Below are 144,179 nucleotides of genomic sequence, written 5' to 3'. Positions count from 1 at the left end.
CTTGTTCACTAAGTGTGGCAGCTGAAAGTGTGAGCTGGAGATACGTTTTGTCGTTAATACTCAGCTTGTCGCTGGCTATTCCTTTTCCACAGAGTCTGTGCTGAAGTGCACTGACTGTGCTGTCGCTGGTGTAGGCATGGAGAAAGGAGAATATTGAACCAAGGATCGTGGGCTAAGTGAGCCTGGAAAAGTTCAGGTTTTGCGGGCAGCCACACAGATTGGTTTCAGATTCTGCAAATTTGTCAATCTCATTCCTTTGCCTTGTGCTCCAGGGACTCAGTCTTGGAGTGCCAGACTCTTCTGGGACTCAGTCCGCTCTCTCCTCCTCTCCACACTTCAGGGAGAAGGACTACTGCAGTGCAGGCTGCTTCTTAACTGACCACATCTCTATGTCACAAGAGTTCCTTCCCACCAAGACTTCAAGGACCTAGTGTCCGAGACTGAGGCTGTCCTGGGCCAGTGTCTGAGAATCTCCTCCCTTTACTCTGCCACCCGGTGGCAAGTCTTTGCTTGGCCAATTGATGCAAGTTGCAGTGGAATATCACAACATTCTCTGCTGAGCTGACCTCTGCGTTCAGGTTTATTTGGGCTAGGTTTGAAAGGTTTGGGTGCGGCTGGCTCGAATTTCCACTCACACGTTCACCTGGCCTGGCTAATAATGAGCTGAATTTCATATTGCCCGTACTGCACAGCAAGCTTGCTGCACAGAATCTTAACAGCCTTAATAATTCCCCTAACCATCCAATTAGACTAATAATAAAGGCTTAATTACATATCCAGTTAATCATCAGATTTGTTCACGGAACAGCTTTAATTGGTAGATATAGCTGTTACAATTTTCCAGTTCGAAAGCTATCACCCATTTTTGCTCACAGCTATATTCACCCAACTGGTTTTATGATTGGGACTTGACCGGCTTTATTAAGACAATAAAAAGGCTCAGGAACTAAGAAACCTAACCACCCACTGCTATTGCAGCACCCTTCTACCAAACGCTGCCTGTGTTCAAGCCTGACCCTCTGATTTATAGCGCTTTGTTCTGCACGTGTTCAAGGAACTCCAAATAGCAAATGGCTTCTTTACAGGTTTCCAAAAATGAAGCTGTTCTGTATTCTGCCCAGTTCCCACAAAATGATTGTTAAAGACTCTGGGACCTGGAAGCCCCTTGGCTTTGTATGATTCAATAATGCACCACCTAAGCCATTTTGTAATAGATCCTTCAGTAGCCCTGAGTCTTTTCTTATTATGGAAACATATAAATTGGCTCATCCTGTAAAACCCTTCAGTTTTAAAAATGTAAAACCTAATTGCCTTATGGACATTCAAAGAACGGAGGCGCTTCTCTGGGGAGGTTTTGCACTGAACCAAAAGATGACAGAATTAGTTACTGATTAAAAAGAATGGAAGAGTTAACCTCTTGATGCCAGTTGTCAGGCTTCCCCCCACATGCATATTTTCTGTGCGGCTTTAATTGCTACTGTGTGTTTTTACACCACAAAGATGTGATTCTGTTTTCTTTGGGATTCGATGGGGTAACTGCTTACAGCAACCTCGTTGTCTTAATCAGTTTTTCCTTTGTGCTTTTTAATCAAGTGATCTGTCCAACTGAGACTTGCGTTCCCTCATTTAATAAACCTCCTGATATCCCTTCTGTGCTCAGAAGACCCATGTGTAAGGTTCAGCCTCTGCTGACAATATTGGTCTTTGCTGGATGTTCCAAATGTGTCTCTTTGAAATCACCTTAATTTAAAAAATAAAATAAAATCTTCTACTTCCAGTGTGTCCAGAATAATGAATCTGCTTTAACATAAATAATTTTCTATCAAAGTCTAAGAAATGGCCATATTTTTAGGAAGCATTACACCCCAGGGAAGTAAATGACATATAAAAATGAACTTTCAAAGTGTTGGTCTATAGAAAAAGGAGCAGTGTGTGATGGCAAAAAATGAATTTCTGTGAATTAGCACAACTCATTATTCGTGCTATACACACCTTACTGTCTTACATTCCCTGTACTTAGCTGGAATATAAAATAAAAAAACTGCAGCCCTTCTCCCTGGCCCTCAGTGGCGGTCTCTCTGATTGGATGCCACCTACAGCATGGCAGAGAGCATCAAGGAGCTAGAAGCTGGGAAACATGCAGAGTAACCGTTTCTTAAAGTGCATGTCACAAGTCAGCTTTATATATATTTTGTTAACGTAGTCTAGATTTAACAGACACTTCAGTTTCCACTAACAACTCATTTAAGAGGGGGAAGAAACATGCAGATCAAGAGCACTTTGACAACATGTGATTCCATAGCTGAATCCTTTAAAAAAAAAAATGGAATAAAAGATTTCAGAAAATCCACAGATGGATAACTTTTCAAGTGAGAGGAATTGAGAATTATGTCCTATATAATGCTTAAATTCAAAGCTTTTTGTGGCAGGGTCTCTGTGGATTTTGTCTAGTACAGCGCCAAGCATATTGCATTTAACAAATAATAAACGTAGTGTATGGATTTCCTATTAATTTTCCTTCCAATAATTTGCAGAGCTATTCACAATGTGCTTATATTCCTGCCACAGCAACATTAACTTCTGTAATCTGGGGTCAGGGAGACAGACACTAACTGAATAATCAATTCACCTCTCTGTTCATCGGCACTGTATTTTTGAATGTCCGTATGGAAACCAGATGTAGGTAATTGGGTCCACGGCTTGCTCCTGTGAAGTGTTGAGCACTCTTGCAAGGTACAGAGTCCCCATAACTAACTCTGGCCTTAATAAGAGAATCTAGTCCTGGCATGCGATCTTCATTTCCCCCCAGTGTTCTTTACATAGCACTCCTGGGCATTCTTGTTGGCCACATCGGAAGATTTTCGACAATGTCCTTCTTTAGCTATGTTTTAACGAGCTGATGGTATCTGAGCAGCTGCAAGTGGAAGAGTTAACTACTGAAAATCTTGGATTCACATTTATGCAGTTTCTCTATCATGGGGCAACAATGTTAGGAACATCTACCAGTCATTAAAAATCTTCCTAACACGTCACGTTAGGTTGTTGACAAACCAGTTCAAAGGCTGAAAAAAGGACAATGTGAAATGGGTGCAAACAAAGAAGAGGCATTTAACCTCACATTCCACAAGGGATATTTGATAGAGATGAATTTGAACTAAAACATCAGATCCAAACCGCCTCAAACTCTGGGGAAGTGCAGCCCTAGATCAGAACTTCACAGGTCAGGCTCAGCTCTTTGGCTTAAGGACATTTTAGAGAAGCCATGGAAACTTTGGGAAGAACCTATCAAGTCTTGGGGGATTTTTTGTAACCAAAATAAATCTCTCCCCTTTCCATTTTTAGTGCAAATGGAAAGAACCATGTATGCAGTATGTTATGGAATAGTTTTGAATGCTGAGCCTTCTGTACCTTTAACAACCCCAAATCTCACTTCCTTTTTATGTTTTGCCTTGTGATTGAGGAAGTAGATGAGACCAGAACTTCCTCACCATTAGAAAATTAAAAATCCTCACTAAGGCTCTATGGTTTTATGACCCTCTGTGTTATTTCAGTATTATTGGATTCTGTAGGAACTTAACAAGAAGCCCAATTTTGAACTCCACAATCCTCCATGAAGGCTGCTCAACTTTTGTCTTCACCCATCATTCACAGGGATAATTTATCTATTTAATTTTTAAATAGAATCTATTTTTTTTAAATCAAGCACTTAGAGTTCATTGGTTTGGAATTTAGCACATTGTTTTTATATCTGCTATACACTGTTCATTGTGACTACCAAATCATCAGGCTGAGATTCCTTGATTTATCCCTGCCATTATACAGTATAGTACTTGGCTTACAACCATATCAGGAATCTTTTTTTGGTTTATGATGGTTCATTAAGTGCCTACAATTAAGCATCTGTTCAAACTAAAATGTTAAATTTTTATGACATTTGGGTTCAGTACAAATGTCATATTTCAGTACTTGGCTCTTAAATACTTTATTTATTATGACTTCTTAAATTGACCTTTTTATCCCTTTTTTCGGCAGTTATCCTGTTGCTTGCTCTCACTTTTCCAAAGCTCTCCGCCACTCTGCCCTGCCTCTCTGACCCATCGCATTTTCTTGCCCCCCGCCCCTTCTGTTTCCTTCTCCCAGCTGCACCTCTTTCCTATGCACGAAACATGCTCTCTGAATCCCCATTTACTGAGCCACCATTTAATTCCCTCTTCCTCCATTTAATTGAACTCACTTCTGCCTTATCACCCACAGGTGTGGTAATTTAAAAAAAAACAACCATATCGCATGGAATATGACACACTGTGCATGTGCCAAAATGAAGTTGCTGTATGATCCTATAACTATGGTTCTTCCCTGCCTCTCCTCTTCCACCCGAACACCTCCCCCCTCCCCGCCCCATTGTTCGTCCTGTCAGTAATTAACACGTTCGTTCTTTGGGGTAGGGGACAGGTGTTTTAATATATTTCTGTACAGCACCTGACAGGCTTTTGTGCACTGTAAGTACAGGGGAACACCCAGGGTCAGTCTAGTAAAGTGAGTCAAATACACAGAGTAAGGATAGAGGCAGCATGTGTACAAGGAGCTGGCTAGAGACGGTAGCTGACCTCCTCTCTGGCCCAGAAAAGCACCCGCAGCACGGAGTGGAAGTGAAGCTCTAAAATACCAAAGAGCTGTAGCAATGCTAGGCAAAAGACAGAAATCGGGGGACACTGTCAGAAAAGGGCCTTGAAAGCTCATTGTTGTCTCCAAGAGACTGTGTCATCTTAACTTTGTGGTTGCAGTGTGCTTAGGTTCTTTTTTTATACTAATAATATGTTGGAATGACACCATGATCAAAATGCCATGGAAACAGTCCTATATTCCCTACTTGGAAGTTTTGCAGATACAGACTGAGATTTTCAAAAATGGGTGTCTAAGGTTAGGCTCCTAAATAAATGAAATAAAAGGTTCAGGCTGTTTTGTTTACAACCGTAAAGAAGGATTTAGAACCCCATCTTTAGGCAGCCCCTCCCCTTTTTGAAAAAAATCTTGGCATAAAATACATGTGATCAGTGTTTGGCTGACTGACACCACGATGTGTTGCTATTGTCATATAAAGAGACACTTCTTTCTGTGTTCAGGTTTTATTTAAAAGCCAGCGTATCTGGAGGGCTAATCAATTGCTAGGTCACTACTTGTTTGAGAAAATGCCCTTGTGACCACATCTGTGGGGAAATACTGATGTGGAGCTGCAGTGAAAGGCCCCATGTGAATCAAGTGGGTGCTGCCAAACCCCTGAGTCAGAGATGCTCTGTGAGGGAGGAGTGTTGCTTTTTGCTGCAGAATCAGGATTAGCCTCTGCAGGAGCTGGGCCTGATAAGCCCCCTGGAGTCTTCAAAGCTGAAGTAATAGAAATTCATTTTTAAAATATTGAATATGGCTCTAAACTATTAATAAGGGAACGGATTTACAGGCACGCATCTTAGTTTTAACTTGCCCCTCCCACCACTCTAGCGAAGCACCTGGAGGATTTGCAGTGTTTTCTACCATTTTGTGATTTTATCACTTGCGTTTGGCTGCCATGGTGCCACCTCTTTATCAAACAGACATTTGAGGTCCCTGCTGCTACTGATCCTACTCACAGAGTGCTGCTGATTGACATGGACCAGAGTGCCCAGCATGGCTTGCTTAGGCTGAGAAAATGGGCGAATGCCCTCGCTCTTGCTCTCTCCCCCTCCAAGTCAGTCCTGAAACATTTGAGAATCTAAAATGGAAGCTCAGTTATTTTCTATGGGAATTATTGCTCATGTCAACTGCAAAGGGGAAAGTTAAAACAACAGCAACAACAACCACATAGTAAGGAAAGCCTCCAGAAAGCGAGAAAGTAGGTGATAAAAATAGGACATTTCCCCTACTGAATTTCGAAACTGTATGACACGAGGGTTTTTCTTTTTTTTTTTTTAAGGTAAAACTACTTTTTATAAAGCAAAAGCAATTCTGGATTGATTGTAATTGATTTCCACCTACAATTAATATAATTGCATCTCATCCTGCTGCCACCATTTAACCCGGATCTAGATAAGGCACTGGCATGAGAGCAAGCTTTAAGTACTTGTAGTGATTTCACAACAGGCAGTGAGACTCTCCATATGTTCTAGATCCGAGCAAGGCAGAAGCCTGCTACAAAACTAGCACTGTAATTCTTGAACATACTTGCTCTTCTTATTAACGCAAACTTAATCTGAACAGGGCATGCAATGTAGGAAATAGTTTTGAGAGTATTGTAGGTATAATACTGGTTATGTTGGTAATTAAAATATGTATTTTTGTTAAAGGAGAGAGTATGTGACTATAATATATTTTAAAATGAATAATGTGGATAATATAAATTGTGTGCGTATATAATATAATATAAAATTATATAATGATAAACGAATTCAGCTATAATTGAGCCCCATCTGGTGGTGATATGAGGGAACAACTGATAAATTATTGCAATGGCAGAGAGAGATTGTTCAAACAAGAGTTAAAACCTTTTTTCAAAAGACGTAAATCTTAACTAATAAATGTGAGGCTAATTTTATATCATCACTTTTAATCATACTATTCCTGTCTAATAGTCGTATCTTAAAATAATTGTCTTTATAACTGTTTATGTTTGTCTTGAGGGTTTGTGAATACGATCTCTTCTGTAATAAATACAGATTTAAGTGTCATGAGTAGAATTGCTCGCCTGTGCTGCACCGAGTAGGAAGCCTTTTTGCTCTCTCTGATCCAAACAAATGCTCAAGAAATTGTTACAGTTTACAGAAAACAGATTAAATTATTTGTGTTGACTCATTAGTGTAATCGACAAAGCTTGGCTATCACACTTTTTGCTCCTAGCTAATCTTTCACTTTCATGGGACTTTTCCCCCCATCAATGTCCAAAAACAAACACACAAAGAAAGAATGTGGATCTCACTGTCTCTCGAGTTGGCTGCTAGAGGATAGTAGGTAGCAGTCCTCTATTAAGACCTCAGGGTGCAACACAAAGTGCTTCAGTTATTATTACACAACATGGTAACAGTGTGTAGCCACTGTGAATAAAAACAACAAAACAGGGCCATAAAATGGAGTATATGCTCAGGGCATTTATGTACACAAGCAAATGGCTGGGTGTCTCCCATCTTATTTCTCCTCAAGAACTAATCTAGGCTGACCTGACATCAAGGCCAGAACGCCAGGGCCGGCTCCAGGGTTTTGGCCCCCCCAAGTAGCCAAAAAAAATAGCCGCGATCTGCGGTGGCAATTCGGCGGGAGGTCCTTCGCTCCGAGGCAGAGTGAGGGACCGTCTGCCGAATTGCCGCCGAATACCTGGACATGCCGCCCCTCTCCGGAGCAGCCACCCCAAGCACCTGCTTGACAAGCTGGTGCCTGGAGCCGGCCCTGCAGAGCGCTGTGTATGTGTGTTCATGTGCATGCACACACATTATATATTTGTGAGCATATATCCAATAGTCACCGATTAGAGTCAACAGTTTCCACAGTGGTCAGGGATTCCACAGCTCCTTTCTGTCCTAAATATACAGAAAAATTGTTACATGTAAGTTATCTCAGAATGGTAAATATTGCCTTGTTGTGCTGAGCTGTGGCAGGTGAAATAGGCACAACAAAAGGGTAACAAATGAATGAATGAAGTTTGTGAAGAGCAAAGAATGGCAGATGTGGGAACGGAAGTTAGGCTTTCCTATCTCCGACCCTTGTGCACGTTCCCTTGATGAAGTGGGCTTTGGGGGGAAATGGGGCAGGATGTAGATTCCTTTTACCGAAACCATTGGGAAATGGCTCCTGTTAATTCAAGGGACTAAGAAATTGAGTGTATGACTAAATTTGCTATGCGCATACAGTACATTTCCTTTGTCTAATATCCAGCCCTCAGTACAGGATAAGAGCTAGGTGGTATCACCTTATTGTCCAGTACATAAGGGAGGCAAAAGGGAACAATACCCATATGTTATTCAGCAGCTGCTAAGCCATTTCACAGCGGCTGCTTTACGAAGAGGAATGGCTGAAGTAGTTTATACGGGGAACTTATGCGATCCCCTGTGGAAGTGGTGGGGAAAGGAGGAACCACACAGCACCATAGTCCTGCGATGAACAGTTCTTACACGCTTAGCACCCCTCTCACTTTGCCAAAAAGGGAGGGGGGGGAGGTGCACTGGTTTCAGTGCAGTGGGACCTAATGCAGCACTAGCTGCTGGATTTTTAGGAGCTTAGCACAAACTCTATGTAAAATGGACTACATGTGCTGTGAGAGTTTTGGTGAATCGTAAGTAAGTCAGATTGAAATTATTTTCCACTGCAGCACTCAGCACTTCTCAGTGAGACCTATTTCCATGCCAGAGTTCAACTTTTTTTCCCTCCTAGCTGTTTTGACTGTAGACCGTTCGTTTTATTTATTTATTTATTGTAAAGCACACTTTTTACTATGTGGAGTGTAAGTTAATAAGTGGTGTTTAGCATGGACTCATCTATAGTTGCTGTGGCTGCTGTTATGTCTGTGTGGTTATGTCTGCTTTTCATTAATGTCTTAGGCCCCCCAAAATGAGAATAGCATAGGGCTGGCTGTCTCTGTAAGCCTGAGGGTTGTCCGCCTCTGGTTTAGACTTATTCAGGAAAAAACAGCTCATGGTTTATGTCATAAGCCTTGTTTAGTCATTGAAGCTATTGTATAAGGGTAGCTATTGACGTCTGAACTGTTCTCTTGCCTATAACTATATCTCTGTATTACTGAACGACATAATCTTAGCTTTCTCATGCACAATTTGCTTTTAAAATTGAGTGTGTTTGCATAAAGTCTTACAAACTGCTTACTAATCAAATGGTTTTTTCCCCGTACAGAATATATACATGAGACATATGCTTGGGAGTGCTTTATGTTTGCACTAGCTATTTTTGTCACAATGACTAATCAGATTCATAAGTGGTCCCATTCCTACTTTGGGCTGCCTCTATGGGTCACAGTTTTGCAAGATCTGCACATCATTTTACCGAGGAACCACCACAGAATCCATCACGTAGCACCTCATGAAACCTATTTTTGCATCACTACAGGTAAAATAAAAACTCTTAAGAACCATGACATGTCTGATGTTGTGACATGGGGGGAGGGAGGAAGAATTTGGAGAGTTGAAAAAATGTATTGCTCTTGGAATGATTATTGCAAACTGGATATTTTCATTTGGTGCTGCTTCCTAATAGATGTGTTCACTTTAAAGCTGGAGTTTTAAATAAATAAATCTGGTGCTTTCTAGAGTGCAGCGCTGAGAATTCTTCATCTTTCATGCGAAGTTAGACTGTTAGAAACTCTACTCATAGAGGAGAGAGCTGTTTCAGTGCAATACAGTACTGTCATATTACGGAACAGTTTTATGTAGTAGCATTCAACGCTTCATATATTGTATGATGTGTGTACCACAGATGGTAACATATTTGCATAACTGAATGTAACACACATCATTGCCAATCCAATATTACAGTAATGTGAAAAAAAATTATTTAACATACCTGTGCTTATATTAAAACTCGTTCTCTGTAAATTGTTGCTGTAATTTTAAATTGACTAGAAATTCTATAAAAGGAAATCATAAGTTTTTAGATTGCTCAGGACTTCAAGGACAGACGCTGCTTATGATTTAGTGAAGCTAGTTTGTACCAGCTCTGTGTTGATGATTCTTTGATAATGTTTCAGATGAATCCATAATCCTCTACGAAGTTTTTTTTATTTACTTCATTATTGATGATGCCTTTGAAAATTTGTTTTGATAGTCCATAATTTAAAAATAGATCTTAAATAGGGTAATTTAAGTGGAAAGCGTCTGTAATGCCCACAGAAAGAGCATTGAGATGGTGGCACTGAACAGAATACAGATCTCAAAATACAGTGATCTGGTGGTGCATAAAAGATAGTGAATGAAGCTCAGGAGAATGATTCCCAGGCTAGTAAAAGCTTGTCTTCTCAAGGATGTGGTACACTAGAAATGTAAGAATGCATGGCGAGGGTGGAAGAAAGAGAATGGGGGCAGATGGCGTTAACATTACTTTGCAACAGCCCTTTGACATGTACTTTAAACATTATCATTAATGTATGGGTTGGAAATGGCTTTAGGTTATGCTTAAGAACAGTAACTAGCAAGTTATAATATTTTAGCAAGGGGAAAGACAAAAAAAGAGACATGATAGTTAAAAATATTTTCTCAATCAACACTTTTTCCCTTCCAGGCTGGCTAAATTACCCCTTGGACAGAATAGGATTTTGGAGGAAAATGGAAAATATTATAGAAGCATTAACAGGTCAGAAACCTCGAACTGATGATTTACAGTGGGCATGGAAGATGCAATAAAGCACTCTTTAAAAAAAAAGAACTAATATGTCATCTACAGGAAACAAGCATCTCTTTAGCACAATGGATTTTAACCTCTGGCACAATGAGTTTATGAAAACTTTGAAATTCTGCAGAGCATTGTTTGCAATGCCACAGAAGAATTTTATGATTTGCCAGCTTGGATATCTTTAAGAGTTGAAACACAATGATATTTGGAACATACAACCATTGAATATAATTGCTAATCTTACTTGGTTTTAAGAGACTATTATGCCTGATGTTGTATTTATTAGAACGTCTGTATCCTGTTACTGTGCTTAGGTGGATACTCACAATGCATCTGACTTCATAAATGTACCCAGAAAAAAAAAGATACGTTAATTAACATAAAGTACATTTTGGCTTCAGTGTAAGTAAGATACATAAATTGGCTTTGTGCCATTGTATATTGAAGAGTTTGTATTGTTTAATTTGCATGATGCAATGTTTCAGTATAGGCCTAAGGAGTAATTTGACTAGATCTTTATTTTTAAACAGCCGAATTTTAAACTTCTGTGTTTTGGTCATGATTTTTAAACTGAGATTCCATTTTTGTTGCCACCATTTTGCAACCCACAATGATTTGGTCACTTAGTTTTTCCCTTTAATTCATTCATCTATTTTCCTACAGGTATAAAATGTGGAGGCAATCTACCGTAGGTACAAAATTGCACCAATAGCAATGAAGCTCAGGTTTGAAAATGATGCCTTTTACACTGTTTAATGCTAGGAAGTCTTAACCACTGTTGTTGGTTGTTGTTAAATATTTATATTTCAGTGGCTCCAATCCAAATTAGTGGTTTCCATTTTGTACGCTCTGCACAAGGACCTAGTGCCTACCTCAATGATCTTATGATTTGAGTAGACAAGCAACATACAAATAATGGGGTCTGTAACTGTGGTTTTAAATTCTTTACAATGAGTGAAATATGCCTTTCAAAATCAAGACATTCATTTTAGTTAAATTAAGATTTCAATGAGAGAAATATGAGCATCTTAAAGCCATTTGTAATATACTTATCAAATGAAAACCCCTTACCAAATGGCTAGAGTGGGGCATATTGTAGGGTGGTTGGTTTTTTTAATGCTAGGAAGCAGATTTACCATGTGTCTTTGACCTGATTCTGGTGTCACACTTATCTGCTGCTGTAATGCCATTGAGTTCTATGGAATTGTATCTGACTGATCCTTGATGAAGAAATGAGATAAAAACCAGTCTGTGGTTCTTAAATTTGGAATCTATCTTTCACCTGCTGTCCCAACCCCCCAAAAATGTGTGTGTGTTTTTTTTTTTAATATCTTGGGAATGGGACAGAATTTATATTCAGAAAGAGCCGAAATGTTAGTGTGTCAATCTAGCTAAGCTGGTTGGTAGAGCCCTTCTGCATCTGATCAGCGATCCGCAAGCATGGTCTGCAGATACCACCGATATAAAGCGGCTATCCACAGATTTTCAGAGATCTACTGGTTGGAAAGGGGCAGTCTTGCGTGTGTTAAATCATTAGGAGGAGAGAGTAGGGGATTTTTCATTTGCAGACCCCTGAATAGTGTTCATCTGCAAAATGGTAATGGTGCTGAACAGTTAAGAACTTTGTCTCTCCTTAAAGGCTAATCATCAGCAATACAGGTTTGTAGTAATAATTCAGCTGTTCATTTTAGGCACCAGCCATCCATGATCATGACCGCAGCCAAGTCTCAGACTAAACAAAAATGCCTGTTGTTTATTCCTGTTGTCCTGCAAGATTTTTCTCCCATATATATAAAATGACCCCATATAAATTGTGAACCTGTTCTGAATACTAGGTACAATTGTCAAAAGCAATTAAGGTCCCATTGAAAATCAGTGAGACTTAGGCATCTATGTCACTTTGGCACCTTGGAAAATTTTACCCACTGTGAACAAGTAGACAGGCTCAGTCTAAGTACATGCAGTTAAAAGTGTTAATTGATTAACAATCCCATATAGAAAGTAGGGTGGCCAGGTGTCTGGTTTTTGACTGGAAAATCTGGTCAAAAAGGGGACCTGACAGTGTCTGCTCAGATCTACTGATTGGACACTCAAAGTCTGGTTACTGCGGGTGGAGGATGCACCAGGTCGTCACCTGCGCCAGCCCCTACTCAGCAATGGCCGCTCCCAGTCCCGGGTCCACAGGTGAGTCCCTTATGATCCGTGGGGGGGGGGGTAGAAGGGGAACAGCAGCGAGCGACAGGATAGGGGGAATGAGGAATGGACGGAGCGGGGCCTCAGGGGAAGATGTGGGGCTTTTGGGGGAAGAGGTGGGGTAGGAGAGATTCTGGCACTCCTGCTGGAGTGTTGGGTTTTTATCTGCACCTAAAGGGCAGAACAACCACTCTGGCTAAACCAGGAAACCGGTTACTAGGATTTAGGAATGCTGATATGTGATTGGTTGACACAAGTATAGGAGATGCAGAACACACATGATTCCTGTTAAAGTCTGTAGGAGACAAAGCAGGAGGTTGACACATTCCAGGATGGGCCCTTGGAGGGGAACAGAATACGGTCCTTATGAGACACACAGTGTGGTTTGTTGAAGATGATTTTATTTCCTTTAGGTATTTATCTACCATGTTAACAAACATTTCACATACAACAATTTAAATTCTTTGGTGGTTTGTGTGTGTGCATGCAGCAGACTGAACATACTGTATAACAGGAACTATAACTGACATTTATGAAGAAGAGGGAGGTTAAAAATTAAAAAAAAAACACTCTTTGTAAAAAAACTAGTTTCTTTGTATAATTAGGGCCAAATCCGGAGGGTTAAAGAAAGGGGAGCTGAAGCTATTCAGCACCGCTCCCGATCAGGGATCAAGCATGTTGCGCTGCCTTTGTGAATGTGTGAGGTAGCATAACGCCGATGCCTGGGTTGGTACAGTTATCTTTAGGGTTCCCTCTTACAGCTTGATATTGCTAATACAGTTTTGTTTATTATTAAAGTGTTGATCCGAGATTCAAGTGTAGTAAAAGGGGGTTAGATCTAACGACAACCAATTGGAATCCAGTCTGAGCCAGTGAAATACAATATTACAATAAGAGGATCTAATTTTGGTTATTCAAATAACATCTTTTGAGTCCAATTAGTCTTTTTTTTTTTTTACTAACCATAACATTTTGAAAATCTGTGTAAGTTGATTTCTCTTCTTTTAAAAAAAATCAAAACATGAGAAGCTTTAAAGGATAGTAACAGATGGGAATTAATTTAATGTGCTGTTGTCATAACTTCAGAAAATTACAAACTGATCTAATGACAGTAAAATTTAGAGTAGGGAATTTAAGCTCTACACTGCCCTACTGAGGTTTGAAGAGAGAACAGTATTGATGTCGATTTCAGATTCCTTCATATGGGGATGAATGTCTATGTGAACTCCTGATTCCTTACACAGCTGTAGCAAGGTGTTAATATTGCTCTGTGACAAACGTAGGTATCTGGATAAAAGAAAAAAGAGAGAGCAAAAGTATCTTGCAAGTATCCCAGAAACTTTGGTCAAAATTTCTGTATGTGGTGTATAGCTATAGGCACATAAATCTACCTTTAGAAAACTAGGTAAAAATGGTTTGAAGTCAATGGGAGCTTGAGAGCTCAGCACCTTTGAAAATCAGGTCATCTATTAAGTTCCTGATTTAGGTATTTGTATTTCAAAATGTTGAGCTGTATTTTTATTTTTATATACATAGTCAAATGAAATAATTTGCAAACTGCAGATTTGCAGGGTAAAGATGGTTACTCTGTATGTCTACAAGTTATTTTTTGCCTCGGTTTTAAAGATTTCCCTGGATTGCACTCTCTATCAGTAAGGATATTTGATATTTCAAATGGTTCTAAAAAGAAGTAAGTATTTCTCATTATCATTCATCATCATTTTGAACCAACCCACATTACTAGTCACCATTAAAAGGTTATTTGCCAAAAGCTAGCACATAATGTTGCATGCAGTTATTTCCTATGCAAGCTCCAGAAAATAAATATTTTGTGCAGCATTCTATGCTAGCTGTTGTTGGGAGAGGGTGACTTCTTAATGATACCCATTATACCTATTTTCATAGATCTGTAAACTATGGGGGAGTTCTCTTTGCTATTTTCACAAAACATTTTCTAACCTGCAGCTCAATAATTCTTCAGGTCTGATCTGTGGCAGAGTCACTGTTTGTTTGAATTTTTCCTCTTCCCGAGCTCTTTCAAGCAAGCCCTTCAACCTTCTTTCAAATGCTGGGGATCCAGAGGCTGTTTCGTGCAGATGAAGTTTAGAAAAAGAGAACTTCTCTCCTGTTACCGAAAGCTTTTGCAAGGAGGGAAACATGGATATTGCCTCTTGCATGGAGAAACTGTTATCCACATAAAGTTGTCTTGCACTGATATCCTTCTTGGAGACACTGGCAGTTGGGTGGGGATTGTAAAAGCTGCCTCTTGAGCCATAGGAAGTTCTAGCAGATACTGTCTGCATGGACAAGTCAGTTCCACTGAAGGGTGTGAAATCCTTGGAGTGTTTCTGGTCTGAAAAAGGTCAGAAATATTAAACGTCCACTCTCTCTTACTCAAGGTGCTTATATGGGCCCTACTACCATAATAGCTGAGCACCTGGCAATCTTTAATGTACTTATCCTTTAAACACCCTTGTGAGGGAGGGAAGTAAGATTATCTCCATTTTACAAGTGAGGAATTGAGGCATAGAAAGACTACATGATGCGCCCAAGGTCACACAGAAAGTCTGTTGTGGAGCAAGGAATTGAAACCAGGGCTCCCCAGTCCTAGATTAGCACTCTAACCGTTGACCCATCCTTTCTCTTTTATTGCTCAACAAATATTGTCCATTTTGAAACAATTGTTATATGTTAATTGCTGTGTAGAGCTGTAGAAGTACAGATTTCTTGGCAATAGTTGCCTATTTCCTATTATAAAATATTTTGAAAATAAAATAGAAGTCTGGATGTTTGAAACGTGTCATCTCCAGGATGAAATTGACTAAGGCCTTGTCTACACTATGGGGGGGGGGAAATCAATCTAAGTTGCACAAGTTCAGGTACGTGAATAACGTAGCTGAAGTCGACGTAGCTTAGATCTACTTAGCATGGGGTCCACACTATGCTATGTCGACTGGAGACACTCTCCCATCAACTCCCCATGCGCTTCTCGTTCAGGTGGAGTACAGGAGTAGATGGGAGAGCGATCGGTGGTTGATTTAGCGGGTCTTCACTAGACCCACTAAATCGATCGCCGATGCATCGATCGCCACGTGTCAAAGTTCCGGTAAGTGTAGACAAGCCCTTAGTGAATCTAGTTTTGCATCAGTTTTGGACCTGGTCTTCTGGATCTGTACTACTTGGCAATAGAGCTGCTTAAGGATGAAACCTCCAAAGAACTCTAATATCAAGTAAATGTTTTCCATTAAAAAAAAAAATCTGCTTTTGGTTGTTGCTGATTCAAAGAGAACTGTGTACATTGGTTGCTGTTAAAAATATCAGATTATCACTGTTTATTTACTGTTCTGAATTTGACAAGCTATGGTATCCGATAGCAAATGCAGAGGTTTTAGTGGTAACCACTATTACCTGTTAGTTTGTAAATAAGAACAGTATGTTTTTCTAAATTATAATATTATATGAGGTTGAACATAAGAGGGAGATTTTTTTCTGATTCATATAGAGTACATTAAATACAAAGCTCTGCCTTCTAAAATGTCCTTTGTGGTAGGAAAACAATGAAAGCTACAGACGCTAATTCAGTGCTAAGGGTAATGTTGCCATCTGAACTCTCACAGGAGCTTATCTTGTAAAAGTTATTTATGCAAGAAGACTTTAGTCACATAAGTAGTCCCATTGACATTAGTGGAACTCTTTGCCTGAGGGAGGTCTTCAGGATAAAGCCCATGGTTCATAAAGTTAAGGGGAGCATAGAAGTTAGCTTTGGGAAAAACATTGGGGCCATATTTTCCTAGCAGCTGTGAACATTCTGTATGTAAATCAGGGAGTTAAATGAGCAGTTACCTAATTTGCCAGAGCCTTTCCAGTGCAAATACGAGACTTAGTTGAAACCTGTCTCAGACTGGGACTGTATACCTTTTTAATGTTGTCCTATTTCCTAGTATTTCATTAGACAACATTATTTTAAAGTTATGAAACATATATGTTGTTTTCCTAAGGGACCAAAATGGCTACATGTCTTTCAGGTTAAATACTGAACATAGGGAGTTTTTAAAAATGCATCTTATTTGCCCAGAAGACATTCCAGGCTATAGGCAACACACAGATAAAGTGTTTGTTTTTTAAAAATGTGTATATACAAAGATGTCTGGCCTCTCAATCAAATATATGTTAGCTCCAGATTTGAGACATATCTTATTAGTATATTAGCCAGGAGCCCCATTTGGGACAATGGTGCTCTGTTTGGTAAATAAGTGATTAGAGAATATTTAAAAAATAAACTACTGCTGTCTTACAGCAGTTCAGCTCTATCATGCAATAATTTATTGAGGGGGCTAACCATACTAACCATAAAAACACCTTTTAAAACTGGTAGACAAAATATATTGTATAAATCTTTCTTTTTTACTGCATCATCTCAATGGTTTAGGATCTTTTTAAAAATAAACTGAATTGAATCATCCTGTAGATTAATTGCTTACTAAATGGAATGTTTAGCTGTTTAAGTTTTACAAGGCAGTGAGTCTTAAACAAATAGGTCGACAATTTCAAACGTGGCTGCCTATAAACTTGGACACCTGAATCCATGTGCAGGCACCTCAATAAGAGGGCTGATTTTCAGAGGTGCTGAGCACTCAAATATGAAATGTCTGGCCATATTTTTTTAATTTTAGACTATTATAACTTAACCAGTTTGGATGGTATTTTTAAAAAATAATAATGGTTTAACAATTCCAATGATTTTCTTGGTTGAGATCTCAAAGTGGAATTTTTGTACGAAAGTTCCAAACATAAAACAAGAAATCAGACAAAGTGCAAATCTAGAGCAGTGCAAATGACAGCCTGCAACAAAACCACTTTCAGCTGTGATCTAGCCAGTCCTCAATTTGAGCAGGATCGGACGTGGGTAATGCACACCTGGAAGACCTTGGTACGGTTTGAAACAATGATGCTCTGTTATGTGGCAGCTTGATCACTGAGCCGTGTGTTAGCTGAGGCTAGCCGGCACCATGATCCTGCAGGTGGAGTTTTGGATTAAATGGAAACCACTTGTCAGTAAAGATTCCAGGCCATTTTTTCACATTGGTATTACCCCCAATGTCCGGATCGAATTCCAGTTTGTCTACTTAAAATCCCACCTGCCTCCCACCAATAGTGTCAGCAGGATAACTGAAAAGGAACCGCACCTTGCAACCTGAGCAGAATGAGGAGTTTGGGCCGGTGACTGAGGTGAGGCAAGCGGGGAATGTGATGATGGGTTTTTAAAGTGTCTATATAGACTCCGGCAAGCTAGAAGGGTCTCGTTAGAAAAAAGGAGGGTGCTTTTCTGATGGCAAAGAGAGAGAGAGGAGCTGAGTTTGTTTGTCTACCATCCCGCAACTTTGAACCCTGGGGACTTCTTTGGGCTTCTAAGGGTTTAACTTACATTTGCTTTACTCTTAGTGATCTGAAACTTTTGCAGAATATCAATAGTGATCCACAGCCTCAATGTGGCTTTCTGTATCTCGGCTCCACCTCTCTGGATTGATGTGTTAATCTCCCTCCAGCCCCGACTTCAGTAGACAGCCACACCATTTCAGGTCACCATCATGGTCTCTGCAGTCATCTCTCATCAATCCTGCAGGTCTCATTCTGTCTCTGATGGACACAGGTGCCTTTCTAAATCTGTAGATATTTCCTCTTAAATGCACAGGACTTGCAGGCTGCCACCATTGCAAATGTCAGAGAGGATGAAAGACAAGAAGATGGCACAAGTGCCTGAAATGTGATATTTGATCTGTAGTGAACATAAAAAGAATCCTTCTCATCTAGGCTTTTCCCAGGACAAAGAGCTGGTTGTATGTCAAAGAACTTTCCCTTGTAAAATTATAACTAATGTAAGGCGGTGGGACATATTCTCATTGTTCCTATCCCTGGATTAGTAGATGAGCCTTCTGAAATAGATTGCAAATGAGTGCTCATGCGACAGGAGTTTCATTTGGAGCAGCTCCCCTTAGTTTTCATTCCCTGTTGAATCAAGCAGATGTATGGAAGGCAAACCACCGAGTGCACTGGGTAAGTATGTGGGTTGGATCTTATTCACTGTTTGCAGAAGGTGCAAAAATATCCTTTGAAATAATACTGTTAGAAGGAGGAGAGAAATCTAAGTGTTTGGGGGAGGGTGGGGGGAACAGGGTGTACCTCTATTTGGAGACAATGCTACCTCTCTGCTAGAATTCGTGCTGTGTTAACACATTTCCATATGGCAATCCTACTGTGTAAAATGTCTTCATTCTTCATGTAGTTCTTATTAAAAATCAGATATTTGCACATCTGGAGAAAAATTAGTCAACATGTCACACCTGACACGGTGGGGCTGTTCACTCCTGGCAACAGGGGTAAAGTCTGAGAGGATTTTGCAGTAATTATTCCCTCCCTGGACAAATCGAGTGGAGAGCAGGGGGAGGTGCATTTCTGTTGATAGAAAACAATTGCTCCCCACCACAGTGAATTCATCCACGGAGGCTGAGGCCGGAGTTAAGAACTCTTCACTATAATCTGTCTTACACTTTTCCTTCCTTAGCTTCAGGCCATTGCTCCTTGTCCTGTTATCTTCTGAGACTGAAGAATTCCCTTCCTTCATTTATATTACTATCTTGGAGGTATTTATAGACTGTGATGAAGCTCCCCTGAGTTTTCTCTTTTTGAGACCATATAAGTTTAGTTCCTGCAGTCTCTCCTCATATCTCTTATTCTATAATTCTTCTATCACTTTTGTTGCCCTTCTTTGTATTTTCTCTAATATTTCCTAACTCTAACTATCTGAACCAAATACAGGGTCTAGATGCTGGAGCACTGAGAAGCACTATGATCACCCTACTGTACACTACTCAGTCCCCCTATATATTCATCCAAGATCTGCACTGACTCACCGCCCCTCCCATCATTGATATTATGCTGTAAGCTCTCAATTTGCCATCTACCATCAATCATTAGATGTTTATTGATGCCTTTATCAGCCCTCCCACCCCCGCAGAAGTTCTGTTTAGTTCCACTCCTTAAAGCTGTAATGTGTATTTTCAATAGCGTTTCAGCCTGTTGCTTACAGCATACAGTTCCTGTCTTAACAGGCCCCATTGCTGTTTGGTATGCTCTTCTTGTGACGTGGCTATCCCTCAGGTTTAGACATCCTCTGCCAGCTTGACCATGATGGTAACTATGCATCACCTCTGGGTGGTTGATGAAAACATAAAATAATATTGCCCAATAAAAAGTCCGCAGAAGATAACTCAGTTCCCTAGATATAGGCTGGACACTTTGGGCCAGTTTTCAGAAATGACCTGTGTTGTGGGTGCAATCACCCACAGGCAGCTGAAAAATGCAAGTGTGAAAACCGGCCTATACAAACCCAGCAGGAAGGTGTTAAATATTTCTACTGCACTCACTGGTGTTCCTGCTTGAAAAGCGTATGTGCAGATATAAGCATGAACAAAGTTACAAGTGCACAAAAGAAGGTCAGATGAAGAGGGTGAAGCTTGCTTGTAAATCTTTTTTGAATCCAGTTGGTTCCATTGTGAATGGGATTTGAATATGTGCACTAAGGGCTCCATCCTGCAAGGTGCTATCACTGTAATACCTTTTCTCCATTCAGATATTGGAACACACAAAACTGATGTTTGAAGTCCGTGAGAATTGAGAGCACTTATCGCCTTGCAGGATCAGACCCTCTGAGAGAATTGGCTTAAGTGAGGGTGAGCCATAGACTAGGAGTTCCTTTATTGGGTTTGAATGGCAAGTTTAATAAAGGGACCTGCAGCGTTTTGTACTGTACTCATAGGTGGGTACATCCAGTAAAAGAGAGAGAACACAATGTGTTCATATCTGTAGATAAACTGGCTATATACTGAACAGCTTTTTATAAGAATGCGGAAGGTTCTTTACAAGGTGGAGTTAGCAAGAAGAGCAATTGGAGTGTGGTGATAGGTGGTGAATAAAATGAGTTTGTGACAAAGTCATCTGTCAGTGATGCTTAAGTGTATTGAATAATAAAAGGGGCATCCAAACAACATGTAAAAAGAAGACCTCATAATTTTCAGTAAAACTCCAGGGCAAAAAGTAGAAACAAATTTAGAGGGAAAAAATGGATTTGAGAAGACTTCAGGTCCATGCTGCTTCAGTTATTTGTGAATGTTGTATAAAGATGGATTTTCTAAAATATAGTTAATAGGTTAGTCATTCAGTCTGTGATACATCTACTTTCTCATGTAGACAAGGCCTCAGGCACCTGTCGTCTTGATGTCTGTCTCTCCTTTCAGATTTTAAAACACACACAATTGGGATTTGCCACATCAGTTGCTTGATGTTTAGACTCTTAACTACTGTGATTTAAACCCATTTGCCTCTTTATTCGTAATAGTAAAGCACTACATTTAGGGGGGAAAGATTTCTCATTGGCTAGTGCATCAAGGAAACTTATTTTCAAAGACAATGAAAATGTTGTTTTTCTCTTTGACGAGGACTTACAGCTTTGGCTTTGCTGCACCTGTCTATTATGGTTTGGATGATAATCAGTAGCTATAATAGTAATTTAAGTCACAGAATATGTATATATAAAATATAATTTTCACTAAATGCCTCCTCACCTTGCCATTTGCCTATCAGCAGGAAATCATCCTGTCACCAGGCTCTATTTCATTGACATTATCTCTTAATTATACTTAAATGACAGGAAGAAGAAAAACTAATATTTTACTGTTCAGGGATGCATTTCTAAAAGAATCATTTACAGGGCTACATCAATAAAGTAGAGAGGGAGTTCTGTTCTTAGCGGAGTCAGAGAAACTCTAATTATTGCAATAAGAAAAACTGATTATGCTGCTTAAAACCTGGAAAGTAAATCAAGCCTCATAAAGGCATGAATGTTATCTTCCCTACCACAACCTGGTCTTTTTGTTGGTAGGCGCAGAAAGCTGACAAAGTTGGGCAAATGGTCACCAAACTGGCTCCAGGGAGTTTCAGTGGAGCCTCTCTCGGAGACTTGTTGCACTTCTTGGTTTGCCTCTTGGTTCACTTCACTGGATGGTATCTTGTAAAATAAATATTTATTATTCATATTAATTGCTGGTGCGAGTAGTAGTCTTTTTTTTTTTTTTTTTAAAGATGGTTGTGTTTCAGCAGAGCATGGAATTATAAACCCAACACATAGCGCTTTGGCCCCTGCTGTTCAAAGGAATTAAAAAGTAAATTGGGAACAATTTTTGAATTCTATCAAGCACACTGGTGTAGATCAGAGATGCTGAATGACTGGCCAAATTATTGGCCTCTCTGTAGCTGTAGGTTCAGGACAAAGCAGGAGTGCAATATATGTTATCTTCTCTATATGTATCTTCATAACAGTGGAATCTGAGTGATAACCATGTTTTAATTGCTGGTGAAGTCAAACAAAAAATAGTTCACATTTAGCTATCAAGGAGGAATCTCAAGTAGAAGTGAATTTTAGAGGGCTGTAATCTACTTTTAAAAATTATATTACAGAAGAGCTGGTCCTTAGTTAAGGGTGGGTTGAATTCTGCATTTAAAGCAGGGATTCTCAACCATTCTTTTTATGTATGAAGATTACAGTGTTTCCGACCACAAATTACAGCACTTACTCTTGAGCATAGAGTGAATTTAGTTTATAATTTAAAATTAATTTAAAATGGTTCCTTTAAGAAATTTAGCAGTGTGTGTCAGACCATTTTTTGTTTCTAATGGTCTTCATAGTAGTCTAATGTAGAACCTTCAAAACTCCCATACAGTTAAAACTCACTAAGATCTTGTGCACAGGCAACATTTTAAGGTGTTATTTTTTTAAGGATTTTACCATAATTCTTAACAACCAAAAGATTTTTTTTCTGCAGAGGCTGACAAATAATTTTCTTCCACATGGATTTCCATGAGGAATTCCCCTCTTTCAAAATGTCTACCATCTCCTATTGTTCTCAGTGGGAGTGACGCCAAAGGCCGGTGACCAGCAAAGATGCCTTCTTTTCGAATGATCAGCCCCTCCCACTGTTGCTACTGCCAGTAGCAAAAGAAGAAAAGCTGCCTCATCCCCTATACTGATCCTATTATGTACTAATCATAACTGTATGGTTATTGCATGGTGTCACTACAGGGCAGAAATCAGGTTGGTTGGGTGCCTACACTGTACATTTCCACTCTGTAAGATGTTTGGATTTTTGTTTTTAAGTTTAACCTTACCTGGGTTTTTTATGTTTGGTTTGTTAGATAATTACAACATCCCTGTAGCTTTTACTCTTAACTTGCTGATATGTACTCAACCTGAACTCCAATTTAACGTAGTGTTATCTGGCAGTACGTATTTATAATGATGAGTGCAGCCTTGTGTGGGGCAAAGGTTGGACAGTCCTGCAGTAGATTTATGCAATACCCAGTTGGTGGTTTAATTTTTCAGGGCTGGGGGTACTGTGCTCCTGAGTAGGCTACTTATTTTATTCTCAATGAAAACTCATCCCAGGTAGACACAGCTAGCAAATGGGGCAGGTTTAGACGGTCATATAATTTATACAGTGCGCGTATCTATAATATATACAATCTGGTACAGTGACTGTGCTTAAACTTGCCAATATCAACTAAGATAAACATAAGTGTAACAGATGTATAATCCCTATTAGTATGCATTTTAAATTGAATAGCAGAATAAATAGGCATGTTCTTCCTTTCATTAACAGAAAGTGGGTAGACATATTGCTTAACAACAACAACAAAGTCCTTTGCCTCTGTGTTCACAAGAGAGTGTAGGAGACAGATGCCAGAAATAGTTCCCAAGGGATGCGAGCTACTACTTAAGGACACTAGGATCTGAAGTGTGAGAAACTCTAGAGCCAGATGAAATCCAACCCACAAATTGGAATGAAGTGGCCAAAAAGGGGGAAATTTAGCTGTTTCTTTAACTCTTTCCCAAGAAGGATGGACCCATTTACAGTTGGGGGTGGAATGTTAGGGGTATGGAGGAGAAGAAAGTGTCAATTTATTTTAATTGGTATATTTTAATAACTTCCATACCCCCATTATTGGTTGATGGTGAAGCTAGGATAATGATAGGTTTTGCTTTTTAAAATCTTCTTCTCCAACCTTTCTTCTCATGCAAGTCTCCAAATGTCTGAGGGGTGTGTTAATTTAGATCCAGTCTTATCCTCCAGGTGCCTTACTCGCATTAAAACCCACAAATGCTACCAAAGTACAGCCAATAAACTGTAGACACACAACAAAATACCTTATAAACTTTCTTCACCCAGTGCAGCCCCAGTTGCACCCTCAGTCACTGATAAATGAGCAACACCCACCAGTACAAGGGGTGTGTTTTGTTTTTCTTTTTAACATTTGCAAATATCTTCTGGGTCTTTCTTGGTCTTTCTTTTTCTGCCCAGTGGTAGTGTTAATACAGTAAAACTTGAGAAATATTCCTCTGTTGCAGTGTAATGCCAAAACTAGAAACAACTGCCAGAAATTCATGTCCAAGCAAAGTTTATGGGAAGCCAAAATTCACTAGTGTTTGCTTTCTCCAAACATGGTTGGTTTTGCAGTGTTTTAGAATCCATGAATTTGGAGGCATGCTCATGTAATTTCCATGTATTTGGAAATTGGTGAAATCCTCAAGTGTGGTCATAAGAGGAGGGGCAGATGCTCAGCAGGTGCCAATTTTCACGGGACTATTGAAACAAATTATGTCAATAGAGCTATGACAATTTACAGTGGCCAAGGGTCTGGCCCAAAGGATTATTGGTGGCTACCCAAGTTGCAGTGGTGGGATAGAATTTTTGGAGGGTGGAGCAAGAGCTAACTTGTCCCGCTATCCCTAGCCATGAACTCCCCTCTCAACCCCTGGCTTGCCTGACCAGCATGATCTGCTTACATCTGCAGCATGAAGAGCTACTCGTATAGAAACCACAACTCTTGTTTTATTATATGGTTTTTATGTATTGCATGGTGTCCCTTGGAAAAGCAATTCATTACCTTGTATAAGTTCTTATATGACGACGATGCTGATGGTGATAATTCAGCTTGTTTTGCTAGCCATCTTTTCACTTTTCTTTCTTCCTGCTTCATCAGATTATCGTTCATGCTCTTCATAGTCTCAAGTGACCTTCGAATTTTTTTCAGCTGAATGACAAGCGAGAAATTGCACAGCCCTTAACAAGTTAGTTTTCTACAATTATGTCAGTGGTCTATGTATATTTAGGGGGAAGAGTTGAACCACTGCAAAATTTTCTGACTCACTGGAGAAGTTAAATCTTTTATCTTATTTCATAGAGGTAAGAAATCCCCAGCAGCTTTCTTAGGTGTCTAGGAGAATAAGAATATTGTTGTTGAACTGCTGCCAATTTCACATGGCTCTAATTTAGAGAGAGATCTCCATTAACGTTTTTTGGTTACACATTTGTACCACAAACTACCTGGACATTTAAGGGAAATAAGTATCTTATTTTCTTTCTCCATACCTGAAATGACTCCCTGTCATTGGAGACCCTCAAGGTCTTAGCTCTTTTGTTGTCCAGCCAGTCCATAACACCACTATCCATGGCCTTCCAGCTTGTGTCAGCCATTTTTTATCTTGCGGGCGGGGAGGGGGGAGCCCCCAGTGTGCTTTCAGAAGTAATTGGGCCTGCCAGTGCAAAGAGATTAACTGCAAATGGCTGACATGATTGCCCTACATTTTATTATAAACTCAGCAATTCTATGTAAAGGCACCTACTGCTGGCCCATGTTAATGAGGATGCAGAATGTGGATACAGAACTGTGAGGTAATACTGTGGGTTTTCTTACATAATGCCTTGGAATGATGTCCTGGCAACCAGAATGAAAACATTAAATGGACAATGACCTCAATAAAAGAGCAAAGCTAGCTTACCCAATTGGAATTTTGTAATGTACTCTTCTTCATTTGATTGGTACTGATATAAAAACTGAAGGCAATTAAAAATAGAGTGTTTTAAACAAGGGAATATTTTATAGAACAACACTGACTGTTGTTTAATAAAGGATACTAGTGTGTGTTTTACAGACTGCAAACCTGAGGCACTATAAAAGACCTCAGTGTGTTTATGTGATCGTAAAAGCGTTTTCAAAATAATACTGTGGGTCCTTTCTCTTACCTCTCATCTCTTGCTGGACCATTGCCAGTCTGGAAAACATTTTCCCCTAATGTATACACAAAATTAGAAGCATTTTCTCCCTGCATGTAGCTGAATTACCATAAATCACCATTTTGGCATAAGAATATCACCTCCAACCATGGGGATATTACATATATGCTTTCTTTCCTATTGCTTGTGTCCAGAAGGTTACAAGATAAATTTGTCCATTGGCTGTGATAAATAGGCAACTTTCTGCATTTTTAGGGTCCAATTTTCAGAGAGGTTTTAAAAATTGCACATCTAGGCACTTACATGGACAGATCAGGTACTTAGCCAAACGGCTGAATATACACAGTTGGCTATGAATGCCACGATTCCAGGTGCAGATTTCAAATGTTGATGTTGGGACTAAAACCCAAGCTTGAGAAGCTGTTACATCAGAAATGACTCTCATTGGCAAGTATAGAGACATTAGCCCAACTGCATGACGTATTCCTTGAAAAAGGTGTGTATGTGCTGGGGGGAGGGGAGAGGTTGTATTATTTTCTGTGGAAAACGGTCTGAATCAAAACCTCAGATCTAAACACCCCCAGACTAATCCAGATCCAGCCTGGGCCCATGTCTAGGTTCCAGTGTGTGATGCTCACTGTGTTTGCACGTCACTTTTTTTTATGGAACTTCATACACTGTAATTTGTTCCAAAATAGCCCTGTGAGCTAGCTAAGTCGTACTCCAGGAGGGTAGAAGGAGAGACTGGGAGGTTAAGTGATTTGTGAAAGGCCACAAAGTGAGGCAGTGGTGGATCCTGGAACACCCAGTCACCTGCTCTAACCACTAGAGCTTAGTCTCTTTTGTGATTGTAATGAAGAAGTACAGGAAAGATATCTCCTTAGCTAGTCCTACAAACGTCTAACCGTCTACCCTGCAGTGTTGAATTCATAGCTACAGATGGATTATAATGAGTGTGGGTTTTGGTTTTTATACAGGGGGTGAAAGGCAAGAGATGAGGGATTGTAGGTAACAAGGGAAAGGTAGGAGCTATAGTAATGTTCACAGATGGTAACTGTTCTAGGAAAGGAAGGAGTCTGAGTCGGTTTTCAGAGCTGCATTAAATTAAACCAATAAATCTTTGGAAACTGCAGAGAAATCATTCACCTACCACCATCTCTCACAAAGGTGAAAGTCAAAACGAAAATACAAAAAAAGTTCAAATTCACTAATCTAGGACTCCAAGGGATTTTAGGACATCTAATAGCTTGATGAAACAGGGTACTCAAAGGAAAGTGTTTCCACTGGGAGGTGGATATCGATAGCAACCGGCCTACATTAAAACTATTGGATGAGGAAATTAACTAATGGTTGGTGATGCAGTGTACTGAAAGCAGGCTTAATGGAGAGACTTGTGGTCTTTTACGATTATAGCATGTGCTAGATACCAGACCAAGAGATTAGGTAATGTATTTGTTATTGAATGAGAATTTAATTACATTGTCTGAGAAGTTCAGTATTTTGTAATATCAGCTGGTATAGGATTTTCTAGGCAGCATGAGTGAGAGGCTCTGGACATGCATTTCTGTAGCTTTGGCTGAGGTGATATTTAAATACAAGAATAGATCATCCTGGGGAAACATACCATAGGGAAACTTCAGTATGAATATTTTCTCCTGGAATGTTTTTTGATTTATAAAAATCTACTGTAAAAGCCATGTTTGAGAACTCCTGAAGATGCAGTTACAATTTTACACACAAGTACCATACTCTTACTCTCAAATGGCCATTTAGACATGTTATTGACAATTTGCCGGCATGAGCACAAATCAAGTACGTGGCACCTTAATAAATTTGCCTGTTAATTAATTAGACTATTTGAGTGTTAGACTGTCTGGTAATGAAACAACCTTTACCCTCTAATAGGCAGTGAAGGAACAGGGTGTTGAACCTGCACCCTTAGGATTCCGTCAAAAGGGTAAAGACTAAGGAGTCTTCTCCCATAAATGGTGTCACCCACAGGGCCATGGGTCAGTGGACCTGTGGGAAAAGCTTAATGGCCCTGGGCAAGAGCTGAGTTTCAGACATTAAAGTTGACAGACTCACCTGATCTGGCTACCAGGGTGAGTTCTCAGAATAGCTCTGCATCTCTGCACAGGGTCTGAGTCCCAGAAAGCCTATCACATACCCAAATCCCAAGACTGTACATTCATATCAGCACTTAAGTGTCCAAATTAAGACACCAATGTCTGAAATTATTGCTTCCCCTCCCAGCCCCCAAATTCCACAGCACAAGGACTTAAAAATGGTCTGAAATGTTGCTTCTGTGGTTAATGTGCCCGGCTGTTAGTATGGTAGTGCCCCTATAATTTAATTTAGAAAAACAGTGGGATGTTTCAGAACCAGCAACATTAGAAATTGAAGTTTATTTATCTCCAGCAAACATATAGCTCAGACAATAACAGTGCAGACTTCTTCCCTATTGCTCCCTCGTGTGATGTTAACCCTGGGTGGGAATAAAAGAATTCATTGTGCGGACCTGCTTCAGAGCAAAGATTATCTATTGTACTTAATTGTGTCTTGTGGGTAGAAGGACTGGGTGCAGCCGGGAACCCAGCTGAGGCTGCCAGACCTGCTGCTCCCAGGACTTCAGGTTACCTTCAGGATAAAGTATCAGCAGTCATCATTTTCCAGGCAAAACAAGAAGACTCCTATAGCTCCGTTCCTAGGTGTTTGTGTGTTGATATGTGCTGCACGGCATTCACGGTGCTCAGTCAATCCAAGAATTACAATTTGTGAGATATCCTGGAAGCACAATGTCAGTGTGTACTATGGCATCCTCATAGAAACTTGACATATTGCATCATAATGGCCCTATGCCAGCATGTACCAAACTCTGGTTTTCCGGAAGACATTATATATATTCTGGCTATTTTATATCTAGAAAATAGAATCTTCTTCTGCCTCACGTTTTCTAATCTAGATTTGAAGAGCCACCTTTTCTAAAGGGCCTTCATCCAGCCTCTAATTTTGTCCTTGTAATCAATGGAATGTATTGCTGACGCATGACATAATGGATTTGATTTTGTTGACACAAATGTTGGTGGAGGTCTCTGATTTGCAGGTGAAATTAATTTCTCCTGTAAAATTCCAGTCACAAAGTGAATATTTTTGAAATTTGAGCAATGCTATTTTACTGCCACTAGGAGAGATGCTCTAACTACCTTAGGACTGTAGTGAACTATTTTTAGCTCTGACCCCACCACATGTGCTCCCTTACTACGCACTTGAAAGCTATTGCTCCAATGGTTTGCAACGCTTGAGGCTGATCCCATTCTGGAAATTCAGGTGGGGACAAATTCCTTGGAATCTGTTGTCCCAGATCATGATGTCATTTTAAAGAACATTTTAAGGTAGGAACTGCAGTTTAGATAACTGCTAACCGACTCTAAAATTGTCTAAAACCCCTTTAACTTAAGAGTTCTTTCAAATACTTTGAAACTTAAAATCATTATTTAATCAATACAACATATTATGAAATATCCAAACAAATGGGCTCTATTATGGATAAGGCTGTGACCTAGTTTCAGTGCATGAATTTTACAAACCTTGAAGTGGTGATTAATTTGATTTCTCAGGGTTTAGCCCTTTAGATTTGCATGGAGTCTGAGTGACACCCCCCCACACACACACTTGGCCCCACCCCCAGTTAACTGAAGGCTGAGTCTTGCCCAGTCCAATTCTAAATTAACTGTAACTTCTCCTGCATTTTTGTTTTGGTAAATTGTAACCATTGCAATTAGTTAAGTTACTAGAAGAAGAATAATGAGGATGTGGTTGGATCCCATTCCCTGACTTATCTCATTGCTTCCCAGAGAGGGCAGCTAGGGAATTATTTACCTTTTAATTGTAGTTCTCTGAAGGTGAGAGTCTCTAAGGATTCATGCTCGTGGGTCAGCTGGTGTGACCTTGGGTACTGAATAACTAGATTAAATGGTAAAGTTTAGAACTGGTCATAATGAGTTAGTACAAAAATATGCCTTGAGGGGTCTATATGGTATATCATAGCCCTCAACTCCCAGATCCTTTTCAGACTAATTATTATAATTATAACTTAAATAGGAATAAAACCCCAGCTCTCAAGGGGTGGTGGGAGGATGAGTGTGGCTCTAATAGCGGACACCATATTCAGAGAACTCAATTATAAGCAAGTAATTTCCTTGTCTTCAAAAGGTAATTGGCCTTTTCTACATCCCTGTTCTTACAGATGATGGGGTAGTTGTACATTTCTGCTGAGGAAGGCACTGCACTGCCCATAGGAAATAGATTCACAGTGTAATACAGAGAAATGAATATCAGCATTGGCCTGAATCTCTTTTTATTGCCCTCCCCCCTCAAAAAAAAGAGAGAGAAAGAAAGAAAGAAAAAATGGCCTGAGCCCTGTGAAACACCTAGTAGGATACATTTTAAAAAAGTTCTTTCAGATCACTGAAGCTAAATGCGTGCTTTGGCAAGGTGGTGGATTTACAGCCCTGGAAATGGAAGTTTTTCATTCTCCCCAGGAAGGTACAACACAGACTTATTATAACATTGCTGCTTGCCATTGCATCTCATTGTCCTGTTGTTGAGAGACCACCTCCAGAGGTAAGTGTGTAATTTGGTTCTAACCTCTCTGCTGAGACGGCCAGCAAGTAAGCTAATTAATGCAAAATGTGGCAGTAGATTCACTATGAAGAATTTTATCCTTCACCTTTTACATTCACACTCACATTCTATTTTTACTACACAATTTAATTCAACTGGCCTCAGAATAACCTTACCACATTGCCATTAACAAGACTTCCATGAACTACTCTGCATAGTTCACCCCATTCTTAATAGCCATATGCTGTGACCAGTAGACCACCCACAACACTAACTTATAGCCCAATAGCATTTTAAAGAGAAATAGTCTGCCAACGTTCATTCAGATTCAAGAGTGAGTTTTCTTCTGTGTTCATGACCCTTTCCTGTATATTTCCCTCTAATATTTGAGCGCTCAAGCTTGATTAGCACAAATATCCACAAATGGCAAATTTTAAGCTTGGATGCTTACCAAAGGAGAGCTGACTGACTGTGTACTTGATTGTAAAAACTTTGTGATTCATGCTGTGTTGGCTAGTTGCATAAGTCAGTCAGGTAACAGAAACAATACCATATGGCTTACACAGCTAACCAGCCTAATTAGAATAGCAAATATTAGCAAATGATTTGATGGTCCTGCAGGGGGAAGGAGGTGGTGAAACTCAGTGGCGTCATTCTCAAGTTTTTTTTACGTTTCAAGGTTTGACTCGACGTAGTAATAAGTGTAAACACATTTGCCCCAAACCTGGCACTTCTTAATTAAACTATAAGCAATATGGAACTGGAGAGTTTTACCCAATTCCAGTCTGGACAGCACTGCTGACGACAAAAACAGAAGCTTCACTCCTATGCCCTCTTTTACATCTCCACAACTCTTCACAGCCAGCTGACATCAAACTCCCTTCTTTTTCAAAGCACTACCCTGGAGTGGAACCAAGCTGAATGCAAATTGCTGTCCTCACATACCATTGGGCTCTCCCTAGCTATGAGAGAATCAAAATGCCAGATCTCACAACCTGCACATGTAGCAGCTGTTTGCTTTTTCTAAAGCAATCCCCCAGATCCTAACAGCCTGGCACTGGGGGAAAGGTCAGGGCTTAGGCCTATCTCAAGTTGCGGTATTGTTTAATGCCATTGCTGGAAGTCCTGGAATATTCTAAGAACATTACAGTTTTTGAAGGCAAAGCTGCATTACCCAGACAAGAATGCCCATTTTCAGATTCTCAGGAAGGTCTAAAGTGGTTTGCTACCCTGTATATCTAAAATAGGCTTGTTGCTTCTGCTTGCTCAGTATCAGCAAACATTTAACTAGCAAATCTCCAGCTCACGTTTTTAACATCTCGGTCAGTGTCCTTCAATAGCAGAGCTGTAAAAGATGTAGTTACTATAGTAACACTTTCAGTTGCCTAAGTGACAGTGTTCTTATGATGTCATCAGAAAACAATGTGTTCCAATAAACACCTTGAACTCAGTTTATGTAAGTGCTGTGTCCTGATATAGTTCAGAAAGGAAACAATTAGAAAACCAAGTTTGCTACGTAATTCCTAAACACTTATTTTCTCTATAAAATGCAACACGTTCACACATTTTAAACATAATTTAAAAAAAGAGAGAGAGAATACTTTGACATTCTGTTCTAATGGAGTTATTTATGTAAAAATAGCTCTAGATACAGTCATTTAAGTCACAGTAACCAAAATGGTCTCTTGCCTACTTGCTATGCCAGCAATGTAGCCACGACAGTGCGCTGGGCAGCTGTCAGTGTGGACAGACTGCAGTGCTTTCCCTACTCAGCTGCACTAAGTCAGGTTTAACTCACAGCGCCGTACATCTGCAAGTGTAGCCAAGGCCAAAGAAAGGAAGGAATGTATGGGGCACAGGCACACACCCACCCAGTTTACGCTGCATGGTTTTGCTGGATTCAGCAACCACACTTCTCCAGCAGCTTCAGTTACATCTTCGCATACGTCACTGTTTTAAAAAAGGCACGTTTTAAAAATGAGTTGATAACAAACAACACAACAAACCTGGTGTAAACACCTAGGGGAATGAGATGAATAAGAAGGGTTTTTTTTTTTTTAAAGAAAGCACATATTGGTTTAAAGGTAACACGAAAACTGCAAAACTTGGAGAATGAAAAAGGTTTGGGAGAGATAACGCGATACGGAGACTTTCACTGCTACTGTAGGTCTGATTCAAATCTGACCCCAACCAGTAGTGTAAAAGCTGGCTGTGGTTATTTGACTGCATTTCAGAAATGGGAGAGGAGGTCAGTCCATTTTCTTGTGGGCAGGCATCCAGATTACAACTGGTCCTTAATGGAAGTCTCAAGGGACCAAAGATTTGGGGGCACATAAACCAAACTTCATTGCTCTCCCCTAGAAATGGTGGGCCAGATTCAGGTGGTGCAAAGGCAGCAGAAACTGCCCCCATCTCCCTTGCTGAGGGATTCCCGTAGTGTGGTGTTATGGCTAGAACCAGACAGAGAATCAGGGCACAGAACACCTTTTCCCATTCTGGCGCAGTGGGTTGTGGGAAGGGGGCGTGGGTGCAGGGGATTCTGGGTCCTGTCCCAATGCCCCATGATGCGTCACTTTGCATCCCAGAAATCCCTTTGTTTCCGTCCACCCTTGGTGCCATCTTTCAACGGTTTCTGTGCAGCACAATCTGTCTGTGGGAAATGGAATCCGAACTGCTGAGGCACATGCTGACGAGTCTCGCCAGCACGTCACGTTTGGCTGTCGAACTATTCCTTAAGATCCAAAGTGAGAGTGAGGAGTCCGACGATGCTATTGAGCCGCGTAACGCGTACGACACGAAATTGCTTGTGGCATTCACGGACATGCTCAGCACCGTGGAACACCGTTTTTGGACTCAGGAAACAAGCACCGAGTGGTGGGATCACATCGTCATGGAAGTCTGGGATGATGAGCAGTGGCTGCAGAACTTTCGGATGAGAAAAGCCACTTTCATGGGACTGTGTGAGGCGCTCGCCCCCACCCTGCGGTGCAAGGACATGAGATTGAGAGCTGCCCTGCCAGTGGAGAAGCGGGTGGCTATTGCAAACTGGAAGCTGGCAACTCCAGACAGCTACAGGTCAGTCACAAACCAGTTTGGAGTGGGAAAGTCGACCGTTGGAATCGTGTTGATGCAAGTTTGCAAGGCCATTAATCGCATCCTACTCAGAAGAACCGTGACTCTGGGTAACGTGCAGGAAATAGTGGATGGCTTTGCACAAATGGGGTTCCCTAACTGTGGGGGGGCGATAGATAGGACGCACATTCCTATTCAGGCACCACCCCACCTAGGATCCGAGTACATTAATCGGAAGGGGTATTTCTCTATGGTTCTCCAGGTGCTTGTGGATCACCGTGGGCGTTTCATTGACATTAACACAGGCTGGCCCGGAAAGGTGCATGACGCATGCATCTTTTGGAACACTTGGCTGTTCAGGAAGATGCAGGCCAGGACTTTTTTCCCAGAGCAGAAGATCACGGTAGGGGAAGTTGAAATGCCCATTGTGATCCTTGGAGATCCCGCTTACCCATTAATGCCGTGGCTCATGAAACCCTACACTGGGAGCCTTGACAGCAGCAAGGAACGGTTCAACTACAGGCTGAGCCGGTGCCAAATGACTGTGGAGTGTGCCTTTGGCCGTTTAAAGGGCCGCTGGCGATCTCTGTATGGGAAGCTGGACTTGGCTGAAAACAGCATCCCCGCGGTTATATCCGTGTGCTGTGCCCTCCATAATATTTGTGAAAGGAAGGGTGAAAGCTTCACTCAGGCATGGACCTCCAAGGTTCAACACCTGGAGGCTGAATTTGCACAGCCAGAGAGCAGGGCTATTACAGGGGCCCAACGCGGGGCTGCAAGGATTAGGGATGCCTTGAGGGAGCAATTTGAGGCTGAAAACCAGCAGTGATATCTGGTGCCCTGCACGGGAGTGAAGTGCAGTAGTTCCAATCTTTAGGAATCAGTGTCTGCTTAGCAGACAAGCAGACTTGCAGTGCCTGTTTATTTCCTGGGCTAAGGAGTCTTTTACTTTATGCAATAATAAAGAATGTTTTCAAAGCCAAAGAATCCATTTATTAAAAAGAAAAAAAATGTATTTATTGAAAAGAAACAAGGGGGTGGAGTGGGGAACAGTGCAATCACAGATTCGCGTATGTCCTGTCTGGTGTGCTGTGCAGTGAGTGCTGTACTTCAGGATAGCTGTACTGCATGGTGATGGGGGTGGAGTGCAGAGGGTAAGGGTCGTGGTTTTCAGGGCTGGGTGGTGAAGATACTGGTGTTGGAGGCAGCAGGTGGCGTGAAGAACATGGAAGTTGGGGAAAGTGGGTTGGAGGTGACAGTGGGGCACAATGGAAAGAGTTTTGGGACAAGGGCTGTAGGGGAGGGGTGGCGTTTGCGGTACTGCTCCTCTTTCTGCATGGCTACCAGCTCCTGGATAGCATCTGCTTGGCGCTCCAGGATGCTTACAAGCCTATCAGTGCTTTGCTGCCGGTGCGCGGTGCTTTGCGTTTTCCTGGCGGGTCCTGCTTTCTCTCTCCCTCCAGTTCTGTGCTTTCTCATTCTCTTTAATAGATGGCCGCATCACTTCTTGCAGCATGTCTTCTTTGCTTTTTCGCGGTCTCTTCCTGAGTCTTTGCAGTCTCTGGCAGGCGATAAGAGGGACGGCTGAGGTCTCAAGGTTGATGCAGCTGTATAGGCAAAATGCAACATTTAACAGAAGCAGCATTGTTTATAGCAGACAGAGTAATGATTCCCACCGCACTTAAGGAGTAGAAAACTCACAGGGTCTACACAATAGCATAATTTTCCCATCCGAAACAGAGCACACACATCCCATGGGAGCCTCAAAATGGTGAGTAAGGGGGACCGATTGTTTCAGGGCTGCACTGTCCTCTGGGTTTCTGTGCCTTGGGGAGAGCCAACAGCTTCAGGGGGCACCTACACTGAACACTGTCCCAACTTTTTCCACAGGAGTTCATCCTGGACGATATCTCACTGCTGAGGGTGACCTGGGAAGCAAGGGAGGGTCTTCTACTGCAATGCGGCTTCCGCCCTGGCCCATATGCAGCTTGCCTGTGTGCAGCAATGGTCCCCCCGCCCCTCGCGGCACAGTGGCGTGGACACGTTAGCCTGGCTGGGACAAGGACCACGGTGGCTCTCCCGATAAACCTGCGCAAGCGCATTGCACACGTTCTGGATGAGACATTCGAGGAGATTACCGAGGCCGATTACCGCGATGTGATAAACCACATCAATGCACTATTCCGCATCTAGGCATGCATGCCTAACCCTCCTCTCCCAAAGAGCCCGCACCGAAAAAATTCCTTCCCGAAAGAAAAACCTGCTTACCGGGAACCTGCTCTTCTGTTTGTCCTCCACCAAGTACCGGCCACTGCGGCTGGCTACCTTCCTCCTGGCTCGAGAAGAGCTCCTGGCTGCATGCCTCCAGGGATTCCGGGGTGTCTCCATCTGGCCCACCACCATCACTCCCGTTTTCCTCCTCCTCTTCCTCTTCCTCCTCCCCCAGCCCCACCGGCTCTGAAGTGTCCATGGTGGTGCTCGGAGTGGAGGTGGGGTTAACCCCAAGTATTGCATCCAGCTCTTTGTAGAATCGGCAGGTCGCGGGGGGAGCACCCGAGCGGCCGTTTGCGTCACGGGCTTTGTGGTAGGCACTCTGCAGTTCCTTCACTTTAATCCTGCACTGCAGGGCATCCTGGTCATGGTCCCTTTCCACCATGTCCTTTGATACCTTCCTGAAGGTATCGTAATTCCTACAGCTGGAGCGTAGCTGGGACTGGACAGCTTCCTCCCCCCAAACACTGATGAGGTCCAGCACCTCGCCATTGCTCCATGCTGGGGCTCGCTTGGCACGTGGAGGCATGGTCACCTGGAAAGATTCGCTGATAGCACTCCACACCATGCCGGGCTGAGCAAACAGGAAAGGGATTTTTAAAATTCCCGGGGAATGTAAAGGGTCGGTCACATGGTTGGTTAACTGAGGCCAGGGCAGTAGAGTTTGAACTGATGACCAGAGTGGCTAGAACAGGCATTGTGGGATACTGCAGAATAATTCTGGAGGCCATTCACAGCGCATTGGGCGGCTACACTGGCGCCGCAGCGCTGCAGCAGCAGCGCAATACTCGCTATTCATCTCGGAGAGGTGGAGTACATGCAGCGCTGCAACCACGGAGATACAGCGCTGCAAATGCCTTACCAGTGTGGGCGGGGCGTGAGTTACAGCACTGGGGGAGCCTTTACAGCGCTGTAACTCGCAAGTGTAGCCAAGGCCTTTGAATCTAGTGAAATGGCTCAGTGGTTGAGATATATCTGTGATCAGTCTTCTTTGAAAAACAGAGAAAATTTCCCCTAATTTAAAAAAATTGTATAGTATTTACAAAAACTGTGTAATGAGAGTAAAATATGAAAGTATTGTTCCTTTATTTTCCACCAGCAAAAATTTGAATCTCTCCAAAGTCTAAACTGGCTTTTAAAAATTATTTTTCTCTTACCATTTATTCAAGAATTTTTTTAAATTTGTATTTACTACTTTTCCCTTCAAAGAAACCCATCCACTACTACTAATTTACATTTTAATTCCTTGTAGTGTTCTCTGGGCATGCGATCTCTTGCAGCAGGGAGAGCTGAAGAACGGAGCAACAATTGTATTATTGAAGAGCTCCATAACCACAGAGTGGGAAAAGCACGATCGGATGTGATTTTTAGAACAGATGCCCAAGCAGAGTTGGCAGTTAATTAAAAGCACCATGTACTTAATGATTAACTAATCACAGCATGATGGCATTCAACAGAGATGCAAGAAACTTCTCTGCTGGATTCAACAGAGAAACTCCTAATGTCTGCCTTCAGGGTACCGTACTTATAGCAGTTTGCTTTTGCATTACCAGCAGAGACAACACAAGCAGTTAGTCTAGCAAATTTCATTAAACATTGCTTAGTTAAAACTTTAAAAATGGGAAGGATGAGCTTAGTCAATGACTATATGAGCCATAAATGCCACAATGTTTGTCCTTTAGAATGACAAGCCATAGCCCTTCTGAAAAACCTTCCTTCCAAGGATTTCAAAGCACTTTGTAGACATTTAATTAAGCATCACAAATGAGTTGTGCAAGTGTTTCCATTGTGCCAGTGAGTAAATTAAGACAGACAGGTTCAATTACTTGCTTAAATTCATATTAGGAGTCTATGGCATAGCAGAATCTCCCAGTTCTCAATCTTGGGCTTTAACCAATGCACTATGTTTCCCTTCTTTATCACAGAATTGCAGAATCCTTCGCTTTCAGATAAATGATGTGGAAAGGATTAACTCATTCAGTTAAAGAACTGGCTTGAACCTTAGTTTGGAGTTGAAATTGAAAATGCTTGGCTAACGTTGTACACAGTGCAGTTGTAGCCTTGTCAGTCCCAGGATATTAGAGAGACAAGGTGGGTGAAGTAATATCTTTTATTGGACCTTCTGTTGGTGAGAGAGACCAGATTTAGAGCCACACAGAGCTCTTCTGTGATGCTGGGAGTACCGTTCCCAGGCCTGTTCTAGAGCTACTCAGTCCACTGTAGTGGTAATTATCCAACCTCAACCAAAGTCTCCTCAAGCTGTTAGAGAACATGATTGGCAGTCAAGAAATCTGGGTGTTGTTTTTGGTTCTGCCAGTCATTTACTGTACAGCCTCGTGAATTAAAATTACTGAACCTTTGTTCCTCAATTTCCCAATCTGATACAGGGGCTAACACCTGCCTGTTAGGGATGTTTGTTAAGGTATAATTAACTAATGGTGGTTAAAGCACTTTGAGATCCTTGGATGGAACAGGTTGTCATTCTAAACCTCCACATATAGGCTACAATGCTTATTCTTTTGCTACATTTTAAAATTGTTTTCTTCCCTGCAGGTAGGCAAGTCTAGTTTAGGAGAAAATAGCATCTATTACCTCCTTTGTCACTATTATCATGGCCAGCTAGGCTGCCCATACTGCCTCTCAGTGTAAAATTAGCTTTTTGTTAAGCAGCGCTTTCCTGGAAGGCAGAGAGAGAAATATGAATGTGCTTCTGAAAGAGAGAATGGCAGCACTGGATAAAATCCCCATGGTGGTAGCCTGCATTCTGCATGCTTCCCTACATAGCAGTGTGATACCACCTTCATCAACTCTTGATAATCCCCTCCACTTCCCTTTGTTCCTCTACTCCAGTGGTTCTCAACCTATTTACCATTGTGGGCTGCCTATGCAGTGCTCTGTGTGTTATGTGGGCTTATATCCACACAATATATATACTACCTGTACGGCCCTGAGGATATCGCATGGGCTGCAGCTGGGTGCTGATTGGGCTGTGGGTTGAGAACCACTGCACTACTCATTCTTGCTGTGCTACACGCTGATAGATGAAACGGAAAAGCAACTCTCTTCCAGCCAATGTCACTCTGAAATGGCCTATACAGGGACAGACCAGCAATGCTATCTAACTGCAGCGTCACATTCCATACGGAACATGTGACCAGCTGGATAATCAATTCCATTTGGCTATAGTTCAATATTGGTATGCGAAGCAATGTAAAATACAGGTGTTACCTAAAGAGACAGGACCATTATTTATCTGTCCAAAATAGGTACAATCCACCAACAATAGCACTTCCTACTGTGGTTGGGGGGTTTATTCGTCGTGTCTGTCATTAGTGTAATTTGCTGAATCCACTGCAGACAGAATTAAGTTTGTTCTGTTGTGCCTGCCGCCTGGTGGTCATAGCACTGTAACTAGACTCAGTAGTGTCGTGGTACCACACACTGGGTGTGATGAGTGGCCCTGTGCAGCTCAGATAGCACCAGAGATGCTTTCGGTGACTGTCCTGCAGCTCTACTAGGTGAGTAAAGCAAAATCTCGTGTTTCTTGTCACTGTCGTACTAAGGGAGCAAAAGCGAAGCTGCTCTCTGGGCATACTTCCAGTGGAAGGAAAAAGCCAAGAGCTTTTCTCACTCAAGACTGTTCCTTGATTCTTGCAGTGTGATCCTTAATACAGTGGGGTGAGCTACCCTGCTTTCCAACAAGATATACTAGGGAGATATAGAGCCCAATCCTGCAATTCTTATACACAGGGTTGGATTAAGACATAGGCATTACAGGCCTATGCCAAGGGCTCCTGAAGTCTTGTAAATATACTGGAAATTCAGCTTCCACTGTGGGGTTGGGGGGAGAGAGAGAGAGCCTGAAAATGTGAGTGTAGTGTAACAGTGATGTAAGCCTGAGTCTGAAGACAGCCTGAGTGGGGCGAACTGCGCCATGCATCTCAATGGTTTCCTGCCTCTGACACGCACTGGTCTGGGGACCGCGCCATCACCCCTCCTCCCCCCCCCCGAAAACTCTGTGTGACAGGACAAGAAGAATGAAGCAGGTCCAGCCTCTCCACCCTTGCAGAAACCTCAGCAGCTAGGATGTAAGCATAGGCGGCGAGTTATATGTGCCCATGCTCCATCAATATTCAGGAACGTGGGCACAGCTCCACCAATGTTTGGGCTTATATTTAATCAGAGCTGTCCCATCCATAGGACAGACTGGGGCAACCATCCTCGGCCCTGCGTCTCGGGGGCATGTGGGGGCCTGGGGCGTTAGTGGGGGGCCTGGCACCAGCAGCAACGAGTGACCCGGTCCCGGCCTGCCCCCACCCCGCCTCTTCCCACCCCTGCTCTGCCCCCGCCCTGCCTCTTCCTGCCCCTGCTCTGCCCCCTCTCCACCCCCATTCCACCCCTTTCCCCAACCCCCCACCCCACCTCTTTCTGGCTTCCACCCCTCCCTCAAGCGACGTCGGGAGCTGGTGGGGTGGGCTGGGGCCGGGTCGCTCACTACTGCCAGCACCAGACCCCCTGCTAACCCCTAAGGCTGCCCTGGCCCACATGTCCCCCTGAAGCGTGGGGCTTGGGGCGCCTGTCCCGGTCTGTCCTATGGACAGGACAGCTCTGCTTGGACCCATTCTGGGTACCACCAAAAATTATACAAACCTGACACCCATGAATGTAAGTAATAGCCCCCTGCCATCCCTGCCTCTCCAAAGGGGAAGGGTCCCTTTTTGCTCCTGCAGGTAAGTATTCCTGCATCCAGGGTGCATTTACTTGGTGACACTAAAAACATGGAAGTATTTCCAAGGAAGAGCCTTGAGAGAGAGAGGCCCGGTACAGGGTCCTTACTGCCACTCCTATGGGACCCCATGACACTGCCATTGCTTCATGGGGAAGGGAGGGAGCCACTGCCCCTCCAAGTGGGAGCAGGGCCATGACACAGGGGTGAGGTCATGAAGGCAGAACCACAGTGGCCCTGGGAATGTGGTGTGCCGCGGTTTGCCCGGGTGGCCCCAATCCAGGCAAAGTTCCTGTTGATTATAATGAGAATTTTGTCTGCATGAGCATTCCAGGATGGAGACTGTAGTGCTACTGTTATATTTCCTTTGTGCACATGCACTCAGATGTGTGCATGCAGGTTCTGCCAGTGAAAAGACTTACACTGGCATAACTCAGATCAGAAACTAGACTAGGATCTGCTGCTTCATCCCTTGCTCTTGACTTATATGTCAGCTGTAGTATTTATTGAATAACTGCTGCTTCAAACAGCTGGTCAGACTGAATTTCAGGTACGTTTAATAAACTCAGTGTCCGTTGGGTTATTTTTATCTTCATCCTTTTGCCCACTCTCTGATAATACAGGTATGCTCACCTCAGACTCATTGTAAGTATATAAAAGTTGTATTTCAGGAGCTACCCCAGACTGAAATATGAATATTGTTTTAAAAATAATTCTCATTAAAGGGCCTGTGACAAAAAGGTTCAGTTTGTTCAGGTTCGAATTCTACTTGCCATATTTCTTATTGTTACAGCTTTTCCACTAGGGGGTCATTGATCTCTGGGCACGAAGGAATAAACTCTTCATAAATAGTCACGTGCCACCAACAGTCAGAGAGTTGTTAAGGATATTGTGTGGGTTAAAGTGCCCTTGCAGTGAAGGCTTTCCGCTTGCTTTGTACAGCAAAGCAGCTACACACAAAAAGGGCAGCTGCCCAGGCTCTCCTATCTCAGTGAACAGCTTGGGACTAGGAGTTCCTCAGGTGTCAAACGCAGGGACTGGAGCAGGAAGAGGAGGCTGTGCATTAAGCAAGAAGGTTTGGTGGTGGGATTTGTGAGAGCCCGAGGAGAGTGAGGAGCAAGACAGCTATTTCTGGGGACAAGGCAGTTGTGCCTGACTTGAGGTTTCCACAGAAGGGAGTTGCCTGTCTGTTACCACCTCGGTTTATTTCCAGGACTCATGTATATTTTGTAAATTAACAAATTACACTAAGAAAATATTGGCTTCCATGTTACCAATTGCTGTTCCAATCGGCCTTCTGCTGTGTATTGAAAACTGTGTTAAAATTGTAAGCTGTCACTTTAAATTCAATAGGTTTTTTTCCTGGTCCTGCTTGTAGGCTGGAGGACTCTGTAGGGAAGCCTGAATCCTGGGCCTAGCAGCAGTTAGTCTACGAACAGCCAGCATAGAACAAGGTGGGGTGAGTTGTACCTCTCTGCCTTAGGGAGCAGCCTGCTTTGTCTCTCTCTTGCTCTCTCTTTTGGTTCTTGTGTTTTAAAGTCTGGATTCCTTACAGAGTATTTTCTGTGTTTAATCTAACTCCCCTGTATGATTATTATGAATGTAATACTTTACAAGGCCCCAAATTCTGCTATTGCTTGGCAAAGGAGCAACATTATATAAATAATGTCTACCTCCAATTCCACATCCAAATAACTTTTTGCAGTTGGGAAGAAGGAGTCAGCTGGGAAGGAGTGTCCAAGCAACGTGTTAATCAGGACTTATCTGCCTGTTTAAGATAGCAAATTGAAAGTTCTGGACTCACTGAGTGGCTGAGTTAGAAGGGAATTGGGTGCTGGTGCAAATGGGGTGAACTGGTCAGTACTGCCGGAGAGCATTCTCTTACATTTGGAACAGAACTGGGTTAGTCAACAGTGATACTCCTAAATGAATGTTCTAGGTGCTTTCCAAATCAGGGCTGGCGCTAGGTTTTTTGCCATCCCAAGCAAAAAAAACCCAAACAACCTCCGAGAGCGCAACTGCCGAAGCAAAAAAAACCACACCTCCTGGAGTGCTGCTCCTGGAATTGTGCCGCCCCAAGCATGTGCTTGGTTTGCTGGTGCCTAGAGCTGGTCCTGCTCCAAATGCAGAAGACTGCACTGTCTCTGCCTTAAGGCCACACAGACAAATGGAAGAAGCATAATGTGAGCATGCCTGAAGGTGATGGTTCTCCATGGCAACATATTGTTTGAATAACAGAAAACTTTTTGTTATAAGATGTATCAAATACTCTCAAGTTCCCACGTGAAAGGAGGGTCTTACCTGACTCCCCGTGCACATCTGGGGACATGTTACTGAACACAGCTAATGAGAGAGGTCACTTTAGATTATATGTGAGAGAATGGTTTTCTTGGCTGCGTGAGCATCCAGGTTGTATTTCAATACTTTGTAACTAAAGCTTAGTGCAAGTCTAGCAGTGTTTTCCACAGTGTCTACAAAGGCATGTTTACTTTGGTCTTTACATTTGTTAAAGAGTCATTAAAATAAATCAAGACAAAAGGGCTGGATTGGAGACAGTAATCTGGGCAGTTGCCGGCTGGCGCAGAGAGCAATGGTTATTGTGGGAGACCGAGAAAGGGAGGAGCTACCTTCCTCATTACGACATTGGCACAAAGGAGACTGATCTTCCTCCAAGATAGTACCATAAATTGGCTGATGAGATGCACTGTAGACTTGGGGAGAGCCAAATAAGGGATACTGTCCAGTAAACTTTTGGTTGATCTCAGCTTGGATTTCATATCTTAATGTTGATATCTATTGGGATTGTCTTCTGAATTTTAAGTCTCTTTTAAAACAACAAAACAAAACCGCACCACAAAAAGCTTCCACCGCTTTGATGCCAGGAAATAATGAGAACAGAAGGCACTGTCTGTGGTAACGAAAATGTTTAGTGCTCTGCTGAGGAAGGAGCCATCCAGCTGGCCAAAAGAGCACAACTTAACTAACAAAACTTGTTCTCTGCTTGATCTCTGCTCACATAATCATTGATGAAGCTAATTCCCAAAGATGGAACTAAAACACAACAGAGTTGTGATGGTGTTGTCTCTGACCCCTTTAGTTAATACTATTTGACGCAGTCTGAAGTGGGATGAGCTAGCAGGAGCTGAGGGTCTGAAAGTGGGCTGTTATTCCTGCTGATAGTTGTATGTTTGCTTTCCATCCTTTTGAGTGCAGCTTCTCTTTCTTTCTTTCTATACCCACTTCATGAGACATAGCAGCTGGCTTGTGTTCTGAAAGAAACACTAATAGAAAATCAATGTTTGCCAAACGGAGAAAGTGAAAACCACCCAAGTAGCAGCAAAAGGATGTTTATAGTTTAAATCTTCTAACAATGGAGAATAAAATAAACTGTAAAAAGTATTTGAGTTTCCCTTTTACATTCTGAAGACTCAAAGGAGAGGAAAATTGTGTTGTACTGAAAGCACTGAATTGGGACTAGTGATATCTGGGGTTGATTTCCAACTCTGCCACAAGCAATCTACTTTGGACAGATGTATGAAAACTGATAAAGGTTCATCTTGTTTGAATAAAGCAGATTTAGGATTTTGGATTTTTCCCTGCTGCTACTTTTTCATACTATGGATTAAGCTGATTTTAGCGCTCCATAAATGAAGTTTTCACTGAATCTTTCTGATTTGTCATGACATTTCTCAGGGTGGCCACTTATAAAAACATCTTAAAGCAATCCTTTTAACATATGTAGCTGCACCTATAAGTAAGACACTGGCGTTTAATCCTTCTTAAAGCAATTGTATTGAGGAAGAAAATAATGGAGCACTGAAGGCCTGGACAATGTTTTCACCATGGTAAAGTATTGTCCTTCCATAAAAACAAGTGAAAGGAAGGAACTAAGTAGAAAAAACATATATATTCTAGAGCCTGATCCTACATTCTTCCCATTAGGGAATCTTCCACATAGAAGACTTGCATAATCAGGCCCTTAATTTGCAAGATACAGAACTGGATTAGATATATTACCTTGTTTAAAGGAGGGGACATGTATTTTATGCTTCATATTATATGTTACCTTACAGTTTGTCCACCCTCTTTATAAAAGAAATGCCATAGAATTCTATAGTAAGCACATGCTAGCTACTGCAATGTCCTGAAGAGAAAGTATCTCAGATTCATAGCATAAAAAAGTGCTTACTTTTTTAATAATAGAAAACTCCAAAAAAGGTCACTCTCTTTAAAACAACCCCCTGAGGCCTACCCAGGGGATTCAGTTAGCCATGTAATCTTATTTCTTAATTTTTAAAATAAAAAAGAAATGTAGAGGTTGAATTGACCTTGTATAAACTTAGCCAACCTCAGCAATCGCCTGCCAGATGTGTGTTCCATTATTTAAGTGATACTCCACTGTCAGACTGCTTCAGAAATGAAGTGGACATGCTGACCCAGGCACTGGTGTTCATATACTTAACTACTGTAAGCAAAAACAAACCAACCAACCAACTCGGTACAGACAGAGTGCTGATTCCAGGCTCCAAGGAGATATTCATCTTGATTTGAAATGTCAGTCAGTATGATCCAAACGTCTCAGAGAGGTACAATCATATTTAGGGAAAAGGTAGCACTTCAGAAAATTTGGCTAGCTGATCTCTCTCATTTATATATTTCATTATATAGATATATATTTTAAAATCCAACTTTTAACTACAATTGCAATGTTTCATTAGGCTTTTAGCATATGAAAAAGTGTTAACTATTTTCATTTTCCTACATTGGTCTTCCAATTTAGGCAGCAAATACTTTAAGAACCAACAGGCTCTGAAAAAATTAAAAGATACTAATGAATCATATCCTAGAACATTAGCAAAATATTAAACAAATGTTATATTGCCCACTGACTCCTTGTTTACAAAGGATTCTCCTAGCAGTCAGGATAAATGCCAAAGGAATCCCATTCAATGTCTACCTTCTTCGCAGCACGCCCTGTGTGTCAGTAAACGCAGGTGGCTGACCAAGGGGTTGGAAATTCCATACTCGAGGGGTCTCGCTGAGTCTCTTGGGTTAATCACGATGGCTGTAGAATTGGAGGAGAGTGAGGGGAATATGTGGGAGATGTTTACGGAAAGTAAGCCGGTGGAGAGTTCAGAATGGAAAACGTTTTCTGTTTCCAGAATTGACACCTTGAGCGCATTGTAAAACGATCTACCAGGCAATGGTAAGCAAATCACCGGGCCAGATCCTCAGCGGGTGTAAATCAGCATAGCTCCGTTGGCCCCTTGCCGAGGGTTGGGTCTGCCATGTGAAGCTGAAATAGCTAAACAGAACCAGTGCAGTCTACATAATGAATTAGTTTCAAAACAACAGTTAAAAAACATATTGAGGCCTGTACAGAGATCAGGGATTTGTACTGTGCTGTGTTCTTGGTAATTTGTAATTGATTTCTTTTTCAAATACAGCTCATGTGCTTGAAGGAAACATGATGGCAGCCCCTGTATGACCCTGATGTCTCCCTTTTTTAGGAGCCTGCTTAAGAATTTCACACCTCACTTAATGCCAAATTCAATTTGCTGTTATTTATAAAGATTACTTGCACAAAGAGGCGGCTGCTGGTTGAAGCAGGGCCTGAAAGAATTGGAGCATTTAGAAGTGTGCAGCAGAGCATGCCAAATTAAGCTGGTTTTCTAAGGATGGGCAGTTTCTTTGATTTTCACTAATTTATTACGTGTGTAATTATTTAAAGAATTACACATGGAGTAAAGGAAAAAACCTCTGAGCTAGTTGGAAAAAAAATCCATTTTAGTCTTAACAAGGGTGCACAATGATGTGACAATTATTTGGACAATAGCACTTCTGGTTATATGAGGGACATTCAATTCATTTCTGTCTCCACTCGTTTTTATTCTGGGGACTGGCCCCTTTAACTTATTATATTTTGAGCTGTTAAAATCTTTCTAGACCAGTTCCGGTCTGAAACATCGACACTTCTTATAAATTGCTTTTATTTGCTTCATTATTATTATTATTTGCATTACGGTAGGACCCCAGTCATGGACCAGGGCCCCGTTGTGCTAGGCGCTGTACAACACAGAACAAAAAGAAGGTCCTTTCCCCAAGGGCTTACAATCTAAATCTAAGGCAAGAGACAAGGCCCTGCATTTTTTCTTCATCTTCATGCCATTCCTTCTGCCATCACCTAACATCTAGTATCATAGTACTTCCCTAGTATAGGAATAGAGGAATAGAGGAGTATTGTGAAGATAGCTGCGTTAATGACTATAAGGCACACAGATGTTACAGTGATGGGGGCTGTAGGAAGTACCTACTATGAGAAGAAACCTTGCTCTTAGTATGATTGTGTGTGTGTGTGTGTGTCTTGCCAAGCCAGGTTATTCAGACACAAAGAAGAGGGAGGCAAGCATGAGCTGTGCTCCTTAATAGCACTGTGAAGTACTTTTTTTTTTCACTTTCTTCAAAAGTATTTCAGAGGTGAGTGGAGGGGACAGCTTAAAAGAAAAGCCACTCTGATGGAGCAGAGGGTGGGGAGGGAATATCAACCTTAAAGTGCACTTCAGCTGTATGTTCTACCACATGGCTTGAATTCTCCTCCCCCCAACAGACTCTCTTAGCTCTTTAAAAATCCAAACTGAATATGTTTAGCTTAAAAATTAACAATATTTTTGAATCGTGTAAGTTTTTTTTTTTTAATGTTAATACGCCTTGGTCCTCAATCTGTGCTGATAGTATCCTTGTGTCTTGCACTTGTAGAATTCTGACCCTCCATTGTTTTAGGGTATCTGCTTGTTATATGGGGTTTACTTCTCTATTTTTTTTACCCTGATTCTTGTGAAAGGTGCAGTTCTCTAGCAATCAATTTGTCAAATGGTCTTCAAGAGTCTGGGAGAGAGGAGAGCCTATTGAATGTGGAAAAGCTTTAATAAGGTATTTGTAGGTGTGAGTGGCGTTTTTCCTAACTAGAAGTAGGTAAGTACGTTTTTGATTAATTGTGTTTGGAACTCAGCTAAGGGCATGATTCTGTGGTTCTTAGTAAAGCAAAACTCCCTGTTGAGATCACATCTGTGATAAACAGTTACAGCCTGAATTGAATGAGGTTTGGCAGGTGTGGGCTACCGAATTGCCGCCGAAGACCCAGACGTGCCGCTCCTTTGAATTGGCCGCCCCAAGCACCTGCTTCCTAAGCTGGTGCCTGGAGCCAGCCCTGACCATGACTGTGGATGCAAACTGTATATTACATTTCTGTTCATGGCTTGGGATTTGGATTTTTTTGAAACGCAGGCCCTAATGGTTATATGTCTTGATTAAACTTTTGGCTTCTTTTAACTATGTGCCAAAAAGTTTCAAGAACTTTTTCCATAGATGACTGATACCTTAATTCACAGACCTTTGTACGCTCCTCTCTCTCTCTGTTGCAACTTCAGGCTTTCTTTTCAATTGAGGCTTTTTTGATGCAGTATTTGACCTGCATGAATTAACCTGCACATGATACTTAATTATCTTTGACAGCTAATATTACGTTGCATCTGATCTTTGCAGCATCTATGTGTGGCTTGCAGACTTGAGCAGCTGTGATTCAACTGAATCTGAATACTCCTTTCTGTGCATTTTTCTCCTAATGGTGACACACTGTAGTTAGATTTTACCTGCAAAATGAATAAAACTACAGGAGACTGAAAAAAATGCTGGGGGGGGGGGGGAATCTAGACACATGGTAAAAAGTCTGTTTAATCTGGATCCATTAGCATCAGTCACCATCTACAATGAGCATTATTCTTCTTCTCTTCCTGACAAAGTATCTGTTTTACACCAATGCAATTCAAATGATTTAAATAGAGATTCCCTGAGCGACACTGAAAGAGGTGGAAAAAGAATCGAACCAAGTATGTATGAAATGGCCCTGTTCATCTCTGTAGCATGTAGTAATATTAACATGTATGCTACCTTTTTAAATGAGCCAGCCCCTTGTAGATGTTATTAGTATTTCAGAAGCTGCTGATGAGAGATTTTGCTCTGGATTTTACGCTAATCTAGAGGCCTCTCTGATGCTGTGCAGTCATTAAGGAGAATATATTTTCCATGTACAAGACATGCACTGAAATTGTTTTCTCTGATTTAACAATGAACTGTGATTGCAGATTTATCGATTGCAAGGGCCCCCTGCTGTTGACATTGGCAAATAGCTTGTTTGTTACTAACAGACTAAGAATTCTACAAATTTAAATCTCCTTTCCTATCACGCCAAATGAAAGTGAAGTATATAAGACCCAGTAGCCTGCTTCTCAGAGGCTGTAAAGCAGATGTGGACCATGAGGAGCAGAGCCAAGGTTTTGGCATGATTAGTTAGAAATTGGTCTGTTTGAAATTTTTCAGCTGAAACTTTTTTTTTTTTTTGCCATAAAATGCAGATTCCAGTCAACTGAAACATTTCACCAATTTATGTCAATTTTTGGCCAATTATTTCAGTTGAAACAAACAAAAAGAAAATTTTGGAACTGTCAGAACTGTTCATTTACGCATTAACCAACTGTCTTGTTTTTATTTGTCGGGCGAGACTCACACGATGGAGATGGAGATGGAGATGGTGGTGTGGTCCCTCTTATAACTTTAGCCCAGTGGTTGGGGCACGTTCCTGGGATGCGGGACATTCAGGTTCAAATCCCTGCTCCGGAACAGGGACTCAAGCCAAGGATTCCCATCGCCAGCTGAGTGCCCTAATCACCAAGCTATAGGATATTCTGGGATAGGGCTCTCTGAATCTCTCCTGTTGAAGTTGTTCCCCTTTGTATAAATACTTCAGTATTCAGTGGACCTTGGATAGAAACCCAGGTGAGTTCCCTAACCACTGGGCTCTAGAGTCATTCTAACTCTGTCTCCGGCCCAATGGCTATTCAAGTATTTTCTACAAGAATGGAATGTTTTAGGAGCCCTTAAAGCCTGGTGACTGTAGTCTGAGACTATGGAGACAGAATAATTTTATGTCTGAGCTCTCCCCACTGGCATCATCAACGTGCTGCACAAACAAAACAATGTCATGGGAACAGCTGACATCATAATGTGGAAATGCCACTAAATTTAGGAGTGAGAGTGACTAAAACAGCTTATTCCTCTGGAAAAGCAGGGCTTTCAACCATTGGTTTTAAAGTGTCTGTGTGTGGAGGTGTGGTCGGGAGAGAGTGGAGAAGGGTTGAAGCACATAGTCAAAGGAAGCTCTAAGAAGCCACCCTAGCAAAGCCTTCAAACACCAAAGCCACTACAGGATGACCTGGCTACACCCATTTCCCCCTCAGCTTTGCCTTTTACTGGCTACAGGAAGGACTGATAGTGTATACAGTTGCCAGCCTTCCAGGATTGTCCTGGAGTCTCCAGGAATTAAAGATTAATCTTTAATTAATGATTGTCATGTGATGAAACCTCCAGGAATACGTCCAGCCAAAATTGGCAACCCTACTGGTGTATGAGGTAATCCTCTTATGGGCAGCTTCAACTAGCTTTAATATAGCTTTGGGCCAGCAGAGTTGTGTAAATCTGTCCTAACATGGGAGTGTCTGGCCTCAAACTTTTTACATTGTGAGAGCAGGCTTAATCATGTACATCCATGAGCTTTAGCAACATGTGACCACCTCTACATACAGTGTTCAAGTCGCAGTCTGTGCAGTCAGAGAAAAAGAGACAAGATTGTAGTTTGATTTGTACAATCTCTTATTTTCCAATCCTATTCTTACATACTGTAGTTCCCTTAGGTGGCACCTAATGCAGTGTTTTAGCTGAGAAATGCTAGGACATGTCAGTTTTGTTAATCCACACCACCAGGTACCATACAAGCAAGTCAGATGCAGAGCACGCTGTATCTGTGCATGCCTTGTGGCTGAGCTTAGTGGTGATTTGAAAGGAGAAAGTATGGTTCAGTCTTCATGTTAGTGCAGTCTTGGACTTCATGTGTGAAAAGGGCAAATGTAAAAATTGCAGAGATGTTCAATGAATGTGACATATCTAATAATAAAATAGCCTGTTAGAAAATTATTGGCAACAAGAGAACAATTTTTGGTCCATTCAGTGCAGTTTTCTGCACATTTCCCCAGAGGAAATGGGACAGAATCCTGGCAATTTTATTAAGTGTTGCATAATTTTGTAAATTACTCCTGTCCACAAGTGCTTTTCATTCAGCCTAAAGTTCTCCTATTCTTTCCAAAGCAAGCCCTGTATCTATAAATCCCAAACCAGACCTGAAGGTTTTAGGTCAACAGAATGTATTTTCCTGGTTTTAAAATATTAAAAATATAATGCTTCATCTTGCAACCTCTTTGTCATGCCGGTAATTTTATCTCATCTGTATAGTCCTATTAAAGCCACCAGAACTGCTAGTGTAACAGCTGTAAGAGCAGATGAAGAGTTCGAATCAAGAACTTTCCATTTATTATTTTTCCTGTTTTGATTGTTTTAGTGAAGACTAATACACAATGCAAATGATCAACCTCTCTCAGACTGAGATCTAAACACAGGGTGATTATTTGAGTATTTTCTATTTGCAGGAAATCTGTATCCTGTTGTGTAATGTAGTCCCAGTGGGAGGTTACTAAGGTTATTATTGATTTGGCAATACGGTAGTTTCGGTCACAATTCCATTTGCCTCATTCTGCCATGCACCTTACAGTTAGTACTTTCCTCTAGAGGAGTCCCACTGATGTCAAACATGGTGGAGTGAGGCCAGTAAGAATCAGGCCCTTTATTAGTACACTGGAGCTGTAGGTTCTAAGGAGAAAAGCTTCAGTCCTATTCTAGCTGCTTCCATCACAGAGACCTCTCATTGGATGTACCAGGAATTTTACCCATCAATTTTTGGGTCAAATGACCAGTTCTTGGAGGCTGAGAGGTAATTCAAAATGTTGTTGGTTTTTCTTTGGTTAGAAAAGGCTGACTTACTGAAACCGAAACTTTTCTCACAAAAGGTCAGTTTAAATGAAATGTTCCTTGGGAAAGTGCAGAGGGCGGAGGAGAAAAAGAGACACCTTCTCTCTCCACCCCAGTAGTGTGGTGGTCATGGTGCTTTCCTTAAACATTGGAATCCTGGGTTCAAGTCCTGTTCTAAATCATGCAGAGCCAGGGACTTGACCAGGGCTCCCATAACTAGTCTCAGGCTCTCTCTGTTTTTGTAAAATATTTGGAAAGGTCTTGAGTTCATCCTGATGCAGAACGGGACAATTTTTGAAATCTCATAGTTTCGTGAGAGGAGAGCACAGTTTCCGGCCCAGCTCTGTTTGTGGCGCCCTTCTTACTGGCTAGCACACCCTTCAAAAAATAGCTTTAACTTCATTCTCTATTTACTTTCTAAATGGGAGCTAAAGTCTCTTCTCAGTTATATTGCAGGGTAAATGCAAAGTAGCTCCATTCACATCAGTGTAACCGGGAGCAGAATTGTTCTTTCTTGCTGCCTCCCCACTCCCCAAATAAAAATCCAACTAATCCTTTAGGGCCTGATCCAATGCACATTGAAGTGAATGGAGAGCCTCCCACTGACTTCAGTGAAGAGCCAGGTTTCTCTAATGCTGAAGAATTGCAAGGATTTGCGTTTATTGAAATGTGTCATTGTAAATAGTGCAGTATGGGTGGAAGTAAGAGAAATGCTGCGTGACATTTTACAATTTTCAAAGCAGATTTATTTTTAAATTGTGTGAAGGCCTCCAATAAAGTATCATCAAGGCCCTCCTGCTCCATCCAGCTGCTAAAGCTATATATCCTTGAACTATCTGCCTGGTATATCTGTTTACTAGAAAAAGCGTCCCTTTTTACAAATGCACATGCTGTCTCTGTGTGCATTTGCCTCCCTGTTTAGAAATTCTAGTGGTAAGGGACTGCCTGTAAAGAAAATAAGACTACACAGTCTCTTAAGAAACCAACCAAAGGTTACTCAGTAATATCTGAAGACTCTGCACTCTCTTTTCTCCTGCAAAATGCAGAGACAATGCTCCTTAAATATGTTAGCAGCTGTGGTAGCAGTCTGAACAAAAGAAAAGGGCTGGATGCACTTGCAGGTGAAATGGTGCAAGAGAGAGAGAATGGAGCATTTGGTTGAGCAGTTGGGAAGGGAGGTATTTCAAGCAACAGAGGGTGGGCTATAGTGTTTCAGAATTGGTCAAAGCATGGAAATGGAGCTAGTGGTAACTCCCACGATGATGAGAAAAGATCAGTGAAAGCCTGGTTTGAAGCAGTTGTTCCAGGACTCTGTTAAATAAATTTGATCTGAACATTTCTAATGCTGATGAGAGTGGACATTTTTATAGGGCTATTCCAGGCACCATTTTATATTTTAATCATATTAAACTTTCTGGCAGCAGGAAAACAAAGAGCAATTACACTGCTTCCTCTGTACAAATATGACAGCATGATAAACTTTGGCCTCTACCAATTTACAATTCTGGAAATGCCCAAGTGTTTTAAAGAAAAGAATGGCCACTGTATCATCATGGATGACTGCCTCCATTTTTACTGGTTGTCTTTATCCAAAGGGACAAAGCCTTGCAGAGGAAAATTGCCTCGGCAATGGATAATTTCACTGGCCATCCATCCATTGCATTTAAAACCTGTAAATGATCTTTCTACTCCCTGTTCCTCATAAACATCACTTCTCGTTTTCATCCACCCTGCCTGGCGATTGTATACATGATTAGAGGATACTGTTTAAACATCATGCTATGGATTTGATGAAACAAAATGAATCGGTAGTGCCAAAGAAAGTCTGCACTGAAAATTTCTCCCAGGGTTATACATTTAATCACAAATGTTTGGTCCTCATGCCTCAAAATGGTTCCGTGTGCAGATTTCCCCTGCAGCATCACACGGATAGGTTTGGGAAGGACGAGCTTTTAATTGGCCCATGCTGCAGTCATCAATTTCTTCCACTGTTTACTGAAACTTTCAAAAATGTAAGTGCAACGTCTATGATTTTTATCATCTTTATTCTGATGAATGCAGGAAAACCATTGCGTTCATTTGTGCTCCGTTCTATCTAATGCTCAATTATGAAATTGATATTATGAGATATGTCATTCAATATTATGGTTTTATGTCAAATCTGTTTCGAATTGTGACAGCTGCCTTTGTTAGATTTTATATTAAAAAAGAACATCCAAGTCTTTTTTGGTATTTCCTCATACAAATAAAAAACATCAGAAAAACTGAAAGAAGTGCTTGAAAGTAAACACTGTTATTAGCTGTTGATAATCATACCCAATACAAATCAAATCTGTCTGAGCCCATAATGTACAGTAACAACAAGGAGGGTTTAATGGAATGCCCATCAGAGAACATGGGAGAAGATGGAAGGAGACTTTTGTGGATACTGCTGAGGTCTGTAGCCCAGAGAGGAATATTGCAAAGAGGGAGGAGCAAACTCTTACAATGTTCTGTCTCTCTCTGTTAGTTGCGGGAAGGGATGGAGGGAGAATTAAATCCCAGGACTGAAACCAAAGCCCATTGCAGTCAGTGGGGGGTTTTCTGTTACCTTCAATGGACACTGGATCTGGTCTATAGATTTCTAAACATAAAATGAAGAACAGGAGTACTTGTGGCACCTTAGAGACTAACAAATTTATTAGAGCATAAGCTTTCGTGGACTACAGCCCACTTCTTCGGATGCATATAGAAGCTTATGCTCTAATAAATTTGTTAGTCTCTAAGGTGCCACAAGTACTCCTGTTCTTTTTGCGGATACAGACTAACACGGCTGTTACTCTGAAACTAAACATAAAATGCGTTCACATTATGTGTTGAAGAGCGTTTCAGTGTATTGGATCTGTGTAATGAGATCATTTATTCTTTCTTTTTCCTAGCAATAGACCCAAGTCCATATCGCATGGATCTGAACATCCCTGAACTTTGGGAAAGTCTGGATCATGATCTGAACTTTGTGGATTGAGCCAATCTCTATTTTTTTCTGTTTGCACATTATTTAAATATTTTTATTTCTCATTTACTTTCCCAAACACAATGGGCTATTTTCTTAATATCTATCGTGTAAGGTGTATTTGTGCATGGTGCTCTTCTGTCTGTAGTCTTCCCCCAGAAAAATGTAGGCGCAAAACTGAATGGAAAAAATGCTGGAAAATCCTTCGTTTCATCCTTATGGAAACTGCTTTCTTTCCACTTGTTTAACCCAATTGACAACCAGTTTCAGGTGCTAAGAGTAGTTGCACTTTGCTTTTATGAGGGTAAGTTTAGTATAAAATCAGACTAGAAAAAACTGTGTAGCTGGGATTTTTGTCCATACCAAGGGTCCACATTTGGCAAAAATGGTTTTTGCCTTGTTATTGCTGCACAATACCAGGAACATTTGAAATGAATAACAAATCTTTTAAAATAAATTAGGAAATGAAACAGATGGAAGTGCCTCAAAAACAGGCTTGTTCCCTTCACTTTTCCAGAGTAACACAGGCTTTTTTGTGTTCTGTAGCACCAAAATAAATAACAGTTAAAACTTTTATTTTTGATATCACCATCTTGATGTTTGTCCTTTTAATATGCTGATGGAATTTAATATACTGTAAAAATGAAAAAATAAAATAGGTTTAAATTTTTTATTTAGTACTAAAGCAACACAAAGAATTAAATTCTCATACAGCCTCAGCTTCACTGGGTTGCTCAGGTGTAACTGAGCACAGAACTTGACCAAAAATATTTAGTATCGACTGAAGGAGAAAAATGGGCACATCCTGTGGTATGAACAAGCCAAATGTGTTTTTTGCAAAATACAGCATTAGTTGCATGTAAATGATACCACAGCTATATAGAACCTGACTCTTCCCTTTTGATAAGACAGGTACTTAAGGTACTACACCTCTAGCTCGATATAACATTGTCCTTGGGAGCCAAAAAATCTTACCGTGTTATAGGTGAAACCGCTTTATATCGAACTTGCTTTGATCCACCGGAGTGCGCACCCCCGCCCCCCCCGGCGCACTGCTTTACCGCATTATATCCAAATTCGTCTTATATTGGGTTGTGTTATATCGGGGTAGAGGTGTATTCATTGTGAAAATATTCCTTCTATTAGTTAAGGTTGGGGTTTTCAAAACATCCCAAGGAAAATTCATACTAGAAATTCAATGGATTTTGCGTGCCTAGTTCCCTAAGGCTGGTTTGAAAATCCCAGCCTAAAACAGGTTGGATCTTACTGAATATGCAACATGCCAAATAATTCACTGAACGACATGCCGAGCTATGTGCAGGCAATTGCTGAACTGACTCTGGCAATTATTATTTCTCAGCAAATATGTACAGGGAAGAAAAGTGGTAGCTCATTGTTCACCTGCTTTTAGTTAATTTGTGTATGAGCAAATCGATGCATCAGTGCACCTTCCCACTGGTTGATTTCATCATCTGTTGTTTAGCTTCTTGAATGGACCTTTGTGCGCGCACAAACACCTACATATCTCAAGCATTTAAGTGTTTAGAAATGCAAAATACTCCTTTTCTCTCCTATTTTATTGATGACAGCATGATTCATACAAGTGTTGAGGAATTTTTTCTGCAGGTAGTGATTCATTTCTGAGACCGAAACAAGTGCATTGACCTCTCGGTATCTGGAAGAGAAATCATTCTTCATTGTTGTTCTAGCACACAGGCATTAACTCTTTGAATGTATTCACGGTGCTTTAGGGGTGGGGCCTCCCTGGTCCAGGATTGTGAGAGTGCTTGGTCATTGGCTCCAGGGCCATCTTTTAGGGTGGGGCCTGTGGAACTCTACGTGTTCATTCACTGACCATAGCTTTTCCCCTGTTTTATTCTAGGCCACTGGAAATGTGGCCCTCCATCTCTGACCAGGAAGTCAGACTACTGTACAGACTATCTGATGCAAGATGATCATGCAGTGAACACCCAACGTGCTCTCACCTTCTCTTGCCCCCTGGAATACAAGCCCAGCCTGGAGGTGATGTCCTGGAGCTGCCATAGGGAGCAAAGATTCCAGGTTACTCTAGAACCCATGAAGTTAGTGCTGTGCCAATTGGAGTCCTTGCTGCCAAGCCCTTGGGCCTGTTGCACTCTCCTTGGCAAATATATGATGGGTACATTTTTATTTTGTTATTTGTATTACAGTAGTGCCTAGCGATCCCAGCTGTAATCAGGGCCTTCTTGTCCTAGGCCCTGTCCAATCGTACGGAATGAGACAGCCCCTGCCCTGAAGAGCTTGCAAGCTCATTCAACAAGACTGATAAAGGACGGGAGGGGAAACAGAGAGAGCATTCGATTGCTCAGTCACAATGCAGGTGGGTGGCAGAGCCAGCTGTGAACAGCGCACAGGTCTTCTGTGACCCAATCCAGTGCCCTGTCCACTGAACCACGCTACCACTGATAAATAGATATGTTGAGCTGTAATATAACTATGTAAGAGATGCGACCTGCCGTAAAATGCTTTCATTAGGAGCACAGAACCATAACAGGAAGGCTGTGTTTCCACAGAGGATGCTTGAGCACTCTAAAATTAGCCTCGAAAAAGCATTTCCAGAAGCCCCTTTTTGAAGGAGCCGGTGCTTTGAGAAATGGGATTTGATGTGGCAGGGGACATGGCGCTACTCCCATGGCAAGCAGGGACAGTGGAAGCAGAGTACAAACCCAGCTTATTCCTGGGTCAGCATGTACTTCGTATTTGGAAGTACTTTAATCTTTGTGAGGTTTCAGAGACATCTCTGCTAAAGCAGCTCACGGCAGACAGCTCTTTATCAAAAGGGATGGTTGTGGTGTATGCACAATTCACAAGAGGTGGAAGGCTCTACCCTACATTATACAGTTAGACTTTTAAGGAACAAGTCTGTTTATATTTATATACTAAGGGGTGTGTGATAAATAGATGTTGACTTGACATGGTTTGTGTTGATGTTTAGCAACTGTAACTGAAGCACCAATTTTCTTCTGCCTTCTGGTAAGTGTTTTTCTCAAGTTCTTTCTGTGTGGTTGAATGCAATGAAGTATATCAGGCATTCTCCAGGTTGGCAATGATGCTCTCTCAGGCCACTGAATGTGAGCTGATAGCGTAATACAAAATTCTGGTTTGAACATACTACTACTCAGTCTTAATGTTCACTTCTGAAGAGCTTGCCCTGAGAGGCAGCCCACCTGGCAGTCTGACATTGCACTGTCAATATAACCTAGGATTTTTTTAAGGATTTCTGGGCATCTGCCCCATCGGTCTCCAGGAAGCTTATTGTGGGTCAGATTATGGCATTAGGCAGTGCCCTGAATGTCATGGGATCAACCCAACGTCAGCAAGGCAGTCCCCCAAACTGGGTGCCTGAGCCTGACCAACTATTTGGAGATCAGTATGTTCAGAGCTGCAATGCACCATGGGGACTCGAGGGAGAGAAAGTGCCTGGCGGGGACACAATTCCTTCCCAAGGGACCTGATTCTCATGAGGACTTTTCAGGTCAATGTTTGGGATCAGGATGTTTTTTCCCTGCCTCCCCCTGCGGTGCACCAAGAGACTGCAATCGGACAGGTCATGCTTGGACTGTATGAGAGAGTGGAAGATTTATTACATGTTTTCCCCCTGCAAACCCGCTGAATAACCTGTCACAGTGTGGCCCTGTGAGACTTGGTTCTATATTGAATACTCTCAATGAACACAGCATTAGTCAGTTTGTAAGGAACTGTAAGTGTCCATATTCTCCTGACTCTACCAGCTGCCTCTAGGATGTAGGAAAAATAATATCCACTTTCAGTGATGTGGCCAACTTTTCCAAATCAAGAGGTGAGTCTGTGGCTGCCAAATAAGTGCTCGCACTAACAGTTACCTATTAACTGTGCATTTGCACATGCTAAGCCAGGGGGTTGTGCACAGGTAGGTGTTGAATTTGCAGTGCAACATAGCCACAGATGTTAGAAAATCTGACCCTCAAAGGCTATTTAGGGCAGTAGCTCTATCACCAGGACTTATAATGAAATGAAATATCCACTCTGACTCTAAATTCCATCCACTGCTCTTGATCCCTGTGTGCAATTCTCACTGTGAACTGATGGTGACTCTGAAAGATATTCTGAGTTTTAGGACTTTTTATTGTGTAGCAAGCGATGGCTTAATCCTGTTAAGTGCTGGGATCTGATGAAAATGCTGATCTCCAAATAGTTGGTTAGGATCAGTCACCCAGTTTGAGGTTGTTCCCATGACATTTAGGATGAGTGGGATGCCTCCTTGTACCCGTTCCTTTAGCTACTCAGTGGATAACTTAAAAACATCTATTCTCTGATGGGCTTTCAGGTGTAAAATAATGAGTCCAGCATATACAGCAAAGCTGAGTTTAGTATTGCAAAGTTTAAATGTTCAAAAATAATGAGTTAGGCCCCCAGAATCATGAGATTAACTTCCAGCTAACTGTTGGGGACATTTTCATTTCTCTTTTGGTGTTGTAGTTTTCAGGGGCCACATTTTCAAGTTTTCTCCTCAACCATAAGGGCTAGAAACTTACTTTGAAAATGGAAGCTTAGATTCTCCCCTAATTACATGCCTCTGGAACATTCCAAAAGTACCATATCATGAAACTTGGGCTCAAACTGGGAAAATTGGCAACAGTGCGGGCTCTCCACTTTGCTGCCCCATGGCATTTCAGAAGCTGTTCACTTGTTAAGTTGTGCTTCACACTGAAAGCACCTTTCCCTGGTGTTCTGTCATCTGTATTTGCTTCTGAATAGCTCCTGGTTGAGATGAAGGCATAAGTTTTGACCAACAAAGCCCTACCATGTTTAGGACCTACCTGCCAGAGAGAGAGGGTCTCTCCATGCAGAGATGCTAGAGCAGGGACGGGGCTGGTGGCAGGCTGTTGCCTGTGCATGGTCCTTGGCTCTGAAGCTCACTCCTTTGTTTGGGCAGAGCTTGGCTTTGTTATTTAGAGGGCCCCACTGCAAAGCTCATCTGTTTCCCGGCCATTTGTTGAGGTGCTGGGTGGACTGAGGGGGTAATCAGGGAGGTGTATTATTATTTTGGGTGAAGGTTATTTTAGTCTGGGTTGCTCAGTTCCGGTGAGGTTCATGCAATCAAAAATGGGCCAAGGCAATGAGGGGTTTGAGTCACCTCACTGTGTATTTGTTTAATGCCTTCCCTACTTTACATTGCAGTCCATATGCTGATATAGCAGAGGTTTTATTTCCAACTGCTTGTTGCCTAACACGGTTCCAGGATGCTGCTGAGATTTACCCTTAGATAATACGGGCAGTTTCCAGTCAGTGCACATCAGGACATAAAATGAAGGGAGAGCATTTTCCCAGGCTCTATTTGATACCATTGACTGCTCTCAGAGTCAATGAACTGTGAATCATTTCTTATGAAGAATACTAATGACAATTTGCATTTCTGCACCACTTTTCAGGCAGATGGCCCAAAATATTTTCCTAAGCAGGCAAGGTGAGAGGTGATCGGGGAGGTTGTACACATGGAATGGGTAGGAGGTGGCTTTCTGGGATTGAGTACTATTTCTTGTGTTACTTGCTTTGCAGAATTGCAAGCTACCATGATAGTAAATATGGTAGGCATCCGTTCGCCCAGCATGGAATATGCAAAGAAATCAAACTGATATTTTAATACAGTAAAAATATGTTGCTAACGATCAGCTTTTAAAGGTCTTCCTTGGAATTTGGGATGAATACGACACATTTTGCCCAATTACTATACATTAGTGTGTCCAGTTAAGCAGCACGTTCACCATGCTGTATTCCTCCCAGCAATGTTCTCAATCCATGGGACATTCATTATGATGTGGCTTGTACATAGACGCAGTTAAGTTAGATAGGGCGCTATCTAACCTTTCAGCTAATGCAGAGGAAAATAAAGGGCATGGGCAGCCACAAAACCCTGTGTCAACAGCAGTGTGAGAGTTTTTGGATGCCAAGCCAAATAATCTCATAATAATTGAGAGGTTGCTGGGAGAGACACCTGGTCAACATGCCATATCTCCAGGGGATTATGCCTGGAGTCATGCAAGCTGATGTCCTCACAGAGTGCTAGCCAGCAGATGGGGGCCGTACATGTTGCTTCTGCTCAGAGAAGCAGCAAACGATATTCCACAGTGCTTATCCCTAGCTTGCCCTTTGGAAGTCCGCCCTGGACCATCAGGGTTCTTTTTGCACAGGACATGCCTGCCAGTACAGTCTCTGCTTTGCTGCGCTGTCCAAGATTGTTAATGGCATGGCAGGTTTTGGTGCTTGTTGTTGAAGGTACTTAGGTGAATTTTTGTGCTCTGATGATGTGATATTGTTAACATGTTGGACCAGGCATTATGTATTTTGCCCACTCATTTAAAACAGTCCTTTGGGTTCTTTATTTCTTTGCGGGGTGAATGAGGGGAATCAAGAAGGTTGCACACAGAAGCAGAGCATGAAAAACAGTACAAGGAAAGAGGTCTTTGGTGAGATAATTTCCCTGTTTCGTCAGATGATGAGAAAATTAAGGCACAGGTACTCAGTCTCCTATGGAACTGGAGCAGAGTTTTATTGACACTTTCTCTAATAAAAAGTAGAGATGTTCAAATAATCATCAAATAATTTATATCAGGAGCGTCATGATATTTTTCAAATACATTTGACAAATAATTTGTTTGTACCCTTTGCCCCGCAGACAGACAGACATAGATACTATGAGCCTGATTTATTATTGTCCTGCACATCTTGTAGTCATTCCCAGCAGTGCCAAGTGGGTTTACAAGGCTACCCTTCTGACCTGATAGAATTTTATACCCACTTTATGCTGGTGTAAATGACTGTGCAATGAGCAGGGCAATGGAAAATCATACAACCCCTAGTGTTAATGTATATATACACACATACATCGAAGATAAATCCTATATGTGGCCCCCAAAATGTATGGCTCCAGGTCAGCAGTCTGTGAATTTGCAAGCTGGGCCACGTGAGTCTAGTTGCTAGAGATGGTTGACTCACTGCTGCTCTAGCAACGATCTGTTTTAATACCTGAAGTAGTTGTAATTCACTTGGCCTTGTGTCTGATCTGCATTTTGCAAACTATAGAACGATTGAAACATTTTGTCGTTGTATTGTTTGGTTTTGCCTTCACATCTCAGCAAGCACTTTGCTGTGACATCCAAGCAACACTAAGGAAATGTTCTCCCTAGCCTGCGACCATGTGTATGTTTGGAGAGGGCATTATCGAGTTGGCATCACTGAGGGCTGGAAGGAAATGAATTCTAGATGTGTGGCTTGGTGACTGCAGCAATATGTTGGAGAATAGCTGTGTCTGAAATCCAAAGCCAGCTTCAGGGTCTGATAAAGACCCGAGGCTGAAGGCTGGAGATCCTGGATTGAGGAGGCTCTAGATGTGAAATCAACAAGCTTTAATTAAATAAAAGTAGACAGTTCCTGTTACTCTTCCTGGTCATATACAAAATGCCACCACTCTAACTGCATCACTTGTCACAAAATGTTATTTTATATTATATGTATCTTTATTTTGGGGATTCTCCCATGAAATTATATATAAAGTGACAAAGACAAACAGGTCAAATCATGTTCTCACATGTGTGGGGAGTATAAGTCACCTAAAATGCTCTGACATCCTTAACATTAAATGTCAGCATTATGGTAAACTGTTATCTCCTCCCCCACAAAAATAAGGACCAAGGCCCCAACCCTTTCAGTGTGCAAACGTGCATTTGCACAACTAACAAATGCAGAGATACAGCATTGGGTCCTCCACATGAAAATGTGCGTGTTTGATGCACTTATATGTTATGTGTATGGAAATAACGTCTCTGCTGTTGAGAAATGTGGCTGTAAGTAGTAAGCTCTGAGTGCAGCGTTTGAAGGCGTGGAGGGGAGTTACAGATGCACAACTGAATAAAGAAGAAAACCTAGACCAGTAATGTATATACTTGGTGCTTTAAAAAGGGCCAATTGTACAAAGCTGAAAACAATTAGGAGCCAAATCAGCTGGGAGCAAGAATTTAATCAGAAAAATGCGAATGACAATTGGGAATTGCTTAAGAACACTTGACTAGAAGCCCAAAAGAAGCCACAATCCTACAATTGAGGAAGAAGGTCGTACTGGGTAAAACACTGGCCTGGTTTAGAGGAGAAGTGAAAGCAGCTATAAAAATATACATATAACAAATAGAAGAGAGGGGAAGTTGATAGTAATTGGGTGTAACCAGTAGCTAGTGGAGCCCATGGAGATTGACTATTGCTGGGACAAGAGCATCACCATTTGTAACCCTGGTCCTTGTTATGTAGGGAGGGTCAGGAAATAAGTGCTGGTAAGAGACTAGACCACGTGTGTCATACTCTTCTTACACAGTGTCAGGAGACAGCTAAGTCTTGGCAAAAATGGAGTGAATGAAACCTTCCGTATCCCTCAGTGTGGGGCTCAAATTGTGAAAGTTGGCAATAGTGGAGGCTTCTCACTTTGCTGCCCCATGGCATTTCAATGGCTGTTCATTTGTTAAGTTGTGCGTCACACACAAAGCACCTTCCCTGGTGTTCTGTCATCTGTATTTACTTCTGAATAGCTTCTGGTTGCGTTTAAGGCATAAGTTTTGACCAACAAAGCCCTCAGTCTGGAGGCAAAGAACTGGAGATGATGGCTACAGTGCTTCCAAATTTTCCTGCAAGCAAGATGAGTGAAAAGAAATCAGAGATGTTGAAATCCTCTACCATGCCACACGTAGCAGACCCAGAGTCAGTTGAGATCTACAAAACATTCCAATGGGAGTATAAAGGAGACTGCAAACTGCTAATCAAAGCCATTTACAAACTTCAAGAATATGGTGATCTGCCCAAGAATGTCCCTTAAGAAAGGCACTTTTTTTAACAAGAAACCAGCTACCAAGTAAGACCATCGAGCATTTATGTTATAAATCTGAATAATAAAGCTAAGTCATGTGAGTTTAAACAGGTAACAGATGGACTAATTGAAGACTGAATTATTTGTGGTATAATTGATTGGTAACAATGTCAAAGCAAGGTTATTGCAAGAAATACTAACTTTTGTTTTTGGGTTAGAAAACAGCTTTATATTTTAATTCACTCTATTGTGATGTGAATTATATGAGCCCTACCTTTGGTTTTCTTCCATATCTGCACTGTGTTGACTTCATAGGTTATACGAAGAACTGTGAGCCTATCTATCAAGCATTATAGTGCGTTAAAGTAATCAGGGCTGTCTCTAACACATCAGATGTTGTCATCAGGTTTTACACGTGAAGGTGATATTTTTCTCAAAAGCCCCTGAAACAATTCATCTTAATTAGCACCAGGGTAAGCTTCTGCATGAGATTAGAATACATTTAATTATTGAGAAATGTCATGGTAAATGCATTCTCTTAGTATTTTTACAGAGAGTGGCAAAAACAGTTCTCTCTGTTGGTCGGAAAACTTTGTGTGTTCAACTCATTTTGAAACTGTTACAACATGATGAAAGATTAATATCTCTTTCTGGGATTTTCCACAAATGAACGCAGGGCCAGAGGGTAAAATCTGACCCATAATACATAGGTTGACAATTTTAATTGCTACTGAGTCAAACACACACATTCTAACTTGAATCATGTACCCCTAATGCCCTCACAGGGTTCCAGAGAGATTATGATGAGTTATTCTGTTTCTTCTCCTTTGCTGTAATGCGCCACGTTTTCCTGAGGTCTCCTTGTGCAGATCGAGCTGTCTGTGGTCCCTTAGAGCCTGATCCAAAAAGCTGACTGAAATCAAAGGAAAAACTCCTGCCCTTAAAGAATGCAAATACTTGTTACTAAATCATTTCCAAAACTGCAGTCTCAAAACAAACATATAAACAGATCTCTAGCTAAAGTTTAGTGTGTGATCAGTTCTTGTGGTGATCAGCGTAGACAAATCAGTGCTTTCAAATCTTTCAAGGAAAAAGGAAATATTGGCTAAATACATCCCTGATGTACCTCCATTGAAATCAATAGAACGAGGTGGAGTTGCGCCTGTGAGGATTTGGCCCAATATGTACAGTAGTGTTGTGTAGGGCGACCAGACAGCAAATGTGAAAAATCGGGACTGGGGTGGGGGGTAATAGGAGCCTATATAAGAAAAAGACCCAAAAATTGGGACTGTCCCTATAAAATTGGGACATCTGGTCACCCTAGTATTGTGTTACTGACCTTCCATCCTGCTGGCCCTTCCCTGAGTGGCAGCAGAACTGGCCAGGAATGCCCTGAGGGAAGGATTATACCTCCAGGATGCAGAACCCCTCCTGGAGGCCATCCTGGGATGCTGCGGCTCCACCCTTCCTCAATTCAAGGCTCCATCTTTCTGGGCCTCTTCCACCTCCAAAAGAGCAGGTTTTGATCATGGGAATGTTGCTCCCTGTTGATTTATTCCTAAACCCACCTTTCCTCTCCTGTTGGGAAAGGAACTGATTAATAGAAGACCCTGAATAAAATGACTTGGCATTTGTTTTCTGATGTGGTAAACAACAGACAGTCCTAGCCATGCTCAAGGCCCTCTTATTCATCAATAGCCTTAAACTAGCTGTGCCCTGTCATTATGAAACACTGCGGATATTTTATTTCATCACTTGCGAAGTTGAATGTGACAAGAGAAATGCTTGGAGAGCGACTAGCAAGAACATGCTTCTTGTCCATTTGAATGGGGCATTTATAGATTATTTTTTGTCATCAGTTTTTCTCCCTGGCAGCTCACTCTATAAAAATCTCAGCACCACTTCAGACAACAACATCATGCTCAATGGACATCATCATGAGATTTGCTCTTGGACCAACTTAATCCCTTCACCCCTGAATTGTTTGCTACCACATGCTGTGCGGTATGTGGCTTTCCACATTGGAAAGGCTAAAGAAGTCCCACAGTGCTGATTGTCTGAAGACCAGGGTCCAGTTCAGCACTGCAATGTTTTTGAATATTCTCCTCTGCACCCTGGCTGTGCCCAGAAGGGAGTCAGTAAATACTTACAATGCACTTAGCTTTCCATGTGATTCATGAATTGGGCAATGCTGCGGCTAGTTCAAATGCAGCATGTCTCTGAGTATGCAGAGCAGTTTTTCTTTGTTGTTGCTGAAAGCATTGTACTTGAAGTTCCTGCTTAAGTGAAGACCCCCTAGATTTTTCCATGTGTATCGTAGCATAAGGCTACGAGTAGGTTAGATAAATGTCTATCAGGGATAGTCTAGACAGTATTTGCTCCTGCCATGCGGGCAGGGGACTGGACTTGATGACCTCTCAAGGTCCCTTCCAGTCCTAGAATCTATGAATCTATGACTACCCGGCAAATGGGGGTGTTGTTTGCAGCTCACAGAGACATGCTAGCTGTAAGCTAGTTAGCTCACTAAAAACAGCAGTGGGGACACAGCAGTGTGGGCTTCAGCACAGGCTAGCAACGTGAATACACACAAGAGAGGGTGGTGTGATGGGCTCATACAGCCCACTTGCCACATTCTCACTGCTATATTTAGTGAGCTAGCTGGATTAAAGTTAGCACGGGTAAATCTCTGCAAGCTGCAAATCACAGCCCCAGCGTAAACTTAGCCATAGGGTGAAAGAATAAAAAACCTTTAGGGAGAATGAAGATAGAGTCACTTCCCCATTTTAAATTACTGTTTCTCTGCAATGCTTTGAAAACGTGGTTGGGGTGTCGTCAGATCAAGGTGTGGAGTATTTCAAACAAGGGGAAGTGGGAATGTTAAGCTACAAGTTGTCTACAGTTGATAAAATGCAACATTTATATAGCATTTTACAATATATCTACAAAGCACTGTACAGCACCTTTGCAGGGGATACAAGTAAATATTATTATCCCCATTTTCAAGGTGGGGAAACTGAGGCCGTGAAGTGATTTGCCCACTTGAACTGTGAATCAGTGGTAGGGCCACAATTAGACCTGAGGATCCTGTACTTCTAAACTCAACCTACTTTACTGGTGCAATTAAAACCATGTGGGAAGCAAAGCACTACACTTATTGTCAGTGCAGCGGAAATGAATTCAGTTGTGAATTCCTTTTTCTATATTTACAACATCCCAGAGACATTGTTCTGGGATCAGCAGAACATCCCAGAGACATTGTTCTGGGATCAGGCGCACCCAGGTCAGGAGGTTAATTTGTGAAAACAGCCCTTTTAGGAGGCAAATTCTACATAGCAAGAAGTGGTGTAGAAGAAAGGCTGTTTCTACAAGGAGGTGTAAACCTCCATATGTTTGGAATAAAGAAACCAAGACATGCGATGGGAAAACGTACGGCTTGCTTTCAGACAAAAGACAGTTGGTTTCACTGCACTGGCTTCTAGTGACAGTGTCTTCACAGAATACTTCAGAAGTGATGGATGGAGGCATACGTATAATGACCTGTTCAAGTCAGAAATTGAGACAGTCTCAAAGGAAGGTGCCGACCAGATCTATCAAGTGAGACACGTGAGCGTGTTGAAGAGCTGTGCCAGTTCAGTTTTACATATATATCTTCCTGATAACCGGGGCGACAGACAAGATTGCACATTTTCTGAGGATTAATAGTTTTGGGTATTTCTTTAATTTATTACTTTCAGGAATAATGTAGACTTTGTTTCCTTTTTAGCAGGGCACTCGCACAACCTTTAAAGTGCACAAATAAAATTAAGTCCACATAGCTTCTGTGTTCGTGCAGCAGCTGTTTACATGACAACATATTTTATCTACATACATTTAATCAGTTTCTCCTGTGAAACTGTCTCAATCCATCAACATATTTGTAAATTGGTTCAGTTTCCAGGGCTGGAATTTGCCTCTGCTGGCACAACAAAGAGACAGGGAAGACTTATACCTGGGGGGTGGGGGCAACAAAAACCTGTTTTCCATTCTAGGCTGAACAGCTCCAAGTCCGAAGGCATTTGCCAGAATAATTGTGTGGAGCTGGTGATCTCACTTAGCAAATGCCATAGCAAGGTTTCATTGCAACAGATAGATTTCTCTATGGCTGCACATGTATTCAAAACGGTAGGCAAAATAAGGAGGCAGTGTAGTCCAGTGAATAGGGCATTTGACTGGGGACTTGGGAGAGCTGGTTCAATTTCTGGCTCTGCCACTGACTTGGTATGTAGCCTCAGGCAAGTCACTTTGCCTTTCTGTGCCTTAGTTTCTTCCTCTGTAAAATGGGGATAATGATACTTCCTTCTGCTGTAAAACGCTTTGAGATCTGAGGATGAAAAGTGCTAAAACGGAATGGTCAAGAGCCAGTTCTTTGTGAACATATCAGTGCCTGAAATATTAGTGCTTCACAGCACCTGAACCCTTGTGGGTGTGCAAGTGTGGGAGGGAGATGGCTCAAGGTATCTATTCCACTCCAGCTTTGGACTATGTGAAGTAGGCCCAATGCCTGCACTAGGCTCCGTAGAAGAGATGGGAGGAGCACAAAGGGCTGGGGCGATGGCTAACAGCTCTGCCACATAGAAGAAATTCACACCAAGTCCTACTGGAGGGCAACTTGTGGCCTCCCCCTGTGGCTTCCCGGAGCCATTGTGCTTGCTTGAAATTGGGTTGTGTTTGTAGAGTGCCTAGCACAATGTGGCCCTCTAGGCACTGTTGCAACACAAATATTTAATAATACACAGTTAATAGTGCACTGGATAGCATTATTTCTTCTGAGGTCACTGTACTGTCTCATTTGTTGATACAATATTCATGGTTCTCCAATATATTAAGGATAGTTTCTCTCTGCAGATAATCATAATATAGAACTGCATTAGGTCTTGATAGTATTTATATATTTATGAGGGAAAACTTGCATGAATGGGAGAGTAAATCTCTTGGCGTATGCTGTGAAGCCAAAAAATGTGGTGGAGAATGTGGAAAAAGAGACTGCGGTGGCCCAGGCAAGCAAGTTGCATGAATATTTTCAAGCAAAATTGGACCATTTCTGAAAATGCCCCAGGTTACTGTTGCTCCTGTGTTGTTCCAGCTCCACATGTTTTCTAGCACGTACAATGGAGGTCACACAGAAATGTAATTGTGCTGTGGCAAATCCATTGCAGGACTTGCCCCTGCTCACAGAGCCAGGTGCACTAGAGCAATGATACTGTTCTTATGTTGTTTTCCTGAATATCTCACTTTTCTCTTTCCAAAACAAGATATCTGGGGCCAGTGTAAGAAAAATCCTGTTTATCTCTGAATTTCCTTGTGTCCATGAGGTTATTGGGGGGAGGGATAGCTCAGTGGTTTGAGCATTGGCCTGCTAAACCAAGGGTTGTAAGCTCAATCCTTGAGGGGGCCATTTAAGGATCTGGGGCAAAAATCTGTCTGGGGATTGGTCCTGCTTTGAGCAGGGGGTTGGACTAGATGACTTCCTGAGGTCCCTTCCAACCCTGACATTCTATGATTCTATGATAATACAGGACCCCAATTCTGGGTTCTGAATGTCCCTGGCTCTGGGGCAACACAACTAGTGTTAATTTGTGACTTCTATGCTAGTAATTCTATTGTTTGTGCCCTGACATCCATTTCCCTCATCTTGGCCGCTGAAGGCTTGGATTGTGCCAGTTATTTCATTACCTGGGAATGGCACAAGCAAGATGTTGTGAGTGCCCTAGCGTTAAGAGGTCTAGAAGTGACAGCGTCAGCTTGAATAGACTAGTTTGAGGCAGTTCTCCTGAAACCTAACCAATTTCTTTGTTGCCAAATAGAGTAGTACTTCACAGATCATTACACCACTTGAGCTGTTTTCTTGTTTGGTCAAGAAAAGGGAGGGAATCCCTTTGCTGTCCTCGGACAGTTGAGCTTGGCTGTGCACTGAGCAAACCTTGTAAACGTACCCAGGCAACGTGGGTTTGCAGCTTAAAATGTTCTTTGTATTGAATATGGCTGTCAGGGCAGCGGTTCTCCTCTTAGATAAAGAATGATAGGCAGGGCCGGCTCTGGCTTTTTTGCCGCCCTAGGCGAAAAAGCCACCCGCCACCCCCGCCAGTGCGGCAGGGGAGGGCGCCGAGCAATCCCCGACCGGCTGGAGCGCCGGGGGGAGGGCGGGGAGCTCAGCCGGGGCTCTCCGCTCTCCCCGGCGGCCAGAGTGCCAGGAGGAGGGCGGAGAGCCTGACTGGGGCTCTCCGCTCTCCCCGGTGGCCAGAGCGCCTGGGGGAAGGCGGAGAGCCCCCGGTGGCCAGAGCGCCGGGAGGAGGGCGGAGAGCCCAGCTGGGAGTCTCCACTCTCCCCAGTGGCCAGAGAGCCCAACCAGGGCTCTCCGCTCTCCCCGGCGGCCAGAGAGCCCAACCAGGGCTCTCCGCTCTCCCCGGCGGCCAGAGCGCCGGGAGCAGGGCAGAGAGCCCAACCGGGGCTCTCCGCTCTCCCCGGCGGCCAGAGCGCCGGGAGCCGGGCGGAGAGCCCGGCTGGGGCTCTCTGCTCTCCCCAGTGGCCAGAGCGCCTGGGGGAAGGCGGAGAGCCCCCGGCGGCCAGAGCACCGGGAGGAGGGTGGAGAGCCCAGCCGGGGCTCTCCACTCTCCCCGGCGGCCAGAGCGCCAGGAGGAGGGCGGAGAGCCCCCAGCGGCCAGAGCGCCGGGGGGAGGGTGGCGAGCCCGCCGAGGCTCTCCGCTCTCCCTGGTGGCCAGAGCACCGGGAGGAGGGCGGAGAGCCTGACTGGGGCTCTCCGCTCTCCCCGGCGGCCAGAGCGTCTGGGGGAAGGCGGAGAGCCCCCAGCGGCCAGAGCGCCGGGAGGAGGGCGGAGAGCCCAGCCGGGGGTCTCCACTCTCCCCGGCGGTCAGAGAGCCCGACCGGGGCTCTCCGCTCTCACCGGCGGCCAGAGCGCCGGGAGCAGGGCAGAGAGCCCGACGAGGGCTCTCCTTTCTCCCCGGCGGCCAGAGCGCCGGGAGCCGGGCGGAGAGCCCGGCTGGGGCTCTCTGCTTTCCCCAGTGGCCAGAGCGCCTGGGGGAAGGCGGAGAGCCCCCGGCAGCCAGAGCGCCAAGAGGAGGGTGGAGAGCCCCCGGCGGCCAGCCCGCCTAGGCTCTCTGCTCTCCCCGGCGGCTGGAGCGCCGCGGGGAGGGCGGCGAGCCCAGTCGCGGCCCCGCTCTCGGGGTGGAGCGCCCCGCCGCGCCGCCCCCCTCCAGGCGCCGCCCCAAGCACATGCTTGGTGGGCTGGTGCCTGGAGCCGGCCCTGATGATAGGCAAGCATGATTACATGGTTGCCAGCATCTGTAGAATGCTCTCATGACTGGCAATTCTTCAAGAGGGTGATGTGCCCAGCCTGGTGATATCTCACTTTTCTCTTTCCAAAACAAGGTATCTGTGGCCAGTGTAAGAAAAATCCTGCTTGTTGTGTGGCAGAAGACTGCAGGTCTGTTTCTCTTATCCGCTGTGGTTAAGAGAGGCCATGAGGCCCACTTTTGTTTCTAGCCCATTCAGGAAGGAAGTTGGCAAGCCAGCTACTTTATGAATGTCTATGTGGGGCATCTCCCTGTACTGTAGATGTCCCCGATCTCCTTTCTCCCCCTATTGCCTGTCTTCCCTGAGTTCCTCTCTTACTGCCCCATGGCAATTTTCCCTCTTCTCTTGATTTAGCCTCCCCTGCGGTTTCTCTCTTCCCCGTCTCCAGTGGTGAACTCCCTTGGTGTTTAATCTCTTACCTGCCCCTCACTTCTTTGGATAAGGAGCTTGCTAAGGCTGGTGCTGTTAACTCCTCCTATCCCCATCCGAAATAAAGAGTGGGCAAAATACAGCCCGCAGGCCGGATCCGGCCCTTCTAACATTTCTGTCCAGCCCGCCAGGCTCTTTGTCTACCTCCTCGTGATCTCTGTGCCACTCAAAGTCCCGCGGTGCAGCAGGGAGCTCAGGCAGGCTGCCTGCCTGCTGTGGCCCGACGCGGCTCCCGGAAGCAGCCGGCTGCTGCTGGCATGTCTCTGCGCACCCCTGGCGCTGCCCCTACCACCGTTGTCACAGCTCCTATTGGCTGGAAGCCGGCCAATTGGGGCTGCGGGGGTGGTACTTGCGGGTGCAGGTAGCGCAGGGAAATCTGCTGCCCTCCCCCCGCAACGGGCGCGCAGGGACATGCCATGGTGCCAGCAGCTGGCCGCTTCCAGGAGCGGCGGGGGGCTATGGCAGGCAGGCAGCCTGCCTGAGCCCCGCTGCGCCGCCGGCCAGGAGCCGCCTGTGGTAAGTGCCTCCCAGCCAGAGCCTGCACCTTGCACCCCCTCCTGCACTCCAATCCTCTGCCCCAGGTTAGGATCCCTTCCTGCACCCAAACTCTCTCCCAGAGCCCGCACCCTCTCCTGCACCCCAATCCTCTGCCCCAGCCCAGAGCCCCTTCCTGCACCAAACTCCCTTCGAGACCTGCACCCCAATCCCCTGCCTGAGCCTGGAGCCCCCTCCTGCACCAAACTTCCTCCCAGACCCCACACCCCTCCATTAATACAGTAGAAATGTGCGGCCCGTCACGACTTACCAAAATTCATGGAGTGGCCACCCTGCAAAAATTATTGCTCACCCCTGTGTCAGATGCTACTGCTGCTTCCCTTTTTTTGCCTCTGCTCCTGGTGAGCAGCAGTTGGCACTAGTGGCTCTAATCAGGCAGGAGGAAGAAAATCAATTAAACTTCTGGCCACTCCCAGAACAGAGGGAAGAAAATCGGGACTGTCATGGCCCAAATGAGGCTGTTGGCAAGTATGTCAGAGAACAAAATGTTAGAGCATCAGCAGTCTTTTGTCTATGTCTCTAACAAAATAAAGGGAAGATCTGTGGATACTGAGTATATACATTATTATTTTCAGAAGTGAAGGCATGCAAAGGTGCCTGTGTTCATGCATTGAAATTCTCTGTGCAGATGACTAGTCTGACAGGTTATTTATACATACAACTGCTATGATTGTTGTTCTATTCTAGTAACTGCAAGTGCAATTTAGTTGTGCAAGTGTCTGCACATTTGCACACCTAAACTTCTGAAAACCAACAGGCCTATATTCTACACTGAATGAAATATGCCATGGACTATTTGTTAGTTATGAAACGTTACATCTGCTGTATAAATAAAAAGATCAGACTTCCAATCTGCTGTTTTAGGGCACAGGCCATCTGAGTAAAAAATGGAAGATTTTTATTGGTTGCTGGGGCAGTGGGCTTGCTGTCTACACCGCTGTTTGTAGCTTTTCAGAAGTGTTTGCATTGCAAAAATATCAGCAATGTTTAAGTGTGTAACTAGGTATGAGGTTCACATGTTTGTCAGAGCTGCTTTGAAAGTCCAACCCCCCGGCAGCAATGAACATCGGAACTTTATGTAAAGGCAAACTTATGGGGTGACTAACACCTGCCGATTTCATGGGGCCTGATTCTTCTTTACAGTATGGCCCCTTCACACGGTTCAACAGTGTCATGCAGTTCAGAGCCCGTAGTATAAATGAGAATTGGGCCACTGTCTTCAGTTGTCACTGAGGGTGTGTAGTGAGTCGGTGTGGCTCCCCTCCTGCCCAGAAGAGGGAGCCCACGTGCAGGCACCAGAGTGGGTGGGACCACCACCGCCACCTGTCCCCGCCCCCCGGAAGTCAAGGGGCGGGACAGGAAGTATAAAGGCCGGCCGCCAGAGCTCAGTCTGTGGCCAGCCACCACAGGGAGCAGACGTGCGGCCGGGAGCTCCTGGCCAGGAGACCGCCGAAGACCGAGGCCTGGACCCTAGTTGGCCTGAGCTACCCCGGGCACGCTACGAGGAGGAGCCGCCGGAGTCCGTCCGCTCCCGTCATTGGGAGAATCCCTGGGAACCCCACCCCACCAACCCTAAGGGTGAGACTGCACCCAAACCCCTCCGGCCCTGCTGCTACCCAGAGGAGCCGCCCGAGGACCGTTGGCCGGATTTCCCGGAAGGCAGAGCTACCGGACCTGCCACTGAGCCCTGGCCGAGAGGAGCCCATGGAGATGGACTGGCCCGAGCCCGGTGTGACGAACGAGGTAGGCTCTGAGGGGGATCTCGGAAGTAGCCCGGGGGTAGCTGACCCCGGTCCGGCTGCAAACGAGTGTGAGCCAATGTCAGTGTGTTGCGGTCTGGATACCCCACTGACCAGCAGCGGCAGTAACCGCTGCTAGGGCCCCGGGCTGGAACGCAGTGGAGTGGGTGGGCCTGCGTTCCCCCCTGCCACCCCCGCTCACGGGTGGCAGGCTTCCCCCTCACCAAACGCTCGGCTACAGAAAGCCTAGGCGTGCCTTACCTGAGCTTAACTGTGTTTGCCCCGCCCTGATCCAGGGCCTGGGCTTCTGAACTGCTTGCTCGCTCAGCCCCCTGCAAACAAGGGCCTGAGCTTAACTGTGTTTGCCCCGCCCTGATCCAGGGCCTGGGCTTCCGAACTGCTTGCTCGCTCAGCCCCTGCAGTCAAGGGCCTGAGCTTCACTGTGTTTGCTCCGTCCCTGCAGTCAAGGGCCTTAGCTTTAACTGTGGTTGTTCCGGCCCTGCACCAAAGAGCCGGAGCTTCGGGACTAACTGACTGCTTGTTCCCACAGTAGTGAGTCGGTGTGGCTCCCCTCCTGTCCAGAAGGGTCGAGCCCCGGCTAGGACCTATTACAGGGTCCCTCTTTAATTCAATGCTGAACTGGATCCTACTTGGGTCAATGGACAGATCTCACGATCCTGTGGTCAGATAAAGCCAGATTACAAATTTCATCTCCACACTCGGACAGTGCTTCAGGTCTTACAGGGTTCACTCAGACAAAGCTCATGTTGCCATCCACTGGTGTTTTGCTTGTGCAAGTTCCGCAGAACTGGGCCACACACACACACCACTAGAAGTTAATCCACTGTAGAAAGCCAGGGCTAAGTCCAGAACTCAGAACATGTAGCAGTTTCATGGGTTCAGAGGAATAATTATTTCCCATATTAATATGTTAAGATCTGTCAGTTCATTGCATACAGCTGACAATCTACACTTTGTTGCCCATCTTAGAGCTTTGATAAAGTACATCACCTAAAATAATTACAGCTAGTTTGACATACATACCACATCAGCAAGTCAAAGCTTTTGCCGTCTGTATGTAGGATATGATTTTATGGACATATTTATGGAGTTTGAGTTATATACATAAAAACACCTATCACCGACTCCAGGCTCCTTCCCAGCTATTTAAACTACAAGCTAGACAAAAAATTAACAACATCAGTAGCACATAACAACCCAAGTCAGATGAATCAACCAGCTGACAAAAGATATATTTCCCTTCCCCCGTCCATCTCCAGAGATTCCAACCCCATTGTCCCCAGCATTTCAGCTCCCTCCAAAAGTTCCACAGCTGGATGGACTTGGCAGTGGGCTTTGGAGCTCAACACATCTGATCTATATCATAGCCAGGGGCGGGATGTTCCAACAGCACAGTGCTTGGGTAGAAACACCCTGCAAGTATCACCCCACCCTTTACACAGAGGAGTCTGCAGTTCCTCCGCTGATCAGAATTAGAGGGGAAGAGGGGTCAGTCTCTCAAGATGGCAACTCTCAAGTCACTTTAGCCCACATGTGATGGGGTATATACCCCTTCCCAGCCTTAAAAGGGTTACTATGGATACGAGAGGCCAATTATCCCAGATGGCTGCACCTGGGAAGTGGGCTATCCCTGATTAAAGATGAGGCCCAGCTGGAAGAAGAGCTGGGTGGTTGCTACAAAGGCAGACAGTCTGGAGAAGAAGGGGGTTGCTGGGAGAAATTCTGTAATCACTCAATGGGACTAGAGAGAGAGCCCAGACTAGGAGGGTCAGGGAGGAAGCCCTGGGGCTGGGTTCTTCTCCTGAGTTTGTTAGGGGATTTCAGAAGGGCGCTCTGGCCCTGCAAGAAGGGTGAACTTGGAAATGCTGTGGGAGAGGTTTGCCAGCAGGCTTGGTAGGGAGATGGCATCAAGGAGTCAAGTAAAGTATATCTTGACTGCATCTCCAACAGTCCCTGGACTGGAGCCCAGTGGAGAGGGTGGGCCTGGGTTTGCCTACTAGTGACTGGTGGTGTGAAGCCCCAAGAAGGGGATATGGACTACTGGAAACCCTGAGAAAATGGGGTAGGACCACTGAGCCCTGAATTGAGAGCAGCAGGATTGGACATTTGTTTTTGTTAGACTTTCTGTTATCCTGGCAAACGTGGGACTGTTTGTAGCTTTGCAGAACTGTTTGCATTACAAAAGAATACACACGTAAATATTGCGGAACTGGTAACCTGACCTTGCCTGAGGGCTGAGTCACGAGAAGAGGTGGACCACAGCTGGAGTCAATCGACCTTGGCAAGGGTGCTAGATGTGGACAGCTGGCTATATCATTCTCAGCCACTGAGGGGGTACTCCAACAGTAAGTCCATCCTTCACCACAATTTTATCTAATCTTTTTATGATGTCTAAACTGTGTGTTGATATTAAAGACTAAACTTATAGGTAACCAAATCAGTTATTGCTGCTTCTGGCCTGTACACCCTCTTTTGGAAATGCAGAGGGTGGCTAACGCTTGGAACAATTTTTATGATGGGAAAACTCCATGTAAATGTTATTTTTACTTGAAATCAGTGGGAATGCTGCCAGATAAGACTCTTTGACCAGACTTCAGATTGCAGGAAAAAACTGACATCAGAGGTCCTGGATAAAGTCTAATGTAAAGTTATTGAGAGCTCTCCTGCAGAAAGCTACAAGGAAATATTGTTTGCACAAAAAATTGTATTTTCTTCTTGTGGCTACTATGCCCTAGTTAGACAGTAGATGGCGATAGTACTACAAGAACTACTGAGTCTTTTCCCACTGCACCCAGAAACACATAGTCATTTCCTAGACAGCCAGCTGACTAATTAAAACATTTGGTGCAATTCCTTCAGTTATTTTACAGACCAAATTCTAAAATAGTGAATTTGTTAAATACTTTAAAGATTGAAAATAATATTGATTAACAAAGGGAGAGAGGCAAAAAAATTGCAAAAGCAATGGCATCTCACTTAAATGCAAAGAATGACCGCGCTAGCAAGAGAAGAACCTCTCTGGTTACTGTAAATTAATAAGCAGTTTTGGAAAAAAAGGACAAAACACTGAGCTCTATCAATATCCCAAAATGTCATTTTATACAAACCCAAGTGCACTCTCTAACTAAAAAGTATTACTGAGATTCACTGTAAGGCTTAGGATCGAAGAGTACTTTTAATTACTATAACTTCCCTTTACTAGTTTAATAATTATTTTGGATTAAAGAAGAGGTTTCCACAGTATTTAGTGGAGAAGTTCCTTTGTTCAGTTGTCTAACATTCAGGTGATTCTAATAGTTTTACACAATGGCCAGAGAACCTGGCATTTATTTCAGTGCCACAAACATGTCGCCTTCCTCACTGAACAGGCAGGGCAGGAGGTATTTGTATGATGTTGCTGCAGATCTTGGGGGAGGGGTGATGCATGAGCTTTAAGGGCAACACTTGATTTCTGACAAAGTTCCTTATTCAGCGTTAGAAGAAAACAACTTTCAGTGATTCTTTGTCAATCTCTTTGGACACCTAGATACACAATGGGCACAGATTCCAAGGGGTGCAGATAATGAGGCCTTTCTAGACCATCAAACACACATGGCCAAATTCTTCTAACAGTTTCAATGGAATTACATGGTGAATGACTCGGGTCCAAATTCTTACACTTGATGATATCTATTTTGGATAGAAACAGGCTAGATTCTATTGTTCTCCAGTAACTCTCTAGGTAAGTCCATTGCAGCTCATTATCTATACCAGGGGTGGCCAACCTCTGGCTCCGGAGCTGCATGCGGCTCTTCAGAAGCCAATATGCAGTTCCTGGCATAGGAGCTGACTCCGGGGCTGGAGCTACAGGTGCCAAGTTTCCACTGCTCAACCCCAGGCCCTGCCCCCAACTCCAACCCTTACCCCAAGGCCCCTGCCCCCTCCCCTGAGCCTGCTGCACCCTTGCTCCTCCCCCCTCCATCCCCGAGCCTCCTGTACACTGCAAAACAGTTGAACATGGCAGACAGGCGGCACGGGGAGGGAGGGGGGGTGTAGATCGGCAGGGCTGCCAGCAGGCAGGAGGTGCTGGCGGTAGCAGGGGGGTGGGGCTGATGGGGGCTGCTGATCTATTACTGTGGCTCTCTGGCAATGTACATTGGTAAATTCTGGCTCCTTCTCAGGCTTAGGTTGGCCCCCCCGATCTATACCAATACAGTTACTATGTATTTACACCAGTGTCACTGAGAGCAGAACGTAGTCCTTTGGCATTACTCTTTGGTACCTTTTTGCTTTAAACTTTTAAACCTCTGATACCCTTATTTAATAGCAACATTTTAACGCATTCTTTTGGATGACTTTGGTCTTTGTGACTGTAAATATGCATGTTAGCATGTGTCACAGTTACTGGGTAAGCCATGCCTTAGACCCCTTTTGTCTCGTGTGCACTCCTCCCTCATTTGATAGGTCTGGCGTCCTGCACCTCACTTTGGGTGGAACTACATGGTCCAACCACACCTAGACTGGATGTATGGGCTGTAGCACCCTGTTTATCAACCTTGGTAACCTGACAGGCCTGACTGAGTTTGGCAACTGTAAGCCTTCTCCTCTGGGACCTTGTGATAGAGGCTGATTAGTGACCTCAAACTGCTTCTTCCAAACAAAGCACTATTTATTCTTTCACCCAAGGCACAAAGCACATAGAGCAGAGGGTTAAAACAGAGTCCTACATGCCTAACCTCACCCCTAATCTTTCCTTGCAAGCTTTGGTACATTTCATCTAGCCCAGTTACCTCCCTCTCTGACTGAGAGACGCATACTGTCCTGCTTGCAGCATGCACGTGCGCGCGCTCTCTCTCTCTCTCTCTCTCTCTCTTCTCCTTGTATGCTTGTCAGCTCTCACTGACCTTCCCTGCGCAGCCCCCTTAGTTCACCCAACCCAGCCTCCTTTTTCTAGGTCCAGGTCCTATAATGGTTTAGCGTCCTCCCTGAAGCTAGACTTGGCCTTAGTCAGAGCAAACCATTCATAGCCTGACTGCAGCCAGGTATGGGGTATTCCCTAACAAATAGTTTCCTTGTTGTTTTCTAAAAGCCTCTTATCCGTACCATTGTTCTGCCTTTCCTGTGGTTCCTTTAACGACCCTTTTGATTTAACTCTATACCGTAAAGCAGGAAAATATTGCACAGATAATCTGGAGGACATATATTTATAAAATACACTACACATAACTCCTCATTCTCCACATCATGTTACTGAAATATTTATTCCAGAAATAAAGAATTTCAACTGGCCGTCTTGTAATTTAACTTTCTGGCCCAGGCAACTATTTTGCCAGTAGCCACAAACTACTTCTGTATATCAAAAGTAGCTCACAAATTAGAATGTGTAATGCATGTATATGTGTGTTTGTATAGCCAGGGTGCAAGATTTTCAAAAGAACTTACCAACCTCTCATGGATCAGAAACTGGTTAAAATATAGGAAGTAAAGTGTAGGAATAAATACTCAGTTTTCACAATGAAGAGAGAGAAACAGTATGGTCCGCCAAGGATCTTTAGTGGGACCAGTGCTGTTCAACATATTCATTAATGATCTGAAAAAGGGGGTGAACAGTGAGGTAACAAATTTGCAGATGATACAAATTTACACAAGATAGTTATATCCAAAGCCGATTGGAAAGAGTTTCAAAGGGATCTTGCCAAACTGGGTGACTGGGCAACAAAATGGCAGATGAAATTCAAAGTTGATAAATGCAAAGTAATGCACATTGGAAAAAATAATCCCCACTATGCATACAATATGATGGGGTCTAAATTAGCTATTACCACTCAGAGATTGTGGAGTCATTGTGGGTAGTTCTCTGAAAACATCTGCTCAATGTGCAGCACCAGACAAAAGAGCTAACAATGTTAAAAACCACTAGGAAAGGGATAGATAATAAAACAGAAAATATGCTGCCACCACATAAATCCATGGTATGCCTATATCTTGAATATTGCATGCTGTTCTGGTCACCCGATCAAAAAAGATATATTAGAATTGGAAAAGATGCAGAGAAGAACAAAAAAATGATTAGGGGTATGAAATCTCTTCCATGTGAGGAGAGATTAAAAAGACTGGGACTGTTCATCTTGGAAATGAGATTACTAAGGAGAAATATGCTAGAGGTCTATAAAATTGTGAATGGTGTGGAGAAAGTGAATAGGGAAGTGATATTTATCCCTTCAAATAATACAAGAACTAGGCATCAGATTTAAAACAAACAAAAGGGAGTACTTTTTCACACAAGTCACAGTCAACCTGTGGAACTCATTGCCAGTGGATGTTGTGAAAGCCAAAAGTATAACTGGGTTCAAAAAAGAATAGGATAAATTCATGGAGTATAGGTCCATTAATGGCTATTAGCCAAGATGGTCAAGGACCACAACCCCATGTCCACAGTATCCCTAAACCTCAGAGTGCAAGAAGCTGGGACTGGATAATGGGATGGGTCACTCGAAATTGTCCTATTCTGTTCGTTCCCTTTGAAGTATATGGGACTGGCCCCTGTCAGAAGACAGGATACGGGGCTAAATTGATAATTGGTCTGACCCAGTATGGACGTTATGTGCTTAAGCACTTTCCTGAATTGGGGCCTTTATCAGCAACATATTTCACTCAGAGGGGATATATTGAAAACTGTGAGAGGGAATATTTATCTTTTATAGGATTTGCTGCCATCTACAGATTTGATGAATATTTATTTTTCGGACATCCTGATAGCTAAAGTGACCTTTCATTTGTACTTTCTCCATCTGTGTCTGTGTTTACTTTTAGTGTTAAAGTTTTCTCCTGTCCATCTTAGACTAACAAGCAATATTTAAATATATGCAAATTGCCCAATTTTGCTGATGTCTAAGGAAAATTTTTAAGGTCACCCTTTTTGATCTATTTTACAGATATAACAAATGTATGCACCATATATTTGATCACTGCTTGTTTTTATCTACGTCTGTCTTCTCTGATTGTATTTGAATGGGTTTATTTTCTATTTTAAATAAAAGATTTATGCCTTAGCTGTCAGAGTTTGCCTTTATGTGAAAATTAAATCTAGTTTCTAGAAGTCCAGATTAATTTATTAGATTAAACTGTCCCTTGGTTTCTCAGATGGTAGAAGTGTACTTTTCTCTGTGAGTACAATACATAAACACAATACACTCAAGTTAAAATAAAGGACTTTTAGTCTGTACAATAAAACACAGGATGGACGATGGAAATAGACACTGGCATTTTTAATCTATGACAGTGAGTAATGGAAATTCCCTGACAAGTAAACATGACATATGAAAAGTCAGGTAGCAGACAGTACCCCCGAAAATGTTTCATGAAAAATGTTGTGTTTTCAACAACCCCTCATTTAGATTTAATAAATATGGTTCTGTACCAGTAGGCCACATTCTGATATTTGATAAACCTGAATTTGCATGGATGTAACACAAACCAAAATCTGGCCCAATGTTTCCAATAAGTCAGAATTTTGTTTGTTGATTTTTGGGGGGGGAGGTCTGGTATTTCATGTACTCCAGGGTGATGTTTCTCCAATATCACCTAACATCAGACTTACCCAGTACTGAAATATCAAGGTTTCTCTTCTGATTTAAATAGGGAAGAAAAAAAATGCCCATCCACAGGTCTAGTTTCCCTGACAATTATTCACAGTCCACACAGGAATAGCAGGTTGTGTCATGAAATTCTCCAAGCACCTGTATCTCAGTAAACAGAGGTTGGGACTCAGAAGGCCTAGTATTTGCCACACCTTCTCCAGAATCTCTCTCAGCCATCACAGATTCAGACACTTCACTCCATACCTAATTGTTTTTATCCCGTTAGGTCCCAACTGGTGTGGGAACAACTCTAGGATAGAGTCCTACATGGAGGAGTGGATTAGATCAAGCCACAATGCAGCCTATGCATTATACTGTGTTGCATCTGTACTTTTACAAAAAGCCTCATCTTAAGAATCATGCCTGACCATTCAGGCCTCATTTGCTAATACATCAGTTTCAACCAGCCTGATATTCTGCAAATGCTTCCACCTTTGTTAGTTGCTTAAAGACATCATAGCCTCTTATGAAGAGCCATATCTTTTATCACAACACTTTGGAATGTTGACATGAGTGCTTTCCTGAATCCGAGTCTAAGTGCAGATGCAAGTGCTGTCCTGAACAGGGATACTTTTCCAAATGGGGGCCAACCCATCATCTGGATCTGCTACCCCCAGGGGTTTGCATTTTAGGTTCATAAAAACTGCCACTCTGATTAAAAGTAATGAACCATCTCATCCAGTATCCGGTTTCTGATATTTTCCATTTCCATATGTGTCACAGGAAGGTACCAGAAACCCCATTGGGGAATCTAGTCTTTAAAGGTCCTTATTTCCTGTGTTCCTGGGCTTCAGCAGTACCCATGCTCAACAGCTTAGTTGGCAGGAAATATGATGCCAAATTCCACCTTTTAAAAACACGCTTGTGGTGAACGATTTATTTTTTCCAGCAGCCACACACAACTCTAAAGGAAAGCCACCTGAAGGCCTCCTCATGTACATGCACTCCCACTTCTGAATCAGTTTGACATTCATCGATACTCATGAATACTGAATTTAATTGCTGAGATCCCACAGTCCTCACTGAAGCTGAGTATTACAGTCCCATTGATTATTTAATTGCTGAAGAGCAGCAAAGCCTTAACTCATAGAAAGCTGCATTGGTGTCTTATTTGTGTAGCCCAGCAATCATGTGCTAAATTTATTTCTATTTCTTCATGCATTATAACTTTAAAAAAAAAAAAAGGAAGGACCGAGCTATTGATAGAACCTTTCTCTGATAGATTTTATATAATTGCTACATTTCAATTAAGGGTATAATTTGCAGCAAAAACATGCCTGCGCTATACAAGAAAACCAAAATTAAATTGAATGAGTTGCTAACAGTCAAGGTTGCACCCATTCATGCTAATATGACCTTCAATTAGTGAAGCACACATCTAGAGATACAGCTATTTTATCAAATACACACTATTGTGTTAGGAAACATTTGTATCCTAGTAACAAATACTACTTTGAGATGACCCTCTACTCAGTCGAGCTCATTAGGCAAAACAAAATTAAGTGACGTTACTTCCTTGTGTATGTTTTAAGGGCTTCTGGAATTTATTTTAATCCACAGATTCAGGACTAGTGTTAAATACCTTCTTATCACTACTTCATGTACATATGCCATTGCATCATTTAGCTTCTCTGAGTGGTCCTGCTTACAATTTTTCTTGCTGTTAGTTTTTGTGTCTTTGGCTAATTGCTCTTCAAATTCTTTTTTGGCCTGCCTGCATTATACTTTGACACTTGTCTTTGCCAGAGCTTATGTTCCTTTTTATTTTCCTCACTAGGATTTGACTTCCAATTTTTAAAGGATACCTTTTTGCCTCTGCCTCTTTTTATTCTGCTATTTAGCCATGGTGGCATTTTTGGTGGTCTTACTGTTTTTTATTAAATGTTATTTGGGATATATATTTAGTTTGACCCTCTATTATGGTGTGTTTAAATAGTCTCCATGCAGTTTGCAGACATTTCACCCATTTGACTGTTCCTTTTAATATGCATTTTATTAGCTTCCTCATTTTCTTGTAATTCCCCTTTTTGACATTAAATGCTACTGTGGTTGGTTTCTTTGCATCTCCCCCCCCTACAAGGGTGTTAAACTTATTTACATTATGGTAGCTATTTCCAAACAGTTCAGTTATAGTCACCTCTTGGACTAGATTCTGTGCTCCACTTAGGACTAAATCAAGAATTCTCTCTCCCCTTGTGGGTTCCAAGACAAATTGCTCCAAGAAGCAATCATTTATGGTGTCTAGAAATTTTCTCTCTGCATCCCTTGCTGAGGGGACATTTACCCAGTCAACATGGGGATAGTTGAAATTCTCCATTATTATTACTGTATTTTCAGCCCTTATAGCCTCTCTAATCTTCCTGAGCATTTCACAATCACTCTCACCATCTTAGTCAGGTGGCCAGCAGTATATTCCTACTGCTATTCTCTTTTCAAGCATGGAATTTCTGCCCATAGACATTCTATGGTACTGTTTGATTCATTTAATAATTTTATTTTATTTGAGTCTGTTTTCTTTCACATACAGTGCTACTCCCCTGACCAGTGCAACCCACTCTGTCATTCTTACATATTTTGTATCCTGGTATTTTGCATCCTGGTGTTCCACTGATTATCCTCATTCCACAAGTTTACATGATGCCTACTATATCTCTAACTTCATTTAATGCCAGGCACTCTAGTTCACCCATCTTCGTATTTAGACTTATAGAATTTGTATATAATCACTTGTACATTTTGTCAATGTTCAGTTGCTTGCCTTCATGTGTGATATTTAAATAGGAGACTCTTGCATTTGACTGTTCCTCACTAGCTCCTATTGTACTTTATCAACTTCTGTCCTATCCTCTTCACTAGGATATAGTGATGTCATTCCATATCTTTATGAAAATATGCTTATATGAATATGACATAACTGAGATTTACTTTATGCCAGATGGCTCATGTGAGATCATTGGAAAGGTTGATTTACTGAATGCGATTATCCAATTTGTATGCCTGTATAATTTCTGTATCTGAAGTTAGGAATATTGACTATGTATCTATATTTCAACTATGCTACTTTGGGTGACGCCCACTGGTCACACTTCAGGTACAACATTGGAAAAGGCAGACAGGGCGGATGGCCCATCAGCGAGGACAATAGATTGTGAAAAGTTTGGCCTCCATACTGCCACTGACTCATGGACGCTGTGATCCTACAAAGTCAGGTGGTCTTGTCACCTGATACAAAAACATTACCTGAGACTTCTTGTAACTTTTCACTGTGAGGGAAAGGGGATCAAGTTTGGGAAACAAAGGATTCCCACCTTATGTAAATCCTATTTAAGGGTGGGGAGGAAGGCAAACAGGACTTCTCCTCTCCATGGCCTGTCTGCCGAAGAAGAAAGACTGAAGTCAAGGGGGTGTCCAGGCTGAGACGGTTTCCAGTCTGAAAAGGAATATAACGGGAACTCTGAACCACAGAAACTTTGCAACCTGCCTGCAACAATATCTAGGGTGAGAAATACTACTTGTAACCAGTTTCTTTAGTGTATTAAGCTTAGTTTGCATGCTCTGTTTTATTTTCTTAGTAATCTGCCTTGTTCTGTCTGCTACCTCCTTAACTACTTAAAATACACCTGTTACAGTTAATCAAATTCTGTAATTGATTAACTGTAACATCAGTTTATGTGATTTCTAACTGGGGGGGCGGGCAGATGTTGTGCATACCCTCCTCCACGTTGAGGGAAGAGGCGAATTCCATATAATGTTGTTGGGTTTGTACTCCAAGTGGGGGGGTGGACATCTGGGTCCTGTGGCAAGCCCATTAAGCTGAGCCTTCCCAGAGTGGATCTCTGTCTCTCTGTGCAGCTGGGTGTGGCCCTGCCTGTGTGCTTGGCTGGAAAAGGCTGGGAGCCTAGCAAGACCAGCTAAAAGGGGCCCAGGGTGGCAGAACCGGTAGAATCAGTGGTCCAAGGGGTCCAACCTGTCACACAGAGTTCCCCCTTTAATAAATTCATCCCAGAGGGATGTCTCTGCCTGAATTGTATGCCCATCTGTTCCTGTTGGCTTTCCCCCAGACTTTAGTTTAAAATGCTTTACTTCAAACACATGCTTAATTCCCATTAATTTTAATGGATCGTTCGTGTGCTCAACTTAAAGCGTTTGTTTATTAGTAGTAGTATTATCATAGCACCTAGGTCCCCATTGTACTAGGCACTCTCCAAACACAGAACAAAAAGATGGTCCTTGCCTCAAGGAGCTTACAATCTAAATATAGGACAACAAACAGATATTGACCAGTGGGGGAATACAAGGAAACAGTGATACAATATTAGTCAGTATGATAGGCTGTGATATCAGCACACCAGCAGCCTAGTAATTGTGAATTTTTTTGTTGGCTTTTGCTGAAGCAAAGTTAGACAGTGCAGCTTTGTCTTTTAAGTTTTTGAGATAACATATCTGGATAGGGATCGAAAGGTTCCATCAATTTCCACTGGTTCACTAATTGATGGGAAAACTGTATATTTTGACATAATCGACTGCTAAACTGTGAAGGGCCACCAACTTAGTTGTAGCTGGAAATACTACCCTCTGTTGTAGTAATTGGGCCTACAAATTTACCTTAATTGTGAGCTCAAACTGTGAAAAGTGAGTGAAAGTTCATAAAAATGTCACAGTAACCTAAAACAGTAACTGTTGATTGGAAAAGATGTTAATGGGTAACAGACTGAATTAATCCAAACAAAAAAGCCCACTAATGTAACTCAGGATCATGTCTGGTAAACAAGAGAAGTGCTAATGGACTGGAAATTAATGAACCAAAATTGTTGTATCAGAAATTAGGTCTAACTGTTGAACAAAATAATGAGTGGATGGGCTATTCCAACCATCACTATGTTCTGGGGCTTCCTATGGAAAATATGGATGGACAGAGGTGAAGCAAAGGGGAACCCTGGCTGACTGAAAGACAAGACAAGAGAAGGGGAAGGAGCAAGCTTCACTATTATGGCTGCCTAGGACCCCGACCTTTATTTGTCCTAATCCTGAGAGATGTCATGACCAGACTGGGACGGAGAGAGAGACCCAGATGACACCGCCAGCTCCAGCTAAATCCTGAATGCCACCTGGGATGTTAGTCTTTGTCTCCCCTCTGACTCTCCAGTGTGTCCTTTTCCTTCCCTACCTAATTTCTTTTCTTTCCTCTCTCCTTTTTCCTTCTAATATAAGTCTGGCTCAGCTGACTCAGACTGCATATTTTATAACACTGCTGTAAACCTGTGACGAGAGAGATGATTTAAAAGGGGCCCAGCTGCTGCTGCTGCTGCCACCACCGGCAGCGCAGTGGAGCCTAATGCAGCTTCCTGCCCACCCTCGCTCTGCGCCACTCCTGGAAATGGCCGGCACGTACGTGTGTGTGTGTGTGCACACACTGCCTCCACTCCGAATGCTGACTCCGCAGCTCCCATTGGCCGGGAACTGTGGCCAATGGGAGCTGCGGTGGTGGTGCCTGTGGGCAGTGGCGTGCGGAGACCCCCTGGCCTCCCCGCCTAGGAGCTGCTGCCAGAGGGGTGTGCAGGTGGATTTCGGGAGCTGCCCGAGGTAAGCGCCACATCCCTCACCTCTCCAACCCCAGCCCAGAGCCTGCATCCTGCACCCGAACTCCCTCCCAGAGCCCGCACCCTCACCACCTCCTACACCCCAACCCCTGCCCCAGCCCAGAGACCACACCCAACCCCCCTCCCAGAGCCTTAGGCAGGTGTGTGGGGGGGTCGGGACTTGGAGCCATTCTGGGCACCACCAAAAAATTATACAAACCTGTGGCCCCTGAAAGGCAGCTAAATGCAATGCCCTAAACAGCCCAATACTGATACAAATTTGCAAGGTCTCTGAGTCACTGATAAGATCGTATGTTGTGCTTGTGTTTTTTTTCCCAACTAAGTTGCAAATGAGAGTCAACACTGAAGCAAGAAACCCTTTGCCTTTCTTTCTCCCTGTGTGTGTGTTTGTCTTGTTTTGTTTTTCTATGAAACGGGATGAGACTTTAACAGTCACAACACCCCCATCCATCTCAACTAGCTTTTTTCCTCTAAAGGACAATTACCACCCTCTTTAACACCATCTTAAAAACTGTCAGACAAAGTCCCTCCCCCCCACCCAAAGTCTCTCTTCAACTAAAGACTTTAAAATGAAAGCCTTACTTAAAGCATTTGAAATGTGAAGTTTTAACCTTTTATTAAAGATATAGAAGAAGGAAAAATGGTTATAGTGTTTAATGGTGTTTGCCACGGTAATAAGCAGGCTGAGATCTCTGTATTCTAAATCTTGTTTAAAGCTGTTTAATGTAGGACAGTGACCGGATCATGTTAACACCTCTGACTCTTTGGACCCCTTTATTCCATCTAAATTAATACAACACCTCAAAGCTGGTTATGTGGGTGACACTGAAGGACATCCATGGGTCCCAATTATCCCTAAATTAGCTCAGATTTATTAATGGCCTTTCCAGAAGTAAAACAGATTTAGTTTAGTTATCGTTGTAGAATAAAGAGCCTCTCTTCTGGTGTATCAGAGCAAGTCTGAAAGGAGAGAAGGATCAGTTCTGTACAATCGATCCATCGCACTTCACTGATGCTAGAAGACGAGATATGTTGCACGATAGCAAAGTTGTTCAGTACCTTCCAGCAGCAGAGCTTGGCACAGGGAGAGCTTTCTCACCGAAATCACTGTCAGTAATCGTCAGTTAAATAGGCTTCCAGGTAATACCATGGGCTTTGCACAAAGAAAGACGTTCTTGGGCTAAAACTAGATCAGTCTTTCCAGCACATTATGGAAGTCTGGCGTATTTAGTGCTTTTGAATTAACTGGTCTGCTGCCAACCCAGTTCTTTCTATCAATCAGAGAGATTTTGTGTGTGTGTGTGTGTGTGTGTGTGTGTGTGTGTGTGTGTTTTGAAATGGAATTCTCTGCTTTAAATCCGTCCTGACAAAGCCAAATCCTGAGAGTGTCCTCAGTAACTGGGAGGTGAAGATGCTCAGAACGTCTCGGGATTTGGCTTCAGGTCCTCATTCAGGAACTCTGACTCCTGATAATCCCACTCATTTCCATTCATTCAGGTGTGACAAATGGGAGTGTGCTACAAAGAATGAACTTCCTAGCTACCAGTGCCACAGTAGGGCTCCTTTTTATATGTATCAAGCATTTACACAACATAAGTGACCTAGAGCACAAAGAGCAATTCAGCATCTCTAAAGTAAAATAATCAATTGTATGGTAGGGAACTGAATACATGCAGTCAGGAAACACTGCTATTAAAATTTAACTTTTTTTAGGGGGATGTGTGTGTATATATATACACACACACACACACACACACACACACATCCCCCTAAAAAAAGTTAAATGTATATGTGTGTATATATATATATATAGAGAGAGAGAGAGAGAGAGAGAGAGAAAAATATTGGATGTATTAATTGTACTTGAGATTTCCTGTGGCACAACAATGGAAATGAATTGTAATGTAGAAACCGATCAATGAGCCTTCTTGTTTTTTTTGGTTTTTTTAAATGGAATTAAAAATAAGGTTCTAACTGATGTATTTGGTGTCCTCCCATTTACAAAATAACTGATTAGTGAGACCTGCCGAATCAACTAGGAATTCTATATTCAGGATCAGTTGTACCTTTTAAGAATACAATGCTCTGCCTGCCTTTTTGATTGGTCCACCACAGTCGTGAGGAGACAAATTGCCCATTAGTGATTCCACTCACACAATGCTGGGCAAATGACCAATCACTCTTATCATTTTGCAACTAACAGTTACTATTGATTCTTTTTCTCTTATTATTTACGTTACCTCATTTTTCTTGTTCTTTGCTCTCCTGTTACTTTGTTAACTAAAGATTTGCCTTTCCTTGTCCTTTACAAGGGCAATGAACTTTAACAGAAAATTGTAAGTGAGTTTAGTGCTTATAAGGTCTTATTAAGTGGAGGACAACAATAGCACTGTCTTGAACCAAGTATAATATAGGTTTGCATTGTTCAAGCTTCCTGACATCTCTGCCAGTGTCACTTCAGTATTGCTTGGCAAAATTCCTGTTGTTCTAGTCAATAGGCTCTTCTTTTATAGACTGCCAAAATAATAATACATAGCATTTAGCATGGATGAAGCACATTTACAGAGGTTTACAGATGTAATTATTATACCCTGAAACCTACTTGCAAAAACACTTCACATTTGAATTATCACCTGTGATCCAAGCTATAATTTGAATGCACACAAGACAGTCAGATATTATGGGCAATGGTGGTTAATATCTTAGCTTTAACAATTTGTAATATCACTTTTCCATGTAAGGAATTGCTGCTGTTGGCCAAGGTATGTCACTAGACTGCAAACAGGAGAAAGAAGCGGTCTTCACAGTCAGAGTATGTCTGCACTGCAGTTGGAGGCGTGACTGCAGCTAAAAACAGCATGCATGTATTTAAACTATCATCTTTAGCATGCCGGTAAAAATAGCAGTGAAGACATAGCAGGGCGAGCTATTCAAGCCCTCCCAGACTCCTGGGTATGTCTTTGCCTTCCTAGATCATGCTGGGGTCTCTGCCACCGCATCTTCACTGCTATTTTCAGCAATGCTAGCTACATCAAAGCTAGCCTGGGTATGCCTGTGAGCTGCAGTCACCGCTCTGACTGCAGTGTAGACATACCAACAGACACCGTCGCTTATGCAATCATGGATGTGCAGGTAGGTGTTCACAAGCCAACCTCTCAAGATGTGGCCCATGCTACAGAAGATTTGGAATATTTGGACTAATAGAATATTTGGAAATCAAGAATGGTCATTTCCCAAATCCTGCAAGCAGCATTTAATCACTACAGATCTCAAACAATTAAAAACATTAAAATCTTAAAATTGTAGGTACAGGTAAACAGAAGTCTCTGCATATTCAAGTGCTGCATAAATATTTATCATATCAATATAAAACCTTCCTTTAATAATAAATTTTCCCAGTGGTGAGTTGTTACTATGCAGAGGATCAGAGCTCAAACACTGAGTTGGCTTTTTCTTACTCTATGGGCCGGCAGCAGCTGGGTGTGCTGCAGAAGTGATGCTTACAGCAAGAGGAACAATTAGTGTCTCAACCTTTGGCTTGGTTTGCAGAATGATGCACAATTCCAGAGGGATCTTTGTGGCTTTCCTTTTGGATGATGGAGTGTGCTAGGAGATTTGAATGACATCTGGAAGACCTATAGTCTTAGTACTGTCAGGCTTCCTGGTGAGCATAAAGGAAAATGTCTTTTCAAGAAAGCATGATGTTAAATTGTTGGAAGCTCTTTTGAACAAACCTTTTCTCCGGCAAAGATATGGGACTAAAACTTGCATGAGTTTTTGGCTCCCCTCTCTCTCATTCTTCTTGACCCCATCCCCACACCAGTGATTAGACATTGCTGCTCTCCTTGACCTTGCTTAGACTTTATCTCTGAGTGGAGTCTCCTTTCACATGGCTACAAAGGAGCTGAGATCTATTTACTCTTTCTTTGGATTCTGTACAGTAATATCTTTTCCAACTCCACAGGCAATGGTATAGGTGGCTTTGGCATTATTTCTGGTTCTATCAATTGGCTCAGATCCAGATGTACTTTAAGCGTTTGAGACTGGTATTGGTTTTCCCAGAAAAGTATATTATAAGAAGACTTCTTGATTGCTAATACATTGTAATTGGAACCGCATGTTGTTAATATAGCGCAGATTTCTCACAGAATTCTGTTGAGATTAATCAACTCCGAAACAGCCAACCCATTTACAGCACAAGGTGTTTGTGAGTTTGCAGAAAGAAAAATCATGCAATGTTAAAAACATACTGACACAAGCAAGGAAATATACAGATAATGAAGAAATGTATCTTCCAACATCTAGGCATAGCAGGTGGGTGAAAATATGGCTTTCTTACATTCCTCAATTGGACCCAGGTACTGGTGGGCATATGATATTTTTTCCTCTCTCTAATTTCCTTCGTTCTTGGGGTGGGTGGGTATGTGCGTACATACATGTGTCCATTTATGCTTTTTTCTGGTAGTTTTGGTGTGTGATTTACTTCTAGAGTGGAGTAATTCTGAAAAGCCTTCCTTGCATTTGTTTCTGGGAGGAGTATAATTTGTCTGTGTCATTGATTAGTGATAAACCTATTTAGAAGTTGTCTTAATCTTTGGTATGTCTGTTTTGAAAGTCACTTCCAGTTGTGTTTTTTTTTTTTTTGGAAGACTTGCAATTATACATGTGTTTGTTTCATGTAATATTTCTCTATTTAAAAAGTCAAATAACAATAAAGAATAAAGTAATCTATATTCTGATGCCTGCATTCTCCAGAAAGCTACATCCTGGTTTAATATGTTGTCATAGATCATGTCAGGTTGTTACTGATGCATCTTTTCACATAACAAAAAACAAATCAGAATTTGATGTATGATATGGGGCAATACAGGAACAAAATGTGGTTTTTTGTTTGTTTGGGGTGTTTTTTGTTTTTTTGAGCATTGATTCCTTGCTACCTATGATAATTAGAATTGTATGTTCAGCCCTTCTATAACACCTTTAAAATGTAGGTTAATAACACATACACCAGTGGAATTATAAAAGGGCCAACAACAGTTACAATCCGTTTGTCTAAAAAGACTGAGCATTAGTCTTCCCATGAAAATGAATGTGCTGTGGGTCAAAAGCGGTTCCTGCGTCTGCTGTATTTCCCAGGAAGGTGGTTCTCTGTATAGTGATAGAAGCCTGTGCTTTTGGTGATGAAAGTCCCAGATTCAGTTCTCATTGAAAGATGAGCCATATTTAGGGTTGTTACATCTGTACTATCTTGCTTGAATGTTGGATTGGCTGCTGAAGTTGAAGTGAGGATCCTTGACTCTGTGGTATTAGAACCAGGCCATCTCCAAAGGATTTGGTCTAAGGTAAAGACTTTTCTATTGTTACAAAATCTCATGCTTTGCTGCTATCATTTAAAAATTCTCTCTCTCTCTCATTAATGTGTGTGTATATGATAAGAATTTTAAATATAGGGCAATTTTTAAGCCCCTAACTTTCAGGATTGTTGAATATCCATTCATATGTTTAGCCTCCTGTGACAATGTAGCTAAAATATTCCAATTAAGCTAGCTAGTTTAGGGGACTTGAATTCAAAGGGCAGGCTCAGAAAATGGTGTGCTGTATAGTTGTGGTCCTTCCTCTGGTTTAGTCATTAATCTAGTGCACACATAGGATCAGACCAAAATACATGCAGAAAATTAGCTACTATACTAGGGACTAGTTTTGTTAACATTCCCTTGATTTGACAGCTGGAGTAGATGAATGTCATTCCTGACCTTTTCAATGTTACAGCTTCTTCACTCTACTATTCAGACTCCTGCAGCTGCGGTATGGAAGTGAACTTTAATAATCTTTCCCAACACATTACAAACAGTTATTGTTTAAAGTAATATAAAATTTAAGAACCTTTCATTTCACTGCTATTTAAACTATCAAGTAAATGTTAGCAATTAAAAATGGTGGGCATTTTCTGACTGCTTTGGTAGAATAATCCAATATTAGGTCTCCAGATTTCATTGTGATTTTATGACAACGGAAGAGAAAGTATACTGGCCAGACACCATAATTACTGCTGGAAGCTCCTTTCCAAGTTCTCCTATTAGTAACTTTTATTTAATATTATGGGGTCAAATCCTGTGTTGATGTGAGGAGTTCTATGGAAATTAATAATATAAGTCTATAAAAGCTGAATTCCGAATACATATATTTAAAAATGATTGGACCAGATCTTTAGCTGCTGTAAATTGGTATTGCTTTATTGAAGTCAATGGAATGGTGTCAATTTACACCATCTGAGGATCTGGCCCTCTTCTGAAAGAAAATATGGTAAAGGAACCCCCCCTGTATGGGGATATATGATTTAGGGTGTGTTCAAAGTGACTGCACTGTCCTTGTGCGATGGAGAGGAGGTGGCTCCTCCTCTCAGATGGAGGGGAAGTGACAGCTGGAATAGAAGAGGAGTACAGTTGAGGGATAGAGGCAGGCAGGGGGGAGGCTTAGAGAGAGACCGAGAATCTGGGATTAAATGGAGAGAAACGTGGCAAGGGGAGGGGGGCAGCCAGAGGGACGGAGGGAAACCAGGGTGGAGTGGAGAGGCTGAGATTGGGCAGGACAGACTGACATGCAGGAGAGGGGCCGTCAACTTAAAGCTGACTGGTCAAGTCAGTCTGTGTCTGATGGATGTTCCTAAGCATCTGCACCTATATGTTCATGAGCATTGGATTCAATCATCTCCTGTCATTGATATGTGTTGTCCTGGAGACCCAGAACAGGAGAATCCAAGATCCCATGGGTCTGGTATAATGTGCACACCCGCAAACAAGCATCACTGGAATCAAGTCCATCTCTACAGGAAGTTGAGAGGTGCTTGAAGCTCAAAGACTGACTTAGTCGCTAGACAGAACCCAGTGAGAGATCTGGGAAAAGGGGAACCTTGAACTAAAAATAAATAATTATAATAATAACCTGTTAGATAATACATACAGAGATACATTTTTTTTTTTATTTAGAGGGTTATATTTAGTGAAATACACTTAGTGGTAACTTATAGTCAGTGTGTATGTGTATTCAAATCTCCTTATTATTATTAAATATATGAAGAATATATATACTATTGTAGGTAGGTGGAATCCAGTTCCATTTGTTCCAGTTTAAATAACATCCCTGTTCTGTTGGGTTGGTTTGGGGTTTTTTTGGACAACCAGTTCTATTATCTTGTCTATTATTAAACAACCTTTTATCACAGTGTAACACCCCTTCCCCTCTGCTTTCACCCACCAAGTAAATTACACCACCACTGTGAGATACCATTGTTAAATCTTGGTCAGTGGTTTTGGGACAGGGTGACCCTCAGATGTTTTTCAAATTATAAAACAATAACCCTACTCTGAAGTCAGTTTACAATAAATTTAATAAATCAGACATTTAAAATAGCATTTAGCATAATATGATCAAAAACATCCAGTTCTGATCTGAGTTCAGAAAACAGCTAATTTTATTAGAGGAAAATATTATTCATCCACTGTACTATCATGGCAAAGCATTGGAATTTAAAACAATTACTCTGTATTTGTCATGTGTATAGTTTAAATAGTGAAAATAAAGAGCTGTCTAAGGGGAGGTATTGGAGCCTTTCCAAGGAAGTTTCAGTATGGTACAGTCGTTTTTAGCTTTGTGGCCTGGAGATAAAAGTGCCATGAAGATTGCTCACCCCAGCAAATGGTTTGTCAGAAAACAATGACTTCCTTAGATTCAGAGCATGCATGGCAACTGTAAATCCAAAAGGTGTCAATTTACTGTTCAAATGCAGCTTCTCACTGCTTTGCTGGAACCACTGACACCTGTGACCGGTAGGGCTGTTTCTGGAAATGCAGATTCCCCCTTTTTCTAAGCTTGTATTAGGAGGCAAATAATTTATAATTATTTGCATTGCAATAGCAGGTAGGAGCTGCAGTCATGGACCAGGACCCCATTGTGCTAGGTGCTCTTTGTGGAGCAAAGAGGCAGCCCCTGCCCCAAACTGTTTCAGTCCAGCTGGGTTTGCCCTCAAACTCTGAATGGGCTACTTTTATGCAACCAGTGTCTAGTTAACAGAATACAGAAGAATCTTCGTGCTAAATTTTGACTGATAACTGGAAAATTGGTTGTGAACGCTGAATTTGGGGAACTAGAGACTAGGTAGAGCTGATGGAAAATTTCTGAATGTTTCCTAATGTAGATGAAAATCTTCATTGAAATTTTGATTGACAAAAGTGGATGATATTTTTGTGAAAATGTTCACAAAGATGATGATGATTTCTTGTTTACTGACCAGCTCAAAGAGTGGCTGAACAAACATGAATAATAAACCAAAATGCACTCTATTTGTTTAACCAATTGCTGATTAGTTGTAGTTACTTTCTAATGTGCTAGTAAATGTACTGTATATTTTCTAAAAATAACTCACTCAGCCTCTGCTGGTAAATCAGCTGCTGAGATTGTCAGTTTTGATGTGAATTGAATATTAGGAAAGAACAGGTTAGAAAAGATCTAAAGATGGATGAGAGGCAATGTATTTTAGAAGGGGGGATAAATAATTTAGAGCTTTTTTTGCTCCTGGAATACTATCCATTAAAAACATTATCTACAATGAGGGGTTTATATAATTTCTATAATCTGTTTTATACCAGGTCCGTCACCATAGTATAAAGACTGTTCTGACGGGACAACAGTGGAAATGTCAAGTGTTTCTCTCCTACAGTGTTCTTCACAGTGTTCGTTCATACCAAGTGAAGTTTTTTCTGTGTGGATTTTGTCCAGTCTGCTCTTCTTGTAAATATGGCCATTGTTGTATGTTTATATGTAAGAAAAGAAAATACATAGGGGAGGTTGTGGCTTTTAAGTAACAGCACTGAGTAGGCAGGTGTTGTGGAGCCACGCTGCTCAAGGAGGAGGACAAGAGATTGTGTCCTTGCAAGATCACACCCTGGCCACAAGTGAGGGTCGTAAGCCAACAAGAAGGTGGAAAGGTGAGAGGAAGGACAAAGATGACAACGATTGGAATGGCTTACCTAGGGAGGTGGTGGAATCTCCTTTCTTAGAGGTTTTTAAGGTCAGGTTTGACAAAGCCCTGGCTGGGATGATTTAGTTGGGGATTGGTCCTGCTTTGAGCAGGGGGTTAGACTAGATGACCTCCTGAGGTCCCTTCCAACCCTGATATTCTATGATTCTATGATTGGATCATGTAGTTACTCAGCAAGGCATGGGTATGTTAAAATTAGTTTAATTTTCTCTCACTTGTGGAAGATATGGCAGAAGTTAATATAGAGGAAGAATTTTAATAAAGAGAAGTAAGTGGTCAAGAGAACTTGTTTGGGGAGGGCATATCATGAGCTGGGGAATGCACAGAAAAATGTAGGTGGAAACAGGAGATGGCTGTTAATGGGCATTATGGATGGCATCACTGGTGCAGAGGAGGGAATGGTAGGGTGAACATGAAAGGAGACAGAAATGGAGATGCCACATGCTAGTATTTTTGTTTTTGTTTTTTTTGTTTTTTGTTCCTTGAGTGAATGACTTACAAAACTAACTAACAAAGCAGGGTACCTAGATTGTGAATTGCATCTATTACAATCAGCATTATCGTTTTTAAAATGTGCTTTCAATTAACAGTGAAGCATTTGGGCTCAATATTTGCTTTTCACAAGACTAGTGCATTTGAATGTTTGTCAGAAAGGTTGAGAACATGATCAAATGGAAATTTGCTTTAGAATGTGACTAGATATTCAGGGAAAACTTTTGCCACTGTTTATTGGCCCTGCATTATCTCTTTAGGAAATATGTGAGTGAGCTAATGTTCAGCTAGATCAGATGTAAATCACTGCAGCCAGTAACTATCTTTGAATTGCTGTGTGGAAAGAACAGTACGACCAAGCTTGTGAAATGGAGATCCAAATCATCACTGATGTATCTCCACTGATACCAGGAATAATTTATGTAGCCCAGTGGCTATCTCAGACTTGACTGCAGTAATTACAGAAGAGCTCAACAATAACAACCCCCCTGCCCCTCCTCTCATTACTCACAACCGGATCCAGATGGGAATTCTGGTAAAGTTCAGTTTAAATTAGCTGCTTTTTAATATATTCTTATAATCATTTGAAAGGCTCATTTCAAAGATATCACATAGCTAACAGGGTGGGAGCCCTTCTGAGAGTTCAAATAGCTTAGCGAGATTAACTCATTAAATAACTGCACATCACTCAGCAGCTGACTTTCTTGAAGAATGTTTATGGCATTGGGGAAGAATCTTTTTCCCTTTGAAAATGCTCCTGTTCTTTAGACCATTTGCAGCTGAATATTTTAGATATCGGTATTTTTTTAAATTGTTGAATATCTTTATATTGTTGCAATTTCCTTCTGAGAGGATTTTAAGGTCCTTTCTTTTATCACTCCAATTCATTTTTGTGATAATAAATATTTCTTATCCACATACACAATATTCCAATACCTATAGCCAGAGCTGGTGGGTGGTGTTTGATTTTTGGGGGGGGAGGGGGAACGGGGAGTTGGTGTGACCTACATCATTGCCTATCTATCACAAGGTGGGATTGGCTTTTCAGGGAGTTGGGCTTAACTCCACCTATGACTAATTAGCTACCTCCTACATGACGATGGATTTATTTTTTTGATACTCTCATAGCCATTACATCATAAACGCACTAACAACATACACAGGGTTCTCTACAACTGAACTTGAGAGAAATTAATCCCAGCGCAGATGCTTACAGACCAGCTGCCAAACCAAAACATTCTGCAATACAGACAACCGTAGCAGATAACTTGGAATCAGCACAGCTACCGCCAATGCTAAACCTGCATCATGATGTAAAAGGGCAAGATGGGGGGGTGGGATTTGATGCCACAAATAGCCTGCAGGTCACCTGGGCTTCAGATAAAAAACCAGCAAGGAAGTCGGGTTGGGGAGAGACATCTGTTGGGAACATGCAGGAGTCTGACTCAGGAAAAAGATCTGGGAAGTAGCCAGGCAGCATGATCCGTTTTATCTGTTTGATTTATGTTGAATTGTTTTGGTTTTGAGGAATCCCGGAAGAAAGGGACTGAAATTCTGCCACTGTTTGGAACTTTATTTGATACACCAGCCAGCGAGTTGGCCCTCTGGCTTACATTACCTGTAACAACCCTTTTTTTCCCCCCAAATACATTCCCCAAAAGGTAGGGTGACCAGATGTCCCAATTTTATAGGGACAGTCCTGATTTTCGGGTCTTTTTCGTATACAAGCTCCTATTACCCCTCACCCCCGTCCCGATTTTTCACATTTGCTGTCTGGTCACCCTACGAAAAGGCCTTCTTAAAAGAGGTACTTCCTGCAGTTCCTGAGAAGCATGAATAGCTGCTGCGGTAATGCCTCATGCAGGCTCAAGCACTGCCTTACAGAGGCAGTCTGAAAATGACATCAGGGTGCCCTATTTTCAAACAAAGGTGTCTTAAAGCCAGCACTGAGACACTCAAAACAGGCACATTCCTTCAGTGTGATGTGCCTGAACAATTACATGAAGGATCTGTATATCCATTTGTACATCTGTACATCTATTTGCTGAAGGCACAGAACAGTGGTTATTAGATACTATGCTCCTAAAATAGCTTCACTGAGGAGGGTGTTCAATTGAAAATATTTTTTTCCTTATAATTGGTGCTTTGCACACATTTTTCTCATTCAAAGTTTTCTTAAAGATCTTGCCCTCTGTAGGATTGTGTTTAAAGAGTTCTCTAATGGTTGGCAGTCAACCCTCCAAAAGACTTCTCTGATTTAAAGGATGCCCTGTGAAAAAAATTCTGCAAATATCACGGGCCTCTCATGCTTCTCATTTTTTGTGCTGAGCAAAGCTGGTCAAATTTTTTCAAGTTTCACAATGTCGATGGAAAAGAATAATCAGTTTTTAATTTTGATTTAAAAAAGTGGGGAGAAAATATTGACATACATTTTCATCCTTAAGGAAAACTACATCTGAAGCTCTTTCCTCAATTAAAATAAGTTGTTTCTAGAATATTTTTTACCTATTTTAACTAAATCTATCTGAAAACAAGTTTATCTATATCTATATAATTAGCATAGTCATATGACTTGTTTAGTCAAATTGTTAGACATACTCAGCCTTCTATGCAGTAGTCACTAACTGCACTCCCAAATTCAGTGCAACAATTACATGAGGCCCTGAACCTCTGGCTTTTTAAATATTGGCTTCCAATTTGTTGTTCTACTTTCTTGCTGTTACAGCAAATCCCCGCAGCCTTGGGATACAATAACGGCAATGCAATGGCAGAAGTCCCTAGTGGATAATGAACAATACATCCTTGAGATCTGGGTGCATTCAAAGGAGGTCCAATATTTGGCCAGATGCAGCAGAGGTAGTCAATCAAACTAGAAAGCAGATGTGCAGTAAAGGTGTGCTTCAGTGCTGATTGTTCCTGGCTGTAGGTTTGCTTTTACACCACCACAGTGAAATGGGGCCAGAAACCACCCCCATCCACAACTGTGTCTAATATCACCTATGTCAGATCATACTGTACACCAAGAGAAAAATAACATGAGCAGAACCTCATGGTTACTTGCTGCCTGTTAGCTGCTTGCTGCTGCAAAGAAGATCAGGAGGAGGCAGAAAGAGGGAAAAGTCCTATGCATGCTGGATACCTTCCCATTTCTGACACCCCCAGGTAATATCAATGTTTTTTCAGTCACATGACTGAATCATACAGAACATGCAGCCTTCAGGGAGAGAGAGGGGAGTGTGGGCTGTGTGAGCCTGTGAGGCAGAGGGGAGGAAGCACGGGGTGCATCACAACATTTACACCAAAGAGTGAGTTATAAAAAGTGGTATGATGCTGGCTAGTGAGAGGAAGACAGTACTGGCTGGATCCCGGGTACAGAGTAAAGAGTCACTATGTCCAGATGGGATGGGTAGGAAGAAAATCAGCCTGTCTTGTGTCAGAGGTGGATGACTACATCTAATATGGGAAAGTAGAAAGGAAAAATCCACTTGGGGGGGGAAAAGGTAATAGGGAGGGCCAGAGTTGGGATCGAGTTTCAGATATCAGATATTGGCTTCTGTTGAGATCAGTGACAAGATTTATTGATCTTGATTAATATTTACTTTGAGGGACTCAGTCTTGAGTTGAATTAAAACAGAAGTCAATGTGTGGTGGTATCTGCAGTCTATTACAGAAATTAATAATGACAGATTTAACAATATTCTTCTGATAGTGGTAGAAAGTAAAGTATGCCATACAGTAGGTAGTGGATCTTAATCTACCAATTTGAGCACTTTCATACTGTGGCATATTGCATTGTGTGCTCTAGAGATGAAGAGAGTAACATAGCTTAGGTTAGTGGCATAACCAATTGATTAAATAGTGCTTTGATGTGAAGAATTGCTCCAGTTATTGATCTTTGAGGTCATATTATAGTTGAAATCTAGGACTGATTAATCAAATGGTCATTTTTAGCCAAGCAACTTTTGAATCCTGGGTCTTATTATTGCTTCAGACTCTTGTTATTGATCTCCCATGTCAAAATAATTGAACTTTATGGCTGACCACTGATACTTCCTGAGACCACATAATTACTCCCAATCAACCATGAGCCAATAGAATCTGAGTATGTGCAAGTTCTTGGAATATCCTGTATATAAATATTCTTCCAAATGAGCACAAGTCCTACAATGTGCCAGCCTATTCAGTAGTACACATGCAAAGTCCTAAGTTTAAAGATAACTACATCACACAATATTTAATTCTAGATAGATACATTTTTATTATAGATCCTCCTATAAAACATGCTTGGTTATCCTCTTAGTCACCAATCCGGCAACTTGTTACACACAACTTGTTAATGCTGTGCCTTGACTGCCACTTAAGGGCAGCAGTATGTACAAGTTGCAGGACTGGGGGCCCTGTTTTGTAATATACATTTGTTTGACCCAGGAAGACTAATGATGTTTCAAAATGCTGTGACTGCCTAGGAGAATGGATTGATTATATGTGCTTTAATACCCAACTACTGCCAAAATTCTTCTCTCCTGTTCTTGCAGGAGAGACAAACGTTGCTCTATGCCATCATCCCCTCCTTTATTAGGTTTCTTATCATGAATAATATGTTTGTCTTGTTTACACGAATAAAACACTGTCCTCTCCATGGGCATGCTCATACTTGTTCTCTCCATCTGAGTGGGCCCTGAGAGAAGATGCCCTAGTACCAAAATGCATGGGCAATCTCTTCTTCAAAAAGCTCATGCTCTCTGACCCCACATAAAATCCCAAGCCTTTGTACTGGAGGAGGCTGAAAAATAAACAAGTCAAATTCTTGTCCAAAAGAATGTTTCTGCTACTTCTCTTTTTAAAAAACTCCCTGGCAATCTGAAACATAAACAAGTGTTGTTTTGTAGAATGAGTTCAACAAGTCAAGAATCTTCACATCCTTTCCCCATTGTTGATAGAAAATAAGATCTCTATATATAGATGGCAGGGTACTTATGTGATAAATGTCCTAAGTGTAGGTAATGAAAACTTCATGATGCCTTGTTGATAGCTTTTGTTGTCAAATTCATATATCAAACCCTACTTGAAAAAGTGCATTGGCTTTACTGGATTGTGTTTACCATACAGTCACTCTGCTGCTACTAGTGCTTTTATTCACTGCATTTTTTACTAATATACTATTTTAGTCATTTTTCTTTCCTTCAGGAGGAGGGAGACTTTAAACAGCTGGGGTAATTTGTACTTGATTTTAATAGCTACATTAATATCCAGGCAATGTAGGGACTGTAAATCCATTATGTCTTTTGCAGCTTTTTCACTCTTCTTTTTGAATATCTCCGAAACACATTTCTGCATGACTCTTTATAAGAGACCTTCACAAAAGGAACAGCTTCCTTTGAGACCTGGATATCAGCAAAGCTCTTCCTAATCTTAAGAGGGCAGTGGCAGAGGAAACTCCCTATAATTACTGATGCTCAGCTGTCTTTATGGTCAAACCATATTTCCCAGATGTCATATCAGACAGGTCAGCCTCTCCTTCCAGACCTCTGTCTGTTTTTCCTTATCACCATGGTTCTCTCTTTCAAGTTTGTGATTGTCAGCCATGGATTTTTCTATACCAAGCTCTTTGCTCAGTTTCAACCCTACAACCACCATCTCCAGCAGAGACAGAGGCTAAGATTCCGTATGTGACACTGCATAGTAAGAACACCCAACCACTGTGTTTCCTAAAGGATAACTACAGGGGTTACAATATAGCTAAAGTAATATTTACTAATTAAGAATTTTATACATTAAAAAAAATCCAAAAAGTTTTTAGAAATGCTGACCTCCTTCCAAAATGTCCACAACACTGATTTGTGCACCACAGTCTGGGCTGCCATTTTCCTGATATTTCCTAAGAGGAGGTATGGTCAATGGATTTATCCTGTCTCCTTAAACAGGGGCTGCTGTGAACAATGTCTTCTCCAAAGTTATATGGAGCTTGAGCAGCAAAGGAAGGGTGTGTGTGTGTGTGTGTGTGTGTGTGTGTGCTGTTTTCTCCATTTTTGTCTCTCAGGGAGCTTCTCTAACCTTCCTCTTGTCTCATTTTCCAGAGGTCTGGCCAATATCAGAGCCCACCAGTCAATGGATCTGTTTTTAATCCCCATTTTTAGAGGGAAGAGGCCAGTATGCCACCCAATATGTGGACAGGCAGTGGGCTGTAGTTTGGCCTCAGGCCTCTGTGCGTGTATAAGTCTTCCAGCTCTGGTGCCCTTCCCTCATGACTGTCATGGTGACCCTGTTGCTCCATGGAGGAGAAGGGTCCTCAGAATGTGTCCCATTCTTCTGGCTTTGCCTCCTGCCTCTACTCCTCAGTGTGGAGGCTTGTAGTACCAAATCAGCTGAAGGACAGCTCATTGCAGGCTCACAGCAATCTGCTGAGCAGAGACCTATTCAAGCACATCCTATTCTTCAACCAAGCTTCCCTGTGGTTTTGCAGGCTGCTCAGTGACACATTCTAGCAACCCCTTAGTCAGCAACATTCTATGTGGCCATGGTCTGGTGATATGAATGGTTCCTGCTTTGAGAATTTCTGCAGCAAGCATAGATACTTTCTCTTTATGAGAATATTTTCAGTCTTCCAATGATTTACCTGGGTTCTAACCCCACTGCTGCTGTGGAGTGCTACTTTGCAGAAGACTCACAACCATGAAATCCTAGATAGCAATGGATTTTATATGACATGGTTTCCTGCCTATTGTACAATTGTCTGTACATTAGTTTAATTTTATGTGATCTTGCTTATAAAAAGAATGTGGGAAAATAACAATTGCGTTTATATATCATGTTTAATTGGAGGATCCCAAAGCACCTTTTCAAACTCTAAATTTCACAATAGACCTCTGAAGTGTCTACTTATTATTATAAACATTCCACTATTGGGTAAACTAAAGCACAAAGAGACTAAGGATCTGAGCTAAAACCTACAGTGGCCTACATTTTCAAAAGTAACGATTTTAGGTGCCTCAGATTTAGGGTGTCCAACCTGAGACACCTTACAGATGATTTCATGACAGTGCTGAGAACCCAGCTCATGAAAATCAGGTTCTTTGGGTAACTCAAATTGGGAATCAAAAAATGGAGGCATCTAAATCACTAGTCACTCTTGAAAATGTCGGCCATTCATGCCCTAAGTGATTGACCAAAAGTCATGCACAGGCTAGTCTAAGCAACAATCCCTTACTAGTAACATTTTAGGACTTGAGTTTTCAAAAATGCTGACCAGCCAATACACCATGAAAAGTCCATGGGAGCTGTAGGTGTTCATCGCCTCTTAAAATAAACTCTTTACATTTTTAAATTATACCATTTAACTTAAAATTTGGCCAACCCCTCGCCACCTGCTCCCCAAGAAACTAACTGAAGTTATACCGACTTTGATTAACTAATTGATAGCTATTGATGTGGACAGAATGCACATCTACACAGGCTTAAATTTGTGCAGCTTGAAATGTTTGACACATTGCAACTTGGAAATCCAAGCAAATATATATAAATATGCAAAATATTAGGTGCTGATATTACTTAAAACACTTGTAAAAATATCTGGTAGACATGTTCGGTACATATTTTTGTTATATGAAGATACTGTGGCTGCTCCAAAACTGTTTTTTCCAAGCTACTAAAAGGCACCAGATTTTCTTTCTTCCTTCCTTTCTTTTGCAGCCTCTTACAATTTTATTACTTTTAATTAATACTTGTATTTAGCTGTGTTTCAGAAGAACATGCGATGAAATTGCTAAAACTTTATCATTTTGATATTCCCTTGATTAAAAACAGTTTAAATAATTTGTTCTCCCTTTTTTTCTTTACAGAAATAGACATCTGAGCCATTAATTTGTTTGCCTTCTTTGAGGCTATTCAAATGTAAAAGAGATGAGTTAGCGGCCTCTGGCAATGGGGGCTATAATAGAGATGCTGACAGACTTATTTATAGTTTGGTGAGGCTACCAGGCACTGCAAATAACACTTTTCACTCAAAGTTACATTGACTTCTTTAAGTAATATCTGTAGCTAAAAAGCTTTTTAAAGCATATATTAACACAGTTCATGTGTAGATGGGTTTATGTTAGTCCTAGCCAGGATACCATGCCAGTGATTGCCCAGATACTATTCTGCTTTACTTCAAAGACACAGAATTGTTTTATCTAATTGTCTGCCTTAATCACTTTAAACATACTGACAAGCACAGTTGACCAATTAATAGAGCTTATGCTCTTCTTATATCATTTGTTATCCATGATGCTCTTCCTTCTTGTAATTGCCTTTCAATTTTTCATGACTCAAAAATGGAGGCTATACATAATGAATACAAATAGCAAATTGATTAAATGTAATGTACATTGTAATGCTAGCTAGATTTTTCGCTTGTTGTTATAGAGATCTGGCAAATTCTCACGAAAACACTCATGTCGTAGAGCAATTTAGATTTAACAGCTATAGCAGTACAGCTGACCCTATTTTCTGTTGCAAAGCACATGTGAAAAGGAAGGTGAAGGCCAACATTGTCAAAAGTGGCCACAGATTTGCGGTTTCTTGGTTTTTGTGTGCTAATCGGAGACACCATCAGTCTGATTTTCAGAACCTGGTGAGCACCCACTAATGAACTTACTCCTCAGCAGCTCTGAAAATCAGGCTCAACACTGAAAATTTGCCTGTAATTTCCCATATACAGACAAGCCTTAGTTCCTGCTTGAGCCAGGAAATCCAAATGAGTTGGCAGACCTTTTCAGTGAGACGGTGTGGGTGCAAAGGTGTGTCTGCTCATTTGGAATCCACAGCTCTTTGTAGGTACTAGGAACACTAACTGAGGAGCTGACTCTGTAAATATGTAGGGATTTTTATTTGGGTACTGTGACAGACCCAGACCAGTGAGGTACAGGAGTCTGGTAGAGGGCAAATATACTGGTCACTGGATGAGTAGTTTTCTGTTCCCTGAGTTACCAGAGCAGGGGCTGTACTAGAGTAATCAGGAACCTGCTACAACCAGTTAAAGCAGGCAGGCTAATTAGGACACCTGGAGCCAATTAAGAAGCTGCTAGAATCAATTAAGGCAGGCTAACCAGGGCCGGCTCCAGGCACCAGCCCACCAAACTTGTGCTTGGGGCGGCACCTGGAGGGGGGCGGCACGGTGCAGCGCTCTGGCCGCCGGGGAGAGCGGAGCCCCGGCCAGGCACGCCGCCCTCCTCCCGGCGCTCTGGCCGCCCGGGAGAGCGGAGCCCTGGCTGGGCACTCCGCCCTCCTCCCAGGGCTCCGGCTGCCCTCCCCCCGGCCGCCAGGGAGAGCGGAGCTCCGGCCAGGGCTTGCCGCCCTCCCCCCGGCGCTCTGGCTGCCGGGGAGAGCGGAGCCCCGGTCGGGGCTCACCGGCCTCCTCCCGGCGCTCTGGCCGCCGGGGAGAGCGGAGCCCTGGCCGGGCACTCCGCCCTCCTCCCAGGGCTCCGGCTGCCCTCCCTCCCCCGTGTCCCCCCCTGCCGCGTGGAGGGGGGGCGGGGGCGGCCGGAGGCTTTTTTGCCGGGGGCGGCAAAAAAGCCAGAGTCGGCCCTGATCAGGGTACCTGGGTTTTAAAAAAGGTGCTCACTTCAGTTTGGGGTGTGAGTGTGAGGAGCTGGGAGCAAGAGGTGCAAGGAGCTGAGAGTGAGAGGGTGTGCTGCTGGAGGACTGAGGAGCACAAGTGTTATCAGACACCAGGAGGAAGGTCCTGTGGTGAGAATAAGGAAGGTGTTTGGAGGAGGCCATGGGGAAGTAGCCCAGGGAGTTGTAGCTGCCATGCAGCTGTTACAGGAGGCACTATAGACAGCTGCAGTCCACAGGGCCCTGGGCTGGAACCCAGAGTAGAGGGAGGGCCTGGGTTTCCCCCCAAACCTCTCAATTGACCTGGACTGTGGGTTCTTCCAGAGGAGAAGGTCTCTGGGCTGTTCCCCAACCCACATCATGAATCTCTGAGGCAAGAAAATCTGCCAATAAGCGCAGGACCCACCAAGATAGAGGAGGAACTTTGTCACAGTACATTGAGACACAAGTAACTTACCTCAGATCATTCAGTGAATCAGTGGTAGAGCGTGGATAGCCCCAGCCATTCCTTCCAGCAATCCCTAGCTGGGGTAAATTTTCATAGCTGCATTCACTTCAGTGCCAATTTTCATCAGCTCAGAATCTGTTCACCCCAGTTCACACACTGGAACACAACTGCCTGATAAATACAAAATAGTTTATTTTCTTTCCAGTCAAATGTTATAGTATAGACAATAAGCATCAGTATTACTAGCCTCAATTTAGAAAGCTAACTGACAATGAAGCCCCATTATTTAATTCCTCATATTTCTGCTTTCAAAAATAAAAATAAGATTACTATGGGCATTATTTCAAACAAGATTTTGATCAAAAACATTTGAAGAACTAGATGAAAATGTGCTGCTGTTGTTGTTACACATCTCAAGATGAGGAGAACCTTTGAAGTAATTGCTGGCCTGAAATGATGGACTTTAATCTGTATGAACTTGCATATTGAGAAGTCATGAAAAGACGACAGTTAAAACCTGCTTCTTATCAACAATAGAAGTAAGAAACCAAAGGTTAGACTCAGGTAGAAAAATGGTGTTATGCATGTTATTTCCTACATATTTTCCAAGGAACTATTTATACCAGGTACTGAGGAAATAAAGGAAAATTGACAAAGCAATTATCATTTCTAAGTAATGGTTCTTTTCTGTTTTAATTATCTATTATGTTTGCCCATGGATTCAAATTTCAGAACACTTCTTGTTGGGGGAGAAAGATAACTTTCCATCAGAAAGATGGATAACTCTGAGACCAAGAAGGCAGGACCTTGGCTTCTACAATGTGCTGGTTATATGGACTCTTGTTCTGGAGATCCAGACATAGGTGTTAAATAGCCAGCTTAATATGTTAATTAGTGAGGGGCCTTTGAAGGTTCAGAGGTTTGGTCTGGATAAACATGTAAAAACCTGGACGCTAATCCTAATAATCTGTTCCCCCTTCAGTCACCTTCGCTTCCTGTTTCTTTTTTGCACGAGGTGGGGGCTTCTATTCTATTCTCTGGCAACCCCTTAGCTCATCAGCTTTCCCTCTTTCCCCACAATCTGAAGAAATAACCTTGGGAACAGCTTTTCAGGCTTTAAAAGCAGTCTGATTGCTTATTGGGGACTGTGGGAAGAGCCCTCCCCTCTCTCTCACCTGTAGCAGTCTTCAAGGGGAAAATGCAGAGCTTTGTGTGCACTTTAAAAATTTGTATTGACTCCTTTCAGATGATCTTGTGGTCCCTTCTTGCCTTAAGCTCTATGACTCTATTCTAAATTGTTTGGGGCAAGGGCTGTCATTTACTATATAGTTGTAGACCACCTAACACAACGGAAACCTGACTTGATTGGTCTCTAGGGACTACCCCAATATAAATGTTAAATAATAACATATGGGCTTAAATGTGTAATTTCAAGGTAATAACAAGTGGGAGTTATAAATGTAAATACAATGGAAGACTAGTCCTTTGTTATCTATGATAATGTATTTACCTCCTGGGCTGGATGGGCTAAGGCCCAGATAAACAATAAACAAAGGACAATCTCCTTTTTTCAAAACGGAGAGAAAATCTTCAGTGACTTCTGATTATACACAGATTTTCTATAAAATCGCATTTGTTAAAACTTTTACTCGTAAACATGTTAAGTTTCTTTGAACTGTAATTTTTATGCATGTTTTCATATGTTCAACATACATACACTGCCTTACCATTCATTCATTGTGTACTCTAAAAAGAATTGGTTAGAGGCATTTTTCCTTACTCCTTGTATTAGATGGGTCAATCTGGTGAAGCAACATATTTAACCTCAACCCAGAACAAAGAAAAGGGTCAGTTGGACACTTATCACTGCAAGAAGTTGATTTAGGTTGTTATTGTTTTTTCCTATTGGAATCTGGTCTTCCACTTACTGAGTGTCAGTGTGACATGGTATGTAAAATCCATAAGGGTCACCATTACTGTGCTGGAATTCTGACCTCCAGTAAAGTTATTTCAAGTCTAAACAATGATTCCACTGAGGTGGTTTTTGTGTGTGTGTTAATATGGTTAACTCTTGGGGGGAGAGATAGTTCAGTGGTTTGAGCATTGGCCTGCTAAAAACCCAGGGTTGTGAGCCCAATCCTTGAGGGGGCCATTTGGGGATTTAGTTAGGAATTGGTCCTACTCTGAGCAGGGGGTTGGACTAGATGACCTCTTGAGGTCCCTTCCAACCCTGATATTCTAACTTACAATGTTACCAGCCCAAGAGCAGAAGGGAATACAACAAAACAGATTACCCTGGGGATAGGCAGGCAGGTTCAGAAATGTTAAGAACCTGCAACCCCAGCTCATGTTCCCCAAGATTTCCCCATTCCTAGGACCCAAACATTCAGTTAAGAGCCCTGTACCCATCCCAGAGGGAGATGAATTGAACTAATCATTCCTTAACCTTCCACCTGCTCTTAGCTGCTATGGCAGATTTTCTTGAAGGAAGGAAGGCCTAGAAGCCTGGTTCCCTCCTTTGAGGCCTTCACAGAAATTTGGGAGGTCTGTTCTACCCTCCTGGATTTTCAGTTGGACCTCCCCTCTTGCTTTCTGAGGTGGGATGATCAGTAGGTTTATTACCTCTCCCCAATCCCCTTGAGGCATCTTCTGGAGAAAACCCAACCTTACCTTAGAAAGGGAGATTATATTGTACATTCAGCAGGGGCTGCAAACTACTTGATTGCCTTTGGAATATCACGGAGGGAGATTCCCAGATAACGCTGATGATGTCAAAGGGGTAGCAAGCACTGGCTCCTTCCCACTACAAGCGATAGCATATTGTACTGGAGGAGCATGGGTAGAGTAGCTTGGTTTGGGTGTGTATGGGGCACTTCCACAGTTTTGACTATTTAGCTAAACATGCAGTCCTTTGAACCTTTGGAGGTTCATTGTTACTAGCAAAAACCAGGGCAAAGGAGGAAAATACAATAAAGGGGAAAAGTGCTGCCTCCTTTGGCATGTATTTACTTTCTATGAACAAATGTGAGATCCAAAAGTGAAGCAAGTTGAGCAGTATATTGCATCTCTGAGCACATTAGCTTATCAAACTATGGCATACATATCTTTGTTTACATTCAATCCTATAGATGTGGGTGCTGTGTACTCTGTGAAACAAAGAGACCAAAATTTGATGTGTACACCACTCAGAAACTGAAATTCATCCAATGTTTGGTACAGATACATTATAAACTGATCACAGATTAATTTCTGTAATTACATTAACTAGACTCTAATTCTCTATTAAACATTCCCTGAACGACTTTGGATAGATTCTGAAACCCTTACTCACAGTATGCAGCACCTTACTCCACAAGTTGTTCCACTGACTACTGTGAGATGACTCATTGACATAACACAGGGGATCAGAATCTGACCTTTTTGAATTTCTTTTAAAGATGACTTGAAGAAAAGTGTGGATTTGTATCCATCTTTTTTTCTTTTGTTTGCTTATGTATAAAGAAGATCTGAAAGGTGGGTTTTTAAATTACGTTTGTGGTTGGGTTTTTTTTAAGCTTTAGGAATATAAATCTGGGTTTTCCTGATTTTGCTGCATATTCTCTTGTAGGTAAAGAGAGCTGGAATTGGCTTTTTCTCAGTTTTTATAATTGAGAGAGTGAAGTGATTTATTTTACCCTTTTTTTTCCTCCCACCAGTTTGACATTTAATAAGGGTTAACAAACAAAACAAAACAAGAAAGAAAAGAAAAGGCAAAAAGCCAAGCATTTTAAAACAGTCTGACAAACTATCTTCACTTCTCAACTGCTCATATTTTCACTTTTCTTGGTACAGTACTTGTGAGGTCATAATCCTATTAGTTCTGGTTTTGGTAGTTTTTCAGGGTAAAATAGGGTAAACAAGGTCTGACTGCTAATGTAAGAAATAAGCAGAAATGAATGCACTCACACAAAGATGTTCAGGTCTCCTTTATACATCACAATGAAGCAAAAAGGACAAAAACACAGTTCTCCCCCTCGCCTCTCATCTTTACAATATACTTATGATCAGAATAATTCAATTCTATTGTGGTATGTTAAGGCATATTACCTGTCTATCCAGCCATTCATCCAAGTACTTCTGTCGCCCCCTTCACCATATTATCTGAGCATCTCCCACATATTAAACAGAAATAATTTTGTGCCCTTTTATCTCTGCCCAGCCTGTAAAAGAAATAGCTTAAGTTATAGAGGTTTTGAGGGCAGGCGTTGCTTTGTTTGTTTTTATTGTTGTGTTTGGTGGTTGTTTGCTGTGAGGGAGAGAGATTTGTTCAGTTTTTGAGAAAGTGAGATTTATATCTTTGGAGAACCGTGTCATACTAAAATGGAAACTATTTTTAATACACATCATTTGAAAGGCAGAGTCCCTTTTTAAATGCTTTGGAATTCATGTTTTTTTTTTTTTTTTTTAAATGGCCTGGAATTCATGACAGCTGTATGGAAAAGCCATACACCTCTACAATCATAAAAACACATTTAGACACCCCAAGCAAAATGGATGCCACATTATTTTAGTTTATTATTCCTAGTGGAGTACAGATTGGTATAAATAAATATCAAAGTAGGAAGACCAAAGAACTACAAGAACATAAATGCCACTCTTGGGATAATCCTAATGCTGGGGATCAGATAGAAAACACATTGCATCTGCATTCATTAGCAATAAAATGAAGGAGTGTTTAGGTATAATCCTCCTAATAAAGGACATAGTTGAAGGTCAAGTGTAGTCTTCAGAATGAACGTGTCAGGGAAAAGCTAAAAGAGTTGTAGTTTTACATAAAAAGGTTTTCTTGAAATAACTAACAAGGGAGAAAATAAAATACAATTCCTTGGTTCTGTTGTTTCTTTCTCTTCAGGGCCACTTACAGGTGTATTCAAAAAGATTCTGTGCTCTTCAAGACTTTGGTGCTCACATGAAAAATTAATTATTGTTTTGTTGCTAGACAAAGCCTTCTTATTTTGCACTCAGTGAAGTAGTGAGATAGATGGCAGGGGATGGTTCTCTGAGGCCAGCACACAGCTTCGCACCAGAACATTTATTGATATGGGAAAATACCCGCTTTTATCTGAAGACTGTTAAATAGGTAGGATATATGCAGGGCAGTACATACTGAATAACAGGGAACAGAATCTTGACAAAGGAAAATGTCAACCAAAATAAATGCCTAGCAGTAGGCTGACCCTGCACCATGCACACAGGCTGCTGCGAGATTTCCACAGAGCCAAGTGTAATGTTAATCTACTTCCAGACAATAACTAGCAAAAAAAGTTATCACTTGAGGGGCCAGAGGGTGACTTCAGACTGTCTGTATATAGCAGAAGGACATACAGAGCGGATATTACACCTGTGCTCTGAAATCTACACTGACTGCCAGTTCATTTCTGATTGCAAATTTAAGTTGTTGGTTTTCATCTCTAGAAGGCCCTCAGTGATTTGGGAGCTGGCCACCTGAGAGATCACCGCTCTCCTCTTGTGGCAGCACAAAGAGTGTGTTCAGCTGAGGGGCTCAACTTGACAGCACTTTGGTTTAATCACATAGTGCTTGAAACAAATATTTTCAATGTAAGACCCTTGAATTTGGAACTCTCTCTTGTCTTAGTTGCCTGGGTCTGAAAGCATCCAAATCTGGGTCATCTTGGAATTCTATAAGGGTCATCTGCTACTCCAGCCTTTCAAGAGAGGGTATAATTCAAATAAGGTAGGATGGTATTTACTAATCCTGACACAGTTAAGAGCGAGGCTAGTCTGTTACAGGACTTATTTCTATGATTCATCATGCATACTAACCAAGACCATTTCAGGGGCTCCTATGAAAATCCTCAAATGTACTACTGAAACACAACAAAGTGAGTCAGGTAACAAGCCTATGGCCAAACCTTAGAGTCTGGTTCAGTTCTAAATGCAATGCTTTATTTATTTAACAATATGAAACAGAGCAAGTCAGTCTCAGAGACAAATTGTACTGGAAATGATTCTTTTGAACATTGTTTTCAGGTTACTGGACTGGAAGAGGAATGATCCCCAAAACACTGGGCCACTGTCAACTGTAACCACTATCTATCATGAGGTTTTAAAAATGGCTGCATTCCAAGGTATAACACAACACACACAGATGTATGGAAGATGTATAGTTTGGTCTCAAATGCAAACGCAATTCACTGTACTTTGATTTCCTTCTGCATTACTCCCAGGGAAGAGCAGTGTTAACTGGGGGCTCTTGCTTTTGGCGGAAGTTAAATATAGTGAAAGTTGAAGTCAATGGGAATTGAACCCCTGCAGCAGAGGGCAGGAATAGGCTTCACATGATTTAATTTGGTACAATGTTTTGGCTTACAAGTTCTCTTCTAAGAGAGGCCCTGAATATAGCTGATTATACCAGGTTTCAAGAGGCCTGAAGCCACATGCATATCAGCTGGTAATAGCTCTTTTGAGAATTTCTCAATCTCTTTTTATATATTTTTGGGTTTGATTTTGACTTTAGTTTGTTTGCTCAAGCACTTCTTTTTACAGTTCTTTTGAAGCTCTCCTATCTGAAACTGTGGCTCTGAAATACCTTGACTCTTGTACATTTATCAAAACCGGGGATCGTGAGTGATTGAACTGGCTAACTGCCATTCTTGCAGCAATTATTTTTTTCCTTGTGGATTCTTAGATCATATGCCTCTAGGAAGAGTGTGTGTGTTTTTTAATATTGTTGTTATCAATGTTGTGATATTGCGGTAATGATTTTTTCATATTTGATAATAAAACTTTGATATGATAGCAGTGGAAGCCTTGAAGTAGCTTTAATAATCTATTGATTTCTGAGGCGGGGGAGGGATGAAGTTCTTAACTCTGCAACCATCAGATTTTTATTTTGTGGGGGTTTCTCCCAATGCCTTTGACCACTGTTGTGTGCTGAATAAGTGTCTGCCTCTTAAAAACAGTATACAAGGAAAAATGTTTAAAGGGTCCTGTCCAGTTAGCATAAAGTGACTTCAAACAGCACCTCCTGGGTCTAATTCTGCACCTTTAAAGTCAATATGTGGCTTGCCATTGATTTCCATGCGCGTAGGATCATGCCCTAGTAGGGGACAGCGAGGATGTTTCTAACGCATGGAAGCTATATTCTAATCTATAAAGTAAAATTTGAAATGAACAGTTAGGTTCAGAAATTAGTATAATTTATGTCATCCAGACTGTAATCTCTTTAGGGCAGGGACTGTGTGGGTTTGTTTGTTTGCAAAGTGTCTTGAACTTTTGGGCACTGTTTTAAAAAACAAAAAAAACCTGAATCAATTTGTGGAAGTCCAGCTGATGATTGGCTCTCAAGGGAGGAGGTGGAATCCATTCCACTACTTTCATCATAGCAATATTCCATAAGAGATTCATAACTTCCAGATGGGAAGATTAGTTTTCTAACCTTCTTGTTGTGTAGACTGCATTCAGAGTTTTGGAAGACATGACAGAGGGACAAGATTACAGAAGCTAAATAAGGAAACCATCTGCAGTATTAAATTGATCACCAATAAAATGTTTACATTTACCCAGAACTATCACATAGTAACATCTGTTATTCTGCAGTAGGACCTGATTCACAGGAGTAATTCCATTGATTTAATAGGTATAGTGTCCTTATTTCCTATACATAGACTTGGCAAATATTCCATTTTTAAATGGTGTCCCTGGTGATTTATGTCCTCTCCCTGATGGATAGGATTGTTCCTGAAGTATATTTCTTCTGCCTTGTCTGGCCTGACTTTGCTCATACCTTTTGATTTGAGATACTAGATTCTAACAGAAAGATAATTATCAGGTATTGTGGTTAAGACATAGGACTGATGTCAAGAGGTCTAGATTATATTCCTGACTCTAACAATCAATTAAACATGCTAATGACAAGTACTACTTCTCAGCTTTGTGTTCTGAAGCCTCAGGACAAGACACTCTGTAGGAACAATATATTCTTAAAGGACTAGGGCCCCAATTCAGCAAAATACTTGTTTTAGGCACCTGCCTAAATTCCAGTGAAGTCTTAAGGATGTGCTTAAATGCCCTTATGAATCAGGGGATGCACTAACCCCTTCCACACATCTGAGAAAATCAAAGAGCACAATCTGGTAACATGCTGAGATCTGGAGAAGTGTTCAATTTATGCTTTTTTTTATTAATCTTTGAAAGGGCAGCAGTGTCTGGCCCTTAGAGCACATTCTTTTTTTAGCTTCTTTCAGTATTTAACTCTATAGATACAAATAGAAATATTTCTAAGGGAGAAGTCTGTTCAGTTGCCCAACCTATTTTAGATCCAGGGCACTCTTGGCACTGCCCACACTTCATTGTGACAGAGGCAGAGTGGCTGTCAATAAAAAGGTTCTCTCCTTTGATAGGTTAAGAAAAAAACAACCATAATCCAGCCCAGAAAACGCATCTGGGGAAGCTACTCCTTCTAACCTTGTGAGATTATGTGAAGGGAGTTTAGAAAAAAGCAGCTCATTGTGAGTCAAGTTTGGCATCCTTTTTCTGTATCTCGTACACCAGATCCTGGGACACAACTAAACCAGGGGTTTTGTGCACACGACAAAGGTGGCTTGCAGCTCATCATTGCACTTCCCTGATCCTTTTTGCTCTGAGCTGTTAGAACAGACAAAGCTGGGCTGCTTTAATTTATTCTTCCAGGCTGTGTACGCTAGAAAGAGATGGAAAAAAGCAACCAAAAAACAGATTAGCACAGGCATTCTGGCCATGCCATTTTCTTCCAGCCACAATCCCTTTACCCAAGTATGTTATGCTGGCAACAGCGAGGGCAAACAGGATGGGTTTTCACTTTTGTATAACATTTATAGAGCCAGCTTGTGAAAGCGATGCTTATAGAAATACAATACATTCTGCTGGGCCAGCCCCACCTACAAACTATAGCCACTTGTGGACAATTTGTAGACATTTAAGTGGTTGTTCTATATCTGCATGACTTGACTAAAAGCTTTACAAAGCTCTTCGGTCAATTCACTGGTGACCTTGAAAGGTTCTACTACATGTGCCAATGATTATGCAGTGTACGCATTACCATACCAGGCACTAAAAACCTGACATTGAAAAACTCACAGGGAGAAATACAAACATTTCATATGCAAAAACAAGGAAGAATATTTTCAACCTATTGATTCTACATTTTGGGCTGCTGAAAATCTAAGTAGACTTCCCTATTGGTTAGGCTTGGCAAAATGGACATTACAATGAGAGACTTTGCAGATTTATTGATTGAACACATGAACATTGAACAAGCTAGAGCAATGAAAAAATTGAGTTGTTGTTTTTTTAAACTGTCATTGTTTGTTATTTGTATTAAAAAGGTATCACTTCAGTAGCAGAAGCCAAACCATAGGTTGTACCTATCTCAGGGCTATTCTCGTCATTTGCTATCACATTGTAACCCTTCAGGCATCTGACTTTGTGCCAACCTGCCCTAGAAATATTAACAGTGGATTATGGAATAAATACAGAACAATGTATGGACACTGGTGATGGAATGCTAGTCTCCAACAGACTACAGAATATTTAAATTTATCAGTGATTTCTCAGAAAAATCTTTTAGAACGTAGCTGTCTAATAGCAAACTGTCCACCCCCTACCTTACAGCTTGGTCGGTGAGAGTTTGAAATGGCTAACTCTCTTTTTTTGTTTTTCTTGTAAATGTTTAGACTTTCTCCCTCCTGAAGTGCCAATGTTGCACACCCAAGCATTCAAACATCATGAGTCAGGCCCCTAAAAATCATGAATAGGATTAAAATCATGAGATTTATTTAAAATGTTGGGGGTGGATTCTTTTTATTTACTTTTGGATTTTTGAACCGTTAGTAAGATTTTCCTCTAATGATGAGGGCTAGAAACTTACTACTTTTTATAATGAAAGGTGAGACTTCATAGTCACATGACTCCAAGAGGGTGGGGCTTTAAGAAAAACACCAGATATCACAACAAAAGACCAAGGTTAGGCAACATTGAGTAAGTTGTAAATGTTGCCACAGGATTTGGTAATAAAATGTACATATAAGAGTGGAGAAACTCCCTGAGACAGCTTCGTAGTATGTTCATCCTGCTTTGTCTGGCTTTGCAACTGTGAGCTGGTGGAGTGACGCAACAGAAACAAACATAAATGCTGTTGAGTATAGCCAGAAATCAAAACAAGTTAATATAGGCCAAAGAACAGAGTACGTGAACCAGGGATAAGAAGTGCCTGATATGTGCTGTCCTTTGCAATATAAAGCCCACTGTAACAGAGAAATTGTCTTTGGGCTGAGCCCACATGCCCACTGTGTGTTATGGGGCCCTCTAAAACTAGGAATTGTAGTCTCAGGTCATGTGTCTGGGAGAAGCATGTGACCTATAGGAAAACAGTTATAACTTAGGCTTCCTGCCTCTGAGGCACAGAAGAGAGCCAGAGTCAGGGAATGAACTGGGAGGAGGAAGAGCTCTCTATGTAGGTCAGGTGGCTAGCCTAGGAATTGGTGAAGTCTTAGTGTGGGTCTTTCCATTCTAATCCATCAGCCCTCTGCCTGGTTATGGAGCCTGCAGGTGGCTCCACTGAAAACCCTAGGAGAAGGGCTTTAGAGAACCTTGCATCAAGGGATAAGAGACTATTTGAACCAAGCAAAAGGCTGATTGTAGAGCCCAGAGGGGGCTGAGACACCCTTCAGGGGGAGAGAGAAAGGACTCTGCTCAAAAGGGCAGATGTGAACCTCCGCTCCTGCCCAATGAGAACTGCTTATACTTGTGTGAGTTTAATAAACCAATGTCCAAGAAGGCCCAGTTATTTGAACTACATGGGATTGTGTGCATTCATAAGGGAACCAAATGGGGGGGAGATAATATGTAGCAGCAGATATAGGAGATGACAGGGTAGGATGATACCCACACAAAGAATAGAAGTATGATTTCAAAATAAAGCCTTTCAGTAATAAACAAAGGGAATCAATGATGAATTGTTTCATATCTTGAGAACACATTAAACTAAATGTTTTAGTTCCATGTGGTCATATTTTATATCAAAGTGTCAGAGGAATAACTTTCCTTTATATAATTAAACTGTAATATGAAATCCATACTAAATCCTTGCATTCAAAGTGAATTGCAGCATCATAGATAACTGCCACCAGCCGTGCGCAAAGTGAAGGTGTGTTAACACAGAACATCACCTGAAGCCGCTGCAATCACCATCTTTATCTCCCACTCACAAATTCAGGACTTCCCTGGAAGCCTCCCAAAGACAAAACTGAATATGTTGGGTATCAATATGTCCTAAAGTCAGCACTGGTGATAAGGAAAGTAGCTACAGCACAGTTCACAAAGAAATGGCAGTGAGAATATAAATGTTTTCAAAAGGAGTAGAAAGACTTAAAAAGAAGCTAAGGGAGGTTTTATGGGAATAGACAGATGGGTGGGACAATCCACATGAGGTGAATAAAACAGCTGGAAACTCTTGAGGGGGTTCTGCTCATGGAGTTTATTCCACATCATCTCTCTGCTCCAGTGGGAGTAGTTTACTACCATGTGCAGTAGAAGCCAAGCTTGCAAACCCCATAGATGCATAGGAAAACAGGGGTCAAATGCATGAACTCAGGAATCCCCCATCCTTATTGCAGGGTCCTCTCTCTTCCCACAGAAGCCTGACTCCTTTAAGAACCAGACTGATAGTCGAATCCTCCATGGCTGTACAATACCTGACGAGAGAGAGAGTGGAAGACATGGTTGCTTATGGGGAGAAGTTTGCAGGCATTTTCTAGTGAAAAATCCATCAGATAAAGGAGGAGAAGGAGGAGTCATGGAGAGTGGTTCCTTCCTCTACAACAGCATCCAAATCTGCAGATCCCCATTTACCTGGAGTTGCTGTAGAAGTGCTCTATGGATTCTAAGTGTGCAGGGGAATAGGGAGCCAAAGAGGAAGCAGCATGAATGACTGTTCTGCTCTAGTTTGCCTGCTTTTACAGCCCTCTGCTAGTAGACTGGAGGGTGAGCAATGGGCTGAATGTTTTTAGCAAAATAGTTCCAAAGTCACAAACACCACACGAAAAACAAAGTCAACATTTTATGGATATAAACTAGAGATTAACTATTACCTGTGTCTAATGCCTGAGGGCCTGATTCAGCTGCTATTAATGTCAATAATGAAATTCCCATACTCTAGGTCCTGATCCTGCAATCCAATCCACATAGGCAGACACTTGGATCCTTGTGGAGTCCCTCTGAAGTCCATGGGGCTCCTCACAGGCACAAGAATCTGCCTATATGGATCTTATTGCAAGATTGGGGCCTTAATATTTGCACCTCAATATCATAAATAATTGTATCCAGTTGATATAACCTATACAGATAATTTCAAGTTTCAATGCACTCGCTCGTATAAACCTTAAAACAAACCTGACATCAGCACTAGTTTATGCAGCTCTTCTTGATTAATAGATTCTAAGGACAGAAGGGAATACGGTAATCATCTAGTCTGACCACCTGCATAATGCAGCTCATACAACTTACCCAAAATAATATAGATGAAAATGAGGTGCATTATAGTGATGTGTCAATAACATTTGCCTTGCTACTAAGTGTCAGATGGCATTATATTTAGTTTACACACCTATGTAACCTACATTTTTAAAGCTATTAAAAATCTTTAAACAAATGACAAAATGGTTTTAAAAATTTAGTACTTACTTGGCAAAACAGTCACAAAAATTTCAAAAGCATCTGCTCTAACAACAACAAAACTGTAGTTTTAGTTCATCTTCTCAATTTATAAGAACTTGACACATGGTATTTCCATCACATTGTGGAGTATAGATTTGATCTTTTTTGCATGTTGTGCCAAATCAACAGCTCCAAAGAGTAATTAGAAGGATCCAGAAGTAGATATTGAAGCATAACATGTTAGTATATCATTTACAAGGTGTTAGAGCTGTAGATTATGATCCAGTAAGAGACCTAATTTATACTTTGATTTACATGCGATTATCACTAATTAAGTGAAACACACGCAATTTACTCTGATGGACATCATGTAAAAGCAGCAGCATTATTATCTCTACATTTTGAACTGCACACCAAAGCATGCTGGAAACAACAAGTTCAGAATAAACAGACATTTCAGAGTGCAAATTACATAGTTATTTAAGAGCAATTTGCATTTCTTTGGTTAGATGCAAATCAGAATGTGCCAGATTTTGCTCTCCTTACTTCGGCAAAATGCCCTCTCATTTAGGGGATGAACCTGCATGATAGGGCCAGATTTTTAAAGGGATTTAGGTGTTGCTTTGTTGAGAAGAGCTGGTCAGCCCACAACCTAGTAGAATTTTCAGCCCTGAGTTAAGTGGCTCCATGCTGTAGAGTGCAGGGGATAGTTAAGCACCTAAGAAAGGGATTTTCAGAAGCTGTCCAGCAGAGTGGTTGAAACTGCCTAAGCTAGTGAGGAGTGAATGCCAAGAAGAGAGGTGGAGACTAGAGGAGCTTAGGCGATTAACCCAGGGCACCTGGCTGATGGGACCAAGACAGGTACCTACCTCTGCTTGTGATCCACAGCTGCAGACCCTCCCCTGGAGTTAGGCACTTAAGCCAGGTCAGTCGCTTAGCTAGTACATACCCTAGCAGAGAAAACTGTCAGTCTCTTGATCATGCTCAATACCTCTCTCAAGCTCATCCTATGTTTCCCTGTGCCGCTGACTGTCTTGTGGGTGGGTGCTGTGCTGCTCCTACTGGCGGCCTGCCTCTAGCCTACCTGCTGCAGAGTCTGACAGGTAATCAGGTTTTAGGCATGCTCAGAGAGGCGGAGATGAAGCTACAGCAGGGATTGGCACCCTTGGGCACACGGCTCCCCAGGGTAAGAACCCTGGTGGGCTGGGCCAGTTTGTTTACCTGCCCCATCCGCAGGTTTGGCCGATCGCGGCTCCCACTGGCCATGGTTCGTCGCTCCAGACCAATGGGGGTGGCGGGAGAGAGAGGTGTTCCCTGCCTAACTTAAAAATCCCATGTCAGAGCTTGGGTTTTGGCTAAGGCTCTGAGCAGCTCCTTAGCAGTACCACTTTGGCATTTCCAACGCAGCCTAACAGTGGAGACTTAGAAGGATGGAGGACATAGGCCCCTAGAGAGGGTTAGGCAATGTTTGAGCTGTGTTTTAACAATGTCAGTGGTGCTTACATGGTGGATATAGGTGCTTATATGCCTGAGGTGCCTAAATCCTTTTAACAATTTTGTACTTAGTGCCCTCAACTCCCATTACTTGAGGGCACTTGGCTGCCCGCACCTCTGATTCAGCAAGGTATTTGAAGCTTGAGTAGTTCCATTCAGTACCTTATAGAATTAGGGCCTGAAAGATTGGGCCCTTAACGGGTAATTTTGCCTGTGTAGGAAGTGCAAGACCGGTTCAACTTTGCATCTGATGAATTACAAACTGTCCAGAGAGTGGACATTTTGAGGATGCAGAGCATTGCACTGATTTACATGCTTGATGATCCTGTAATTAAATATTACAAGCTTGATGAGCACTGGATTCCAAACCTCATGGCAAATTTAAATGTAACCACCAAAATGTCTTATTTTAGTTTGTTTGTAGAAGTATTGTATCAGCAGGATTCCAAGTTACTGCAAATGGCTTATTTCTACAATGCTTGGGTGACTCTCAAAACTACTAAAAGCTGCATGTAATTACAGTTATGGGTATGCAAAGCCATAAATAGAGCCCAATCATGATTTTGTAACAATGAATGTGGTTTATGACTAAGATGGCTTTCCTGTTGTGACTAAGAATACTGTGATCACAAACAGGCAGCCCTGAGCCTGCCAGAAAATAAATACCACCTTTTTTTTCCAGAAACAGCACTTTGATTCAATTACAGTAATATGTGGATAATTTTCATTTTCCAGGAGTCACGTATAATTCAAAACAGTAAGGTGGGAGGGAGGGGGAAGAAAGAATTGGAGTAGGGAAGAGCTAAATGTGAACACAGTGGTATGTGTTATGTGATTGTGTGTTATTTCTTAGGACATTTAAATACTTTATATATAAAGAATTTCTCTTTGTGATTTGGGGCCACGACTCATGCCACTGTTTATGCAATGTGCCAGCGTAATGAGAGAGGAGCCTCTACGGATTCTGGGATTTGTTTAGAACGTATCTTTAGCAGGTTACCTGATCTAAAGGAAGTCTCCCCATAAGTAACATTTCAACATATTAATGAACATCAAAAGGTAACAGAGGGTCCTGTGGCACCTTTGAGACTAACAGAAGTATTGGGAGCATAAGCTTTCGTGGGTAAGAACCTCACTTCTTCAGATGCAAGTCAGATTTTTTTTTTTTTTTTTTTTTTTTTTTTTACAGATTCAGACTAACACGGCTACCCCTCTGATACTTGTCATCAAAAGGTAGTTATTTGTTCATAATAGGCTTTACTATTTTTGACTGACTTGCTTTGGCGTGAGTCAGTCAAATAAAAACAATGCTTGCTTGGAATAATTTATTAAAGTAAAACAACAACAACAGTGAATAGAACTTAGGAATTCATCCATAGAACTCAAAATGATTTATATAGGTGAGTAAGCAAAATGTATCCCAACTTTGAAGTTGGGAAACAAAGGCACAGAGCAGCTCACTGACTTGCCCAAGTTCATTTAACGTGTAAATGGAAGACTTAGAGAGACACAAGACTACATTGCCGCCTAACCTGGACGTCTACAAATTCATCACAATGATTAGGTCATATCTTTGAACATGTGAAAAACATATACAGTATCCAAGACCACCAATTGGCTTGCCTCTTAAGATTTCATCCTTTAATAAAGGTACATATTGAGCCCTAAACAGACTGACAGTATCCATTTAATTGCACAAACGACTGCAACACTTTGTTCTCAAATTGTAAATAAAAGCTAGTATGTATGTATGATGCATTCTGTAATGGGGATGAGTTTGGGCAGCGATGTAGATTTCCATGGAAGAGAAGTGCACTTGTGAACTACTAGAACAATTTTCATAGTCTAGCATTTCAGGTTTGCGAAGGCCATCTCGTAGCAAGAAAGAATATTGTATTATGGGAACAGAAGTAGGATTCTGTAGTGTCATGGAACACTGCTACAATTCTCTGTTGGCAAATATTCCCTGCAATCTGAACAACAAAGAAATCCCTGATCACTTGAATAACAAAGGAACAATCACTCATTCAAAAGCAAGTACAAAAACTATTTCTTTAAAACCCCAAAATGTAAATAAATGTTTATATTCCATAAACCTGTGCTGAATGCTGCTAGCAAAGAGTGGGTTATTTGAAACATAGGTGAGATTGCTGAGTGCCTCACAACAGGGCAATATTTCCCTAACCTCCTCTTTTTGACCCTCAAATGATCTTTGCTATAAATACCCAGCCCAAATCTCACAAGTGACACACAATCCGTTATAATTTTTAAAAGAACCTGTTAGCAGTGCGAAGACTTAGCCCATCCCACCCCACAGAACCAGCATCTATTGTATAGAATTTCTTGGGCTGCTGCCATTTTACGTAGCATCCCTGTTATTTCCAGACACATTGAACACGTGTATAATTAGATCATGAGAGGTCATATCAACAGAAACCGAGATTGAGAAGTATAATGCACAGTGTATAGATCAGCGGTTCTCAAACTGTGGGTCAGGACCCCAAAGTGGGTCACGATCCTATTTTAATGGGGTTGCCAGGGCTGGCGTTAGACTTGCTGGGCTCTGGGGCTGAAGCCCAAGCCCCACCATCTAAGGCCGAATCTGAATCCCAAGGGCTTCAACCCTGGGTGATGGGGCTCAGGTTACAGGCCCCCCAACCCAGGGCTGAAGCCCTTGGGCTTATCCCTGCCTGGGGTGGTGGGGCACAGGCTTTGCCTTGTGCCCCCCCACCAGGGGCGGTGAAGCTCGGGCAGGTTCAAGCTTTGGTCTCCCACCTGGGGTCGTGTGTAATTTTTATTGTCAGAAGGGGGTCGCGGTGCAATGAAGCTTGAGAATCCCTGGTATAGATAATTACAGAGTTTGTTGTTGTTTTGGGTTGGACACTGTATTTAGTAAAGTTTTGTATAAATGACAATATGCAGAAGGTGAGCCCTTTGACCTATGGGTAGAAGCAGAACTGAATATAATTCTAATTCCTTATTATGAATTTGTGGACTACGGAGATAAAGGAAACTAAGGACAGAAAGCAATATTCTCTAGTGGTTATAATGGAGAGGAAGTCAGGAAATGTATGATCTGATTCTAGTGCAGCAACTGACTCACTGGGCAAGTCATTGACCTACTCAGTCTCAGCCCTTATCTGAGAAACAGGAATGACAATACCCACCTTTCTATCTTAGAGATCCTCAGATGAACAGTGTTATAGAAGTATTGCATTCCTTGAGTAAGTATTTGAAACAGCATTCTGCCACAACTTGCTGGAGGCAATAACTGCACAATCCAATTTTGAATATATTTATAGGAACATTTAAACAACTGATGTTTGTGAAGGCCCCAGCTTGCCATTTCCCAATCCCCCTTTAGAGCACAGCATTGCAAAACCATAGGTACTGCACATGTAGGGTTCGATTCCCATATACTCAAAGGCCCCTTTACACTGCTCTGGTAGGAGTGTAACTTCTACCCACTTCAAGACCCTTTGACACTGAGTAGTGCAAAGATACCTTCATGTGAGAACCAGGCCCTACAATCATAAGAAAATACAGTATCTTCTCAAGTTCACATGCAGCCACAATTTTTAAAACAATTAGCCTTAGTCCTTGGGGCAGTTGCAGACTGCCAACTTCTCTCAGCTACCCTGTAGCATAGATTTGTCCCCCTATTTTTCTTTTCAATTTTGGGGTATTAACTGTAATATCTGAGAGGTTTATAATATTGTTATAAATATTCTCTCCCCCATGCCCCCAACATGAGGGTTAGTGTTCTTATTGCTACATATAGGTGTTTTCCTACACACAGCGAGCCTTAAGAAACACAAAGCTACAAGTTCAGGTTCCAACGGAGGCAACACCAGTTCTTTTTCAAAAAGATCGAGATGAGCCTGCAGTAGTTTGACAAATGACACAAAGGGCCCGATTCAGCAGACTACAAGTTAGATTCAAAGCCCGCTGAAGTTAATAGAAAAAAAAAATGCCATTGACCTTGATGAACTTTGGCTCTGATACTATTTGCAACCAAAACTCAAAATATATGAGTGGGAGTTTTGCCTTGTGCCCATCTGGCTCATTGTAAGATTTGAATTTTGTGTGGAGGAAAAAGAAATGTGTTGCTTGACCCTTAGTTGGATGCAATAATCACCTATTAATGCAATTAAGTTTCATGTTTTAATATAAAGTGATATTTAAACAATATTTCTCTCGGGAGCTTAAAATATTTTGGTCTCTTTCTGGCACATCAACAAGATTAGGATATTTTACTTGCATTTAGTCTTTCTACCGAGCCATGTTGCACTTGAAAGTGAGGATAAACAACAGAAGATTTCCTTCAAAAAGTATCTTTGTGTTTTAATGTTAAAGTAAGGCACAAAGATTGTTTGTTTCTCAGATGTACAGCGTCTCAATGTTCACATTCCTTAGCAGTTTATTAGAATGCTGAGCACTCATACAATTCCATTAGAAAGGCTCTTTAGTTTGTAGTAAGAATCTTTACTATTACACTATCATTACAGGGAGCTGGCTTGCAGCTTTAAGACATTGCCAGCATTAGGGGTCAGTGCAGAATCACCTCATCCTGGTGGCATCTCTTAGAGGTGTTGTGAGGAAGCACTCTGCATAATGCCAACAGGAGTGCTGGAGGAGTGTTAATGTGAATGGCCCCTTCTTTCCCCTCTAGAATCGGAGTGTTTTGCCTGAGTAAGGACTGAAGGACCAGGCTCTATTTTAGGGCTGCATATAATTTTAGTATTTTACAAATGTGCTTAACCTTTAGAAGTTTGTCATGTTCAAATCAAGCCCAAACATCATTAGTAGGAGGAGCCTCGGTTTCAAATGTGCGAAATACCATACCCTATGATGTTAAAAGACAAGAAAAATAATCCAAGTTGTGTCATGTTGGTAACAGCTAGTGCGATGCTGATAAAGCTAAACACAAAGTGAATGCCACATGGTCTGGGTTCTTCCAAACTAAGTTTTTGTTCTTATTAATTAGTGTTATTTTAATATACTGTGACGAGAGCAGGATATCACAATATATAAGAATGGAGCACAAGTAAATAGAACAGATTCAAATAGAAGTTTATTTTATGCAATGTCTTAGTGCACAATTTATCTCAAGATGGCTTACAAATATAATGACTTAGCCTAGTCGTTCCCTAGCAGCTTAACTCATCAGGCTTTTAGGACTAGTACACTAGGCTCCCACTATCTCAGGGTATGTCTACATTTTGACTTGGGGGTGCAATTCCCAGCTCAAGGGGAGACATGCTCGTTTTCATCAAGTGAGCATGCTAAACACGGTACAGTAGTATGTGGGTATCAGCGATGCCAGGCATGTACTTGGGGCAGCCTGCAGCAGTAGCTACACTCTATTTTTAGTGCACTAACTTGATCAGAGCTAGCCTGAACATGCCTCCTTGAGCTGGGAATAGTATCCAGTTTAAAGTGTACACGTACCCTTAGGGCTTGTTCCTCTACCACTAAACGCAATGGGAGTTTTGCCATTGTCTTCAGTGGGTACAGGATCAGGCCCTTAATGTTATCTCTGTTGCTGCTACTGGAGAGGGTGACATTTCCTGAGGCTTCTGTTCACTAGCCAGCGCAGGGACTGTAATGCGACTTGACAGTTTGCATGGCCCCAACATGGTGAGGCATAGTTGCATACTGAGCAATATTAACACTATCTGAATGGATTAAATAACCCACTTCAAATATATACAATAGATAATGCTGCCATATCACCAGAGGGTGGGGGGGGGGGAAGAGAAGAGGGTGTCAGTAGTTGCCTATCCTTTTATTTAGAGCTACCTTTTTTTTCCCCCTCTAGACAATGCCCAAATCCATTACAGCTGCCCCTTCAAACACACTCTGCATCACACTCCACATGTCCACTCCCTTCACAGATGGTGATCCTCATGGAAGACTTCCACAAAGTTAGCAGGCAAGAGAAGCATGCTACAGAGTCAGAGCCTTCTCTTCCCAATCCGAGGTCTGCTGCCCTGTGCTCCTCTCTACAGTAGAATCTCAGAGTTACGAACACCTCAGGAATGGAAGTTGTTCATAACTCTGAACAAAACCTTATGGTTGTTCTTTCATAAGTTTACAACTGAACATTGACTTAATACAGCTTTGAAACTTTACTAGGAAGAAAAAAAATGTTGCTTTTAACAGTCTTAATTTAAATGAAACAAGCACAGAAAGTTTCCTTACCTTGTCAAATCTTTTTTTTTTTAACTTTCCCTTTTTTTAGTAGTATATGTTTAAACACAGTACTGTATTTGTCTTTTTTTTTTAATTGTTTTTTGTCTCTGATGCCATTTTAGATTGGGTTTTGATGAGTAGTGAAGACCTCATAGAAAAATAGATGTAGGGGACAACCTTGGTTCGAGTGACCATGAGCTAATTCAGTTCAAACTAAATGGAAAGATAAACAAAAATAGATCTGTGACTAGGTTGTTTTTTTTCAAAAGGGCTAACTTTAAAAAATTAAGGAAAGTAGTTAGGGAAGTGGATTGGACTGAAGAACTTGTGGATCTAAAGGTGGAGGAGGCCTGGAATTACTTCAAGTCAAAGTTGCAGAAACTGTCAGAAGCCTGCATCCCAAGAAATGGGAAAAAAAATTCATAGACAGGAGTTGTAGCCCAAGCTGGATGAGCAAGGATCTCAGAGAGGTGATTAAGAAAAAGCAGAAATATCAGCAAAGAAAGCTACCTTATTGAGGTCAGAATATGTACGGATAAAGTGAGAAAGGCCAAAAGCAGTGTAGAGTTGGACCTTGCAAAGGGAATTAAAACCAATAGTAAAAGGTTCTGTAGCCATATAAATAAGAAAACAAAGAAGGAAGAAGTGGGACTGCTAACCACTGAGGATGGAGTGGAGGTTAAGGATAATCTAGGCATGGCCCAATATCTAAACAAATACTTTGCTTCAGTCTTTAATGAGGATCTTAGGGATAGTGGGAGGATGACAAATGGGAATGAGGATAGTGAGGTAGATATTACCACATCCAAGGTAGAAGCCAAACTCAAACATCTTAATGGGGGGACCCAGATAATCTTGATACAAGAATATTAAAGGAACTGGCACATGAAATTACAAGCCCATTAGCAAGAATGTTTAATGAATCAGTAAACTCGGCAATTCTCCAGTCATACGGTATAACCCCTAACATTTTTCCCTTTCTTAAAAATAGGAACTAAGTGATCTGGGTAACTACAGGCCTGTCAATTTGACATCTGTAGTATGCAAGGTCTTGGAAAAAAATTTTTAAGGAGAAAGTAGTTAAGGACATTGAGGTCAATGGTAATTGGAACAAAATACAACGTGGTTTTACAAAAGGTAGAGCATGCCAAACCAACCTGATCTCCTTCCTTGAGAAGGTAACAGATTTTTTTAGATAAAGGAAACACAGTGGATCTAATTTATCTCGATTTCAGTAAGCCTTTTGATATGGTTCCACATGGGGAATTATTAGTTAAATTGGAAAAGATAGGGATCAATATGAAAATTGAAAGGTGGATAAGGAACTGGTTAAAGGGGAAACTACAAGTCGTACTGAAAGGTGAACAGTCAAGCTGGAGGGAGGTTACTAGTGGAGTTCCTCAGGGATCGGTTTTGGGACCAATCTTATTTAATTTTTTTATTACTGACCTTGGCACAAAAAGTGGGAGTGTGCTAATAAAGTTTGCGGATGACACAAAGCTGGGAGGTATTACCAATACAGAGAAGGACCAGGATATCCTACAGGAAGATCTGGATGACCTTGTAAACTGGAGTAATAGTAATAGGATTAAATTTAATAGTGAAAACTGCAAGGTCATGCATTTAGGGATTAATAACAAGAATTTTTGTTATAAGCTGGGGACTCATCAGTTAGAAGTAACAGAGGAGGAGAAGGACCTAGGAGTATTGGTTGATCACAGGATGACTATGAGCCGTCAATGTGATATGACCGTGAAAAAAGCTAATGCGGTCTTGGGATGCATTAGGCGAGGTATTTCCAGTAGAGATAAGGAGGTGTTAGTACCGTTATACAAGGCACTGGTGAGACCTCATCTGGAATACTGTGTGCAATTCTGGTCTCCCATGTTTAAGAAGGATGAATTCAAACTGGAACAGGTACAGAAAAGGGCTACTAGAATGATCTGAGGAATGGAAAACCTGTCTTATGAAAGGAGACTCAGAGCTCGTCTTGTTTAGCCTAACCAAAAAGAGGCTGAGGGGAGACATGATTGCTCTCTATAATATATCAGAGGGATAAATACCAGGGAGGGAGAGGAATTACTTAAAATCAGTACCAATGTGGACACAAGAACAAATGGATATAAACTGGCCATCTGGAAGTTTAGACTTGAAATTAGATGAAGGTTTCTAACCATCAGAGGAGTGAAGTTCTGGAACAGCCTTCCAAGGGGAGCAGTGGGGGCAAAACACGTATCTGGCTTCAAGACTAAGCTTGATAAGATTATGAGGGGATGGTATGATGGGATAGCCTAATTTTGGCAATTAATTGATCTTTGACTATTAGCAGTAAATATGCCCAATGGCCTGTGATGGGATGTTAGATGGGGTGGGATCTGAGTTACTATAGAGAATGCTTTCCTGGGTGTCTGGCTGATGAGTCTTGCCCACATGCTCAGGGTTTAGCTGATCGCTATATCTGGGATCAGGAAGGGTGGTGGGGGGGGTTCGCCTTCCTCTGCAGCGTGGGGCACGGGTCACTTGCTAGAGGATTCTCTGCACCTTGAAGTCTTTAAACCACAATTTGAGGACTTCAATGGCTCAGACATAGGTTAGGGGTTTGTTGCGGGAGTGGGTGGGTGAGATTCTGTGGTTTGCGGTGTGCAGGAGGTCAGACTAGGTCCCTTCTGACCTTTAAGTCTCTGACTCTATGCTGCCTCATTGTGTACTTCCGGTTCTAAATGAGGTGTGTGGTTGACTGGTCAGTTCGTAACTCTGAGGTTCTACTAGATTTGCAGTTCCAGTCTCAGATACCATCTGCTCTCTTTTCCAGTCCCATATTGCCACTGACCAGCTGGACCCAGCAACCTCACATACACCCGCAGTAGCAGAGGGGAGCATTTTCACTGCTCTATGGAATGAATACCTCCATCGTTGTTATATAGAGATAAAATCTGCTTGGTATGTTAGAAAAATATGCTGACTTGGAATCTGAGGTGAGATTTCCATCATTTATGTTAATGAGCTCACTGGTGGGGAATTTGTAGAATGTTTCCTTAAAAAAGCTGTTGCAGTCAGTGTTTGATGGAACTTATAACTTGTTTCCCGCCCCCCCCAATATACAAGATTACCAATAATTTTCCCACTCAAAATATAGAGAGGAATAAATATAGCGAGACCTGTCCTAAACAGGAACCCAAAGGACTCTCAAAAAAGAGAGGTGCCTAGAAGAATTGCACTTTAACTACAGTTTCATTTCAATTCTGCTTAAAAGGTTGGGGATACCTTTAACTGTTGAATAACCAATAGGATGCTTATTCGAATGGCTCTGTAGTGAATGTTTATTGATAATATTTTAATTGCTGACGAATTGCTCTACAGTTTAAAAAAAACAAAAGTTGAACTTTCAGAAATTGTAGGGATCAGTATATCATCTGAAGACTGAATTACAATGGCATTTTTTTTATTTTAGCCTTGATAAGCGCCTGATTCTCCTCTCATATCCATGTAATACAGGAATAATTCCATTAAGATCAGATTGTCAGGTCTGTTCTGTGTATAGCTGTGTTGGCCTAAAGCACCCATATAATGAGAAGATCCAACCCAACCCCTCATGATTTCCCCATTGTGGGGGAAGCCACCACGTGAGCAGGTATTGAGTGGCACATGCCTACAGGTCCACCACTTTCCCCCACTGCTTCCCTCCCACCCCAAAATTCACTCCTTGGGTGTGAAATGTTCAGATTCCCTGGAGCTATAGTTTAAAAAGAAAAAACAAAAACAGAAAGGCTGACTTAGGTAGATAAATTGAATTCCATACGGTTTCCTACGCGCACGCCCTCACTGCTCCACATGGAAAAGAGAAAAGCTCCCATAAGAATAGAATCTCCCTCCTTTCACAGATAGTGTTCTGTGTTCAGGTTGTATGTCTACCTACTGCTTTACACCCTCAGGGGGCTGCATTTCTGTGGTGCTGTGTATATACCTCAATCATCCCCAGTGTTGCTAATAGTGGTGGTGGGCTGGCACATCACCTTGGGAGTAGTATTGTGTTAAGTCACCAGGCTCATTGAGGGAATAATAAACACATGGAAATTGGGATTTGGGACTGTCACTGCTGAGGGGAGATGGGGGGGGGCAGAAATGAAGGGTTAGGAGGAGATTTGCAAGGTTGAGCTGGGTTGTGGAGAAGCTACTGCGGATGTATGTGAGGTTGCTGGGTCCAGCTGGACAGTGGCAATATGGGACTGGAAAAGAGAGCAGATGGTATCTGAGACTGGAGAATTAAGTATAGTTCAGGTCAGAGGAGCCAGTTCCGCATCTGAATATTCACAGTTACTATCACACTTACTTTTTTGTTGGTTTGGTTGTTTTGTTTCTGCATCATGCTCTTGTGAGTGCATCCATTTAGGTACTTATATGGCCCACACACCAAAGTAGTATTTGAGTGCTTCAGTGCAGAAAGCATAGTACCTGACATGTCTCCTTCCCACCTAGCCTTACTCAGTCCTGCTCCCACCTCTCTGCACTGAGTGAGGCAGAAGAAAAGTAAAGTGGCAACACTCCTCAGCAAGCACAGCATTCTCTGGGGGAGGGAGGATGCACAGGGAAACGTCACTCACCACCTTTCGCACAGCGTGACAGGCTTCCTCAGCACGGAGGGTGACTATAAGGTTTAACCCATCGTTTGTAAACCAATTTTGGATCCTTCAAGACAAAACACACTAAGTTACTATATTATTATTGCATCTACTACATGAGACGTATCTTGAAACACAGCCAAAAATAAGGGGGGAGAACCCAATCTGTCTAAGCTACATGGAAAAAAAAATCAGCTTATATAGGATAGTAAATCTGTTAAAATACAGCCATCATTTTAGCATGTAAACACACCCTTAAATATTGTGAGTGGGGAAAAACCCAACCAAGAACAGCTAACACCTTCTCTCCTTTCTGTCACTAGACATTTCAATGTAATTTGTGCAGTATTTTTTTTTTTAATTTTTTGAGTGACACCATGTCCTGGATAGCTGTAGCCATAAGACTTGCAAAACACGCTGCTCTTAGCTCACAATTTGTTGGCAACTTGTTTCTTTATATCATTAATATTTAATTACAAGTTTGTTTTATTACTAATTTTCTGTTCAGAGAGTTAGTTTTTGTAACCATGCACTCCTGTTTTGACAGAGGCACTATGACAGTGGAAACATGTTTAAACAACTGGGTTCAATGGCATCGTTGACTTATGAAGTTGTTTGTTTGTATTTAAAGGCTGACATGCTAACATCGCAGCTAAGTCATGCATTAAGTCTCAAGTCATCAGTAAACCCAGCAGCAGAGACCCAGTCATGAGACAGACCAGCTGATAAGGTGAGCTTTCATCCCAATATTGGAAAAATATTTTAAGAGCTAGACACCTAGTTGTTACAGGTAGCAAATTCAGTCCACATAACTAGCTATGCTTAAGTATCAGAGGGGTAGCCGTGTTAGTCTGAATCTAACAAAAGCAACAGAGGGTCCTGTGGCACCTTTGAGACTAACAGAAGTATTGGGAGCATAAGCTTTCGTGGGTAAGAACCTCACTTCTTCAGATGCAAGTAATGGAAATCTCCAGAGGCAGGTATAACTGATTTATAGGGTTTTCCAAGCATTCAGAGATGACCTACTTTGTTCCCACTGAAGTAAACAAAAGTGTGTTTAACATCCACCCAGAAATGTGGTAAGTAAAGAATTAGAAGTGAAACATGGTATATTTTAAACCGCGAATAAAAAGTAGCAGCAGCCATTACTTCCAATTCTTTTTGAATAGCATTACTTTGACAAACAAAAAACAGCCAAAGTTGAGCCCAATGTCGCTTAGATTTGGATAGTTTTATATTGAAATATCTCTGTAGTATTCTAATAGTGGCCACCACTTTACTCATGACTGCATCAAAAGTTTTCCTTCTAACCTCCTGTTTCCAATTGCTCATAACTTTCAGCAACTTTCACCTCTACGAATGAAATTTTCCATGCAGGAATTTTGCATAAAGGTGAATTTTTCTTCCAAAGTCTTACCAAAAAATTGTTCAGACATTTCTGAACATGAAGAGAATGATTTTTTTAAAGTGTTTTGAAGTGTTTTTCAACCAAACTGGCTGAGGTTTGAAAACAAGTGTGGAAATATCCCTCAACATGAAGCAGCACAAGACTGTGTTCTGGAGGAAATTGGTTGTGATTTGACCAAATCACATGTTGAAAGTCAGGTTTTGAACATACCTAGATGATAAGGATCATGGTCAAAGTTAGGTGCATACCTAAGAAAGGATGTACTATGCATATTGCTGGCCACATGCCAAGCCCAATTATTGCACCTTTGTGCCAAATTATCAGCCTGCCCTAAGGCAACCTCCTTTTGGCGTCTGTGCCAGTCTGTATGCACCAGCCTGGTTAGGTTGACCTGCTGCACAGTGAGCATCTGTGGCCTTACATATTCTACAGGGCATGGAATGTTGAAGATAATTTCTGCTTGATAGGACCCTAACAGTTCATCTGCCCCTGCTGTCTACTCTCCTGCCAAAGTCAATCTGTTCTTTGAGAGTCATAATTGCTCACCGTGGAAGCGAACATTACATCAGAATTATCATAGCTTCATGCAAACATCTCTGATAACAAAAAATGAGGGAAGCTTATAGACAGCTCGCAGTGTGGATCAGCAAGAGCATTTTGCTCTAAATTGAATTCTTATATTTCTAAAATTTTATACAAAAACCCCAACAGATGCTCTGGGTGAAAAACTGTTTATTTGGACAGTTACAGAGCCCAAATCATAGACTGAGGTTTATCGAACCTTACAGAAGAATTGCTTTTTGTTGTTTATCCTTTGTAACACAGCAGCAAACAAACTGAATTTCACACAAATTATCCACTTATGGGCAAAATCTTGCTGTCCTTACTCAAGAAAGACCAAATTGGGAAGTAAATATTATTTGAAAAGACGGCATCATTCATAGCTAAACTGTTGATAAATTATTCAGTTTGAAGGCAAAAATAAGGGTTCATCGTGGACATCTGTGCTTGTTTGAAAAAACAAAACCCCCCAAATTTGGCCTCTTGTGGGCCATCTCTGTTGCGAAGCTAAAGTTGAATATCTATGGAGAGTGAACGACCTTCTCAGCCACTAAAGTTGATCCTTCTAGATCAGGATTTAGGCTCTGTGATGAAGAGAAGCTTGCAGTGCTGCTGTACATAATTAACCTGCCTTGCAGGTAGACCAAATTTTTGTTTCTAGAGATATCTAGTACCTTTGATGAGCATTAAACTCTCTACTAAAGAGTCAAACATGGTATTTTTTGGCCTTTTGTATTCTTATTGAATAAAATAAACAAGCCACTCGGTGCCAGTTGTACAGTAATCGCTCCTGAAGTGGTTCTTCAGAAACTCAAGAGGATCATTCAGTTTCAAAATATATTTTTCCAAATGATTTTCGAAGTGTTTTAAAATTGAAGGGTGGGAACTGTAGACGTTCTATAGACTTGCAACCAGCAGCAGCTCCTCCAAAACCTGCTCCTGGGTAGATCCCATACACTTTTACCTTGTTCTCAAAAGCATGATTTTTAAGACATGACTTCTCTGGAGGATACATCAGCTTCAGTCAGTAATGGTTTGCCAATACCTTGACACCATTCCCTCCAGATACAGCTTTTGGTGCTGTTAGATCTTCAAATGACATACGAGGGCAATGGCAATTGGTGTTTTGAAGGCAGATGAATTAATCTATTTCCTGAATCTCTGTAAACTTCTGCATTTGCAAGTATTCCCAGTTTGGATATCTTACTCAACACTAATTAATACATGTCTTTACATCTCATTGCTTACATTCTTCCTGCTGATCCTTCTTTCATACTCAGTAAGAGCCAGAGTCCTCTGTCCACACACAGGTTTTCAATATAGCTACCAAGTTTTGGGCAACGCCATATAACATTTTATGCAAATTACATAATGAACTAATTTGCATACAACCAAAGTTTCATCTTAAGAAATTGTGTGGCTATAGTGCTCGTGAAAGGTATCAGACCAACAGACCTGTGCATGATGCAGCAGCAAGGCAAATTTCCCACACACACTTGCCTCAACCACAAATTTGGAGGGAAGGATTTCAGCTACGAGTAACAGGGGTCATTTACTTTCCATGCCCTGTGCAGTTCTTGGCCCTCTGCTGAGTCTGCTAATTAGTGCAAAGCTTGACGGTGAATTTGTTATGTGGGACCAGGAATGGAGACCCACCAAACTCATCTCACAAGGGCCACCAGACATCCTTTAGATGGAAACAACTTGTAATCCCTTCTGATCTGGGCTGGACTCAAATTGAGCCACAAATGAATGGCTCTGTAGCTCACTGGTAATGACCTGAGGCATCCAGTCCCCCACTAAGTGCTAAATTAAGAGAGAGACCTACAGATAGATGTTACATTAAAAGAAGAAAAGTTGAGAAACATTAACGTTACAATGTTAGGAAGTTAAGGTTATCCATCAAGTCTTAATTTGCACCTTTCCTTGACATTTCACCAGCAATATAGGAAGGTGAGACAAGACATGAGTGTCCTATGAAATGCATGGCGCTTGGCTCGGTTTCAGTTGATGCCAATAGGTGAGTAACAACTCCCCTTGCTTCAAGCATGCTGGTACCTTAAAGAAAAGAAGTTGGCTTCCCAACTGCCAATCTCAAGAGGGTCAACAATACTGGCAATATATTTAAATTAAAAAAAAAAACACCTCCTTGAGGGCTTCCCCAAAAGTATAGGCTGGCATGTAAAACTTAACATTGTTCTGGCTCCTTTATTCTATTTTCTGTCTTCAAGGTGGTATGCTTGGGGTTTTGTTTTTTGTCTCCACTCCATTTGATTATTCTTTTTTTCCTCCTTTCTGTCTGTTTTCTCTTTCCGTGTTATACCCTTGAGCCAACATTTTGGAGGCTGCCATACTGTTCCTCTTCCCACTTTCTGTAAAAGAGTTTGGGGTACTTTGGTGCCCCCTGCAGTATGATGCTATAGGTTGCCATCTATGTCCCTTACCCTTAAACCAAGCCCTATTCCAACCTTAGGCCTCAATACTGTAAAGTTGTACATATGTAAGTACTGACATTAGCACCAACAGAGCTAGTCATGTGAATAAAATTGTGTGTGTGTTTACAGGATCTGATCTTTATGTATAAAGTAAGACTTCACAATTATGGCCTCAAAAATGAAGTGATTTAAAATCAGTAGTTACAGAAACTCATAATGACCTGCATGGAGGCTTTTTTTTTTTTTTTTTTTTTTTTTTTTCTGACGTAAAAAATAATAAAAGCACAGCTGAGTCTTGTTATGAAATTCCACTCAAGATTTTACCTGGGAATATCAAATCAGTTTTGAAAACAGATCTGATAGCACTGGTCAGACAGGTAAAGAATTTTCTTGGTCTGATTGTTCACTTCCAATACTTCAGTGAATGCCTTTCATTTGCAGTTTCAGATTCCAATGTTATGCTATCCCATCCAAAATGGATAGTGGTAACATGCCCAGCTAGCGAGAGCAACGTTTGATCTGACTGAATAGTACTAAATGTATGCTCCACATTAGTGCTACCCCAAGGTAATTGGAGTATCCAAAGGCAACAACATAGATGCCACTGCAAGTCTCCTTAAGATCCATTTCCTGAGCAGTACAATAAATTTAAAATCCTGAAAGCGTAAATATATGCTTTGAAAATGTCTTGTTTAGTAAGCCTCAACGGAGATACTGCATTTGTTGTTAGTAAAATCCTGTTCCTCCCCCCAATTTTTACATGAGGGTTGACACTATCAAATGAGCTAGGACCTGGGTCTCCTTGGATCCCAGCCTTTTGCTCTGATTGCTACAGCGAGAATCTTTAAAAAGGGCCAAATTTCAACCACAGTTCAGAGGAAACTGAAGTTGATACTATTTCTGTTCTGGGTTTTTTTTTAAATCATGTTAACTTGTTTCATTGGGCAGCACTGATCATTGCACTGCCTTTCAGAGAATGTGAAGGGACCTGGGCCCTATTAAAACTTTTGACATCTGAACAGCTAACCTTTAGAATGGCATTAAAATGCCAACTCCTTATAGCTGGGTTTGGAAAGATTTTATTTTAAACAAAACTAGGCTCCCACCTCTTATAGCCGATGGGAGGTGTCTGAGCCTCCCCCTGTTACATCTACCTCTCTCAGCCCAATGTCATGGGCCAAATCCTGCTTTCCTTACTTAGCAGTAGTAACACAGAAATCAGTGGACCTACTGGTGTGTTACCAAAGCACATAGTCTTAAGCCCCCCATAGCACCTGTGCAGACCCACTCAGCCAGGAGTCACCTGCACTGGGATATAGATGGAACCTCAGCTAGGACACTTTTACTGGGGAAGTGGCTGCAACTTTTCTAGTGATTGTGTGCGTCTAGCTCCTGCCGTCGGGGGCAGAACGTGCAGTAGCAAAGGAGGAACTTGAGAGCAAAGAGCCAAACCATCCACCCCCAAAAGGGACCCTAGAAACACTCCCTCTCTCCCACCCCCATCTTTACAGGAAACGAAAGAGGGGCGTCTGTAAATGCCTGCACCGCCAGGCTCGACCTGGACCGTACCTTGCCTTCACCTCATGCACACGCACCGCACCCTCCCCCTTCGCGCGCACAGCCCAGTTCATCCCCGGGGCAATCCGCTGAAAACCCGGGAATTCCCCCAAGGATGAGCATGGGACCCACAACCTGCAGCTGAGCTGCACTTCCCCCTCCATGCACACTACCTCTGCACAATCCGGAGTAACATCACCGATTTTAGTGGCTTAATGCGGATTTACACCACTGTCAGTGAGAGTAGCATCAGGCCACACTTGCTTCCCTCTTGGGCAGGTGGGCTTCCGCTGACCTGCACACACCGCCTCCCCCCCGCCCACTCAACCCCTTTATCTACCCCCCCGCCCCTCTAGGCTCACGGGCCGCAGCCCAGCGACCCTCCCCCCTTTGCAAGCAGCCTCCAGCAGAGCCGCCACAGCGGGCTCCCCAACCCCAACCCCAGGCGGGGGCGCACGTGCCAGTAGGCGCGGGGGGGGGTGGTATCTGGACGCGGGCAGCGGGGCACTGCAGGGAGCGAGCCTGGCCCGGAGCCCGCCCCCACCTGCCTCGCCGCCCTCTGCCTTCAACTCACAGCGGCACAAGGTCCTGCCCCCGCCCGGCAGCGGCCGCTCCGTCCCCAGCTCGGCCTCTGGCTCCTCAGGCGCCCCACCCCCCTACCTGTCCCGCGCGCCGGGGCCAGCCGAGGAGCGGCAGAGGCAGGTCCGCGCTCCCCTTCCAGACTTTGGCGAGTCCCGGCTGCGGCTCCGCACCTGCCTCTCACACCTAATAACAAAAGCCCGGGCGTCAGGTGGCAAGAGACGGACTGGCCGCCCATTGGCTGGCCGGGCGAGCGCCTGTCGCTGGTTGGCCGGGGGGCGGGCCGGGGAGCGCTGACGCCAGGCCGGGGCTGGCGGGGAGGCGGGGGGAGCGGCGCGCGGCGCCTTTGTGTTCTCCGGCAGCAGCGGGGATATTGGCCACATCCATCATCGCGGGCGGCGGGGCTGGCAGGAACTGCCGCGCTATGTCTCCAAGTGCTCCTGTGCCTGCTCAGGGGCCGCTTCCGACGCGCCGCGGGGCTTTCCACCCGGCTCTGGAATAGAGGGCGAGGGGAGCCGCCCGGGGCAGGGCTGGCCCGAGCGCAGGGGGGCGCCGAGAGCCGAGCGGGAGGGAGCCGGGTTTGCAAACCACCCAGGACGCTGGATTTGCGGCTGGCCCGGTAGAAGCGGGGCGGGGGAAGCCGGGAGTGGTGCCTGGGCTTGAAGCGGAGCCTCCGTGGCTTTTTTTAGCGCGCGGCGCGGCGAGATGCTGCGGCTGGAGCTCTTCCTCGGCGTGGCGTGGCTGGCCGGGCTGGCGTGCGGGCAGAACGAGACGGAGCCCATCGTGCTGGAGGGCAAGTGCCTGGTGGTGTGCGACTCCAACCCCACCTCGGACCCCACGGGCACGGCGCTGGGCATCTCGGTGCGCTCGGGCAGCGCCAAGGTGGCGTTCTCCGCCATCCGCAGCACCAACCACGAGCCCTCGGAGATGAGCAACCGGACCATGCTCATTTACTTCGACCAGGTAGCGCGGGTGGGGAGCAGGGGCGCCAGGGCGGAGGCTGCCCGGGGATCAGAGGGGCGGGCTGGGGGTGGGCAGTAGGGAGAGGCGGGTGTGGGGCGGGGGTCTGTGGGGCAGTTGTTGGCGTGGTTGAGGGGGGGGATAGACGGTGGAGTGGTGGCTTGAGGTCCTGCCATAGCCGCGTCCCCTCGCCCTGCGCCAGAGACAGGCGGCCGCGTTAACCAGCGGGCGGGCGAATGGCAGCGTCCCGCTGTTCCCCCGGGGGAAGCTGCTCCGCAGAAATGCCCATTAACACCCAGACGCGGAAACTTTCCAGTGCAGCGCAAAGGGGGGGCAGGCAGCAGAGACAGGGGCTGCCACCCAGCGAGGCGCGGGCAGGGAGCTTGCGAGCCCCGCGCCGGGGTAGCCTGTGCACAGCTGCGGGGGGTGGAGAGGATGGGCGGGCAGGACAGCTCCGGATGCTGAGCCGGGAAAGCCCAGCCCGGTGCCCTAGCACACGCCCCTGCGGGTCCCTCCGCTCCCCCCTGTGATGCTGATGTCCCCGTTTCCATTGCAGGTGCTAGTGAATATCGGAAGCAACTTCGACTCGGAAAGAAGCACTTTTATATCGCCCAGGAAAGGGATTTACAGTTTTAATTTTCACGTGGTGAAGGTGTACAACAGGCAAACCATCCAGGTCAGACTCCGCTCCTTTCTGCCTTTGCTCGCGGGGCGGTTTGATTGGGGTTAGGCGCTCCGGCGCCAAAGGGCCCCAAACTTCTCTCCGCGTGGTTGAGCTAGAGCGGGTGAATTTATCTTGTGGGACTTGGCAGCGTCAGGTGTGGAGCATTTCATGTCAGTAACCCAAGAAAATTCAGAGGGAAGGGGGAAATCAGGAGGCTAGATAGTGTTTCTTTTATCTGGGGTGGCTATTTAGGAACTCTCCTGTTGTGTGGTAATATAGTGATGTTTTATATCATGAGCTTGGGAGGAGGCGTTTTAAACAGAAAGTGCTGAACTTTCCCTAACAATATTTTCAAATAGGAGAGTATCGTGAAATCTGCCCTAACGTGTCTAGGGCCTTGCCGCGGCCCCCTCTGGCGCATTGCTTGTCCTAGGATGGCTGAGTATATACTGGTGACAAATGAACCACCCAAAATGAGCGTTTAGTGGTACAAGCAATTCATGCTTTTCCCATTCCCGTTGCCCGTGTAACGCAAGGCCTACCCGCCAACGCTGATCCCAACGTATCAGCGTTAATCTCCAAGAAAACCTAAACATTGGTCGACTAAATGCAATTTATCTTTAACCGAAATTATTAAACTCTAAAAAAAAGATGGAAAAATTATATCATAATTATTAGGTTAAAAACAGTCTCTCTCTGTCTCTGGTTTGGCAAGGTGTATGGAACAGGGATTTTTTAACATTTGGTAATTGTACAAGGTTTAACCGATGATGTAGAAGGCTGGGGACTAAAGCATCTAATCTTGATACAGCAGATCTGTTGCTGAATGTTTGTGTATTGTATATGGTATATATACCATATACATTTATACTGTTATACATTACCTGCCAAATAGCAGATTATATAATCTAAATAGCAAATTACAATTTATATAGGTACAGAGCAAATTATTGTGTGTGTATTTTTTATGCACGACCAGATTAGGTATGTAGTACATTATTAATGTGAGGCATACAGTGCTGGTATTATTAATGTGAGGTATACAGTGCTTATTGACTCTGTAGTGGTACATTGTTTTTGCTGCCTAACAAAGGAAAACTACCTCCTGAATACACTTCAAAGACATTGACTGTAGCTGCAGTGGCACCTCTCTTCATCCTTTTTGAGGTTTCACATAAAGCCATCTTTCAATAAGTAGGGACAGACCTCTTCATACCCTTAAAGCAAAGGCATCCTATTGAAAATGTTCAAAACAGGATTAATGTCCTATTTTATATGTATGGTGTGTTTTGATGTAGGCAGTCAAGCCAAAGCAGAAATAAAAGATCCCCTTTCTTTAGAATTTGTACCCTAGCTGATATTAGATTTATATTTCATTTTTAGAAATATCTAGAGTTTCATGTGACAGAAATAATAGAGTGACTATTTTGGCTGCTAGGTGAGCCTGGAAGCAGTTATGAAGCCCTGGCTGTTATCCCTGTCTGATTTTAATTTACAGAGGGCTTTGTTTTATCTTGCTCTTTAGGTGAGTTTGATGCTAAATGGGTGGCCAGTGATTTCCGCCTTTGCAGGTGACCAAGATGTGACCCGAGAAGCTGCCAGCAATGGAGTCCTGATTCAAATGGAGAAAGGAGACAGAGTTTATCTAAAACTGGAGAGAGGAAACTTGATGGGAGGCTGGAAGTATTCGACATTCTCTGGATTTCTAGTATTCCCTCTTTAAATAACTTATCATCTGAACAGAGAGAAAGCAGCAAGTCAGAGAATTTCTTATGAATTCCCAAATTGTAGCTGGGTATGAAAAGCCTTGGACAGCAAACTTTTTACATTCAAATATTAAAGAAGCTAAATCCTGCTTAGGTTTGTGTACATCTGCTTTGAACAATTATTTTTGTTGTTGCAGCCAACAGATAGGAGACAATATAATTGATCATATCTCCATTTATATTCCCCTCTTTCCACCCCAAATTAGTTAAAATCTGTGTATCACTGGTGTAATTTGCCATCATTTCCCCAGTGGTTCCTGTATCACACTATTATATCTTCACTATTTACACTGTTCTTCATATTTTGTAGTTTTGTTTTTAAAACATGTTATTCTTGACTCTTTATCTGAGTTTAACATTAAAAAAGCAAAGTATTTTTGAGTACATAGATGCCACGATGAAAGATAAAATGCAAATCTTGCTGAATACTGGCTGACAAAAGTTTAAAAAAAAGAGAGAGAGAGAGAAATTTATACATGAAGAACTATTCACAGCCAAGGCTGACCAGAGTATTTCAATATTTCTATGTAATTCTGAGTGATTGTGGAATTTAAGGCTGCTAAATGTTTTGATGCTTGTTTAGCTCTTGTAAAATGTGGCCCAACTAAACTCCAGGAAGTATATTGAACTTTTACTATTATTCTGTAATATATGTGTGAATATCGAAAATTAATTTTTGCTTTAATTCAATAAAGTTTAAATGGGAATTTATTATTCTTAAACAGAAAATACGATCTCTCAATGGAATTATTAGCCCCTTATCAGGCTTAGAAAAAGTGTAACAAGCTGCAGGCACAAACACTTGTAATGGTGATGATCTGGACAATAAGTGAAGCAAAATGTAATTTTGAAGCTATCTTGTCTTGCTAAATTTTCCCCCTTTTGCAAGGGTTAGTCCTGCCTTTTTCCCGCCTCTAGCGCTGTATCCTCCATGTGTTACGCGCTATTTTAAATTGTATTAAAAGAGTAAATTTCAGCAGATCATCATCAACCACACGCAATTTAAACTCTATGGTTCAGATCGCCCTAATGATTAAGTACCCCAAAGATGAGAAAAATGAAAACCAGACTCCGCTGTCGCTGAGAAGTCGCCCACAGAATCTTAGATCTGAATTGTTTATACCATTGTCTGTATTATATTCTTAAATCAAATCTCATTTTATACAGCCGTCTACAAATCTAACAATGTATACTTCAATGCTAGTATTATTTATTTGCTAGTATTATTTTGTTTACAGTCTTTGAAAGATGTAAATGCTATAATTTTGCAGTACTCAAAGAGAATACTACTTTTATTAAAAAGGTACGTAAAGGATTTTGATTGTATCTAAAACTAATGTGAAATAAACCAGTGTAATAAACAAATGGACCTCTTTTTGACTGGAGGACTATCCAAGTCAGTTTGATTCTGTGATGAGAGGGTGCAGATCTTGGATATAATAATTAATAATTTTAATGCAGGCTAAGTTAAAAAGATATTTCTCAAGGCCGAGCTGATATGGGTTGGCTGCTACACAGTTAAAATCGTAGGCTTTTGTTGTTGTTGTTCAACCCTGGGTTCCAAGAAGGAATTTAATTAGCTCCTGGGGGGGAATTAATACTAGCATAATAAGCAACAATTTATTCATATTTTTGTCTTGATAATAGTTTCATAGAGCGGGTGGGGACTCTGTAAAACCTTCCTAAAGTCCAGGCGACTCGCTTATTTTGAGTTTGATTGTTTTTATGGAGGTCTTTAAACAACTGACAAATGTACCTTCTTCTGGTAAGGAGAGCACGTTCGTTTATAGTAGAGATCCTGCCAAGTAAAACTGAAGGGGCGGATAGATAGATTAGGCAGCCAGTCAATTTGCTTTCTGAATTTGAGTGAGATATCTGTAAGTCTTTTATTTTCAAATAAAACAAATCGTCAACTACCTGACAGCACCAGGATTTATTTTCTCTAGAGGTGCAAAGAGCTAAAAGTGTCTTTCTCCCCCCTGAAGCCGGGGTTATAGTACCGGTGTTTAAAAATTGTACACAGGCTATCACTTCGGTACCGGTATTATATACCAGAAAGGAAGGCCCGGGACACAATGGTCTAGACCGATCGATTGGACATTAGAAATTGCACGGATAAGATTTGGCTGGAATAGGTGCAGAAATCTGTTCAATTGTCCGGAATGTTGCAACGTTCTGCTGAGATTACCCACTTTACAGACTTCTTCTGAGCGACCACCGAGGACACCCCGGCCCTTCCTCTCCGCTCCCTCCCCCTCCTCGCCACGTGTTATAGAAATGATGAACATCCCTAGCCTGAGAGAGACAAAGAAACTGGCTGGTTTTCATCCTGTGGTATAGGGGAAAGCTGCCACAAGCACTTCATTATAAACCCATCCAGATTCCTGGCATCAGCAGCCGCTGGCGAGGAGCCACAGAACGGAACAATTGAAATTTATGAAGAAGGGTTCGTGATGGAAGGCAGTTGGGTTGTTTTCACTTTGAGTTATAATTTGCACCAAACCGGTCTGTCTCTCTGTGGTGGGGGGTTCCACACTCCTGTCTTTATGAAACACACTTTATTGCTTTCCCCGGAAGCTTTTAACTGTTTCCCTGCTCACTTTCTCTCCCCTTTCCATTCCACGCCTTAGGCTGGGGGTTAGTATCAGTTTTTGATACAGGAGGACCCTAGCAGCGTCCCCTCCCCCCTTACATCCATGCATCTTGCTTGTGATTTTCCTACTCTTCTGATCACCCCATCAGCTTTTCTTTTACTTGACTTGGGGTACAGATAAATAATGGATCGAGTCTTCAGGTTTTACATCAGCGTGTAAATCCATTGACAACAGTAGCTGCTCCTTCACCCCTAGTGCGAGGAGAAGGGATTCCTCTTTGGAGTCTTCCAGCAGCGACCTCTGCAATGTAGGCTAGATGATCAAAAGGGAAGACAAGGCAAAAGTCGTAGACATTCCGGATAAAATTAGAGGCCTGATCCTGCAGCTACACTCAGGCAAACCTCCCGTTATGCCTTCTGGGTTTGGGGTGTGTAAAGACTAAAGGAGCCGGTCCTGTGGCTCATATGTGCCTCTGCCTTGTATGCGTCATAAAACGAGCCTGCCCACACAATATAGAATTGTTCCACATGAAACTCCACACATGCAAAGGCTGATGCTGCTGTTTTACTCTAAGAAAATAAATCGCCATCTTCCCATGAAAGTTTTCCCTCTGGTTGTGAGAGCCGC

General features: G+C 42.3%; 2 protein-coding genes and 1 long non-coding RNA gene across 5 annotated transcripts in view; 2 read left to right on the top strand and 1 right to left on the bottom strand.

Annotated features, from left to right (window-relative positions):
• Nucleotides 1-11,635, top strand: part of LOC117886829 (plasmanylethanolamine desaturase-like) — a 76,768-nt gene extending 65,133 nt beyond the window's left edge. The window contains exons 5-6 of the mRNA XM_034788898.1: nucleotides 8,866-9,078; nucleotides 10,246-11,635. Of these exons, the coding sequence (XP_034644789.1) occupies nucleotides 8,866-9,078; nucleotides 10,246-10,367 (335 nt within the window). The 3' untranslated portion in view covers nucleotides 10,368-11,635. The remainder of the gene's footprint in view (nucleotides 1-8,865; nucleotides 9,079-10,245) is intronic.
• A 12,930-nt stretch (nucleotides 11,636-24,565) lies between these two features.
• On the bottom strand, nucleotides 24,566-137,724 carry LOC117886663. 3 transcript variants are annotated; one of them, XR_004648016.1, is made up of 4 exons: nucleotides 137,650-137,724; nucleotides 110,114-110,226; nucleotides 106,037-106,198; nucleotides 24,566-24,693 (listed from the first exon to the last, which is right to left on the bottom strand). It is a non-coding gene; the product is annotated as an uncharacterized LOC117886663 (long non-coding RNA). The 3 variants fall into 3 exon arrangements; XR_004648017.1 differs by lacking the exon at nucleotides 24,566-24,693 and adding an exon at nucleotides 64,657-64,721; XR_004648015.1 differs by lacking the exon at nucleotides 24,566-24,693 and adding an exon at nucleotides 89,567-90,117.
• A 215-nt stretch (nucleotides 137,725-137,939) lies between these two features.
• On the top strand, nucleotides 137,940-142,799 carry CBLN1 (cerebellin 1 precursor). The gene is made up of 3 exons (XM_034788668.1): nucleotides 137,940-138,531; nucleotides 139,085-139,204; nucleotides 140,718-142,799. The coding sequence occupies exons 1-3, from the start codon at nucleotides 138,274-138,276 to the stop codon at nucleotides 140,913-140,915; spliced, it is 576 nt and encodes a 191-aa protein (XP_034644559.1). The 5' UTR covers nucleotides 137,940-138,273; the 3' UTR covers nucleotides 140,916-142,799.
• The last annotated feature ends 1,380 nt before the right edge of the window (nucleotides 142,800-144,179 follow it).

This window comes from Trachemys scripta, chromosome 13 (genome assembly GCF_013100865.1).
Source record: "Trachemys scripta elegans isolate TJP31775 chromosome 13, CAS_Tse_1.0, whole genome shotgun sequence".
Classification (NCBI taxonomy): domain Eukaryota; kingdom Metazoa; phylum Chordata; order Testudines; family Emydidae; genus Trachemys; species Trachemys scripta.
The sequence above is the reverse complement of the archived record's forward strand: the minus strand, read 5'-3'. Positions and strand labels throughout refer to the sequence as shown.

What these genes read in the sequence shown, in the direction of transcription:
- CBLN1 (XM_034788668.1), top strand. Translation starts at nt 138,274, where the DNA reads ATGCTGCGGCTGGAGCTCTTCCTCGGCGTGGCGTGGCTGGCCGGGCTG. An exon ending in TGCTCATTTACTTCGACCAG is followed by an intron (nt 138,532 to 139,084) that starts GTAGCGCGGGTG and finishes TTTCCATTGCAG; the next exon opens with GTGCTAGTGAATATCGGAAG. An exon ending in ACAACAGGCAAACCATCCAG is followed by an intron (nt 139,205 to 140,717) that starts GTCAGACTCCGC and finishes CTTGCTCTTTAG; the next exon opens with GTGAGTTTGATGCTAAATGG.